The following is a 144,179-nucleotide window of genomic DNA, read 5'->3' as shown; positions in this document are numbered from 1 at the left end:
GTTAAAGAAATCTGTAAGGTTAATAGAGATAAAATTCGAGTTGTAGTTAACGACTTGAAACAGGCAAACGATATTGTAACCTGTAAATTATTTGCTATTGAATATCGAGTTTACATTCCATCGAAGGAGGTAGAAATTGACGGTGTTGTGACTGAAGCAAGTCTGACAGCAGATGATTTACTTAAAAATGGAGTTGGCCGTTTTAAAAACTCCATGCTTGAGGGAGTTAAGATACTCGAGTGCAAACAATTGTACTCAGCATCTATTGTCGATGGAAAAAAGTCTTATCGTCCCTCAGATTCGTTTCGCGTAACATTTGCCGGATCTGCATTGCCTAGCCATGTCTATATCGATAAAATTCGTCTTCCTGTTCGGCTTTTCGTACCGCATGTTATGAATTGCACGAACTGTAAAAAATTCGGACATACAGCTACTTACTGTAGTAATAAGTCCAAATGTATCAAATGTCAAGGGCCTCATAAGGATAATCTTTGCGATAAAGATGTTGAAAAATGTGTTTATTGTGGGGAAAGCCCTCATGATGATCTTTCAGTGTGCGCTGCATTTAAGCTGCGTAAAGACAAAATGAAGCTTTCTTTAAAAGCACGGTCTAAGCGCACATATGCAGAAATGCTCAAAACGGTCATACATGTCTCCCCTTTGGAAACCGAAAACGGTTTTTCAAATCTTGCGGAGCCAGAGGAATCTGACTCTGACGGAAATAGTGAAGATACCTCGTTTGTCACTCCTCAAGGGTCTGTTAAGAGGAGATTAACAAACCACAAAATACCAAAAAAGACACCTAAAATTATACCTTCAAAAAAAGATCCCCGTGTTAAAGCTAAAAAGCCAAATTTAAAACCAAAAACTGTGCCTCCTGGTTTGTCAAATTCACAAACCAATCCAGGAACTAGCTCAAGAAAAGACAATAATCCAGTGGGCTCCATTTCACATTCACCAACAGGATTACTGAAATTTTCGGAAATTGTAGAATGGATTTTCGCTGCATTCAATATTTCTGAACCTCTAAAGACCATCATAACAGCATTCCTTCCAATAGCTAGAACTTTTTTGAAACAGTTATCAGCTCAATGGCCAGCTCTTACAGGTTTTGTATCATTTGATGGATAATTTATCATCCGCCGCAAATGATTCAATCACTGTCCTGCAGTGGAATTGTCGAAGCATCATGCCAAAACTTGATTCATTTAAAGTTTTGTTGCATAGTCAAAAATGTGATGTATTTGCTTTGTGCGAAACATGGCTTACATCAAACATAGCCTTAAATTTTAATGACTTTAACATTATACGTCTCGACAGAGACTCCCCGTATGGTGGAGTGCTTTTAGGAATTAAGAAATGTTATTCCTTTTATAGATTAAACATTCCTTCGACTTCTAGTATAGAAGTTGTTGCTTGTCAAATAAACATTAAAGGAAAGGACATTTGCATTGCTTCGGTATATATTCCTCCAAGAGCTCAAGTTGGACAACGACAGCTTAATGAAATTGTCGAAGCCCTTCCTACTCCACGTTTGATTTTAGGAGATTTCAATTCGCACGGAATGATGTGGGGTTCCGTTTACAATGATAGCAGATCATCTCTAATATATAATATTTGCGACAATTTTAGCATGACGGTACTAAATATGGGTAGCATGACACGGATCCCAAGACCTCCTGCACGTCCAAGTGCATTAGATTTATCTCTTTGTTCGACTTCAATTCGACTAGATTGCACCTGGAAAGTATTTCCTGATTTACATGGTAGCGATCATTTACCAATCATCATCTCAATTAGCAGTAACAAAGGCATTGCTAATTCAGTTAATATTCCATATGATTTGACAAAAAATATTGACTGGATTAAATACCAAAGTAATATTTCAAGTGTCTTAACTTCAATGGAAGAGCTTCCCCCACTTGAAGAATATGACTTCCTCGTTTGTTCGATTCTGGAGGCCGCAGAACAAGCCCAAACCAAACGATTTCTTGGTCCATCGTCTAACAGAAGACCTCCAAATCCTTGGTGGGACAAAGAGTGCTCAGATGCTAAACACGCGAAACAAAATGCTTTCAAGACGTTTTTAAAACGAGGAGGAGGAACTCCTCAGAATTTTGAAAAATTCTTGGTTTTAGAAACCAAGTACAAGAACATACTTCGGGTTAAGAAATGCAGCTATTGGAGACATTTTGTGGAAGGTTTGTCAAGAGAAACCTCAATGAGCACTCTTTGGAATACGGCCAGACGAATGAGGAATCGTAACGTAGGAAATGAGAGTGAGGAGTACTCGAATCGATGGATATTTGATTTTGCGAGGAAAGTTTGTCCAGATTCCGTTCCTACGCATAGCATTGTTAGGGAGTCTTCTTCAAATGATGATTCCATTGATAGCCCCTTTTCAATGATGGAATTTTCCATAGCACTCATGTCTTGTAACAATAACGCTCCTGGATTGGACAGAATTAAATTCAACTTGGTGAAGAATCTGCCCGACCTCGCAAAAAGACGTTTGTTGGAATTGTTCAACAAGTTTCTTGAGCAAAATATTGTTCCACCTGACTGGAGACAAGTGAAAGTTATCGCCATTCAAAAGCCGGGGAAACCAGCTTCCAATCACAACTCATATAGACCCATTGCGATGTTGTCCTGCATCAGAAAATTGTTCGAAAAAATTATTCTACGACGTCTCGACACTTGGGTCGAGACGAACGGTTTGTTGTCAGATACTCAGTTTGGCTTCCGTAGAAATAAAGGGACGAATGATTGCCTTGCATTACTTTCGTCTGACATCCAAATTGCCTTCGCTCAAAAGCAACAAATGGCATCTGTATTTTTAGACATTAAAGGAGCATTTGATTCAGTTTCCATTGATGTTCTTTCAGACAAGCTCCACCAACATGGACTCCCAGCGGTTATAAATAATTATTTGCACAACCTTTTGTCAGAGAAACGCATGCATTTTTCACATGGCGATTTGGCAACAATCAGAATTAGCTACATGGGTCTCCCGCAAGGCTCATGCCTCAGTCCGCTCCTCTATAATTTTTACGTGAATGACATTGACAGCTGTCTAGTAACCCCATGTACACTAAGACAATTGGCAGATGATGGCGTGGTTTCAGTTACTGGATCCAAAGCTATTGATCTGCAAAAACCATTGCAAGATACCTTAGATAAATTGTCCGTTTGGGCTGTTCATCTTGGTATCGAATTCTCTGCGGAGAAAACAGAGCTGGTCGTCTTTTCAAAAAAGCATGATCCCGCGCAACTTCAGCTTCATATGATGGGAAGAATAATCGAACAGGTTTTGACTTTCAAATACCTCGGGGTGTGGTTTGATTCCAAATGCACGTGGGGAGGACACATTAGGTATCTGATAACGAAATGCCAACAAAGAGTAAATTTTCTTCGAACAATAACAGGGTCTTGGTGGGGTGCTCATCCGCAAGATCTAATAAAATTGTATCAGACAACGATACTTTCAGTGATGGAATATGGATGCGTTTGTTTTCGTTCCGCTGCAAATTCTCATATTATCAAACTTGAGCGAATTCAGTACCGTTGTTTGCGAATTGCTTTAGGCTGCATGCATTCGACACATACAATGAGTCTTGAAGTTCTGGCGGGAGTTCTTCCATTAAAAGATCGATTTTGGGAGCTTTCATCACGCCTGCTAATAAGATGTGATGTGCTGAATCCCATGGTAATTAATAATTTCGAACGTCTAGTCGAGCTTCGATCTCAAACAAAATTCATGACAGTATATTTTAACCATATGTCACAGGAAATCAACCCTTCAAGATATATTCCTATCCGTGTCAGCCTCCTAAATGTACCTGACTCAACTTTATTTTTCGACACATCCATGCAGCGCGAAGTGCGTGGAATCCCGGACCACCTACGCTCTATGGAAATCCCAAAAATATTTTCAAGTAAGTTCAGGCATATTAACTCTGAGAAAATGTTTTACACGGACGGATCGCGAATGGAAGAAGCGACAGGGTTTGGTATGTTCAACAATAATGTTTCGGCCTCATTCAAGCTTCAAGAACCTGCATCTGTTTATATAGCAGAGTTAGCAGCAGTTCATTATAGCTTGAATGTAATCGTCACATTATCTCCAAACCATTATTTCCTCTTCACAGATAGTCTGAGTGCAATTGAAGCCATTCGCTCAAACGCTGCTGGCAAAAATGAACCGTTTTTCTTGGGTAAAATAAAACAGTGTCTGAACGACATATTGAATAATAATTATCTAATCACAATAGTTTGGGTTCCGGCTCATTGCTCCATTCCAGGCAATGAAAGAGCCGATATTTTAGCCAAACGTGGTGCTATTGAGGGTGAAATTTATGAGAGACCGATTGCTTTCAACGAATTCTATAGCGCGTCTCGCCAAAGAACACTTGCCAGCTGGCAAGCTTCTTGGGATAAAGATGATCTGGGTCGGTGGATGCACTCAATTATTCCTAAAATATCGACAAAGGCATGGTTCAGGGGACTGGATGTGAGTAGAGATTTCATTCGTGTGATGTCCAGACTCATGTCCAATCACTACACGTTAGATGCACATCTCCTTCGAATTGGACTTTCCGAGACTAATCATTGTGCTTGCGGCGAAGGTTACCGCGATATTGACCATGTTGTTTGGACATGCGTGGAGTTTCGTGATGTCAGATCTCAACTAATAAATTCCTTGCGTACCCAAGGTAGACTATCCAATGTCCCAGTTCGCGACATTCTTGCTTGTCGTGACCTTCCATACATGAAACTTCTTTATCATTTCATTAAATCCATTGGAGTTCCAATTTAAATTTTATTTTATGTTAAACTGTTTTCTCTTCCATGAGTTCAACCAATAGCCAACTATAGGATATTGAATATAAGTGGTGAACTGATACAAACAATCCTGAAATAGTTATAAGATCATGTACAAAATAAATGTATTTTATTTAATGTAATTTAAAATAGCAACTCGCTTGATAAAAACAGTGTTTAGATTAACTAATGAGTACCAACATACTAATATGATATTCGAAATGTATTAGGTTTAAACTACTATGTATTGTGGATGCCACGGCGAAGAAAAACTTATGTATATTGCCTATGAAATAAACGTATTTATGAAAAAAAAAAAAAAAAAAAAACGGAAATCGCGAATCTTAAAAAGTATTCTTCGCTGCGATGGTAAGTATATAGCGAGGTTTTCCACGGGAAGGGGTTGCCTCATCTGCGCTTACCCGGTGGCTGTTTTCAGTATTAGGAATGGGCTATGAGGGTGGTGTTTTGGTACATAGCAAGTTGAAGAGAAAAAAATCACTCTAAAATTTAAATGAAAATCGTGTTCCAGTTCGCTTCACTGACTACGGGTTGGATCAGGCTCGGTTCCTTCCCTGTAGCTCTTTGCATCAACTCAGCCGCCTATACGCATGGGGGATTTGGGTGGAAGGCTTTTCGGTGAAAGGAGGGCTAAAATTTTAACTTTTTAGCTTAGTCGTTATTTTTTGTTCTCTAAAAAGGCTATGTGTACAAGTGGCCGCAGCCGACCGATACTTTCATAACGGTGTTGAATTGGGCGGCAGCAATCTCCACGGCTGTCTCGGTACTCATCTGGGACCGGCCAGCCGCGGAGACTGTGTCTGTGCGTGCGTACGTGGGCGAACTTGAACGGATACAAGCATAAAACGAAGAAGAGAAATCAAATTTATTTGGGGTTTCGCGAAGAGTTGTTGCGCCACTGATGGGGTTTGCTGGATCGTAGGGTAGTTCGTATTTGAGGGGACTAAGGAAAATTGATACAAAATAGATCCACCCTACTGTCAAAATCCAGTCCAAATTCCGGTCCACTTGGCGCTCTCTTCAGACTCTTCCTGGAGCACGGACGGTGCGTTCGGTGCGTTTCGGTATACCGGGAGAAATCGTCGGCGGTCACCGACTCAACGGCTACCGTTTTACCGAGATACCCTTCCCGACTTTCAAGTGTTGGTGTTTTGGTGGAAATCGTCCGACAGAAAACAACCCCTTTTGTAAATATGTATATATATTTACGTTCTAGGTAAAGTGTGGCCACCACCGCCTTTTCGTACGCAAATGACAAACCAAGACCAGCAAGATCGCGCGAGAAACAAGCACGGGACAGAGCGTAGGAACGGGATGCTGCCGTTCCCTGTTTTGCATTTGCAGAAGCAGGATGGAATGCTGCGCGAAAATGAGTTTGCTGGGGATGGATGGCTCGAGGGTTTTGAAACGCGAGGTTGAAATTAAAAAGGGATTCACGAACAATATTCAAATGAGCAGTGGCAGCCTTTCGTTTTTAGTGCGTAAGTAGCGACACAACCGACGAGTTATACGACGAAAGAGGAAAAGAAATGCAATTTCAAGTTGGCCAGAATAGGATGGAGCACAAGGAAAACAAGTATTCATGTAATGATGATGAGGACAGAATCGTTGGTCTGGGAAATAATCCCCATTTCTTTGAATGCTTGGATGGCGCCTTTCACGATGTTGAGAAGTAAGACCGAACTTAGGTGTTTGGCAAGTTTTCTTTTCATCTTTTTTTTGCGGAGATAGTTAAAGTGATCTGAAAAATACACGCCAGAACGAAAAATACACGCCAGGACTGACTTTAAACAAAATTGTGCTGTCATATTGATTCATTGCTGCACTCCTGCATAACGTAAATCATTCTATTTTGCAAATGACGGTGTTATCAATGATATCAGAATTAAAAGCATGATTTTCGAAGATCGCACATCTCTTTCAAACATTGAAATAATTTGTTTTCTATTTATTATTCATTAATTACCTATTGTTTTTCTTTTTATTACGAAGCAAAGAAAACTACACTAAAGCTTGTTTCATATCAATAACTTAACAACAGAGTATTGAATCTGTCAAGGGTTGGTGGTTCAATGCAAAGGGCGCTGGTCTTTCAAGCCAGTTGTTGTATGTTCAAGCTCCGATCTGGAAGGATTCTTAGTGATAGTACCCGGGTAGATGTGAATAACAAACAAAGATTAAAATAATATCAAATATTACCATCATATCTTGTCTTGATGTTTCTGTGCTGGCATAACGACACTTGATATTTCATCGTATTCTACAATTGTACAAAATCTGTTTAGTAACAAGATTAGTTATTATATCTTATTTCGCTATTGATGAGTTATTCCAATTTCATTAAGGAGAAAAACACTTTGCAAGCGTATGAGTAATGTCAACAATATGTGCGTAAAATCAAATTTTTGCGCGCCTTTTTCCTGATTTATTAATCTTCCATATGGTTAAAAAATAAACAAATCAGTTCATTCTGTTTAGAATTGCAATTCAAGAAAAGCGAAAATCTTAGTCTAAAACTCTTCCGTTTTTCTGAAAACTGCTCGAGGAAAATTATTTCAGTTTCAGCTTACTTCCACTAACACGTTTGATTAGCAACAAACACATTCCTGCATGGATTTTCTCTAGGAGAAAATATTGCGATTATTATTCTTATTAGTAATTCTTAGTAATTATTTTTTATGAGTAATACCGCCAAATTGAATGGATATAAAAGAATGTCATAAAACAATGTATTTTTCCGGAAAACTACCTTTTAACAGAAAATATTTATTTTATGTATTTTGTGTAGCGCGATGCATTGAAGCAGTGTAGCCAATTTTTTTATTTGGAAATTTAAATTTCCATTCATAAGATGTAAGCAATTGTGCACCATTGCTTAAAAGTTGATCAAAACTGATATTTAAAGCAAAAAGTAAACCCTAAAATTCTTTTGAGAATAAATTATTGCTAAAAAAGATTGTTTTAAACTCAATCGTTCAAGCCACTTTTATAAACTGTTTGTATAAGATAAATCCTTATGACATTTCTCTTTCCTGAATACATATTTTTTTCTTGCATTGATATTACAATAACAAAAAAATCATATATATATATATATATATATATATATATATATATATATATATATATATATATATATATATATATATATATATATATATATATATATATATATATCAATTAGGTGTTTCGTAGAGGCATGCAATAGGAACTTAAGGTGAAATGTAGCGGAATGCGCGAATCGCGTTTTTGATCAATTATTCAAAAACTAGACCGATTTTCGAAAAACCAAAAACACTTGAGTTTTCGAAATCAAATTTATCACAACTAAGTATTCTTAGAATTTTGTAATTTTGCTTTGCCGACCCGTAATTGGTTTTTGAAATGTATAAACGGTTACTATTCCGTTCGACGGGAATGGTTTTAGAACTGAAAAATAGTGTTTGTAGCAGAATTTCACAAAGAATCTGAAAATGCAACTCAAAATTATAAAATTTTAGCCAAAACAACCGAAATTTGAAAAAGTTTACATAAAGCTTGCTTCAAATAGAATTGGAACAAAGACAATTGCCTGTATTTCAGTCATTTATTATTGTATTCAAGATCCTTTTTTATACAAATGTAGCGTTTTCTTCATACTTTTAAGAAAAAATACGGATAAAATTATTCGTCACGGTTTTGAAGGAATTCTCGAATTTTTCCTGTAACACGGCTCAGTAGGCGGCGCACACCTTCTTCGTCCATCGTTTTAGCTATCTTATTCCACCAGGTCGTCATCTGATTGATGCCTTTGACAACGTTTCCCTTTGCCTTGAGTCTCCTCTTCATGATTGCCCAGTATTTCTCAATAGGGCGGAACTGGGGGCAGTTGAGTGGGTTAAGGTTTTTTGGAACAAACTGGACCACTTTCTCTGCATACCATTCTTAAACGGCTTTGCTGTAATGACAGCTTGCCAAATCTGGCCAAAACATTGCAGGATGGTCGTGGGATCGAATGAACGGCAAAATTCGTTTTTGGAGACACTCTTTTTGGTATAGTTCCGATGTCATTTGTCTTATTTGTAACGAAAACTTTCGTTTTTTTGCCGCAGCTGCAAATGCCCGACCAAATCATAAATTTTCTTGCAAATTTGTCGGCAAAAACAAATTTAAATTTGGCTGGAACATTCCCCCGAGCCGTTGCCAAGTAAAATTTTTGACCTGGGATTTGACCGAAGTCAGCCTTGACACAGGTTTCATCGTCCATCAGAAGACACCCGTTGAACTTGGTCAGCACCTGGTCATATAGTTTCCGAGCACGAATTTTGACCACACTATTCTGTTTCATGGTCCGATTTGGCTGTTTGCTAGCTCGATACGACTTGATTCCTTCCCGGAGTCGAGTTCTCCTCACGGTACTATGGGCAGCACCGAATTTTCTGACCAAATCACGGTCCGACAGATCAGGATTCCTCTTAATCGTCTTCAAAATCTTACCACGCAATTTCCGGTCGTCAGTTCGACTCCGACGATCGGCTTGAGGCTTCCGAATCGTCGTCAATGTTTTCTTATACCGTTTGATGACGCGCCATACGGTATTTCTGGGAAATTTCAGCTGTTTAGCTAGCCTAGATGCAGACCACAATGGATTTTCCAAATAACTGTGCACAATTTTTTTCCTTCTTTCGGCTTCCATGTTGATTGTTTACAAAGTACAGTCGATTTGCGGAATGTCAAAAATCATACGTGAAGCTGACAAAATTCCCGACACGTGGGCGCCAAGAGCTTCCAAATCCGTCCACCAGGAGCGCCACAATATGAGCAAAAGTTTGTTCCAATTCTAAATGAAGCAAGCTTTAGACTTTTTCGCATTTTTTTATTGCTTGCGCGTTGCTGTTTCGTATTGAGGTGGTGTGAGAAATGCACGGTGGACTCGGTGGCATTATATCGTGATCAGAAATCACATATCAAATAATGACGCGAATTTATGTAGCATTGGGTTTTGTGTTGAAATGAAAACGAGTTGAATACAATAAAATGGGTATTGTAAGAAGTCGTCAATTTTCTAAGTAACTGTCTTTTATAATGCTAAAAATGTCCAACTCTGTTGAGCTCAATGCATTGATGTTGCTGAAGCAATAATGCTTGGCTGTGTAATATCATATATTGGTCTGCTCACATTGACTTCAGGATTAAAAGAGCTTGCATGGCTTCCGGCCAATGCAGACGAGCTTTTGAAAAATCATGGGGACTCAAACCCAGATATATTCATTGGATCTACACAACTATTGTTAGACCAATTTTAACATATGGATGTCTAGTATGGTGGCAGAAAGGAGAAGTCGCGACAGTTCAGTCAAAGCTAAATCATCTCCAAAGGATAGTACTAATGGCGATGACAGGAGCATTCACGACAACTCCTACTGCTGCTCTAGAGGCGCTACTGTGCATTAAACCACTACATGTGTTCCTAAAACAAGAATCATTATCTTGTGCATACCGTCTTAAGGTTACTGGGCTTTGGAACAGTAACCCTATAGACTATACTACTAGCCACACTCGCTTGTGGTCTCACATGGTTACCTGGGATGAGTATTTACTCGCTCCTAGTGACCTAACTCTCGCATGCAGTTTTCCATTCAAAACATTTAATGTGAGCTATCCTCTTCGCAAGGAATGGTTGTCTGGTTGTCTGGAACGACAACTTGATGAACACATAGTTTGTTATACGGACGGTTCTCTGTTGAATGGTCGTACTGGTGCTGGTGTCTACTGTCGTGAAATGAGACTAGAGCAGTCTCATTCACTTGGTAGATACTGTACTGTGTTCCAAGCAGAAATCTACGCAATTCTGTGTGGAGTACAATCGGCACTTCAGCAGAGGATCTGTGGTAAACGAATTTATTTTTGTTCCGACAGTCAGGCAGCCTTAAAAGCACTCAGTTCGAATGACTCACGGTCGAATCTAGTGATCGCATGTCGAACTCAAATTGAAGACCTCAGCATTTCAAATGCTGTTTACTTCTTATGGATACCCGGCCATTCTGGTATTACTGGAAATGAATGGGCTGATGAGTTGGCTAGAGCTGGTGCAACGAATGATTTCGTTGGTCCTGAACCAGCTTTACCACTTTCAACTAGTTGGATGAAGCACAAGATTCGTTCTTGGACTGCATCCAAACATGCCAGCTACTGGCGCAGCTTGCAAACTTGCGCTCAGACAAGAGCATTTCTACCAGATTTAAATCCGAAAATGTCAAAGTGTCTACTGCATTTCTCCAAGCATCATTGCAGTATTTTGGTCAGAGCTCTGACTGGACATTGCAAAGTCAATTATCACATGGCTACTATTCAACGTGCTGAGTATTATTCGTGTGATTTGTGTGAATGTGATTACGGTACTTCATATCATCTGATATGTAACTGTCCCGCATTGACGCAGCTACGTATCCGGGTTTTTGGTTCTCCATACATGGTTGAGTCTGTGTATGCGGAGCTAAAATTGAAGGATATTCTCTCGTTTCTCACCCAATGTGGTAAGGAGCTATAGTCAGAAGGGTTCATCGTTCTTCCTGGAGTGAATGAATCCCTTCTGTATTTACCTTAAATAGGGTTTAGCAGATTGTTTGGCATCCTTTAAGGGGTACCGAATTTACTTCTGCTCGTACATACTGCGAATCGTTCTGCATTCTTCCGCTAGTGCAGAATGGTGTCGCTTTTGTAAGATCTCTAAATCCTTTCGGGGATTGGAGGTTTTATTAACAGCAGACTGTTCGAGACCTCGTAGAGGTTCAGAATTTACTTCTGCTTCCACTAAATGTGATCCTCAGCAGATTGTTCAGCATCCCTTAGGGGTGCAGAATTTACTTCTGCTTTTATGTGTTTTTGTGTCGTCAATTTTTCCCATCCTCCTAGTTCAACCCTTACCATTTCCTTTCAATCCTTCCCTCTTATATATCGGGAAAATGATGCTAAGAACAAATTGATGGCAAGGCACAAATCTCCAAATATCAAGGGGAACGTGCCATTTGAGCCAATTTGTTCTGATTCCTGAATATCATATAATAGGTATTATTTTAGATTGTAGTAATGTTTATACCAAAACTAAAACTTCAACCTTGACATGCTACTGAATGAAATGAATACAAGCCAAGTATTATCGTTCATGTAGAATATTTGAAAATATAACTTTTATATAACCTGTGATACAAACAATGTGGCCTGGTGAAACACTGTCAAAGATATCGAAAATACTTGAATGTTCTCTTGTCTTCAATCGTTCTCTTGGAGAATAATCCATGCTTACTACTAAACTCAGGTATATACATGGTTAGCAAGTTAGTCAATACATATAAATATAACCTCAGGCTAGTCATTCATAATTACTCGTGATTCATAGCTCTAGTGTAATTGTAATCACTAACAAAAACGATTGAATTAGCATATATTGAAAGTGTGAAGGATTTACAAGCCAACATAACGAAAGGTAAGCCCACTATACTCAATCACTGAAAAAAGTTCTGATTTCTATGTGTCGGTTTTTCTTGTTATGCTTTGTGCGACGGTTCGTTTAAATGAAGCGGATGAAATTTTGCTACATTTCACCTTAAGGCTTGTTCGCCAAAATTTGGACCGATCACAAAATTGACATGTAACCAGCTGATTTTCATACGTAATTAGCGTTTTACACGGATATATCCCTATTTGATAAAAAATGATGTAAGATGGAATTGCTTTACGTAGTTGCATACGTACCACTCGCACGCCATTCCGGGTCAATTATTCAAAAACTAGACCGATTTCCGAGGGAGCGTCTCCTTCAATATTTGCTTCACCTCCGCGTACTTCTGATCGTTCTTGAGATCCGTTTTTGTTCCGCTCCCAGCATTCCTGGCTATTGTCGCTCCCAGCCTTCCTGGCTGTTGTCAAGATATGAGATCGTTATGGACAGTGCTTGCTGAAAAACCAACCTGTGCAAGTCATAATTGCTTTTCGCACGTGCTCTTTTTTCGATGCCATCTTCGAGTTAGAAGCTTGTATCACTAAAATGTGATGTTGCACAATGAAAAGATATACTTTCATCAGTCTGCGCAATATTCACGAGTAGATGAAATATTTCTAGAGATATACGTATTCGGAGGAGTCCAGATTTTATCGCGAACAAGTCATGTTAGTACAAAGTAATTTCATCTTTTAATGACCTCTATTGTGGGATTGGAATAATGTTGGTATAAATCGGTATCAAACCTTACGAATTTTATCTTCTTTTATAATAGCGGTACATTTTGTCTTCAGAATTTACAGTAAAATCTAAAGCCAAAATCAGATAAAGACTGGACCAAAAAATTTTGGAATATGTCCATTCCTAGCATCAACAAGAACCCTTAATTCCAACAACGGATCCAATGTATTGCGCATTTTTCGCCTGAACATCCGAGAAATATTTACCTTTAGCAGCATTGTGTGTCCAACATTTTCCGTTCCCTTCTTCTGAATGCGATTTGAGCTACTCCGGTCTCGCGCGTTTAGGAAGCAAAAGAAAGAGACCATATCTTCTTCCAGGTGCATAATCATTTTGTTAAATACAATTTTTCTTGGTTTTACCGTTTGCAAAGAAGTCTCATTTTTCTTGCTATTCCCCGTCGACCACCTCCGCATCGTCAACCGAAGATTGTCCCTGAAGGCCTGGAAAGATTCCTGCTTGCTTCAATTATTCGTTCGGTTAAACGAGGCAGAAGAAAAGGAATGTAACATTACTCAAAAAGCCTGCAAACTCTGAGCTAACCCAAACAGACCCGATCAGTCACCGTGCCAAGAAAAAAGATTTTATAGTGCATTATCCTTTCTTTGTGTAAACGTATCCTTTATGTTTTTGCTTTTCCCTTCCAGTCTTTCCGAAAAAATATGATGTCCGATAATAGTGTTTGTTGATGTTCTATCGTATTGTGCTTGCTCTGTTTGCTGATGGATGACGCTAAAAACCATCTCGTTCATCGGTTTTGATTTTGGGCATTGCTACTTGATAGTAAAGCTTCCTGCCAGAGCTTACTTATAATTAGGTTGAAATGACATAAGCAACTCGTGGCCTGGAGTTGACATGTTTTTTAAATTTTTACACAAACTTCTAAAGGGTCTACTGCTTCGATATTTCTTAATAAATTTTAATTTCAATTTACATACTTCATGTAGTGTTTGTATTTTGGCATGGAAAATTTTGGTCATAATACTACAGTTATTCTCTTGGTTAATTGGAAACAAATTATCGATCAGCCTTATTTAAAAGATACGCTCGTGTCTTAGTTAGACAATATAGACTCAAAAGATTCCGGGATCTCCGATCACTGAAAATAGAATTCATTAAAATTATATGTTTTCATACATTAGAATTATCAACATTTTCCATTTGCGAAAATAAAAAAAGGGAATTCTTTGAATTGAATTTTATGACAGTAAATGATATTGTATAGTTGATCTTATGTAAATGAGTTTGAACAAGAAAATCTAACACTTCCCTAGTATGTATGAAAATTCTATCTAAGAAAGAATAGAAAATTGGTTCCGGGCACGACCCTTAAGAACCTTCCTTAAGAACTGACTGTTAGGATGTTGTAGAACTTTTAGTTTACATAATTTTTTTTATCTGCAACTGAACCTGAGGACTATCGTCTTAATTATCAGATTTATTTGGAAAAACTTATCCAAAATGTACAATATGCATGCCATTTTCTGACAGGTTCAATTTACAATCAGAAGAAAGTGTACGCGAGATACATTTCCGTCTCTGTCACGTAACATGTTCGTACTGGAGAAGGGATGTGTCGCAAATATAAATTTGTTTTAGTATGCCTTGCAATCATTTTGGATAACAATGTCACCTTCTGGAAATACTATCATGGCCAAGTGTTGCAAATTGTTTTGCGAGTTCCGCAATACAACTGCCTTATATTGTGTATCGATTTTTCAGTTAGTTGAGACTTCGTAATCACCCGCACAATTACAATCAGGTTAGCATCTGCAGATTGTGAGCGTCTCTCGATTATCGTGCCTGAGGACTCCAGTGTTTGGGGTCATTATTCGCTTGAAGCACCCAACTTTCTTGGTTACTCTTGAACATTCTTAACCAATCGCACGAGTCCACGAATGTAAAGGTAAATGACCATTTTGTTTAGAAGAAAGAAGCACCCCCACAATACCTGGAGTCAAACTGTACACTCTTAGAAAAAATGAAATTTACGTTTGACGTAAATTCAAGCATGCCGTAATTTTTCCGGCGATGACACAATATTACATCTCCTAACTTGTAAAAATAAACTTTGCGTCTGTATCAATGTAAGCTTCAGCTACATTAACAGTGAAGTTACTGATGTGACTCATTTTTACATGCTTTGAATTGTGAATGAAAGTGAATCGCGACGCTCCATTTATGTGCATCTTTAAGGATGTAAATTTTTCTTAGTGTGTACGCTTGAAGGAACTCGCGTCCGAAAGCCTAATTTGCTGGATAACAATGACAGTAGATCTTCCCCAAGTAGGACAATAAAAATAACATAAAACAAACAATATTTTTATTTCAAAATGTGCAAAAAATCCGAAATAGTTTTTATGTAATTAAAAAAAGTTTATGTAATTGCTTGCATCTCAATTGACCGACAATAAATTCAATAATAAAACGTAGAAGCAATGGATGAAAGGTAGAATTCATATTCTGATGAGTGTTACTTCTACTTACCTGATAATAACTCCACTATTTTGGACATAAACTCCACTATTTTGGACAGATACTAGCAGTGGCGTATATCAAGGGAGGGGGGGGGGGGTTAGGCTTGGGGGCATTTTGAAGGTGGCATTTGCCATGGATGCAAAGTTTTTAGGGGGACGGCAAACCAATCCTTGGGACCTTTTTTTGCTTGTCATCTTTCTGGAGATGGAGCCTGTTTTTGCTCACTAAACCAAAGATGGGGCGCAAATCTCATTTACCCCGGGCGTTAAATTTTCTCTATAAGCCATTGGATACTAGTATTTCGAAGGCTATTTGCACTCATCATCAGTGTATCAGTTTAGAAGTCTGATAGACTGATGATGAGTTCAAATAGCATTCCAAATACTAGTATCTGTACTAGTACTATTACGTTATTATTATAACGAAATATTCTAAATAGTGGAATTTAAGGAAACATAGTTTTTTTTCAAAAACGGTTTAGTTTCATTCCACTAACCGCTCAAACCCCAAACATTTGACTTTTCAGTACTTGTCAAACGGAATACTTCGGTCATCAAATATATAATTAAAGATTTTGTTTAATATTTGTACTCTTATATTTATTTACACTTTTGTTCTGATAATCATTTGATTTTTATCTATAGTTTGTCTCCTTTGTTTAATAAGGGAATAATTACCGACTACACTAATCAAGTACATAATAGTAGAATAGTACACAGTTCCTCCTGCTTGTTCAGTTTTAATACGACTTTCGTTCACCTGGTGAATTGCTATCTCTGCTGGGTATCAATTACATCTAATTATCGTTTAATTTAACATACGTTTGAAATTTATTTTTCAAGTACAATTATTAGAATAATTGGGGTCATCCAATTATTGTTGGATAAGGGATAGCTCCACCGATGGAATGGAACAATGAACATTACACCTAATTGTGTGTTCGATAGTCAACTTGTATCGAACTTTTATTTTCCCCACTGCTTCTTTTTATTCATTTCCATCTAGCTATGTACAAGTAAACACGACTGGGATTGAAATTTATTTAATTACTTCCCTTCTATGTATCTCCGCATTTCTCAACATTAACGGATAATCTTTATTCTCCTATGTGTAATGATATAATCAATCAATTATCGATTTTTCTTCGCCTTTTCCATCACCTCCACTGTTCTTTTCCACTTACATTGACTAGCCAAGATTGTTTTGTTTGTGTGTGTACCTACACAACGTCATGCCTGCCGGAGACTTTGTTTCCTCTTCCGGTTATTCAGAGTCTCAGAAGATTTAAAACTTACTCCTTCCTCCAAAAAAACTAAAAAGAAAACCTACCAGCAAGGGATTTCATCGTTTGAACAGCAATCGGTAGCAAGCAAAAAGAAAGCACAAGGATAAAGTTTGCGCGAAACTCTTTCTTGTCGATCTCTGCGTGTCCGCTTTTCTATTTCTTTCGGCACGAGACTGGGTCTCATTTGCATATACTAAATGCCGGTGTTTTGGATTGTGGGTTGGGATGCTGGGCAGAATTTGTTCTCAAGGGTGTATTAGTGGCAGTATTTACTTTTCATTAACGGCTGCGTGAACGGAGAAACGAAAATCCGTTAAATTTGCGAAAACTGGCTATAGCGCATTGTGGAAGGATTCTTTCGAATTTCACGTTTAGTGCAGTAATTACAAAAGAAATAATAATAATAATAATAATAATAATAATAATAATAATAATAATAATAATAATAATAATAATAATAATAATATAATTAATAATATTAATAATAATAATAATATTTTATAATAATATTAATAACAATAATAATAATAGTATTAATAACAAGTGTCCTGATTATGCAGCAGCGAGAGAATAAGTTTTTTCTCTTATAGACCATTCTCTTTCTCTGTGGAGACCAACAACAGGATCTTAGGCTATATAATAAATGCGAGTTACTTGATTCCTATGACCGGTGGGCTTGTATGAGTTTGAACGGTGCGAAAAGTAATCAACTTAGTGCTTAAGATAGTATTAGTGAGCGGGTTTTTCCTTACTCAAATTGTTATTTTCTCGCTCCAATGATGGGGGTAACCATCCTGGTGTTGGTTTGTTTGTTTACTCGAATACACATTAATCTCATTAACGACGGGACGCCTCGCGAGTGTTCTGTTCTTTTGTTTTGTTATGTTTTGCATTTTCGTTCATTGGCGTTCTTTCACCGCGCAACTGTGTTGGTAAGTGTTTCGTGAAATAATGTAAACAAAGAGGGCACTGTTGCTGTATGTATTGCGAAGTGGGTGAAATTATCAGTTAGTTTTAACCAAGAAAAGGGGGAAAAGGTTGGTTGACTGGTGAAAACTTTGAACAACACAAGCGGCGGAAACCCTTGGAAAGCGTATCATTAAAATTAAATGGCCGCTGTGCTTGTCATGTGAGCAGTTTTTTTTGCTCTATTTCGCTTCTTCGTGAGGTGGCTTAATTTGTAAGGTTTCAACTACTCAGTTGGGTTTATCCTTTCGTTGATTTTGCGACGAAACCGTAGTAATGGTAACATGAAATTAAACATTAGGGATGCGAGCTTCACCGCAAAGATGACGGTGTTTCTAATGCCCAGCTATTCTTACAATGTTTTGTTCGAATTTGCTCTTCTCTTTCCGCGTTTATCGCCGTTCGTTACGAAGTAATGGTAGCATAAAGTCGTCTCAGGTAACAAGATTTGTTAGGTAGTTTTTCTTATAGGTGTTTTTTTGTTTTATACTGACGGCTGATGTTTGCAGAAATTTTCTACTCCACTCGACACTTAATTTAATTAGTTTTATCTCTTCTAATGTATTAGCTCACTGTATTTCTTGGCTTCGCTGGACTTACGCTATGTATTTTGCTAGGGGTGCAAAACATTCGAGTGTTTCAGTCTTGCAGATTGTGTAGCTTTTCATTGTTTTGTTTTAGTTTCTCGATATACAGTTCGTTTTGAGGTAGTATTTATTTCTTTCTGTCCATAATGCAATAAACCTTGGCTAGTGCTAATGTTATAGCAGTGTGATAGTTATGTAAAAGTTTGTACTATGAATTTACAGTGCAACGGCTGAGCTAAGCTGTAACCTTTTGGAAAGTTGAATTTCCCTAAATTAGCACTGGTCTCGACGAATCACAACATGATTTTGCAAGAATAGTAACGGTTTACTGGTCTACGATCAACAGATTGCACATTATTTTGATTTATTTCTTAGATCAATAAATCGAAACTATGATTGTTTTTATCAATGTTTTTTTAATTTTTTTTTTACTTCATTTTCATCGACGTTTACTATGATTCATGCAGAACTTGAAAACACTTTAAACAATTATTCTATTAATTTATAATATTATTTTGTAGATTAAATACTGTACGGCATATTTTACATTATTCATGATTTTCTGACTGTTTATGAAAATAACTGGTTTGAGATGATAACGGAAAGGTTCCACAGAACAATATGAATGTTGTATTTCGCTATGCAAACCAGAGCTTGATAGAAAAGAAAACCCAAAACAACTATTGTCGAAAGTATTGCAAGTATTGAACAGCCCCAACAATCAACCAACATGAGCTTGATAAGAAATACTGCCCAGACATTGTTTTGTTAGTTTATAAAAGAAACGAGACAGAACAAAAACAAAACAAGTGAGCTAAATTTGTTTCAATTGAGAAGGTTTTATCACTGTGATCATTTCCGTCTCGGGTCAGAGAAGTTTATTATACAATGACAGTTGCCAAATGGAGCATACACAAAAATAGTAGTGACTCAGTAAGGTTACGAAATAAAGCATAGGAATGTTGGGGATCGTTTTTATACTTGTGAATTGCTCTTTGAAAGGTCGAATCGAAGTGGCTTTCTACATTTTATTGTGACTGCTCCATTCATGTGCATCTTATAAGATGTAAAATTACCAGATTTTTTCGAATTGTAGGTTATTTTTAGTGTGCAGTAAACTTGAAATGATCAACAGAATAGTAATGAGACGTATATAGGTGGCTTCGCCCTTTTTTTCAAAATATTTCGGAGATCGGATCAAATCAAATATAATATACGTACAATATTTTCTCTCCAATTGCTTCAAAGGAACACAAAACATTGATACAATCATATGAAAATGAAGTTTGGAAAGCATCGACTGGGAAATTTGAAGCAGCTTGTTCACCGAGTTCTCAATATTTTGTGCTCGTTTTTAGAAGAATACACGTAAAATCTCACCCGAAGTATGCCTCGAAGGTGCCATGCTATGATTGACGCTGAAGTAGATTTGACCTACTAATAATGTATCTGCATGAAAGTTTTTGATCCAATAAAACAACATTTGAAAAAAAAACTTCGGATTGAGTCGTTTCATATCCTTACGGCAGTGACAAAGCTCTTATGTAACAGACATTATTACTTATGTAACAGACGTAACTACACAGAAAATATGCTATTGAGAAAGTGGCTGATATTGAGATTCAAAAATGATTTGTTTTAAATATCATTATATTTGTTTTTGTTACTGTTTTACTGGAATACTCACCACTGAGACTTAGATCAACTTCCGAAAAGAAATACAATTGCTATGAATTTCACTTAAAAATTTCCTCGACATACGAAAATGGCAATATGAAAGGAAATACAGAAATACTTAACTGTACTAAAAGTACGATTTATTTTTAAAACAGACAGCAGAACAAATATTGTCCCAGATTGGTGGTTCAATGCATAGAGCACTGGTCTCACAAGTCAGTCATATGTTCGAGCCCCGGCCTGGAAGGATTCGTAGTGTCAGTAGGATCGTAGCACCAGTCATGCAGTAGATCTGTACACTATGAATCTGCTGCGGAGTCTAATGAAACAGAAGGTCAAATTCCACAGAAGGAATGTAATACAAAGGAAACAAACATTTACTAATTTTCACATGAAAATACTTTTCTAGCATTCTTTATTTCTATCCTTGCTAAAATGACGATGTATTGTCAACCACAATTTTTCTTTAATTGAAAATATGCAAGAAATTTTGTCTATTTACATCTTGCAGTCGATCTAATTTCACATACGATACGATATATAATGTCGATAACTGGAATAATTTCAATCGGTGGCAAATGAATGTTATATTTGTAATAATGTGATGTTGCATTCGAAAGAATTTCACAGGCTCAGACTGTAATTTGCATTCGACCAGCAGGTGTGGCTGTATGAATTTATGTGTAACAATTATCTGTCAAGCAGATATGTGTCTCTGTGGCTCAGTAGTTTTACGGATGTACTTTGTGAGCTAATTATTTTCGGTTCAAGTCGAAGTTGCTTACGATCATTTTTGTTTATTTAATTGAACTTCATGCCATGTAATTTTCAAATTGCACAGTTTTACATGTTATTGAATATAAATTTGCGTGAGCTGCGACGCTACGACGCCAATAAAAAGTTTATCTAAAAATTTTCAAAAGCAATAGTGCACAAATGCTACCTCAAAAAGAAAAATCGCTTTGAAAAACTTGAAAGGTGGTCAAAATTTGAAGATTTTCAATCTTGAAAAACAACCACTGTTTTTAATGACAGATGTCTTAGAAATGCATTAAACGTCGAGATCTGCACAGAACAAAATACTGAAATTTATTCGACATGTAAATCAAAAGTAATAATAAATAGACATCAGTTGAATCGAAAACTTTATTGAAAACCATAATCTAAGTAAAACTGAATAGGAATGCATTGATATTTCAACGAATAAGACTAGTAAGTGAGCTTCACAACACAATTTGAATTCATTGTCAATGGATTAGTGCAGTTTACTAATCCTAATCGGTATCAGTTATGTCACAACTGTAAAACATGCTCACTGTGCTCAACGCACATTGAACGAAAACATAAATTCTTTTTATGTTCGTCCTTTGGCTATCACACTGACCCTGAGTTTCATCAGGGTCACCGAAAACAGTAAAACTTTTGCAAATTTTGTCAACTACCTTCCCTTAAAATGTTTTTCGCAAAACCAACATTACGACAGAGAGTTCCAAGCTGCTCTAGTTGTGGCCATAAATTGTGAGCAAATAAACCATAAAATCTTGGGAGAAAAAGGTTCCGTTCATCCAGAAAAGGCCTAAAGATTTTACAACCCTTCGGAAATCGGTTCCAAGGACACACACACAGCAACACTACTGTGCGTGTAGTAAAATAATTAGAAAATTATTCTGGAACATTTAAAATGGACCACTTTTTGTCCATTCTCGTTTTCTTTTTCCTACTCCAAGGAAGGCTTCTACTTTCCTGTGGGATAACAGTTTCTACGACCTCAAGGAGTAGTTAAAAGTTTTCCTTTTTTCGACTTGTTCGATGGCCTTTTTTGTTGTGTTACACGAATACGGTGACACAAAACTAGAACAGGTCACGCGGTAGGAGTTGTGTCCTTCCCTTTCCTCTTTTCGCACGTACAGTAAGAATATTCCGTCCAATGAACTGCCTTTGTTAGAGGAAAAAGTAAAAAAAGCTGCAGGAGTTCGGTTGAACAGTGCTTCTTAAGATGATACTGACGTTTTGTATGCGATAAATAATTAAATTAGCACATATTTCCTTCGCAACGAAACGCAAACATACCATGTAAGAGAAAAACTAAATAGGAATAAACAATTCCCAGTCCTTATCGAAATATTTTTATCGATTCTTAATTGCTTGCAAATCAACCCCTTTCAATAATGGCACGGTATGCCCAACTCGAACAAGTTGCCGATAAACGGTCCCTTTTTTCTGCTGTTCCTGACCGAGGTTCGTCGTTGCGGAATTCAAACGTTCATCCAGTCGCAATCACAGACCCATTTCCATACATTAACTCTTGACCGGAGTAAATTATGGCCATCCGCTGACATTCATCTGAATCCTTTTTTCTTCTTGCAACATAAAGAGCATAAACACCCACACATTCGGCAATAGATCAACCCTCGAACCCAATTCGCATATTGAGCACCCACATCAAGCCTTTTGTAGAATTTTTCCATCTCGACCGTGACCCTTTTTTCCGCTATCTGGCTCTTCACACGGTTCTGCTTGCCGGTCGGTCTAATGCATATGTGAGGATGCGGAAAAGGGTGATCAACGGCGAGGAAAACGAAAGGATTGATATCAATAAATTGTTATTTTATATTGCTGTCATAGAATCACTCTCATATCGGTCGACCGAGGACTGAACAGAATTCTTACAATACATGCTTGAACTTGTGTATTCATTCAATTCTGAATCGCTGCATTCGAACTTATTCCTAGCTTGTGTTATACATTAAGTCAACCGGAAAGCCACTCACTTGGCAGAACATGAACAAATCTATCTTATAAAGCACGGGTTGAAGCACTGGCGTTGGCAAAGAATGTCCTTTTGCCTTCGGGGAAAATTTTCAGTTACTTGCCCGTTGCGAAGGGATATCGACCTTGGGCGGTCGGATCGAAAAGATGTGCAAATTTGGTGAAATTTGTATGGGCTGCGTCACAGTTTTTTTTATCGAAGTCGTGGAACATTTCAAGCATATGTAAAACACGACTCATAGATGATCCCGACCCATCAATAGTGTTTTGGATAGGGAAGGAGAGAGTAAGGTTTGTGTTTAGCCGATTTATCGACAAAGACATGGAAGGATAGTGTTTAGCCGGTCTTGGGGCGGAAATCGAAATCGGTCGGGGTTCCGAAACCCAACGGGAGGGGTTAGGCTTTCCACGGAAGGATGCCTGATGGTGACAGTCGAATAATGCCACCTTTGGACGTTTCGATAAGGTAAGAGATTTGATTTCCTGAATTGTCCGTGTTATTTTTAAGCAATGAACGGGAAAGATTGCCGCCTTTTTATGGAGACCGAAATGTTTCGTGGAAAATTAAATTTGCACGCCGTTTTTAGTTGGAATTTTCATTTAATTCGGAATATTAATCAGATAGTTGTTATGATAAATATTTTTTGTCCTAGTTTGACAAATTGCATTTTAAGACCATATGATATGAAACTAATGAAATTTTTTTAGGCACGTCTATTCCGAGCAAACAATGGCAATAAAGGGTTTAACGTGTATCGAACAGAGTAATTTTAAGTTTTGGTACCAAATGATTAGCATAAATGTATCACTCATGTATCGCAAGTTCTCACAATCAATAGATGGGCGATGGATTTATTTTTAACCATTCATCATCCGTAAATATATTATAAGTCAATGTAACCCAGCAAATCAGCAATGTAAGTGATCATTCAGCAAAAAGCTATTAAATAAGGGGGGATGAATTATTGGTAAGAATAACTAAATTAAATTATTTTGTTGCATGGAAGAAAAGATTATTGTTCTTTTATGAAAATATTTTTAATATTCAGAACGGCGAAGAAAATATAAGAAAAGTTGAATAATTACTATGGACTTGAACTTCTTTATATTACACCATTAAATATTGGAGAGTTACGTAGAGGCCGAAACTCTACTATCGATGACATCCGCAGCGATAGATCATCCAATGCATGATAATGCTGAAAGAAAACATGAAATGGTGTTCGTCGGCTGGAAAGTGGAGGCTTGCAGGCTACCGAATGCTACAAGTATTAGTACAGCGCACACACGCCACATTTCATGTGAGTGTATTACACATGCTTACTCCAAACCCTGAATGCAAGCACACTTCGGAACTACAAAACTAGATGCTTCCCCATTGATCTTGTTTACCCGATTTGGCTTCTTCGGACTACTACTGTTTTGAATTTGTGTTAGGATACTAGAAGCTGTCTTGAATCCAGTATTTACTTTCCATCACTGCCAGCGAGGAACAGAACAAAAAACATATAGATGAATGAAATCGCGATAAAATGAAAGCTTGAAAATGCAAGTCCATAGGTTGGACTCAAACCCGTATATACTCAGTTAAAACCGCTGGAATTCCGCAATAATTGAGAATTTGTCTAACTTTATGGCTGCGTTCTGTTGTTCACTCTTTTCTTCGGACTATCTTTGAAAAAGAGAGCAACTAATAGAAGGAATATGTTAGAAAGGCGTGCGCAGAGCTATCAAAAAATTCGGTCAAGATAACAACTATGCGAATTAACCGACCTGTCGATTCGGATAGTTAATGGTAAACGACACCAATCTGACACCGGTATGTGAGCACCAGCCATTTGAAAGTATACCGATTACGTTGAGCCCCTCGCGTTTCGAGCCCCAAACATTGCGATGTTTTGATACTCATCGCGACTCTCAAATTGTGAAAATTATCTCCACTTGATGTCCCAAAACACTGTCTGCTGTATTTTAGGTAAACCGACAAGTTATTGTGAGAGAGTTGCTCCGAAATTCACTTATTTTCGTGCGCTAAACAAGGTAAACGCGTAAAACAAATCTGTATAAAATGTTCAAAACGACGTATGTGACAATGAGAGATTCTCTTTGTTTACTTTCTCTTTTGATTATTATGGCACTCTTAGCAATCCTTCTCTCCAATCATTTACCGATAATAATAACTAATGGCGTTTTCGTTTTTAATTTGCACTACACCGGTGCAGTGCTACACTGAGGCATGAATAAACGAACAAAAATGACGAAAACATAAACAGTAACCATTGACTACAATAAACGATTCCATTGCACAGAGCTACACCAAACTTTTGATGAGTGCTACACCAGTGGTATCGGTGCAGAAAAAGTGTACCACTGGTGTGGTGCAATTGGTAAAAACGAACGGTTTCAGTGCAGCTTTCGCTACACCAGTGTAGTGCAATTTAAAAACGAAAACGACATAAAGCTATCATCTTTTAATCTGCTCTGGAGAAATTACCGAAAAAGCGGGAATATTTCGCAATAATCGAAAGAGAAAGTAAACAAAGAGAATCTCTCATTGTTACATACGTCGTTTTGAACATTTTATACAGAAGTGTATTACTGTTTGTTTGTTTACGTTGCCAGTTCCGATTTTGATCTCATCAAGATGGCGTCGTGACAGGGGGCCGGTAAATGACCTTTACCTTTACTTTCTGATATATCAGAGAATCGGACGATTCGCATAGCTGATGCCTAAGTTCGACGCCTCAGGTAGAAGGTTTGATACGAGAAGCTTTCTGATACTTAAATGACTCTTGTTATGTCTCACTCTCCGCACTTTATCTTCATATCCTTGTTTTTCCTACTATGGCTCTAAAATTTTTTTCTCCTCTCATCGTTAAAAAACCGAAAAATTAACCGAAGATACCGATAAGCTTCGTTTGGATAAATGTATATTGAAGGCGTTCGAGCAGAAGAAGGAGATTTCAGTGGCGGGATGTGGACAAAAACGTCAACATTTCTAAATCCAATATTTAACGTTTTAACCTTTGAACCCATGGAAAACAGAAGCAGTTTAAATGCGGTCCGATACAAGAAGCATCGATCATACCCAGAGTTTGAAAGTTGTCCGATGCTATGCTTGCTGGGAGTTCGAACTGTATAATCATGGGCAACGAAAGCTATGTGAAATTTGATTACAAATCCTTGTCTGGTTTACAATACTGTACAAAGCAAGAGGGTATTGAGCCAGTCGGAGGGATTGATTGAAGTCAAAATTTTTAGAAAGAAAGCTATGGTCTGGCAAGTAATTTGTGACTGCGGTACATTTCCACAAATCTTCGTCACTATTCCTTGATGTATGAACAGTCTTTTATCCAGATGTGGTGATTCGAATGTAGACCGTTCGTAAGAAGGTGTGCAAGCTAGCCTACAATCGCTAGATGGCAAATGTCAGGGCCGGCGAAACGTTTTAATCCCAGGTGGGTAACTTTGCGTACCAGGGTAACGACTCACAGTTTTGAAGTATTCATCAACCCAAATGTAAATGTTATTTATTGCATTTGCTCTTTTTGCCAGTGCACTCAATTTTCTCAGAGACCGTCTCACCAATTTTTTCAAACTCAGGTTCAATTGAAAATTTCTACAACCAACTGAATTACTTTCAACTAGTTTTGTAATTCTTCAGTTGGGCAGATCTGGTTAGCTGATGATCAAATACATTGATTTCGGGTATACTGGATCTCAGTTCGGGAAGTGCCGGAAAAAGTGAGCGTATACTGCAAGCCGCTAATTTTTCAGAAACGGCTAGGCCGATTTTAATAAACTTAGATTCGAATGAAATGTTTTATGGTCTAAAATGTCGTTGAAGCATTTTATCCAGATCCGGTTTCCGGTTGCGAAATTACAGGGTGAAGTGTGTTTGAAACTGCAACCCATCACTGATAGCAACATTGCAAAATAAGGAAAAATTCTTCTAAATTTAGTTCAAAACTGTTTCGCTTTGTAGGTAATATAAGTTACTGGCCAAAAGAATTAATTTCGGCGGTTCGAACGGTTTCGGAAAAAGTGCATCAAAATGGAACCCACTTAAATTTCTCACAGACGGTGGTTTTTAAAATCTTAGGCTCAAATACGTAAAGCTCGAATTCTTTTCTAAATTTGGTTAAACACAGGCCGAGTAATAGGCCCTATTTGTTCAAAACCCTATTGTCTACTGAGCCGTCAGGAATTCAAGGTTTGATGTGACGGCAAAAAAATAGTTATAAAACGACGTTTACCCAGCTCATTTTGAGTTGATGTTCGTGCGAACGTTAAGCTTTATGTATTTTCGATTTCAAAAGTCCTATAATCAAATATGCGATAATAAAAGGATTTAACGAACCAAAAGGGAACCAAATGTGATATGACAAACTGAAAATGTAATCGAAAACTATAATGAAACTATCATTTTGCACGTTTACAATAGATTTAAATATTTTATTTTGAATAACTTTTTCCACCTACAATAAAATGATAATAGTAATATACAATTTATAAGACCTTCGAGAGCCTTCATTTTATTTTCACTATTTTAAAAGAACCTAAAACCCTAAAATTCAAATTTTGATTTTTCGCTGCTTTACACTTACAATTATTAAAAAACTAGAATGAAATCATGAGATTCTATCGGATAAAATCAGACCACGTAATATTTTTAAAGTAATCAACCAAAAACCTCTAAACCGAGCTTAACATACTAAAACAATACGCGAAAGCAAAAAATATAACAATCAATTTTTACTACCGCTTGCAATAAATGCAATCAATTCTCTGGTCAGATCTCTACCTCAAACCATTCTATTTTGGACACTTTGTGTGTATCCTTGGATGAATGTTTTTAGTGTGTGAGTTTCTTAGTTTTGTTTGTTTGCTTCTATTTGGGGAGGAACTTGCATACCATTACTATAACTCGTTTGTCCGCTTTGGAAACAAATTCAAATTAAATAACAAGATTTTTGAAAACAAAATGATCCCAAATAGGGTTTTTCGATATTTCACACAATACTTTGTTTTGATTGTAGAAGAAGGTGGTTGCTATAGAATATGTGTTAAAAAGGTGATAAAATTCCCTGATTTGATTAGTAAGAACCCGTTTTTTGTACACGTTGTTTGCGATGTTGTTTTCGTTTTGGTATAGATATCTGGGAACATTGTGCAGCCTACCGCCATTTTGATCTCTGTTTTACAGTATATAGACACGCATCTGTTGCATCTTCAAATATGTATATATTGATGTATATGCTATGTACAGTGCACGTACATTGCGCATAGTTTTTATTTACAAGTTAGGTATCGGTGAACAAAATGGCGGAGTTGCAGTAGACGCTCTCCTGATTGAATATCATTTGTTTTTTTTCAAGTAGACAATTACTACGAGATGCTATAGAATTTTTATCGAAGATTATTAATACATAGATTTTCTTTGTTTTAAATATATGTTTCATATATATGGCGTCTTCACTTATCTAAGCTACTTTTTCTCTTGGCATTCTTCAATTATTTGGTATCCGTTGACAATATTTGTAGGTTTTGGCGGTTTGTGTTTCCATAGCAAAGGAAAGAACAGAACAGTACAGAAAACAGACCAGCCATTTTGTTCTATATTTAAAAGAGCTTAAGTTTCCATACCGTGACGTTGAGCGCCGGTGTTGGTAGCAGCGGCAGCCGCAGCGACGGCAGCGTAAGCCAATTTCTGCTGACGCTGCTTCAGGTACAGCGAGGCCGCATCATCCAGTTCTTCCAGTTCCTCCAGGGTAACCGGTGAGCGGGGAGAATGCATACTGAGGTCTTCCGGTTCGGTCTGTTCGGGCATGGCGGATTTGATGTGGGTTATTTGCTGAGGCGTTCGTACTACTGATCGCAGATCGATTGCCGCAGAATGGTGGTGTTGGGTGCGGACATCCGGTGAGCTGAAGTCGAGTGGCATTGCCAAGTTGGTGAATTTGGGATGCAACAATACGGAGTGTTTGAGTTCCATCGAGAGGTCAGACACCTCGGAGCACCCGGATTTCTGATCACACAGTGACATTGAAGGGCTGATAGCCGGTGTTGGTGGGCTGGTGATACCACATTTGTGATGCAAAAGGTGGTGCCGCCGGCGGTAGCTAGAATTGCATCTATCACAGTGGAACGGTCGTTGGCCACTATGGCTGAGCATGTGAGCTTTGAGTTGATTAGAATCGCTGAACTTCTGTTCACACATTTCACATTCGTATGGTTTTTCACCGGTGTGAACCCGTAAGTGCCGTCGGAGGTTAGCTACTTGAACGAACTGGCGATCGCAGTGGGTACAGGAGTATGGCTTTTCCCCGGTGTGAAGCCGCATATGAGTTTTCAGGTGATGATCCCGGGTGAACCGCTTATGGCACTCGGGACATTCAAAAGGTTTCTCACCGGTGTGAGTTCGTTCGTGGTTTTGGAGAACGTGTTTGTAACCGAACGAGCGATTACAGATTTTGCAGGTGAAAACTTTATCTCGAGAGGGATCCCTAGTGGAGGTAGTGATGGTGGGTGGCATTTCAACACTTCCGTTGGATTGCGGTGATGATCCGGAAGTAGGTGGGGAAATAGGACCTGGACTGACCATGTCCAGATTTGGGATGTCAACGGGCATAGTGTGGTTGGGCATCTGAAGCAGAGCGGACTCCGGCTTAAGCGAAAGTTGTTTTCGTTTAGCTAGTTTCTTCTGCTGAGGTAGGATCTCCGAAGTGGTCGATACAATGTGATTGTTATTGGCAGTAAGTTTAAGTGATTTGGAACTCTTTTGACTCAGGGCTGGCGAGATAGGACTTTGGGGCGGCGGCGGGCTACTGTTATTGCTGTTAGGTGTCGGTGGTGCCCAGGCTCCAAACAGAGCCGGATGCGGTGGGAACAAACCAGTAGCCAAGGTCGCTCGCAGAGACATCGGTAGACCGGCGGCCATCAGGGCTGCGGCAGTTTGATTTGCTAGTAGTTGTGGGGCTAGCATTCCCATGGCAGAGGCCGTCGGGTGGTAACCACCGAATATGGTTGGACTGTGATTTACGTTCATGTTTAGGTGGTGTTGCTGGTGGTGATGGTGATGGTGCTGACCGGTCAACGGGGGTGACACGGACATACTGCGATCGTCTTCGCGTTTCATACCTTGCAGGGAACGGATGGCGGCTAATCCTGTAAAGTAACAGAAAACAAAATTAATAATTTGATTTGATTCTCGACAAGGTTCACGTGCTGTTTTATTTTTTGCACGCTACGACAGGAGAAGGATGAAGCAAGGCGACTGAAAAGCTATCGATTTTTACTGACTGTCGTCTAGTGTATTTTTGTAGGGATTAAATTAGTTAATAAAATAAGCAGTTGAATGAAATTTGATATATTGTCGGGTGGTAGCAGTTGATTGTTTGTGCTGGAAATTATAGTTTCTCATCTGTTTCGTTGGGTTTGTTTATTTTGTAAGCGTTTTTTCCAGTATGTGCGGAAGAGCTTCCCTGCTGGCAACTCTGCACGGTGAAAGCGTCTGGCAAATCATCATCTACTCAGTGGAGAAATCCATCCCTACTGTGAGTCGTAAGATTTAAGAATGATTGTTTCGCCACAGTAGGCTGCCACGCTCAATTTGGTACTCACCAAATCAAAGATGAATGAACAACATCGCAAAACGTAAACAAACCATCGTAAAATAAATAACCCACGTTTTTGCTCATATGTGAGTACTATCGGAGTAACGCGTCGAAAGGATTCCTAGCAGTCAACTCGCTCCCGAAGCCTTTTTCGAGTGTGAGTGTGTAAGAGAGCGAGCTACAACTCGTCGTATGTGCGGATCAGGAAGCAAAACAAAAACCCCTTTCCATCGCCCACCAGATTCTCTTTCCGTCTACGGTGCTATCGATGGCTAGACGGTTGAATTGCCAGCACGTTCTCGTATGTCTACCTATGGCTGCTCCCCTTCATCCCTACGACAAGCTTGGGACAAAAATCCTCGCACATGTGAGTGTGTGTTTATTCAGTGCATCAGAAAGGATACGACTTTCACTTTCACGCCAAAAACACCGGCTTCCTTTTCCGTCCGGACTGAGTCATATGTGTCAGTCGAAGAAAACGCGGGAAAACACTTGCTCTTCCTGCATCGTTTGTAGTGAATCGCATAAGACGGAAATTTTGTATGCAAGACGAGCCGCCGTGTAGGATAAGTGTGAAGTGATTTATTTACATATGGTTGATTCCTAAGAGTAATTTGAGTCACTCTTCGTCTTATTTGCCCTTTGCAGATGCAAACTATGAGAAATTTCGTCTCGTTCACAATTTAATGAGTCTAGCTGTTCAATCGAACAGAAAAAGCTTTACCTTACCAGAGAAGATCAAGTGCCGTCGGCAAGCGCGCAACTCAGAACGTTACCATCGGCGAACAGTTGTCAGTCAGCACTTCGTAGTAACGCAGTAAGAAGCGAAAGATTTTTATTGATTTGTTTTGTTCGCCTCTGTTGGGATCACAAAAACCGAGGCTAATCCTTTATTTATAATTTTATTACTATGTGTTTATGATTTCACCCCTTTTTATGGCTTTCTGTGGAAGTGTTTGCTGCTTCTCGACAACGGCACACGACGAACTTCCTATACAGGTTTTTTCTCTTGTCGAAACCCCTTTTCCCTTGTTTGCGTAAGAAATGAGGAAAAAGTTTATTTCACGTGAAACCTTCCGTGGCACAGGGTAAATGAAGAAAAAATGCCTCCCGGTTTATTATTAAGACTCTCTCCCATTCTATCAATCATGCTTACACACCAAGCCGTTCGGTTAGCTCCTGCACTGGAGCTAAGCCCTGTCTTCTTCCTACCAACGAAAGCGATGCCTCGGAAGAAAAGGGATAAAATCGAGTATTTTCGCGAGCTTCCACGTTGATAATGGAACTCAGTAGCACCCCTTGTCTGTTGATGAGAGGGGAGCCGAGCAAGAAGCGCAATTCAGCCGACGTCGCCGTCGCTAGTCTCAACTTCGCGTCATTATACAGCACAGAGCCCTCGTCTTTCACCAACCTTTACGATTCGACTTTTCTTTTCTTTATGTACTTAATAAGGAAGCTGAGAGGACCTGGAAACGCTTGTCTCCTTCTCGGTTCGGTTATGTATCCGAGGAGGAAGCAGAAAAAATACATCGGTTGCAAGATTAAAAGAAAATAACCCTTATTCAAACTAATTACGCCGCTCGTCGTTTGCCGTACGCGTGTTTCAAGGCGACATGGCTCAGAAAAGGGGTGGAAAAGATGTCCACTCATTCCACCCCCACCCGAGCTTTTATATATATTTTGGAAGATATTTAAATTTTTTATTCATTCCCAATGCGGGTTCAGGGAAGCTGGCAATGGAAAGCGGAGTGGGCACGACAAAATTAGCATGGCGATGCAAAATGCTGGAATTTTTTACAATGTCGCAGTACCAAAAAGGTCAGCAAGCTTCAAATAAATTTAATTTCCAGAATCCGATTAAGCTCGCGGTGCCGAACGGGTGCAAGTGGATGGCGAATCTAATAAACGAATGCTACTCGTGCTCGCGGTATCTCGGATTTTTGACTGTTGTCCACGCGTTGGCGGTCGCTGACGGCGGCGGTCATCTTCCTTTAGATACTGACATACACGCAAACAGTAGGCGGGTTGAACTCGTTTTAATGGCTAGTAGCCGTAAAGAAGATGAATGAAAAATGCTACCAGAGAACAAGAGTTTGAATAATTAAACGTGGCATTAGTTTGATTTACGGCAGAACGAGGGAGTTTAATTCGATTCAAATATTTAAAACTAAGGAACGGAGTTGAATGCAAATTTTGGTGCGAAATGTTTTCATTATTTCGTTTTCTGTAACAAATTTAAACAATTTTCGTGAGTGTGAAGCTGTCATTTGTCAAAGCAGGCAAGAGTGTGTGAATTGAATTGCTACATTTTCCCATTGCGATCACATGACCGTCGAAGAAGTTGAATAGAATATTTGCGATGAATTTGAGATTCAACTTTCAGAAGGGTCTACAAACAATGATAAAGTGAAAAATGTTTCCTTCTTAATGTATATTTAAAAAAAAATGAAAATGTATATTAAAAAAAAACGTTTTGGGAAAATACTAAAAATGTGAAAAGTACGGCTAAACTGCCAAGAGCTGCATAAATCTTCAAAAAGTTAACAAATGCACACACTTAAAAAAATCCCTGTGATTTTACATCTTATTAGATGCACATAAATGGAGCGTCGCAGTTCACGCAAATCCACGTGGAAGAACATTTAATATTGTGTCTAAAGCTCCATGACATGAAATTCGTTGAAATAAAAAAAGAAGCAACCGCCGCGTATTGGATCGCATGTACGTCTGTTAATCGACTGAGCCATACATAGCCAAGCATACATCTGCTTGGTTGGTAGAAGGTGCATTTAAATTCATACAATCGCACCTGCTAGCATAATGGAAGTTACAGTCGAAACCAGTAAAATTCAAGCTAATCTAACATTAAGTCAATAGAAATATAATTTTCCGTCATTTGACGAATTAGGTCTTTATGATTTAAATCGTATGAAAAATTAAGTTACTTGTGTTTTTCAAATTTTTTGGTGTGCATGACAAAAAGAAGAAAAGTTGTCATTTAGAGGTTGAAAAACGTTAGATTAGTCATTGTATTAACTTTAAGTCTGTTTCCCGTTTTATGCTGTGCTGCAAAGTCGCTCTAGTAGTTAAACATAAACTAGAATCAAATCGTAGAAACAAAGGAAGAGAAGTATTTTTTAATATTTTGTGTGTGTATGTGTAAAATAACATATAATTCTCGGAATCGAATCATGTAATATTTGGATAATAAGATGAACGTTATATACCAATTATTATTGTCGGCAAAATAAAGTTTACTGGGTGTATTTTTTTTATAGAAATGAACTGGAAACACAGCGTATATTATTACTCTTTTTTAATTGTGAAAAATCTTGAAATTGAAATTTAAATCTGCAAGAACAATTGAATCTGGGGTATTTGTTTCTGAGAGGCTATAGGTTTAGTTCACCGTCATTGTGATTTTGAAAACAATACTATATGAAGAAAAGTACGCATGTGTTAGATGAACATTCATAAGATGGCGGAATTGTGTGTGGAACTTCAAATGGCGACAAATATTTAGATGAAAGTTTCAATCAAAAACATTGTAAATTGTAAAAATAATGGTCTCTTGTATTAGTTATTCATCGACGCAGTTTTCTTTATGAAGTGTGAATAGATCATTTTTAAATTTTTATGTTTTACAAGAAAGTTTTTATCGAATTAAAGAGTCGCTGTTTGTTCTAGTCGATAAATATAACTGGTAATTTTACTGGAAACGGATACGATCACTTTTGTTGATTTATGATGTATTAATGATTTGTTTATGCCATTTTAAATACAATTCAATCAGAATTCTGATTAAATATTATAAGAGTGCGGCACATTATTTATTGGGGAATATTTCGTTTTTTTAGTTTATTCACTCTATAGTAAAATTTTTAAAATTATAGTGTTCATAGTTGGTTTTCAAGGGTATTTGTTGCTTTAAAATATTTATATCATGTTAATGGATTACGTTTAGCAAGTTTATTTCTTCATTTTCAGGGTAAAACGACTACAAATATTATTTGTCAAGTAACATTTAAAATTACTGTTACGGAAACGGCTTAATCGTACTCGATGTGCGTGGGAAGTGTTTGTTGTGGAATAACCGCTTCCGTACTAGTTATTTTAAATGAAGTAACCTACTTGACGATTATTTGTAGTCGTTTTGCTCCGAAGATAAAGCACTAAACATTGGCCATAAACATCAAATATATTGTTAAAGCAACAAATAGTCATACTTTAATACTTTAATTTAAAATGGTAACAAATTTAGTAGATGAACCGAAATGTTGCCTAAAAATAATTCGAAAGAAAGTACCGAAATCGTATAAAATTAAATCAGAATTGCGATTGGATTGGATTCGAAACGGGTTTCTAAATGTTCTATACTAAAGTAAAACTGAATTTTTCTACCGATTCTGGGTAGTTTTCAAGATTTCTACATTAAATATAAAAGTCAATTTAATGATAAATTATCAGTTGAGAAATGTTAATTTTACGTATGGATCGAAGGATTTGTTACCACATTTTCAACTATTCAAATTTAACCAAACTTTGTTTTCATTAAAAATAAATCAGTTCACCTTGCCTTTATCCTCTGCAGTAGTCTAGGCTATAATAATCAATGGACTTACCTCGTGCTGTTTGGGCTTCCTGCAGCAATGACAATGCCATTGCCTGCTTTGATCAACGGGTTTAAGAAACGTTCAATTTGCCGGGTGTTCGCTTGGTTCGGTGATGCTGACCTACAGACCAACCGATTGCCCGTTCGTAGTTCGCGCACCTTAACTAACACACTAAATGGCTAACGATACTGACTTGTGTCTTGTTTATGTTACTAGTATTATTAGTACTAAGGTACACTATTTTCAATAACTTGATAATACAACTGAGTCGTTTAGGTTCACACTATTTGCTACGTTGCAATCACTGTGTTTCGCTGTCAGTCGATCTGTAGTAGCACAAAACTTTCAGTAATCCGGAATCCTTTGGCCTTGAATCGATCACATGAATTATTATTACTACTGCTACTACTACTACTGTTTGACTTCCACTCGGGAGGAACTTGAGCCGTGCCTTATGTTGATGTGGTTTTTTGGTATAATTTTAAGCTATTCATGTGCACTCCGTTTTATTTGGTTTGTTGGTTAATCACCGAAATGTTTGTTGTTTTACTCTTGTCTCTATGCACACAACTGGTTGACGCGGAGGGCACACGGCGTACGTCTGAACGCCGGGAAAATCAATACACGACTGACGGTAGTCGACGATGGCACGCGAGGTAAGTACCCATTAAATTTTTTCTGCCTGTCGCTTCTTCTGATCTGTTGAAGTTGTTCGACAGTGGCGTGAAGTGGAGCAGTGGTGACGGTGGAATGGTGTGTCGCGTGGTTGTTGATGTCCAGCAGCCGACTGTGCGACCGAGATAGACTAACTGCTACTGCTGACTGGCGGGAGTATTCTGGAGAGCCTTCAGTGGTGAAGGCACGCGAGAATAGAGCAGGATACTGAATGAAGTTACGAAATCAGAGCACACATCAGTAAACGTAACTGGCATTTTGGTACCGCGCAAAGTAAAAATGGAAAAAAATCAAGTCCCGTCCTGCTCTGAAGCGCGTTTCACTTTCGATGGATGACGAGATGACACTGCATTGTTACGGACCCTGCTGCCACATGACTATGTTGCCGCTGGAAGCAACGAGGCTTACCAATACCAGTGCACAAAATCAAACCTACCACCCAAACGGGGTATCCTGTCGCAGCAGTGCTCTACATTCGCTCTCGCACCCACTAGCCACCAACACTATCATGGACTTGGTCAGCACGATTCTCTCGCCGTTTGGTTTGTGGTAGTGTTTGCTGACCTAGCACAACACGTCTAAACTCTCTTTCTCTCAGGAAAACCCGCTCCTGCGCAGCCTTTCACCCCTTGAGCAGAACTCTCTCACTCAGCAACCCATCGTCATTGATTGCTGCTCTCGCTCTCAAACCGGGTGGTTGATGATCATGGTGAATGCGGTGTTTGTGATATGTATGCATCCGATAGGCCAGCAACACATCTACCGTCATTATCATCATCAATTCTAAACCCACATAGCAAGAGAGCCTACAAACGAGGGGCAATAATCCATTCCACCGGTTCTGTTGTACTGAGCGAGACAACTTCAACGGGGTGAAACCGAGAGCTGTCTCGTTCCGACATCGATCCCCTCTCTTGTCGATGATGTGAACTGGTTCGCATAGGCCCGCATGTTGCGTCGGACGTTTTTGGCCTACCTGGTTGTGCTGATCATCGAATACGGATAGAGAAAGAGAGCAAAAAAGTTATCCTTTTTGCTGGACATACGCAATGTTACCGCGTATGGCGCACGAGTATGAGAATGACCACAACCTCACCAGTGTCGTTTGCTGCTGTGTTGGTACCTGGATGAGCGAACCCCCTTTCGTGGAGAGGGGGGGTTCGATGGAATCATGTTTCGCCACTGCTTGGGATTGATCATTTAATTTTCTGCGTGATGCTTTTATGTTTTATTGATGTGATGATTTGTGTTGTCCCCGGTCATGCTGTGCTTTTTCTGTCATTCTATCTATTTCTCTCTTTCTCTTTGCCTGGAATCGTGTGGCCCCAGCACGCGAGGATGATTATGATGATAAAGGCATGTCACCCGACATCGGTGGATTTGCGCCATTCGCGTCCACAATGATTTGTTTTAGCTGGCTGCGTCGTATCTAGCCGGTGTAGTTTGACATTATCACGTCTAAACAAGTACAATGACGACGTCGGCTTGCCTATTACCTTCGCCCTGTGACAGCTGAGTGCAGCAAGCTCATTTTGGCTCATTTGATTCCGGAGGTGGAATTTCTGGTTTCTGAACGATTAGGCGAAGCGAGTTAGTGAGTGATGCAACTGCTAACGGCTGATTATGGTTGATGTCGTTGTTTCTTACATGTTTCGTATCTTTGTTTGGGCTTTTCTGGGGAATTCTTGATTTTAGCTTTCGGCGATTAGTGTAGTGAAGCATTGCATTTCTTATCGCAGCTGTTATTGGCTTTAATTGAAACTGAAGCGGGTGGATTTTTCAAGGTTTTTCATTACGAGAGTTTCGTAATTCGACTTGCCCCTGGGTTCGATGATATGGTTTTGGAAAAGATGACAACTAAGTATGATAGGTAGTCAGTATTTGAGTACACTCATCGTTGACAACAAAACCGGATTGAAGGCTATCTGAAACATTATCTTCACTCCGAGATTCATATGAAGTTAAATAGAATTCTTGGCACTGGTAGAAACTTGTTCAATTTACACTTCTATAAGTAATACATGAATTTAACAAAAAATTGAAGTTTTTCAGTGCATGTTTTACTAATGAAAGTTTATTGATATTGCGAAAGGGAATTAGTCAGAAATATAAATTTATTTATTGATGATTTTTTAAAGAAAAAGATGAAAATATTATTTCAGGCGATTTTCTTGAATATTACCACTTTTTTATGATTGTCTTGGCTGCCTTTCGAAGAGTTTGAAATGTTTAGGGTGGAATATTGTTCCACGCTTATGCATTAAGCAATCATTAAATTGAAAAAAAAAACTCATCGCCTCTAAATTTCTCACACATCGCGTCATTTTTCCTCGCAATATCAACGGTAAGACAACGACTTTCTATTCCAAATTATAAAATAAACTGTTGCATCCACCTTTCTCATATCACTAATATTCTCACATATATTTATTATTTTTTGAAATGATTTTCTTTGCCTCTTGAAAGAAAACAAAAAATGTTTGTTTCTGCCTCAACTAGTACAAGCTATAAGATGAAACAGTTCCATTATTTCCGGTGCTTCTGGAATCGGAAACTGGGAACTAGGGTAACCATAATCGGTTTATTTGGCCTTCAACTAACATAAATTACCGATTGAACTAGTTTTGATCACAGCTTAATATTTGTTTATGGTTTTTGATTTACCACTTTGAGCGACGGTATAAAATATTTATCACTCTAAATTGATCAAGTAATTAATTTGTAAAAATCGATCGCGCCATCTCTAAGGAAAGTTACTAAGTAGTTTGAAATTAATTTTTTTCACTAATCATACTGTAATTTCGGAACCGGAAGTCGGATTTAAATAGAACTCAGGAACTCATATAAGACTACAAGATATTTCATTTGAATCTAAGTTTGTTAAATTCGGTCCAGCAGTCTCTGAGAAGTGTAAGTGCACGAAAATGTTGCATACATAATTACATACAGACATACATTTTGCGTACTCGACGGATTGAGTTGAATGGTATGTGTCACTCGACCCTCCGGCCTCGGCTCAAGACTCGGTTTTCACAGTGATTGCATAACCTTTCTATATTAGAAATGAAAAACCAAAGCAAAGATGAGCCATTCCAAAATTTTCACAGTAGTACAGGTGACAAGATTAGGATTTGCTACGATTCGGATAAAAATTTTGCACACATCTTGAATTTGAAGCAATTTCAATCAACACTAATTTTTGAAAAGAGCGAATAAAATATATGTATAAAAGTTGTAGGAAATTTATTAGGAACACTACAACAACAAACTCTGCGGATAAAGGTTAATGCTTATTACTTGTTCTAATCCACCTAGTGGTGCTATAATGTCTTTCTCATATAAGTAATATTTCCATTAATATTACTAAGGGATTCTTAAAAAAATGTTGTTCGGGAACCGAATTTGCGAAATTCGACTTAGCTGTTTCTGAGAAAATTAAGAGAGTTCTGCTCTTGAAAATAGCTGAAATCGGTTCGTTTGGTCAATATTAATCTATGAATTGAAACAATTTTGAACCAAATTTAGAAGGGTTTTTACGTTCTTTGCTTTATCGCTCTATATGACAGGTTGCAATTTCATACACACTACCCTGTATTTCCGGAACGGGAAGCAAGAGCTGGATAAAATTCTACATTGAAAACATAATCTTTTCATTTGATCGATGATCCGTGTACTCAAAGTTAACGTGTTTGGTCATAAACGAAACATACCTGCCAAATTGAAGAATTATACGGCTATTTGAACGCCTTGACGGCTGGATGTTTCCGAGTCATGTATAAAAACGCGTTCCTAAAAATGGAGTTTTTATACTTATCAGCCTGTAATACCGAAACCGGAAGTCCTATCCGAATGAAATTTGGTAGTGTTATATGAGGTTGTAAGACCTTTCATTTGAACCTAACTGTTATTCCTAAACCGGAAGTTCGATCAGGGTAAAATTCAATGTCAACCTATATGACCAAGAGACCCTTCATTTGAATCTAAGTTTGTGAAAATTGGTACAGCCTTTTCCTAGAAAATCATGTGAACATTTTTGTTACATACACATATACTCGGTTGAACAGTCTGTTTTCACAGTTACTGCATAGCCTTTCTATATGACAAAGGCGATTAAAAAATTATAAGTAAAATCAAATTAATGAAAAACCGCATCTCTATTTTTATTGATTATTCTCGTTATAAAACTTGAAGTTCAAGTGATTAGTGTATTTTTAAAAATTAAACATTTTGCCGATACTTACTTCAAATTCTTTTTGGAAAATAGTCACAAATAAACATATCCGGTTTGATTACAAAGTAATCGGTTTGAGCAAGAGCACATATTTCTTTATACTTTCTACACGTTTCGCCTTCGGCTCATCAGTGCTTTAAAGAGTTCAAGTTGAGCTGCCATTGTCAGTTCATTTTAAACCATTATTTTTATTTCATTAAACTATTTTTTCCGATTAAGAACTCGAAAATATTCGATACGTATTTTTTATTTTAATATGATGCGTGCTCAAGTCCGAGCGGATCGCGCTACGGTACAATCCGCGAGTGCGGGTCATGGTTGTTAAATTCACTGCTCCATTAGGGGCGGGTAGGGTCTAACACTTTTGAAAAATCATTAATTATTTTCTGTACATTTTCTTATAGTAAAAAATTTTAAATATATTCTGTGAAATTTTCAAGCATATTGGAACGAGACTCTGTAAGTTTTGGACCTTTATCTATGGCTATCTCATTCTGCGAAGAAGCAAGAGCTCGGCGCTCAAGCCCAAAATTTCTACACACACAGACATTTGCCCTCCGGGCCTCAGTTCAAAAGCCGGTTTTCACAGTGATTGTATTGCCTTTGTATATGAGAAAGGCATATTATTCATCATCTCCTATATATTACATTAACTAAAATACTACAAATTAAAGGAGTTTAGAACCCTGATTTGATAGCTTCTTTGGCATAATTCTACTACATTTGAATTCAAGTTAGTGAAAATCGTTCCAACCATATTTGAGAAAACTAAGTGAATTCCATTTAAAAGATTTTGATCTTTATTTGCGGAATTTCCGGAAGCAAAAACTGGATACCGGCATAGTAAGATTCGAATCATTATACCGTACGATAATATCTACTATCTACAATTTACATCTACAAATTGAAACCATTTTAAGGTCAATTTAATAGAATTTCCAAAATTTTCTACACCTTCGATTTAAATTGCGGGTCAAATACAACTGAAAACAGTTCGTGTGACCATAAACTAACATACACTAACATATAAATTGGAACAGTTTCGAGCACGGCTTAGAAGATATTTGTCGATTTTCTATAACGGTTTGGAATGGAAAGTTTGTTCGCACTTAATCTAACAAAATCTACAAATCCTGTTTACCCTGTAGTGCCGAAACCGGGGTAGTATTCACAACTAATTTAGGAATTCCGTATGAAAATGTAAGACTTTTCCTTTGAACCTATAAGTTTGTGAAAATCAATTTGGTCATCTTGAAGAAAAGTGATTGTGATCCTTTTTGCAGTTACATCTCATGCTCTATTTCGATTAAACGATCTCATGCTATATTTAGATTAAACTATTACTATCTCATGCTCTATTTAGATTAAACGAAATCTAACAAACGAAGCGAGCCTGCGTTTTTGTTACTTTTGCGTATGTAAGACCACCGGCACGGTATTACTGCACTACCGGCTGTGAAAATTGTATTTACATCTCGAAGCTTGAAATTACGATGTATGTTTATTTTTTCAAATAAATTCAAATTCATTAACATTCTTTAATTCTTTCGGTCGCACATATCACAAAACAGCAATATGACACTCATCGCCCTGTAACTGCAGAACCAGAAGTCGGTTCCGGATGTAATTTCACATCAGCTTTTGAGACAATGTGAGCTCTAATTAAAACCAAGATTCGTGAAAATCGGTTTAAGCATCATTGTGAAATCGAAGTGAGTTCTACTTTTGGAGTTTTTCTTCACTACTTTCGGTATTTCCGGAACAGGAAAAAGGGGGACCAATAGTACCGAATTAAGTTTATATGCCTACTAACTAACAAGTTCTGCCAACTAGATGAATTTATCAGACTTTATAACTTCATTTCCTTACATTTTACTTTTTTTGGTGCGTAACACTGAATAAATCCGAATCAGAATGTCGGATTCAAATGAAAATCGGGAGTTTTGTATGAAACCGTAATACCTTTCATTTAAATCTAAGTTTGAAAATTGAATGACATTTCCACCCTGTAATTACGGAACCGGTTGAGTTTAGTTTAGTTTTCTATAAAAAGACACTAAAAAAGAAATTCAGTTTGGACAAGAAAAAGTTTTTGTTAGAAAAACTTTTTTCTTAAAGGCCTTATTCTGCAACGGAATTATTGGTACGGAACATAATCATCTGTCTTAGAATAAAATTTAACCAAAACAACAAATGGTTTTTGTTCCAAATAGGTTTTAAATTGTTAAAATCAATTTTTATCAGTGTAGGACTTAATTTGATATTTTTCCAGTTTATTTATTCGAAAATTTTACAGATTTTTCGAAAATTACTAGTACAACACTTGTTTTAGGATTTGTCAGTTTAGGATTTGTCATAATTATTTGAATAAAAATCTGTAAAAAGCTTGACCCTTTGTAAAAGACAGTCTTGATTAGTTTAAAAAACAATAAAGTATACAAAGTGACTTTTCGTGAAATAGTCTACATGCCATTCAATTCTGAGAGGATGCTACCAACATAATGGCATACGAAATGGCGAGTAATTTGTCTATTAGTTCATAATTAGAGTACGATGATCAAATAACTGTCACTCCCGAGATGTAATGTATAAGTGACGTAAGCGACAAAACTCTTTTTCTCTCCACTCAATTTTTTCGGAGATGGCTGAACCGATTTCAATAAGCTTGGACTCGTCATTCTATATGCAGTAATTGATCAAGTTCTTAATGTCGTTTTTGTTTGAGAAAACTGAAACTGACCCAAGGTAGTTTCATTAAATACTTTTCATGAAGCTGTGTTGGTTTCGCACTTAGCAACGGGGGTTTAAGAAAACCTGATTTAAAAATCAAGTTCGAAACTAGCTTCAAACAAACGGTTTGAAAGCAGTTAGGGTGAAAACTAGGTGAGGTTTGGCATCAAGCGAAAACGACATAAGATTTCCGCTTCGGAACATATAATCTTATAGGTGACGTAACCGACCGTAATCGAGTTCCAGTTTTTTTAAATTCGCTATATTTCCTCGGATATGCCTGAACCGATTTCGAAAATAGTGGTCGCGTTTGATAGCTACTACTAGGATATTTATTAAGTTCACGATGCTCAGAGCAGTCTTCAGACTTCGCAGCCGATTCATAGCATACGGAATAATTGCATGGTTAGTACTACGATCATATCGACACTCCAGGTCGGGGCTCGAGCATACGGCAACTGGCTTGTAAGACCAGCACCCTATGCATTGAACCGCCAACTCAAGCCATCAACAATAATATTTTCTGTCCTTATTCACGAGTGTGTTAGAAGAAATGCCATTCTACCGCTTTACTCATTTGTTTTCGAAAATGTCGAAAATATTCTCTATTGTACGTGTACGACAGAACAAAATGTTGGAGTATTTTTGAACTATTTTCATTAGCATTAGCCTAAGGGCAACGTGCAAAATTCTTTAACATATTGAGACATTTGGTTCCTTTTATTCTTCGACATCGGCTCTGACATGGTACGTGCCACTCCAACATCAAACGCAATTTGTTGCATTGTATGTTGAATCAAGCCCGCCAGAAGCACCGAATCGAAGCTGTAATCCGCTTAGAACTACTTATCGATCACTTCCCGTTCGTTCCTGGTAGAACAAATTCTTTCATGCTTCGGAATTCACTTAACAATAACTTCTTGCGTAACTTTGCATTTCGAAAGAGGAAGAAAAGTCCCTCTTGGACCAGATCCCGAGCACGCAAACAAACAAACAAACAGTGGACAGTGGACGGTTCGTTCGTTCTCACATCTTGAAGATTTCCACAGAGAATGGAAAGAAACCGGATTAGATCGGGGATTTGTCCTCAACCTCAACCGGTCCGAGCTGATCGCAATTAACACCGATCGAAGGGTCGCTGCCGGATGGACAGCTGTCATTTGGCGGGAATTGTCATTTTTTTTCAATTCATGCCTAGCATGCCTAGCAATCGGAAATGTGATTGTCAACAAGTTTCCTACATTATGTCGTCAGCTGAAAATCATTATAGTAGTGATGGTAGATGCCCAAAAAAAACGCAAAAGTCAAAGGTCAAAAGGGATCTGTGCCCCAATCAAACGCTGGGAACGGTGGTGTCGTGGAATCAACAGTCTCGTCAAAGCAGGACGGCTCATAAACGTGGCATTTACAGCTGTCAACCTTGCTTGATTAGGGACCGTTGAGCTGCGCGAAAAAATTAAAGTCCCATTTTGTTTGCCCCCGGAAGTAAAATCGTTGTGTAACGTGATACGATTTCCTAGCAGTTGATTTTATTTGATGTGGAGCTGACGTGTGAAAGATTTAATAATTTCGTTTTCAAGGATTCATTTTTTTGCATGAAAAATATAAGTATCAATCTAGCGGTTGATTAACAATCATAAACGTAATTTGAAATTATGGTTCATTAACGAGTGTGGTTACATGGGAGAAAAGTTTGATTAAGAGTGAAGTTTCAGCTTAGAACGATCTGCAAGAAAGAAATTGTATAATGATATTTATCCTTTTATGGTGGCGCTCATCGTAGTGTTTAGTTCGCAGTTCTACTTGTCTTTCATTTCAAATAAAAAATCCAATCCCACGAAATGTCAACAACACTTCCGATCTTGGGCCTCTCATCATTGGGAGCGCCTGCTTACTCCCTGGTAAAGAGGTTGACAGTTGAAATAATATTATCTTCTATTTTCTCTAGAGTTCTGTTACCACCCACTCCATCAGAAACCGTTTTTACCCTAGTCAGCTCTTAGCGGCACAATTTCTTTCGATTCCGAATCATACAATTCACGTCGGCTCAGCACTCGAAGAAGGTGATTTAACCTTTTCAAATCTTCACCTCACATAGAATCCAATTTTTTCTATGTATGCTATATGAAAACAACCAGCTTTCTTTTCATGACATTTTCGGACATCCACTCTGGAGGAAATTGTGTTGCTCAACACTCGACCGGTCGGGCCGCTTCGGCGACGGTAACGACCGGAGTCAAATGTGAGAACCTCTTTCGCGTCCTTTCTCCGATGATGACCGCCCGCAAAACTCATCTGTGAATGGCACCAAACTTGAAGAAGGATGAAAAGATTATAATCCACTTATAGTCCTTGGATTTTTCTTTCTTCTTCCACGGTGCAGTCGGTAGAATTTAGTTTTGTTACGGTGGCGTCCAGCATAAAAATGATAGAGAGTATAGTTTGAGATCGATTCTAATAAAACAAAGTGATTGCGTTGGCGTGCGGGGAAGGAAATAAAGCATTTTTGTGCGTTCATCTCATACTAATTATCGAATATGACACAAAATACGATTGAGTTCCTCAATGGGGATACGATATTAATAGTATACGGCAATACTTTTGATCCTTCCTGTGAATTGTAAAGTTTTAGTTTTTAGACGATAATGGAGAAATACACTTATTTGTACATTCATTCCGGCAGATAACTCGAACTAATCGTCAACACGTGGTTGTAAAAATAACAATTGGCGAGACGTTGGCGCGAAGTAGATGAATTCGTATGTTTCAGAAAAAATAAACCGACGAAACGGAAATGCATCAAAAATCTTTGCAGATGTTCTGACCGTAATCTCCAATTGCAACAGGAAATCAACCGCGAACAGCGTCCGATACCGCCCCGGATCAAACAGAACTTTCCGTTTCCCTTCTGACGGTGTTACCTAAGAAGAGAGAACAAACCATCCGAATCATATTTCCTTACACTACATAACTGCACGGTGCTGTCCGAATGCTGCTTTCGTCCAGGCAACAATAAAACTTTCAGCCATCCATCTTTAAAACATATTTGCTTTAATTACACATCCTCTCGAAGTGCTCGCTCTTTTTTCTGGGGAATTTCGAGCGGACCTTTATTTACGAAGCCTGACCCGCGTGCATTGAGCCAGGACTCGGGAAGGCGTAGCATCCGAAAATAATCCTCAGGATTCCAGGTCAATGTAGTTCACCTCGCAATCACATATTTCGGGCCATTGTTTACCGAAATTTTAATCCTAATTTGCCTTTTTGTTTTCAGTTCCGTTTGTTTTAGTTTGTAATCATGCCAGACTAGGTTAGACAACGAAAACTGGACTGTTTGTTTTCGGTTTAAATTATTGATCCGCCAACCCATTTTTATGACAGCTGATCGTTAGCATGGCTAGTAACGAGAAACGAGGGTTGGCCGATCCAACTTTACAACATAAAGAGTTGTTAATGTTCTACCTGATCAGACTTACTTCGAGCCTTTTTTTCGCTAGTGTTGGTTTTTGATAGTTCTGGCCAAAATGAACATTGATTTGAGTAGTCGTTATAAAAAATGACTTGCAAAACAACGGTCAAAAACTGTAACGGAAATTTTCCAAATCATGTCCTGCAGTCCTTAAAATATAATAAACCAATAAAACTGGTTGGTTTGTTTTCTACAACCAAAGGTTCAATAAAATGTCTCAGTAAAATCACAACGTCAAAATTCGCAATCACTGCAATTTCAATATAAGCTACGTTCGCTGTCAAGGAAAGTTAAATTAAAACTGAAACAAAATAACCATAAAAAATTAATGCTGGGATCAGCTGCCTGGCTAGTTTCTGTCCGACGACATTTAAAAAGTGCAATAAAAAGCAATAGATTCTAAAAAGTCTACTCTTCCTCCAGGAATCCAAGTAGTCCGTCCTCCTGCCAAGACGACAGTCTGCAAATTTGGACTTTTGCAAACCGCTCGTAAAAGTCCATAAAACATGCAAGCTATTTTCTAATAGGGTTGTCAATTCCTAAGATTTCTAGAAGTCACAGATAGTATTTCGATAGACAAATTTCTGCAGTTACTACGATTTTGTTCGAAAAAATAATTAGAAATTCTAAAACTACCTACTACCTACCGGCAACACTGATAACATGAAACATCGAGCGCAAAAAGCTTGTGAAATGTGAACTCTTTTGTGCCACTATTGGGTCAAAAAGTTTACGAAGGAAACGTGCTATAAAAAATCCTTTATAAATGTAAACATCGTAAAACAATTGCCCCGTTTACACAGCATCGTATTTGTTTTCCTGACCCATGCCAGGTTATGTTGGTTGATTGCAGCCACTGCCAATTGTCCGGACAGTCGGGTAGCGGAAACTGGAGCATTGCTACTTTTGGAAAGATCTTAAACAAATGTAAATAAGCTGTTTGGGAACGCCCGCTTGGAGAAAAATTAGCCATTGTTTGCAAAAGATCACTCTGTTTTGAAAGATCATTAGGGTTTGCAAAAGTTTCTGTCGCCTGCTTTGTTTCAGCGAAAAGGAGGGGGGCGTAAAACGTCATAAAAGGGTCATCTTTGGGCATAATTATAGTATAGTTTCCAGCAGGTCGATCGATGAATATCGAAACTGATAGGGAATGGAAAGGGAAGTCGACGGCTATGTTCAGCACGAAACTAGACTATTCGGGGGTATTTGTTTTGCTAAAAGATAATGTTTGTTTTGACGGACGGACCATCCTCTCCCCTTTGTTTCCTGTTGCTAGAGGATGGGCGCAGCGGGATGATGACCGTACTTAATAGGTATAAGAAAGGGTTATGTAATGCTAGGGATTGGTGGAAACTTTCAGAAACACTGAGCCGGTAATCGTTTAACTGAATACGATAGAGTTGTTGATGAGTGATGAGGAACACATTTTCCGAGGCAGCCTATAAATTCAATAATTTAAAGAATATATTAAAGTCAAAGTACGCAAGTTTTCATACAAAGTACTATTTTAATACTGTAGAGGTGAATAAATTTTCAGTAAGTATTTCATTTCTTTCAGAACTTCTTTGAGCTTGGCGATAGGCTATATCTACGATAACTAACTTACGAAAATATAGTATAACAACTTTCCATGTAAAACACGAACAAAAGAAGCACAATGCAAGAAGTATGTCCCTTGAAAATGTTTTTACGTGAAATGAAATCTTTGTGGCTACTACGGGCACTACCCTCTAAGAAAAAAAAAGTCCAACTGAAGTCCTCCGTTGGTCTAATACGTTGAACCGTTGGTCCGATGAATGTTCAATAAATTGTCCAACGGGGGGTCGACACGGGACTGTTGTTTTGCCAATTTTGAAACAAATCATTGAACCGGGCGCCATTTTTTTAGTTCAACAAACCCGGCTGACAGAAGTCCATTGTCGAGCCATTTTCAATATGAGGAGATGGAGCTCCGTTAGAACTACCTTTTTTAATAAACACTAATAACCTGTAGAATACTTCGTAGAATAACAACACATTTTCTTGTTATATTAAGAAAACACTAAATTTTCACACTATATTCGTAGGAAGGAAAACAAGAAAAACCCGTTCTAACGAACTGAACGAGTATTTAGTTCAAATTGCCCGACAAGATCTAACCGCATTCTGCATGGATGCGAACAAACAAAATGTTTCTTGTCTTTTTACCTTTTTCATACATAAAAAATTGTCTTTTTTACGTGGCGGATACGTATCGCAAACGCAAAAAAAAGTTTTGAACAAAAATTGACTGAGACTTTGAGATTCTGAGATTCCGGAAATTGAAGATATTTTTTTTGATGCCAAATGTTTTGGAAATGCATGAATCGAATGATTTGGGGCAATCTAAGAAAAATGAGAAAACGGCTATTAAAACATCGAAAATTTTCTAAATGTCAGAGAGTTGACTTAAAAAAATTCGGGGACACACCAGATCTCGACGATTCATGCATATCCAAGATAAAACAAGAAAATCGCGTCAGTTCGTGTTCGCATCTCATCCAACGCACTCGAAAATCGAGACGACAGAAACAAATTCAATACATTGCAGTGAACAATAGAGTGTACAAAATGGGCAAATACGACTTAACAAAGCCTGAAACTTGGCCTACCAGACCAAATTCATTTTTTAGGGGAATGTTGTCGTCTAGGTTGGCCCACTGTTTGAATATGCCCTGTATCTTATGTCTATATTGAAATATTCTCAATATTGATATCATATTTAAAAGTCTGGACTGTCATAAGAAACTTTTAATTAGATTGAATTGCTGCGCATTATAGAAAAATAGTTGTTAATAAAACGAAACAATTAAAAAAAGTAGTTGGGCCACTAGTGATTCTGGACCAAATATGTACTACACTAATTTTGAATGAATAAATATGGAACTATTTATTGTTATTTTAATTGAACAATAATCATTTTAATATACTATCATTAGGAGTTTTGAGGGAATCGGTTACAAACAAAGTCTTGATCCTCATAACCATCAGAAGAGGGTTGTCGTTTTTAAGGCGTCTTCGAGGTGTCCACTTTTGTTGTTTTTCACGTAACTCTTCATGGCTCTCTGAAGAAGTTAAAACGGTGTTTTTCATCGGGTGGCGTCGCTGATCAAATCTAAGCGTTGGCACGGTCGCTTGCAGAGGTTCGACCAATGACATAATCGTAGAAAAAGTACAATCATAAGACAAAGACGTCGCAGGCAGAGAAGAACTTGCTATTTCTTCGTGCGGGGGTATTCAAAACTGTAGTACAGTGTTGCGAATCCTCTTCTGTAACAGTTTGCTCAATTTATCGTCTAAAATTTGAGCGTGGCACATTGTACCGCCCTGCAGCAGCACTTATGGATTCATTTTCCAACATTACAGACTTGATAGCCCGAGAAACGGCGTTCACATTGAACTTACTCTTTTCAGATGTACGCTTATTGCGAAAAGTTCTGAAAACAAGCGTAAAATGGTCTCAAGACTACTATCACACTACACGAAAAAAAAAGTGATGTGACCCAACCCTGACTACACGAGTGGCCCAGCCTAGACAACAAGCATTTTTTTTCTAGTCGCGAAACACTACACGCGAACAGGCTAAAGAAATAAAAATTTCTCTTGCAGAATTTGTTAATGTTTAACTACATAATGGAAATATATACTTACATTGGAGGTTACATAATCTTTGTTTAAGCTTTGAGCAGTTTTTCACGGTTATTCTGAAACTTTTAGGATAACCGAAAACAAGACAAATGCACAAAACTTTAACAAAACATTCTCCGTGACAAACAATGCACTGAAAAGTTTGCTGTCATTGAGAATAATACTTCCACGATGTAACACTGATGGCAGCACGTGTCATACAAAAGAAAAAGCAATGGCCCAAACTAGACAGTGGCACAACTCTGACGACATTCCCCTATTGATTTTAAGCGCTGCAAAGTTAGACCAGCAGCAACCGAAATTGAAATCTTGCTTAAGGAACGAATGCATCTAGACGTTAATAATGTAAGTGAGATTCAATTCAACAAGGTGTCTAACTCTGTGTAGAGATGCATTCGCTTCGGTTAACAACGCGTGCATGACCTATGGCGGAATTTTTCCGCGGTATCCGGAATGGCGAAATTGGTGTAGCACTAAAAACTCTGTGCTTTGTACAACTCGGAACACCAGTTTTCTGGAAAAGATTATACCAAAATAGCATGTTGCAGGGGATGACCATTCAACAGCCAAGATTGTGAATAAAAATAGTGTGGAAACAATAAAATATGATCAGTAACGGTAATAATGCTGTCTCATTCACACCGTTATCCAGGAGAGATGAACATCATCAAACGGAACCCCTCTACAAGTTGAATGGATCCCTTCGAACAAAAAAAAAATTTTTTTTTGAAAAATAAAACTTCAAAATTGAAAAGAGAGAGAAAAAATGCTCACACTTGAAAAGTGGAAACAGAGTACCGTACCCAAAAGACGACAACAGACACGGCAGCTGTGTTCGTTCGACACGTTCTGCGGCTCTGTGCTTCCTTATTTGATGTGTCTGTTTTTCCTGCACGATATTTTACGTATAATTCAACAATTTCTATTTTTTGTTTGAATGAACAAGGATGCGATCGAGTTTTAATTGTCGACTACTTGCACTAGCCCTTCCGTATTATTCTACGCTGGTAGATACAAATTGAAATGCCACGAAGTGTGCTCATGGCACACCACACTTCGTATAATACATCCACAGCCAAATTCACCACGGGGGGCTTCGCCACGGGCCATGACGCGTCTCTAACTATAAAATAGCGCCACCAATTTTACGGTGCGCGACAGTGATGTCGACTTATCGAGGCGCATAGTCGGTTTGTTGGACGTTTTTTATTTTATTAGTTCTGCCACCACACACTGACTTATCGCTACGGATGCCATGTCCGGGTGACGTACAATTTAGTCAAACAAAGCGTATTACATCAATTTTCGGACAAATTACACCCGCTTCCAGACGGCATTTGGACGTGCTCAAAGTACCGATTAGATAGTGGTGGTGGTGATGTTGCCTGTCTTATGTAAATTGCCAGCAAACATGGCGCAGGGCAGCTTACTTTGATGATCAAGTTCGAACGATGGGTGACCAGACTACTATTACAGGTCTGTCTACCGATGGAAACTGCACGAGTCCGCTGAGTACACTTTGATATGGAAACGAACCTTTAGCAATTATGTGATAAGGTCGTTCCGCTGGCGGCCGCTGTGGAAGTTATTTTTTCACTTTTTCGGTCGTAATCAGTCACTGGTCAAATCTTCAGACAGTACATAGTGCAACACTTTATTTGTCGGTCAACCACCATTGCAGTCACAGACGGGTACGGCTGTTGGTATTTCAATGTCATGGCCGCTGTAGTTATATTTCTGTGATAATTATGCACACTTCTCGTATCTCTGTGATTCTCATTTGTGCTTACCGAATTCAAATTTATATGTTCCACTAGATACTAGATACGGATGCAATTTTTATCTACTAGAAAATATGATAATAGCCATAATAGGTTTACTTAAAATAATTAGTATAATGGTGATAGAAAAATTTGAATGATTGAATTTTATTTGGATAATGAATGTGTTTGGCTTCTGAAATTGTGATTTAATTGTAGATTTGTTCTGATATTAAACAGTTAATAAACTGATATACTTTTTGATCTGGTTATTGTCGGTTGATGGCCTTCTGATATATGATCCTGCTAAGATGTAGAACCCTTTCGAGTTAGTTTTGAATTTGATGAGTATTTAACGTAGGGAATAGATTGGAGTCGCGAAAATGTTACCGTGGAGACATAACTTGAACCCGTAGTTAGCTTCTAACCTGATATAGTTAAAACATTTTCTATTCAAAATTGAATGTGATATTGGCAAGAACTGCTATCATAGTACTGCAACATGATGCATCTGTAACAACTCTCGATGGCTTCACTTTCTCGAGCAATAACAGATAAGAAACGAAGACTGGAATTGCATCAAACGATGGATCCACTCGCAACACCAGCAACAAATTTTCCAACAAAATAAATTAAGAAAATTGTTAAATGAAGTAATAGAACTGAAATTTTGCAAAAATCTACTGATAGACAGGGCAAAGAATCACTACTCAAAGATTTTTTTACGACTCAATTTTCTCGGAGATGACTTAATCGAACTCAACAAATTTAGGTTCGGTTGAAAGCTACTATTAGACCATTGATCAGTTTAGAAGATCAAATGGCTATCACTTCTGGTTCCGGGAATATAATGGTATAAATGACGTAAGCGACTAACCATACATTTTTCATCGGCTGAATTTTCTCTAAGATGACTCAATAAATTTTGATAAACTTATGCTTATTTAAAAGCTAACAATGTAAATCAAATTTTGAAGGCTTTCCAGATCGATATATGTAATATTTTTCATGATGGTGTAATGATGCCTTTCTCATATCAATCGTACTATCATATATAATACTGTGGTATTCTTCAAAATAGTTATCTTTGATTCTTAAAAGAATAATCGAAATCAGTTTGTTCGACCGTCTACTGAAAAAAACTATCGATTGGAGAAGATTTGAGGTCGATTTAGAATTTTTTTTACGGTTTTTCGTCCCTTTCAGTGATGGTAAAAAATTTTTAACACACTTTACCCTATATTTCCGGATCCGGATTTAATTCAGGAATTACGTATGGGACCACAGGACCTTTCATTTGAATCTAAGTTTGTGAAAATCGGTTGCGCCATCTATGAGAAAAGTTAGAAAACATATTTTCATTTTTTGCACATTTTACCCCATAACTAAGGACTAAGGAACGAGAAGTCGGATCCAAATAATATTCAGGAATTTCGTATGGGACCACAAGACCTTTCATTTGAGTTTGTGAAAATCGGTTCAGCCATCTCCGAGAAAAGTTAGTGCAAACAAACGTTACATACACATGTACGCACACATACGCACACACACACACACACACACACACACACACACACACACACACACACACATACACAGACATTTTGCGTACTCGACAAACTGAGTCGAATGGTATATGACACTCGGCCCTCCGGGCCTTGGTTCAAAAGTCGGTTTTCACAGTGATTGCATAACCTTTCTATATGAGAAAGGCAAAAAAATAATAAAAATAATAATATACATAAGTTTTTCTTCGCCGTGGAATCCACAATACACACAGTATGTTGGTATTCATTAGTTAATATAAACACTGTTTTTACCAATCGGTTTGCTGTTATAAATTACATTAAATAAAACACATTTATTTTGTACATGATCTTATACCCATTTCAGGTTTGTTTGTATCCGTTCATCACTTTTATCCTGTATAATACAGCCAGCTATTGGTTGAACTCATGGAAGAGGATGGAGTCTAACATAAATAAAAAATCAAATTGGAACTCTAATGGGCTTAATGAAATGATAAAGAAGTTTCATGTAAGGAAGGTCACGACAACCAAGAATGTCGCGAACTGGGACATTGGATAGTCTACCTTGAGTACGCAAGGAATTTATTAGTTGAAATCTGACACCACGATACTTCATGCATGTCCAAACGACATGATCAATATCGCGATAACTTTCGCCACAAGCACAATGATTAGTCTCGGAAAGTCCAATTCGAAGGAGATGTACATCTAACGTGTAGTGATTGAACATGAGTCTAGACATCACACGAATGAAGTCCCTAGTCACATTCAGTCTCCTGAACCATGCCTTCGTCGATATTTTAGGAATAATTGAGTGCATCCACCGACCTTGATCATCTTTATCCCAAGAATCCCTGGCAAGTGTTCTTGAAGCCTAAATGAGTGCAGGTTCTAGAAGCCTAAATGAGACCTGTTGAGCGCTTCAAACCCAGTTGTCTCTTCAATTCGTGATCCGTCCGTGTAAAACATTTTTTGAGTGTCAATATGCCTGAACTTACTTGAAAATATTTTTGGGATTTCCATCGAGCGTAGGTGATCCGAAATTCCACGCACTTCGCACTGCAAAATAAAGTTGAGTCAGGGACATTTAGGAGGCTGACACGGATAGGAATAAATCTTGAAGGATTGATTTCCTGTGACATATGGTTAAAATATACTGTCACGAATCTTGTTTGAGATTGAAGCTCGTATTTCGAAGTCATTAAAAACCAAAGGATTCAGTACCTCAAATCTTATTAGTAGTCGTGATGAAAGCTCACAAAAGTGATCATTCAATGGAAGAATATATTAGATCTTCCGGGTGAGCACCCCACCAAGATCCTGTTATTGTTCGAAGAAAATTTACTCTTTGTTGGCAATGGGTCTATATGAGTTGTGATTGAAAGCTGGTTTCCCCGGCATTTGAATGCCGATAACTTTCACTTGTCCCCAATCAGATGGAACAATATTTTGCTCAAGAAACTTGTTGAACAATTCCAATAAACGTCTTTTTGCGAGGTCGGGCATATTCTTCACCAAGTTGAATTTAATTCTGTCCAATTCAGGAGCGTTATTGTTACAAGACATAAGTGCTATGGAAAATTCCATCATTGTAAAGGGGCTATCAATGGAACCACGATATATGTAATGTTATATGTGACAAAACCAAAAAATTCCAGTGGTTTTGAATGCAACAAAATTTCTCGATTGCGAAAGACTTAGACCCGTTTGAAAGCTACTATTAGGTTATTTGATAAGCTTATAACACTATTTAAACAAGAAGGTTTTTTATATACCGTGACGTGAACGTCTCTAAAACTCTTCAATAGATTTTCATTAAATTTATTATAAATTGTTCGTAGTTACATTTTTGTGTACTTGGTTCCTTATTCATCCATGAAAGATTTTTTTTTAATTTATTACACCTAAATAATTGTTTTTTTTTCTGACATGGTGCAGCATACAACAATTCATTTATCTTTAGTATTTGTTTCGTTTTTTTTGTTTCGTTTCACTGGTTCATCTTGGAGAGTGTTAACTCCACCGTTGAACCGTTAAGTTGTAAGCAGTTCAACTGACGCACTGATGAGCTGGAAGGAAATCACAAACAAAATTAATCAACTATATTTTTAATTACTGATGATTCGGTAATTTATTTTTTCATGTTTTCGTTTCATTGGATTACCGAATATTCAGTGAACGTTTCACTGAGCAAACAGTAAATCTTATGCTGACGATTTCGGCAATATTTGACGTTTGTCGAGCTAACACAAAAATAACAAAAAAAATATGTAGGACTGATATGCATGTATGGGAAGAGAACACAGACTTCAAAACTGGTTTTAAACTATTTCAATTTTTAGGGCTTGGTAGTTGGTGATTAGAAAAGTTCACTTTCTCTATACCGGTTCCCGATTCTTAACTATGGTAATGGTCAAAATTAGGAAACAGAGAGTTCCTCTACCGAAGCACCTCTCCACTGCTATTATTTTTAGGGTAACGGTACCCCTATTTATCTGAGCACCGGTAGTCATCTCATATACGAAAACCATTAGTTAGGTTGAGATCTTTTGTCTTCGTTTGATAGATTGACTTCAAGAGTAAGATGAAATTAGGAGCATTCACTTCGAGTTTTCGAATCGCTATAACAGCAGTATTGAACATTTTTTGAGCTACTTGCTTCTTTGAGTCGAATTGATATTGTGTTCGATTTTATCAAAATTTATTAATTGAAAGTCCAGTAATCGGTAAAATAATATGGTGACTGTAGTAATGAGATGACTATTGGTACAATAACTGTATTTACTCTTTGCTCAATATACGCTTTTTTCTAAACCTTGATACCCACATTGGTAAGCAAAATATCTTAACGACAATCGTTATATCAATGAACTCAAAAGTTTTAGTGTTTATGGCTGATATTCTCTTCTTTTACTTCCTTTCATAAGTGATGACTTGTAAAATAATGATTATAAATACTAAAATGTTTACGAAACTCTTGATAACTAAAGTCAAATGAAAACGAAACGTATTCGGAAACTAGGTCCCGACGGCTATATAGCTTTCAAACCTTTATCCTGGAATTTAATTCGGTTATTTTGGTTTCATAATGTCAAAACTTTTCGAAAATCTAATACTACTTCGAATGATTTCGAACAAAAACCGACTATCGAGTTTGAAATGAAAAGCGTTATACATAGCCGATAAAATGAAATTATTTATCGAATCGTGATGCATTATGCCAACACTGATTGTCACCCGGCGAACGACCGTAACTAGGTTAAAGCCGGGTATAAATAAATGACATTAAAAATGAAACTATCTGAAAATTTCTAAGCCGTGTGTCATGAATTCCAGAATATACTCTAAACTGAAGACTTTTTTAACGGACTTCCGGAGCTATGCGGTAGCAGTCGATTTTTATGCAAATTTTCATTTTTTGTTTAACACGGTTTTCAAAAATTGTCGGTTGGCGATGTTCTAAATTTTGTAGTATGATTCTCAAATTGTGCATAAAAAAGACTTCAGTGTTACTACTGTTATACAGTGAAAAAAATAACCCCTACTTACTGTACAGACCGTACTACACAAGTAGATATCCTTCTTAAATTTATCTATCACCATTAATTCAAATGCCAAAATCACCGATGACACACAGGACGACTAGTTTTTACAAAAGAAAACTCTACTTTTTCATTGACAAATGACCACAAACGCATTGTGCGTAGCCGATAGCCTCAAGCTCGTATGCCTATCAGGGGAGGTGTGTGTGTGACATATCGGGGAGAGACAAGTTAAGGAAAAGTGATTATCATCGCCGGCAGGCCCAGCAAACGCGAATTTTTTACGTCGGTCTTCGAGAACCGAAGAAAACCAATTTTTTAGGCACCGGCAGCCAACTTGATAATAGACAGACTGAATTCTGTCCCAAAGAACAAAATCAAACCGAATAGAAAAAAAATATGATTTATTGCTGCTGGTTCAGCGTTTAGACTAAATCGAAATAATCGGGTGTCATTTTTTCTTCTCGCCAAAATCTGAAAACTGAAACGGTCTCACACAGAGGGTGTTACATTTGAAGGAGTTTTATTTTTTGTTATTCTCAGGTGTCTGAATGTTTTCAACGTACTCAATTCTGAAGTGGTGAATCTGATTTGCTTGTCACCGTTAAGTTGCGATTTTTTGTGTTCAAATGTTTTTTCAACCACGAATGAAGACGTCAAACTGCGCGTGTTTGCATTAGGAAAGTTTATTCTGGTACCGGTCCAGTGTATTCATTCAATGTTTCAGTCATTCTAATGTGCAATTTGTCACGCAGTTGTATGCCTAACTCATTCAGTGATCGATAGCAGGTCAATGTGAATGCGAACGAGAAATTTCCTTATGATAATAATTACTCCGACAAGTTCTTTTTCATTTGCCTCACGCATCCTGGAATCATATTAATTATTGGGGGAAACATATTTGAAATCATTCATCACCAAGACGATTAAAACTGTAACCCTACTAGATAAGCTTAATCAAAACATTGTTAAAAAGAGCTCGTGCCGTGATGCATTGAAAAAAAGGCAAAAAACACTCGCGGTGATGCACCATCCAAGAAACCAACGCCACACGTGTTCTTTACGACCCCTAAAGACTACCTATCAAGGAAACACAAAAAATGCGTATGGTTAGCGAGCACGCGTTCGTGATCATCTCTACTGCCGCCTGCTTCGATCGATCGTCTTCTCTCACCTTTTCCCTAGTAGCTTCACTTTATCCTCGTGCCCAAAAGCAGACGCAACCAATCCAGAGACCAAAGGTAAAAAAGCTACCTCCTGACAACCCGAGTGGAAAGTAATAAGAACAACAAAAGATTACGCAATGTCTCCCAGTTCTGCTTTTGATATACAATTTATTTCTTTTTTTTTAGGAAGAAGATCCCTTCGTCCCTCGGAAAGTCCGCGATCATCCCCTTAAAAAGTGTTTGTGTTGTTGCATCACAAATTGATTGACTGCACGCACATGTGTATACGGTGTGTCTGCGATATAGTATTACTGAGGTCCCGTGACTAGATATGGATGAGACTGAATCCCTACGAATAAAAGCAGGATAAAAAACACGCAGGTGGGACTTGTTCGAAGAATTTTTTAGTTCCAGGGCGCAATTTTGAGCAAGAGAGAGGGAGGGAGCCGTGTGGGATATGTCCTAAAAATAGACTGATTGCACAATTATTGATACAGGCAAGATTTCGATGATTAGAGGCAATAAATTTTGTTTCAAAATTATTAATAGTATTAAATTCTTGAATTGATTTTTTATATTTTCTAATTTTGTAAACCTTTTAATTTCAATTTTATTTTGCGATATGTAAAATCAGTTATTGTTGGCAACATCGTTTTCGCTATGGAAAGTTTCGGCAGCACGTTGGATGCCACTGATCTCACCATCTTAGTTCAACACAAAACAGAACGGTTTAAGCTCATAATTGCAAAGCAAATATTGCATTTCACGATTAAATTCGGGACTTAGCTTCGCATGCATTACGGGACGTTATCAGGACAGGTCTCAGAGGTCGGCCAATGCACTTTTGCATGGATTGTGGCATCCCGGAATATGTCTTCCAGAAATGTTCGCTATGTTGCCGGATCGACCGAACTGCGTGGTGCCTGCTGGTAGCTGATGGCCATGCGCGGTGTTTATTTTATTAAGTGGGGCTAAAACTCATCCGTATCATGACACTTCTGTGCATAAATACATATAATTTTGGGCACTGATAAGCAGGCCCAATCGCTTCGGAACGAGATGCACATTTTGTGAACTACTGAGCTCTTGAAAACGGCACGCTCCGGTGCTACTGATACAGGCTGAACGATGAATGAAACATCAAAAAGCAAACATTTTTGATAAGTTCTACCAACCCCGTCTGGAACCAAGATCAGCGGGTATTCGTTACATTCTTACTCAAGAAAAATAAATCCTATAACTCTGTCTCCTGATAGAGAAAGTGCAAACACATTATTCACAAGAAATCATCGCCAAGCAGATAACTGTATTACAGCAGCCTTCCAATCGTTGTTGGATTGCAGAATTCGAATAATTATTATATTATTACGTTCGAAGATTGTTTACACAACCGCCACCACGCTCATCAATAATTGTTCAATAAATAACGACGTCATTATAATTGACTTCCGAGCTTGGTGGAACAGATGGCCACGCTGAAATGTTGGTCAGTGATACAAAGGCCGTCTAGATTATTGCGAGCCGAGCAAGTGACACATTATTCGGTACTTATTTGTAGAGCCCCGCGGAACTAGCTAAACAAAAAGAATTCTGGTTTTACTAAATGACATGGCACACCTATTCTGTATATAAGCAAAATAGAACAGTCTACTACTTGGGATTTTATTAATCGCGAGAATTTTTGGAAGCAGTACTGTGTATGACCCAAACTGTCCATACTAGCTTATCATTTTAGTCATTTTTGAGTTAACTGGATGGATAAATCCTAACCTTAATATTCTTTTAGAATAAGAATGTGAACGAAACATCAACTCTTGTCCGTCCCATATGCAAAGTAGTCGCATATCTGTCCTATTTAGTGCACATTTAATTACTTTGTTATATTGAAAAATTGATGGTGTATTTCCAATATTTTGGGCAATAACATAAAGATTAAGCATTTTCCAGCACAAAAACGTGCCTAGCAATGAGATGATACCTTTTTTATCGATCTACTTATTTTCTACATCAATAATCGTTTTTCTCTCAAAAATTGTGACTAGAAAGACTGGTTATCTTGCTTTATTAAAATGAATTACAAAATATTTATTAAAATAATTAGGACAATTTCAATAAACACAGAGTGGATCATTTAAAGTGGAAGCATTTGTGTCTGAACGGATTATATGAAAAACAAAACGTTTTATTTTTTTTTTTGATTATAATTTATTTTGGTTCAAGGAGATACGTTAAAACTATTTTGTGAAAATAATATCGCGTAGATGCTTGGTCTTTGGCCTTGAGAACCCGATTTCACGTCGTATGTTGTCTTTGAGTTGAGCTATGATTCACGGCTTATCAGCGTATACCTTGGATTTCAAATAGCCCCACAAAAAAGTCTGGCGGTGAGTCAAAATCACCGGAACAATGGTCGTAACAATTCGGTTGTTAGTCGACCTGTATGGCATGTTGCACCATCCTGTTGAAACCAATAGCCATTCAAATCATTTTCACGAATAATGGGCATCACAAAATCATTTATTATGGCTCAATAACGATCGTCATTAAACTTTTTCGTGATTCCATCATCGTCTTGGATAAAATAGGACCCAATCACCATATCCAAAAAAGGGACCAATCACCATATCCGCACAAACACCAAACTGTAGTTTTTGGTCGTATAGAGGCTGTTCCTCATTTAATTTAAGGTTTTCAGTGGGAAAGAACTAACAATTTTGCTTATTATCGCATCCATTTAACGTTTGGTTTTGGTATGGTTGGTTTTCACATTTGAGAATTTATTTTTAATGTAAAGTTGAACAATTTCAGCGTGTTTTTCTAGTGCGCACTGTTAAGTGGAGCAATTCCATACGAAATCGCAAGTCGCTTTTTTCTTGTAGTTTTTCATTTGGCTCAAATTTTGCATATGCATTCTTTATGATCAAAAGACACAATTTGCATCACAAGCTTGTTATTTTTACTCTAGCCTTACTTTTGAGAAGAGACTAAGGAAAAATCCTTCGGATGGTTATTTGAGTTTATTAGAAAACGCGTTTTTGCCCGGAAGAATTTTATTTTAAATTATTATGCAATGTTCGAGGGTCGTTACTCTTATATTGGCATAGACTGGAAAAGCTTGCTTATATGTTAACAATCCGCATGAACGGATACCGTAAACCAACTATACCAGATATCGTTTAGGAGTATGGTTTGGATGATACATGGAATAGGTTGTTAGGCAAGTCTGATGTTATTTCTACATGCGAGAAGATTCAAATATCATCCAAAATCTTTCCAAAAACTCAAATTTCCCTATTTTTTCAATTTTTTTGTTGAAAAAAATAAGGTGTTTAAAGGGTAGGGTTTAAATGATGAAAAAAGTCATCATTTTTGCGATTTTTTTTTCAGAAATATCGTTCAACAAAATAAATTCAAATTTTTTGCATGATAAAAAGTATCATTCGAACAACATTTTGTAATTTTTTGTGGAAAAATATTTAGAAATAGATCGATGAAGAGGTATTTTTGATGACGCTTCAGAGAAATCATGATATGCGGTGTCCACTGTATCTCAGCGCAGACTAATCAGAAGTCAAAGTCAAATCAAAGCAGCATAGTTAGAGTAGAAGTTTTTCTAGACCTCAACGTTTCTATTTGATTTATTGTTTAATTTTTCTAATTTTTGGTGGTTGTTCAATGTGAAAACTACGATTTTTTACGAAAAATCCGCCGTTTTGTAGCTGTAAAACCTCCCCGAAGTAACAAACAACTAAAAGAAAAACGTTGGGTTCTGGTTTTTTATATGTAGAATGAGTGTGCAAAATTTGGAAAAAAAAGTTGGTGCAGTAGTTTTTGAATGACGATGGACACGGACTTTCAAAAACTGCTTTCGAGAAAAACCCGTTTGAAGTTTTTTGTCTACAAAATCAAAGGAAACAATGTATTACTTAAGGATGCCCGTAGGGTATAACATTTTCAAAAAATCATATTTTTTCTTTTATAATTTGTTATAATGAAACATTTCAAGAATGTTTTGTCAAGTTTTTAAGTCAATCGAAGCAGAAATCTTGGGACTGTGCGCCGAGCCCTTACTTCTTCGCAGTATGAGATAAGCAAAGATAAAAGCCCCTGCATAAAAAACGCATAAAATAGACCTCAGTATATATATATATATATATATATATATATATATATATATATATATATATATATATATATATATATATATATATATATATATATATATATATATATATATATATATATATATATATATATATATATATATATATATATATATATATATATATATATATATATATATATATATATATATATATATATATATATATATATATATATATATATATATATATATATATATATATATATATATATATATATATATATATATATATATATATATATATATATATATATATATATATATATATATATATATATATATATATATATATATAGCACTGGAACTGCAAAAGGAACATCTTAAAACAAAAACATGGACAACCTCCCAACAACGGAAATTAGTGAGCGCAGTACTTCTGTTGCAACATCAAACCAACCAGCAACTGCAATTAATGCACTACAAAGTTCGTCTACAGTATCTAACAACGATCCCAAGACTGCGAATTACAAGGAAAACGAAGAAAAGACGGAAACGAACAACGATACCACCGATGCGGCAATGGATGACGAGACAAGCCACGAACAAAGTGCCCCTCAATCATCGCAAGATAAAAATGGAAGCTCCTCTACCCCTAGAAATTCCTTTATTGTAGGGGTTCCGAGGAATATTGTAAGGGGTTTTGAAGAATATTAATATACTGGATGTCGCCATCTTGGAATTCAGAACCACTTCAAACATCGTTTTCCGACATTTACTCATAAAATCTATATTGATTTTTATATGAATATCAATAAACCGGAAGTCGTCATCTTGGAATTCAGAACCACCTCAAACATCGTTTTCTGGCATGTACTCATCAAACCCGTTCCAAAAATACTCATATTGTAAGGGTTTTCAAGGAATATTAATAAACCGGAAGCTCCGTTCCTGTCCACCATCTTCATTGAAACTAACAAGATCTTTTTTTGTCACTAACTTTTTCGTTCACCCTTCCCTGTTTCTTCACCATCTCGATCGCAACTAATTAGATCTCTGTCGTTTTCAAGCATTTTGTACCCCGTTTTCCACAATATTTACTTTTTTTTCATTCTCTTCCGTAACATCACCATCATCGCCCACGGAAGACCGCTCCAGTAGATGAACAGCATGCGGGCCACCCGCCTGGGCCTTCGTAGCCTGGGGGTGTTTCCCGCGGACCCGCACGGACCGAAGAATGCGACATAGATAATTACCAACGCCATCTGGAAGACTCTCATGTTAAATTCAATTCTCCGGCCACTACCGATCGCCAGCTGAAAGCTGAATTCTCGAGAATCCGCGACCCCGATACTACATTACATAATGATACTATTCTAGTTTTAAGTTAGACGATAATTAAGATTACAAAATACCCTTGTCATCTTAGAGCTTAAGCAGTGTTCCTTAATATTATATTATATTATTGAATAAAAAAAATATACCGGAAGTCGCCATCTTGGAATCCAAAACCACCTCAAACATCGTTTTCCAACATCTACTCATAAATCCCGTTCCGAAAATATCCATATTGTTAGGGTTTTCAAGGAATATCAATAAACTGGAAGTCGTCATCTTGAAATTCAGAACCACCTCAAACATCGTTTTCCGACAACTACTCATCAAACCCGTTCCGAAAATACTCATATTGTAGTAATTTACATGAGCTGGAAATGATTTTCATTGCATGCAAAAACCTCTTTTTACGAAGTAGGTTCGTAAAAAAGGTTTACGTTATTTGGGATTTGGTTCATAAAGAAGATTACGTTATTTGGGATTTTGTTCGTAAAAAGAGTTACGTAAAAAGAGGTAACGTAAAAAAAGTTCACGTAAACGGAGGTTTGGGTGTATTTGACAAGAATGTAAATTGAAATGAATCATTACAATTTCGTATAAAATTTGTTCATAGAAAATGCTGCCCGTCAAATGTACAACTGAAATCTATAATCAGGCTTTAATAGGCTCTTGAAGCCCAAGTGTTCAGAGACCAAGTCTAGAAAATATTATCTCAAAAGCTTAAACAAGTTATGCTTGAGATACTAGTTGAAAATAAGTAGGGGAAAGCGAAAAATTTCGACCTACACTTCTAATACACCCGAATTTTCATTCAAAATTGAAGAAATGAAGGTTAAACTAGAAGGAAACTTGGGCAGTTTGATCAAATATTAATGTGAAACGCTCATTTATGACGGCGTAATCAAACAATACAAGATTTTTAATGGAAAATACAGATAAGGTTTCGGAGACGCAGGACTCTAATGTCGTTTTCGTTTTTAAATTGCACTACACTGGTGTAGCGAAAGCTGCACTGAAACCGTTCGTTTTTACCAATTGCACTACACCAGTGCTACACTTTTTCTGCACCGATACCACTGGTGTAGCACTCATCAAAAGTTTGGTGTAGCCCTGCGCAATGGAATCGTTTATTGTAGTCAATGGTTACTGTTTATGTTTTCGTCATTTTTGTTCGTTTATTCATGCCTCAGTGTAGCACTGCACCGGTGTAGTGCAAATTAAAAACGAAAACGCCATAAATGACGGTTGGAAATTTATACACACATCGCTCTGCAATTTCGGAACCGGAAGTTGAATTCGAATAAAGTTCAATAGCTAGCGATGGGAGAAAGCAATGTGAGCGCCGTTTTAGAGATTTAAACCACTATTCCGGAACCGGGAACTTTGTTCCGGTATATCCTAAATTCAATTTTTTTTACCATCAACTTACAAGACCTGCTCAATAGAAGCAATATATGGTTAGTTCTAAGAATTTCATTCGTTTTTTGGTCGTCATGCATAGAAACTTAGAATTTTGAACATTTCTACGTATCACCTGCCAAATGTTTATGACAACAGTACAGTTTATTCGGCGAAGCGAAAAATTGAATAGTGTCCTTGATTTACTTTTGCAAAATTATTTAATTAGTTTTTTTTTATTTGATACGGGTTTTCATCCAACTAAGCCAACTAGAGCCAGCATTTCTTGATACCTTTTTGTGTACATGAAACTGCATATATCATTATGAATATATAATGAGTCAAAGCATGTACATTCTTCTTGAACAATATTTGAAACTAGAGATTGAAACATCATGAACATGCATATATGGCTGGTTTCTGCGAGGCATCATCCTCAATGGTGGAACGGTAACGCGCTTCTCCAGTGATTTGGAGTGCGCGGGGTCTAACAGTGCTCGGGGAACCATTTTTTTCACAATATCGTTTATGTATATTAATTTTTATTGTTTCAAGTTCATGATTTTAATAAAGATCTATTCAAGCACTGAGAGTTTCGCTCCAAAAAACAAAAAAAAAAGTTCCGGTATCGGTACATCGCGATGGATAAGATGATCGCCTTTTGCAGAATCTACTTAAATCTGGTTTCCAATTACGGCTAAAGGTTCTGAAAGTTTTTTTTTATAATTTTATATCAAATGCTAAAAAGTTTCCACCAAATGAGTTTTTAGCATTCAATCAGATCTGGTATATTAGGTCTCACGCTACTAACACTGGTGTCTATTTATCGATTATATCTCAAATTCATTTCAAATATCTGTTCATTTTTAATATAATAATTTTCTCTATCTATATCAAGTCGGCAGAATCATCACTTTCCAACAATCGATGAAGATGACACAATAATTTTTGCGCACGGGTCCAAAATTATTTTCCCCTTTTTTAAACGACGCAATAAAACATAAAACCACCAGGGACTCATCGCCTAGCAACTCTTTTCCCCCTTTTTTTGAAAACGAAGAAACTTTTTTCAAAAAAAATATTACTAACCACTTACTTTTCAAGCCCATGCTGATACTCGAGTGGGAAAACTGTACTCGATGTTACAGCCCTACAATCAGACGGGCATACTTTTCTCTATTGTTCGTTATTTACTTGTTTGTTGCATCACTGTGTCATCTCTCTGCTCGGGCCCGCTTCCGATGGGAATGATTTTGTTGACAAAGCAGTGTTCTTCAAAAACGAACAAAAGTTCCGAAAACCGATGGGGTTGATTATTTGGCATGTGCCAAAAACAGTATTTTTCGCTTTTTTTAATGACCCCTGTTGATTAAAAAAAAGTTCTAATAGAACAAATCTAATGTGTGAATGGAATTGTCGCCAATTCGTGTGGGTAACATGCGGTGATTTTTTTTGACACAAACTGATCGTATTGATTTATCGGAAAATAATTTTCTGCTATTAAAGAAGAGATATTCGTCCGTTAATAACGGATTGATAATGTGGTGATAATTGTTAGGTGGTTTTCGAAATTGATATGAGTCGACTCAATCAAAAATTTGGTTAATTTCTTAAACAGATTCATTTGTAAATACACACTCAGCTGTTGGTCAAAATTTATGTTTCATAAAACTTTTTTTTTTCGAAAGTAAGATGCTAACAAATTTCATAAAACGCACAAATTCGCATGAGTTATCTCGACATATATCCCCGATTACTCCTGGTTTTCAGTTAAACACAATAATTTACGATTCCAACAGCTTGCCAACTACTTAATTCAAATATGATTTTAACCAAACAAACGATACCGCTAACGCTGACTATAAACCGTTATGAATTTCACAACCACTGTCAAGTTTTGGCAAAACTGAGAATTTTTCATTCTTCCAGTTTATAATCGCTAACGGGGACGATTTGTGCACTTTCGACAGAATGCTTATAATAACACTGTCTGTGGCTATGGCGGGAGTTCTTGTCTAGCTGTTATTTAGATGCTATTTTAGGCCGCAGTCATAACAAAACAAAACGAGGTCAATGCATTGCTGCATCCGGTCTTATCATGCTTTTTGGCAGACATTTATTGTGCGATTTTTTGTTGTTCTTCTGAGTTAGTCGATACTGTGGGAAATTGCACATGTAATCCTTGAGATTTGTTTTATTTATTTCCGTAAAAGTTCCAAATTGTTTAAAAGTTACTATCCGAGTTGAACAGCTTGAATACATCTAACAAGGATGTACATCCAATGCAAGGAACATGTGGTTTGCATTGTAAAGTGTCGTTGGCTGTTTTCGCTCTCCAAAATGTTCCAGTTGTCATTGTAAGTTATACAATGATTCTTGAGTAATCCATCTAGTCTCTCTGGATTTGAATAAAGATTGGTGCAACTTACTTATAACCAGGGCAACGTGTCACTTGAACCAATTTCTTCTGATTTCTGATTGCAATGGGAGTCTTGTTTGATTTATGGTGCATACCAGCTTTGTATACATGTTTACATGACCTGTAAGGATAGAGCTGAATAGATGGGTGCGTATGAGGCCACTAAAAAGAGCCTCCTCACCTGTTAATGACATCAAATATATTTTTTTATACAATGGTCAATCTAACGCCACTCACATATAATTGAAAAAATGTAACAGTAACTTCTTCTCGTGACACAAAAGGTTATTGCTTTGATATAGTTTGTCATTTTTCGTTCAACGTGCACAGTAAATTGAAATGTCAAAAATGTTTGATTAAGATGTCCAAACAGAGTAGTGAGCATTTTTGCCTTATAAATGTGATATTGAAATAGTGTCAAAAGAAAATTTGGTTTAATATAGCAAATATTGTTGCATAAAACAACAAAACTCAGTCGGTGTTGAACAGTCGTTCGCACCGCACGCGTATAGCTCTTGGCTCCTGGAATTTTTTTCTGGCTACCTAGAGTTTCATTGATTCAAGGCTTCAGTCTTTTTCAAGGCTACCTGAATCACTAACTAAGTGACTAAGTGATACAAAGAGTGATATTAGAGTGACTAAGTGATACAAAGAGTGATATTAGAGTGACTAAGAAATTAATCAGCCTTTTTTAAGGCTAGCTAGGAGTCTAATCGAAGACTAATTTAGCCTAGTTAATTTAATTTAAAATTTCATTAATTTCAAAAATGCCTGCGTCCAACCGGAAAGGCAACAAGCCTAAGGCTAAAAATAATTCAATACGGAATAAATCACAATCCGTTATTCAACATTTTTCTAATAACATTCACGATCTTATAGAATCTGAATGTAAAAATAAAAGACAACGGACGGATTTCCCTTCCGTTGATTCTATGCCGTCTAACAATATTTACGAGATTCTTCCTGAATCCGATTGTAGCGACATAGAAGAAAATTCTTCAAAAATTCCCAAAATGGACGCTTGTCGTTCTGGGAAGAAACATCAATCTATGCCACCAGTGACGGTGATGATTTCCGACTTCAAAGCATTCCGTACTGAGCTTTCTACTTTTCTCCCGGAAGTAAAAGTCTCATTTCAAATCGGACGAAGAGGAGAATGTCGAGTCTTGGTGGATGGATTGGAAGATTACGAACGTCTTATTCGATATTTGTCCGAGAAACTTCATAAATTTTATTCATATGATATAAAATCAGACAGACCCTTCAAGGCTGTCTTGAAAGGATTATCAAATGATCAAAGTATTGATGAAATTAAAAATGAACTAAAAGAATTGCTTGGTTTTGCCCCTACCCAAGTAATACTTATGAAAAAAAGAGCGAATGGTACTTCTAAACCACGCTCTGGAATTTCCCATGAACTTTACCTAATACACTTCAATCGAAGTGATGTAAACAATTTGAAAACTTTAGAAAAAGTACGTTTCATTTCCCACATTAAAATTCATTGGGAACATTATAAACGGCATAATCGTATTGCAAACTTAACGCAATGTCGTCGTTGCCAAGGCTTCGGTCATGGAACCAAAAATTGTCATATGGATATACGGAGTTTGAATTGTGGTAAATCGCATTCGAAAGACGATTGTCCAACGAATGAAACCACTGATAAATTTTCATGTTCAAATTGCAATGGAAATCATAACTCCAATTATTTGAAATGTCCTGTCAGGGAAAAAATTTTAAACGCTCGTTCGCTTCGACAACAAGTCAAATCAACGACCTTAAATTTACAGAACATACCTGAAAATCAAAAAACCGCTACTAATGCCACGCCTAATTCGGCACTGATTTCTTCGAAACAAAAAACAGGTACGCCTGCCAATTCGTCTTCTAACGAAAACAATTTATTGACAGGTAGATCGACCTCGTCATCATCTTCTTCTAATGTCAGTTATGCTGGTATATTAGGTAGAAATCTATCACCTATTTCTTCTAATGTAAATAATCAAAACACAGGACCGCCTTGCAGTTCTTCTTCTAACGAAAACAATTTATTAATAGGTAGACCGGCCAAATCATCTTCTTCTAATGGCAGTCTACCTACAAATATTCCTTCAATGCCATTCGCTTCTTTAAATGAAGTCGATTTAGGCGATATAACTGAAAATAAAATGATCTACCTACAAGATCAACTTTTTCAAATGATCATCCAAATGAATTCAACTTCATCACTTTTTGAAGCATTTCAAATCGGATGGAAATTTGCAAATAATATTATAATGAATTTAAAATTTAACAGTGATGTTAAATAATTATTTGAATATTTTAAATTGGAATGCTCGATCTTTGAAATCGAGTGAAGATGAATTTTATAATTTTCTCAAAGTTCACAAAATTCATATTGCCATTGTGACAGAAACTTTTCTTAAACCAAATGTAAAATTGAAAAGTAATCCACATTATGTGGTTCATCGATTTGACAGGTTTACTGGAATGGGTGGTGGAGTTGCCATTTTTGTCCAACGGCAAATTAAACATCGAATTTTACCTTCTTTCAATACTAAAGTTATTGAAAGCTTGGGAATCGAAGTTGAAACCATTCATGGAATTTATTTCATCGCTGGAGCATATTTGCCATTCCAATGCACCGGCGAACAATTAAATTTCTTTAAAGGCGATTTGCAAATACTTACAAGATATCGATCGAAATTTTTCGTAATAGGGGACTTAAATGCTAAGCATGTCCAGTGGAATTGTAGGCAAAATAACAGTAATGGTAAAATACTTCATAATCAACTCTCAGCTGGTTACTTCACAGTTCTTCATCCCAGTAATCCTACTTGTTTCTCTTCCGTGAAAAATCCGTCTACAATTGATCTGGTTCTAACAGATCAAAGTCACATTTGTAGTGAAACGATTACTCATGCTGACTTTGACTCAGATCATCATTTGAATCATTATATTATCGAAGCTAGAAATCTTTCAGTTCCCAAAGCTCAAACTAAATTAAATTCTCCTATCATCGATGACAATCTTCAACTGCTCATTCGGTTGAAGAATGTTCGTCGACGACAATATCAACGTTCTCGTAATCCTGCTATGAAAATCATAGTTAAGGATTTACAAAAAGAAATTAAACATAGATTTAATCTTTTGCGAAATGAAAATTTCGCTAAAGAAGTTGAACAAATTAAACCATATTCTAAACCTTTCTGGAAACTTTCTAAGGTTCTTAAGAAACCTCAGAAACCAATTCCTGCTCTCAAGGAAGGAAATCAAATACTTCTTACAAATGGTGAAAAAGCTCAAAAACTTGCTCAACAGTTCGAGAGTGTTCACAATTTTAATTTAAACGTTGTGAGTCCTATTGAAAATGAAGTCTCACTGAAATATGATCATATTTCAACCCAAGTGTTGTCACACGATGACATTATTGAGACGAATTTTGATGAAATTAAATCAATTATTAGGAAACTCAAAAACATGAAGGCTCCTGGTAATGATGGAATTTTTAATATTCTTATTAAAAATCTTCCCGATGTTGCCTTGAGACTCCTGGTTAAAATTTTCAACAAGTGTTTTTCATGAGCTTACTTCCCAAAAAGATGGAAAAACGCTAAAGTAATTCCTATCCTAAAACCTGATAAAAACCCAGCAGAAACATCAAGTTATCGCCCAATTAGCTTCCTTTCTTCTATCAGTAAACTTTTTGAAAAAATTATCTTGTTGAGAATGATGACTCATATAAATGAGAATTCAATTTTTTTACCAGAGCAGTTTGGATTTCGTCATGAACATTCAACTACTCATCAACTTGTCAGAGTAACGAACATGCTAAAATCAAATAAATCTTCTGGGTTATCCACTGGAGTTGCTCTTCTAGACATAGAAAAAGCATTCGACAGTGTTTGGCACAAAGGTTTAATAGCAAAAATGTCCGTCACTTGTGCGTTTCAGTCAATTTCTTGACAAACAATATCATAGAAATTTAATATATATATATATATATATATATATATATATATATATATATATATATATATATATATATATATAAATGTATATATATATATATATATATATATATATATATATATATATATATATATATATATATATATATATATATATATATATATATATATATATATATATATATATATATATATATAAACAATTTTAATTACTCACATTTATAATATTTCAAATATTTGTATGCCACAATCAAGCCCTGGTACATTACTTTTTATAGTATCCAAAGATTCGGCGTCCTTTCTGTCCAGTCAAGACAGAAATAACCCGCATCAAATATTTGTTGTTAAGAAAACGTATTATGGAATGTTATGCAGTTTCTAACATTATAAATTATTAATACTTACGCTTGGATTGTTGAAAAGTCTCATTTCATGATATTCTTTTCATTAGTTTGTAAGTTATTGTGCAAAGTGTGTGACCCTACTTTTGCTATTTTCAGAACAATGTATCAAAACCAATTTCGTGCTTTAATTTTACACTGCTTCTTGATGGGGAAAAATACCGTTCAAGCAAAGCAATGGCTTTAAAAGTGTTACGGAGACTCCTCTCCATCAGAAACAATGAAAAGTTAGTTTGCTGACTTCAAACGTGGTCGTTGAGACACCGATGATGTCTAACGCAGTGAACGTTCAAATGAGATGGTAATATCGAAAAACATAAGAAAAATTCCAAAAAATTGTTTTGAATGATCTAAAAGTGAATTTGCGTGAGTTAGCATCAAAAGAACGTGTTGGCTTTATATTTCATGAGCATTTGACTATGAGAAAGCTCTGTTCAAAGAGGGTGCGCGTTTGCTTACTTTTGACCATAAACGAGAACGTGTTGATGATTCTGAACAGTATTTGGCCATGTTTAATCGTAACAAACCGGAATTTTTTGCGTCGATATGTGGCAATGGATGAAACATGGATTCATCACTTCACTCCGGAATCAAAACTATCGTCGGCTGAGGTGGTGAACTGGTGAACCTCGTCCAAAGCGCCCGAAAGTACAAAAATCGAATGGAAAGGTTATGACTTCGGTGTTTTGGGATGTGCGTGGTGTAATATTTATCAACTATCTTAAGAAAGGAAATACCATAGACAGTAAATATTTTATAGCGTTAGTGAAGCGTTTGAAGGCTGAAATTACAAAGAAACAATCGCATGGCAAAGAAAACAATTTTGTTTCATCAAGACAACGCACCGTGTAACAAGTCAATCGAAACAATGGCAAAACTACATGAATTGAATTTCGAATCGTATTCGCTGGTATTGAAATGTTCATCGTATTCGCTGGTATTGAAATGTTAGATCGGCGCTGGAATGATTGCGTTGCTCTTGATGGAGATTACGTTGATGATTAAAGTTAATTTTGAACCAAAAAATCGTGTCTTCTTCGCTAGGCCCCAGGCATTTCTGCATGTTTGAGTGTATGAGTGCACTTTTCAAAGATTTGTTTAACGCTCAAATTTCTCAGAGACGACTTAGTCGATTTTAACAAACCTAGTCTCGTTTGAAAGCTATTATTGAATTGTGGATCAAGTTCGAAAATCAAATGGCTGGTACTTCCGGTTCCGGAGATATAATGGTATGAGTGACCTAAGCGACAAAACGCGATGTTTTTTACCGCTCTCCGAGATTGCTGGACCGATTTCAACAAGCATAGGTTCATTTGAAAGCTATTATTGTACATTTGATCAAGTTTGAAGCTCAAATGGCTGTCACTTCATGTTCAGGAGACATAATGGTATAAGTGATGTATCTGAGCCGATTTTAACAAATCCAGGCTTATTTGAAAGCTATTATTGAATTTTAAAACAATTTCGAAGATTACATGACTGGTACTTCCGGTTTCGGAAATATAATGGTATAAGTAACGTAGGGGACAAAACGCGTTATTTTTTTACCGCTCAATTGTCTCAGAGATGACTGAACCGATTTGTACAATTCTAGACTCATTTGAAAGCGACTATGAAATTATGGATCAAGTTCAAAGATCAAACGACTGTCACTTCTGGTTTCGTACATATAATTGTATAAGTGAAATGAATGACTAACTGCACATTTTGCATCGACTGAATTTTCTCGAAGATGACTAAACAAATTTCGATTAACTTATGCTTATTTGAAAGCTTGCAATGGCAATCAAACATTTAAGGATTAACCTAAGTTTGTGCTTTAGGCATATAACCGTTTTTAGTTTTCTTTACGTTTGGTCTTAGACTCGTCAGTGCAGAACCGTTCAAATTGAACTGCTTAGTGAAAACCTTAACAGTTTAACTTGAACCGCTAAGCAGACGTAAAGTTTATGCTATTTGCAAAACACTTAACACTTCAGGGTTAACCATACCATGACCATACCTGAATCGGCCAGTATTAGCCGAAAATGACGTTTTCGTTCAGCACGTCAGCGAAGACATTGCACTTCAGTGTCAATTAAAAAGTGTAGCAGGTTCAAGTTGAACTGTTTAAGTTTTCACTAAGCAGTTCAATTTGAACTGCTCTGCACTGACGAGTCTAAAACGAAACGTAAAGAAATGTAATGGCAATTGAATTTGGAAAGGCTATGGCGAACATTCCCGTTTTGATAGATGTAATGTTATATATGATGTAACCGACAAATCCCACACTCAGAAATAATTTGAATTTTACAGGTGACTTAATCCCTCATACGATGTAATTATTAAAGACCTAATTTGTCAAACGACGGAAAATTTTATTTGTAATGACTTAATGTTAGATGAGCTTGAATTTTACTGGTTTCGACTGTAACTTGAATTCTGCTAGCAGGTGCGACTGTATGAATTTAAATTCACCTTTTACCAGCCAAGCAGATGCATGCCTCTGTGGTTCAATAGATTAACAGATGTATTTGCGATCCAATGATTTTCGGTTCAAGTCGCGGCGGTTACTATCAGTGTTCTTTTTTTATTTCAATGAATTTCATGTCATGGAGTTTTAGACACAATATTAAATGTTCTTCCACGTAAATTTGCGTGAACTGCGACGCTCCATTTATGTGCATCTAATAAGATGTAAAAATTTTTAAGTGTGCAGTGTTTTTACAAAAGTTCTCGGAGATGGAAGAATAGATTTAAAAAGACTTAGACTCATTTGAAAGCTTCTAGTATGTTATTTGACAAGCTCGCAATACTGATGACAGAGGATAGAATCATAGACATTTTCAATGAGACTATTTAAATGGCAAGAGATTATTACACCACTAGGTGGATACAGAAGGTTTTTTTTTTGTTAAAATTTGTTTTTTTTTCTGACGAAATAAAATACAAAGAACAGAGAGTCGAAATAACAAGCCGTTAGATGTTGTGTAGTACAACCACATTCAAGAGTTAGAAGGTTGCTCACGAATGTTATGAATAGTCAGAGATGTCAATCTCCTCTGTGTAACGAAGAGCAAGCAAAATTTCTCCCCTCGCACTGACAACTTCAACGATTTATGGGGACGGGTATAGCGTGATGGGTAAGTCGATGCCTTTCACGCCGCCCGCCTGGGTTCGATTCCCAACCCCGCACATAGGGTCAGAAAGTTTTTCTGGCCCGAAGAGGCGAATGACATTAATGTTAAAGCCTCTATAATTGAAACAAAAAAAAAAAAAAAAAAAAAAAAAACTTCAACGATTTTCTTCTCTTGCACATATATAGGGTAACAGAGGTATTTTGGCCACTTCATATATTTTGGCCCACCGAACAAATTTTATGGATTTAATCGATGTTAAGTAACCCATGTTGCATCATTTTGACGCTAATCACTTTAAACTACCTACTGCGGAAGGGTTTTTCAAAGATATTACAACATTTAGTGGATATTTTTACAAAGTGGGCCAAAATAAAATCAATCCTAAAGTGGGCCAAAATACCTCTGTTACCCTACACCACTGTTGTATAAAGTGTACACGCATCATGAGTGTGTTTGTTTATTTCCTTTTAACTCCTACACTGAATCGCACCAAAGTGCTAGAGCAGAGCTAATAAATTCTCTGCGATGGATGCAGTTTCTTTCACAGTGTACACGCCGGTGAGCACTCTGGTGTATGGTTTGCGTATAAGTAACGTGGGGCACGCAAAATCAGCAAAATAAAACAATTTATCGTTGAATTTTCGTTTTTCCTTGCAATTTTTTCAAAGCAAGACCAGATCTACTCTCTATTAATTGAAGTTCACAGAAGTGTTCGCTCACCATCACGCGCCAGTGATCACTTGGGTATATTTAGGCGAGAGCACGTGAGAGCGATTCGTGCGAAGAGAATGTGATTCTCTCGCACCAGCTTCTTTCAAAACAAGCACGCACTCAAAGTATGTCTAATGGACACTGAGAAGAAGTGCGCTTTCCTCTTTGTGTGAAGCACACCAAATGTATCCAGAGTGTACAATTGAAACTTACGCCCTGGTGTATCATTCTAGTGAAATGCCATCTCTGTGAATAGTACAGCCATTCCAGATAGTATAATAGGACATCAGACTTCACATATTCCGGTTTAAATACGTTGCACCTGTCTTCAATACAACTAATCGTTTATGTTTCATGAAACCTTTCCGCCTCGAGACTGACTTTTAGTGTGTGTCCTTTTTTCGAATCATTACAGCTTGGAAAATGTTAATAGTTCCAAAATTGTGTCCATAAAGAAGTTATAGGAAATCGATTGAGCAATTTAGGAAAAATACACCCAGGAAAAAGTCGAATGTTATTTTAAAAATTGAAAAATTACCCGGAAAATCAAATTTAACAAAAAACATCTGTTTATTTTTCTATATTTTGCTAAATGGTTTCATTTTAAACGTAAACCTAAAAATATACGTTCGTTGTTAGTTTAATTAGTGTAAATTGAAAACTAAGGAAGCTGAGTTGCTGATGGAAAATAGTCATTTAAGTAATAGAGTATGACTCTCTTAATAAAAAGCAATAAATTATTTACTCATAGCGATTTTCCTACTAGAAGTAACTAGTTTCGAGATATTTTGACATGAAATTCAAAGAACTAATATTTTTAAGTTCAAGGCTTTTTGCCTTTCTCATATAAATAGGCTAGACCCGGAGGGCATAGTGTCATATACCATTCGACTTAGTTCGTCGATATCACAAAATGTATGTTTGTGTGTATGTATGGCTGCGTGTATGTGACAAATAATATAACTAATTTTTATCAGAGATGGTTGAATCCAATCTACTAGAATATTGCTTTAACTATGGTATTCGCACTCAATACTAATCCTTTTGGCAGCTGTCAGCTCATGCACCTCCACTTTTCAGCCATCCAGAACCATTTCGTTTAGTTTTGACATTGTCCTATATAACTGTATCGAAAGGCCTGCCGCAGCGGGATTCATTGGTATTAGAGTTTCGATCTCCACGAAACTCTCGAAACCAATATTTCACGGTGTAATTTGATGGAGCACAGACTTTTACCGTTCAAAAATATTATCAAAAGAACGAAAATTTTTTCTATCAACTTTCATTATATGTATGAAAAATGAATGCGTAAATAGTATGCAGCAAATCGATGAAAGTGTTCAATTTCGGGAGGGTCCTTAGCCCCTCAACAACACACTATACCACCACTTTAATTCCAATGCTTCTACCCTCAAATCGATTCAATCCAGGATATATTGTTATATTCGATTTCTAAACCTTCAGTACTGCTCTTATATTTGAACCATAGGCCAGTTAATGGAAGCAAAGGAGAAAAAAGCAATTTTCGCCAATTTTAATTGCTTACTCAAACATGACTCCTTAAGCTGTGGATCGTGTCTGCCTGTAGAGACAAAGTTCAAAAGTAGCCTTTCACAACATCTATTGCCAGCTGGTTTCGCTGTATCAATCGGTTCCAATGCTTCGGAATGGATATCCTGCGTCTTTCAAACAAGTCTCAATGCGTGTGTCTTAGAAACAAATAATCCTCCGGCTCTAATCTGTTTGAAATCTTACATTCTTTTGCAGGAAAGGTAAAGGCTAAGAACAGAGTGAGAAAATACTAATTACCAAGTACCTTCTTTGCATCTAAAATGCAGATTTCTATAAGCCCATATGCCCTTAGGTTCATGCAGGTGCGAATTTGTCAATCATGCAACTAGAAAATATGGTTTCGAACCTTTCGGTATTTTTGTTCTGCTGAGCGCAGTGAGAGTGTTCCATTTCCATTTCGGTTGTTAATAGACGGTTACCCGAATTGCACCATAAGATCGAGAAGCGGCGAGCAAATAGTAAAATTGTTTGTGTTTTAACTGTAGGTATCTTTTTCAGGAACTCGTGTCTCCAAACAAAATACTTTACTGTTATTACCGTCAACGCCAACATCGGACACATCGCTCTCCGAAGCAACTGCTCAGGTAGGAAGGATTTGTTCTCGTAATCCTAAATAGCCGCTTCCTAGACGCACTTTACCAAACCCACCCGGATGGGGAAGATTTTTTCGAAGAATGTGAAGTTAAACCCCGAAAAGTGTGTTTTAAAGCAAATATGAACTAGGTATGTGTGCAAAAAAACGAACGTAAGTCGACCTTTAGCCTTCTTTGACGTACACCGGGAAGAGGTTGGCCAACCGGTGGAAAAAAAGGAAAGTGTTTCAATTTTCATCACCAATTCCTTACTTCTGCAGCTTTTGTTTCCTTGTCCTCATTGCTTGAAACGTAGGTACACGCATACCTTCCTTTCGTCCTATGGCAAGTTCACCGGTGCCTTCGAAACAGAAGGAAGACTAACAAATAAAAGAGGTCCAAATTGTTGCAATTCCAATTGAATTTATTGTTTTGCTTTTTGGATTTCTGGCTCAGAAGGAATGGCTGTGATATTGCATTTCACTTTTTTGGTCGCTAGAAGGTGGTCCGGTTTATTTTTTTTCTTCGTTTGGTTTTGTGTAGTCCGAAATTGGAGTGCTGATGATACAGAAATCAGCGGGTGGATTTTTCCCTTTACCTGACCGATAGAAATTGAATCATTGTGCTTTACGTAGAAGTAGCATCCAAAGATTCCGCCAGCGTTGCTGTCTAGAAAGAATTCGGTAATCCTACTATAGAAGTAGTGTCAAGAAAAAATACTTCCGTTCAAATTCAATGGGCTGTATATGGAAATTTTGATTATATGTTATACGTTATCTTCTTGACTAGAAAGGAAAGTTACTGATATTTAATTCGAAAATCGGTCTAATAATAACCTAATATTCAAACGCGTTTTTACATTAAAAAATATATTATTTTACTGCAATTTTGACGAATTAAAAATTCATCTAGATGATTTTAAAATATTGGTAGGTGTGGACTAAGTTTTTCCAAAATAACAAACATAGAACAATTACTATATGTATTTTTTGTAAATGTTGTGCTATGGATATTAATTTCACTTTTAAAAATTTATCTTTTTGTAGATGTATTCTTCATTGTTGTTGTTGTTACCTTCGCCGCATAACTGAAGATCGTACTGTCTATTCATTCAAGTGCATGTCACGCAGTCGCGCATAGTGGAAAATGTTAATTTCTCTTGTTTTCAATGATCGAAAGTTCCACCCCGCGTATATTCAAATGCCAAATTTTCAAGGGTTTTGGGAATACGATATTTTGCGTGAATCTTGTGTATAATTGTTGGTAATTAAATGGAACAATAATTAATGGTGGTTGTTAGCTCTACTCGACCGCGTTCTTTGCCGTCAATTTTTATTCCATTTCGAACTAAAACTGTCTTATTAATTCTACTTCGAATGCATATTGTATATCGTATTTGAGGAACTACTAATCGAGCCAACATATCTTTCTACTAAATAAGCTGTGCTCATACCCTTTTTATTATTCATATGACCAACTAGAGCTCTGCTTAAGGTAACTACGATTTATATAGTTTAAAGGACTTCTTCGAGCGGGCAAGTCTGAATTAGTTGTACGTCTTTGATTGTCTCATATATTTAGAAATAATTGATCTACCTGGGTGCTTGATTATAATAAGAAATCAGGACAATTTTTGCTCAGATACAAAAATACATCTAGTACATTATTCGAAGATCAGTGAAAAAGAGCGATAGTGGATCATACGATTAATGACAGTTGGCGAAAGGAATAATGAATCATCAAAATTCAAGTTAAAAAGGTAAAAACCTATCGTCGAAGCACCTCCGATTAGAAATAACTTCATACCAGTCAGTCGACACTCGTTTTCGTTCGAGCCATTTGAATGGATACGGCACCTCGGTACAATATCTTGAAAATAGTCTCACAGACTAACTGACAGAACACTCAAATTTAATTCTTTAAATATTTTAACGGTATTTAAAATATTCCTCTAGTTGGGACAGTACTCGCATATGTCATGATGGCGCAATACAAAATCGAACCCATGTTTTGTTACAATATTTTCTTGCTTCTGGCCTGCCGTCACTTAATTTCGAGTGAAAATTACCAACACAATCACAAATAGCCTAGATGACCACAAGTTCAATGTACATCAGGCCCGATAATGAACATTTCTAACATTCCGTAAAAATAACTAATACGAATAAACATTCCAGCTTCGTATATACCACAAACCAAAAATCAGTTTTGCCTACCTGAGAAGTCATTTTTCTGAACAATGGTTCCATTTTAAACGTTAACTTAAAAATATACGTTCGTTATCAACGTAATTCCATAATTTATTACGACGGTTCTTTTTGAAATATTATACAAAGCCTGATGAAATCAGGCATCCCTGCAAGCAACTGATCTATCTTGACAAATGGGGGGAGCCAAGTAGAAAAACCTGTTTTAATCTACCTAGTGGTGTAATAAAGCCTTTCACATATATAATACTGTTGTATTCTATTCAAAATGTTTCTCTTCGATTTTTTAAAGAAACCAATGGATTGTTTGTGCATTAACTAGTATAACAAAGAAAACGAAAAAGTTCTCTGATCGGCTAGGCCATCCATTAGAAAACGAAGTGGGTTCACTGTTATATGCATGCAGCCACCAACATGACGTCCAAACTCTAATTTCTCTCAAATTTGTAGATTTTATACGATTGTGCCAACGAATTAAATTTTGCCGACGAATTAAATATTTATTGTATCCGAAAATATGCAGTAATTTTTGGTAGGACCAGTCATTTGACCCTAAGATTGGAAATAACGGTATTGAGTCCAGTTTAGAATATCTTTTACGGTTTTTGTTACGCCGTTTTGAGTGACGGTATATAAGATTGAACACACTTTACCCTATAATTCCGGAATCAGAAGTCGGATCCGGATGAAGTTCAGGAATACCGTATGGAACCTTTCATTTGAATCTAAGTTTGTGGAAATCGGTCATACCATCGATGAGAAAAGTGAGTCTCTTTTGGTATACAGGACCACTATTCCCGGTGCTTCCGGAACAGGATACCGAGGACCAGAATAACCGGAATCGGTTTGTTTAGTTGCCTACTGATAATGACTATCGATTTGTGTAGTTTTGAGACCAGTTTAGAATTATTTTTAGGTTTTTAGTTTCGCCGGTTTAAGTGACGGTGTACAATATTGAACACACTTCACAATATAACTCCGGAGCCGGAAGTCGGATCCGGATGAAACTCAGCAATTCCGTATGGAACCATGAGACCTCTACCATGTTGGACTACACCCAAACCTCAATTTACGTAACTTATATATGTATATATGCATTAATATACGTACGCATGTGTGCAAAGATTTGTATTTCCTAATACATATAACTATTGATGAAGTAAAAGCGATCATTTATATGTATAAATATATACACATACATGCAGACGGGTGAGTGTGTAAGCATACAATTTTTTATAAAAAATTTTGAACAGCACTTCGAATACAATGTGTTCTAGCTACAATTTGTGAAGATTGGGAGCGTCGGGATGACGGGGAACCGGAAGCCATCCTCCAACTAGAATCCCTGTATCCATTCAGGCATCCTGTCGGTCGGGTCGAAGACTGTTATCGGAAGCGCCTGTTTCGGGGGAACTTTTTCGTTGGAAAATTCTCCTCGGTGTGAGCTAGTACTTACAGCGGGGACTAGTCGAGTAGTTTCGCAACGTAGTACCAACTTTGAATAGTCCTTCAACCGAAAACATTGGATCGACGCCATCATCGAACTGGTCGAACCCTCAAGAGCAGGATAGAAGCTCGGAGCCTAAAGGCCCAAAAAGTCGAACGGAAAGGTGCTGATCACCATACTGGCGATGCACAAATCCAGGAAGGGTGGTGCGAGCACCATCGACCTTCCACCCTGAAGTAATACCTAACGGTGGTTTGGCCTGGAAGGATTCTTAGTGTCAGTAGGATCCATAGTACTAGCCATGCAAAGATTCTGTACGCTAAGAATCGGCTGCGAAGTCTGTTGAAACAGAAAGGCCAAATTCCACGGAAGGAATGTAGTGCCAAGACTTTCTTTTTGGTTTCGGGATTGTAGGGTTGGAGATTCAAAGTGTTTTAGTGTGGAATGTCCCACACTCCATGCGTGAGAGGAAAATTTTATACCCAGAAAAATATGTGTATTCAACAAATAGTATTCAACTAAATATGTAACAGAAATTTTATTGCTGAGAATTTGTTTGTTGTGTACAGGCCATCGTTTAAAACTTTTGATATGTTTGCTGTTCACAGAATCTCTTGGAAAGACTTAAGGGTAAGAAAAATAAAAGGTTACGCATGCAACTGGCATGTGCGAAATACACTTAATAAACTTCATATCCGTCCGTGTTTCTTTTTAGACTCATCAGTGCAGTAGTATTTTCAATTAAGCTGTTATTCATATTTAACAGTTAAATTCAATCCGCTAAGCAGACGCAAAGCTCGCTCTGTTTGAGTGCCGACTTTTTGACTATTTTGCCGAAGCGCAACATCTTTTCTGATGCCTCGGACGTAAACGAGTAGCGACTTGGCCAAGTATAAACAATGTTTTTCCTCTCTAATTGTATCAAGTGATAGTAATGTAAAATGTAGCCTTGAGTCGAATTTGTTGCTTTGTCCATGCTAAATCAATGGTTTGCCATACTGAAGACTGAATACCATTATTCAGATGTTTTGCTCTTTGTATGTAAAAGGTATAGAAGCGAGTATATCATTTTATCATATACCTAATGCATGAGGTTTCAATAATCGAATTAATCATTTTGACAAAAGCAGAAATATCCAATTCTTTAAGTGCATGCATTTACATCGAAAATTTCTTATTCAAAACATATGTTATCAGACGACGATTACTTTTTGTACATCCAATACAGGATCAAGAATCAATTCTCCTTAACTGTGATTACTATAACACCGTAACTTGGTGATGATCATAATGATTTTCAATATTGTCATAGTACACAGTTCGAAAAATTCGTGTGATTTTACATCTCATAAGATGCACATAAAAGGAGTGTCATATTTCACATATTTTAAGAACATGTAAAATGTGTGATTCGAAAATTACGTGGCTTGAAATCAAATGAAATAAAAAATAAAAGTTCGATAGCAACAGCACGGCTTGAACCGAGAAACACTAGATTACAAAGCACTAAGTTTATCGACTGAGCCGCACAAACACATATCTGCTTAATGAATAATTGATACATTTAAAACCATATAGCGCCACTTGGTAGTCGAGTGCTAATTATACTCGGAGTACAAGGTAAGTAGTTATGAATTTTATCGTTTGTAGAATTTTGTCACCTGTAGAATTCACAATTTCTTCCTGTGTACGAGTAGTCATTTGTTACTAAATGATACAACACCACAAATTTCCACAAAATTTAATTTGAGTTCTTTTTATTATGATAACTTCTTAAAAATTATCTTTTTGATTCACTGATTTTCACTCAAGTGTTGTTGCATCAGAAAATTGTTGTTTTGGTTCTCATGCAATCACATCATCAATCAACAATTCTGCAATCATTTTTAATAAACGGCCGGGCAAAACTTTTACGCTTCTATTTTTGTAGCAAACAATCGATCCGAAATTCAAGATCACATACCACAAAAGGATTCCGCAACACCCTTTTCGTGTCGAAGAACCCCGAAGCATACAGTAAATAAAAAAGGACGATTAGTTCTTTCTGCCATTATGATGGTCTAACAATTAAAGGGTTTTCCATTTGATTGTGGTTTCCTCGTCGAGCAGGTAACAGCAAACAAGATTCGTGAGAACTTTTGGTAACTTTTCTGCTATCGCAATTTGTAGCAAAAAAAAAACAGAAAGATAATGCAAGGTGATTTAAAAGATCCATCCCTCCGGTGCGCAGCTTTGTTATGCCGATTCTCATCCGAAGAAAAAGGATGATTGTGGACCCAAAAAAGGATTATTTATTTTTCCACCCCCATCTCTTCCTCAAGCAAAGCCGGCGACACACGCAATCGATTGAAAAATGATTCCGATTCAGCTTCGTCACCTTTAGTCATCCCGAACTGCGGGTTGTTGCTGTCGGAATCGGACTAAATCGTGCGAAAGTTTTCTATTTGCTCGCCGTAGCTTCTAAGTCTGCCTATCGGGAGGACGACCCAACATCCTTTTTCGATCCTTTTTATTATTTGGCGCGCATCGCAAGACTGAAAATCTTGGTTCAATAAAAATGTTTACACTTTTGGGCTTTTTAGATTGATTCGAAGGGTTCACATTATTTGGCAACATATTTATACCTGTCTGATGGTAGATTCTCTATAACTTTTTGTTACACGAATAGATTGACTGTTTTTCAGAGGTGGAGAAATCAAAACCCTTGCTGCAGGTTGTCCGAAACCTTTTTTTTTTTGGGTAAACGCAAAAAAATTACGCCTTTTCCCATAAATTTTGTTAATTTCGTCCGCATCAGCAAGCTTAACCATTTGCTATCTGGGCGATGAAATTGGTTGAAAAAAGGACAATGAACGACGTCGACTCGTTAGTAAATCATTTTTATTGACTTCATCTTATGATCATTGGTTGGCGTTAGTTGGATATTTGTGGCGGCACAGGGAAGGTGTTGTTCACGATTTATGTGTTCGGTCATAGCTAGGTGCGAAGTATTACCAAGAGATTGTTGCTTGATAACAGTTTATGTATTATGATTGAAAATTATTTTTATCATTTTAGGTAAATTGAAATCGAGTAGCTAACTGGTGCTTTCATTCATAAAACTTTGGGTAACTGTAGTGGGTTGTTTTTTACTTTCTCCTAGCAATTAAAAGCAATCTTCCAGGAATCGATCCATTCAAGTTTATCACTGGGATTGAACAAACAACATTAAACCATATTACCGCAAATGACAATGAGCCAGCTCTCAGTTTCAATCCCGGCGAATCCCAATTTATGTATGTAGAGCAAACATGGGTATAAGAAAGTAACTCGATCCATCAAGTCCGGTGAAACTTTGCTCTCACTTTCCTTCATGCCATCAAAAAAGGCTGCTGATGCCTGATCGATATTTGTGTCAGGAAGCGAGAAATCTCTCTTGCTAGCAGCGTTGAAAAGATGGCAAAAGTTTTACACGACAGGATCAAACCAAAAAAGTTCAAATATCCACCCTCGTCCCTTCCAACTGCTGTATTCTACAGCAATTCAAGCAGTAGCAGTATGAGAAATCAAATGTTCTCCTTCCATTTGAATAAAACCTCAAGAAATTCGATGACGGGAGAGTAGAAGTTCTGGTTTCACTTTTGTTTAATTTTTTGCCCTTTTACCCGAAATGATGAAATCGAATCGATCTCAAAATGCGGGAAATTTTTTGCCGCTCCTCGAGTGAGGAATTCAGTTTCACTTTCTTTTCAAGCCAAGGAAAAAGTTTGCTCTTTGTATGCTGGCAAGTTTCTCAAACACCAGGAAGTTGATCGAAACGCCTTTTCCTTTCAATCTATATTCCGAAATTTGTAAAAGCAGGCTTTTAAGAACAGCAGCAATCAAATTTCGGCCCATTCGTTCTGGTCCATGGTTTTCCTGTTGATTTCAGAAAGACCGCGCACATTTTTAAGATTGATAATCTTTGTATTTTTTTTTCTCGACCAACCCCACACCGCAATGTGAGAAAAAGGCGCTTATATATTTCAACGAAAAATTCGGTAGCTGAAACCGAAATTTTTAACAAGTGGTCTATTATCAAAGGCTATGACTATGAAGACTGAAGGGTCTCCCGCTGACCAGAATCTAATTAAAAATCTTAAAGCTGGCGCAACAACTGACGCCATCCTTTCCAGCGAAGCGCGCAATATTACCGATTGCTCCCATACCTTACCGAAAGACCATCAGTCAGTGCCACAGTCAGCAAATTTTCTGGACAAGACCCTTTTTTCGAAGCCCAACAACAACATCAAAGAGGGACAAAGGAGGAAAAAATGTACTATTCGGGAAAGGATCATTAATAATCTCTCCGCTGATTGTGAAGAGCTCTCAAATGTTGCAATTTGAATGAGCACCGTATTCTTTTGGGTCGGAAACAGTTGGACAAAAGGATGCTGCTTCCCTTTTCATAATTCAGAAAAATCCTTCATCAGCCAGGATCGATGAGAAAATATTTCGAACGTTTACAGCCTTTCACATCCATCGTCTTTCGGTCATTTGATCTTGCTGGATGCATCCGAGCTGTAGTTGGTCCTGCAACATCGGACGCCCTAATAATGGATGCTGATTTTTGGGTAAAACGAAACCGGACCTATCTCTCATCGGACAAGGTGATCAAAATCTTCGAAAGGTTATGTACCTGGTTTTGTCGGTATTGCAAGTGACGATAGGTTTATTCATTGCGCACTGCACTTGGAATGAAGGTTCAGAGTTTACTTGAATTAAGATTAAGACTCGAAACAAACAGTAATGTGAGAGGTAAATTCTCACCTCAATACATTCATTAGAATTTATACTTTTATTTATAAACTACAATTGAATTCACTTCATCCAGTGATTTATTTTGGAGGTACGCGAATATTTGTTATGAAAGTTTCGCATTGATACCTATAGAAACTTTAGCATAAGTAGAAGCATTTGAGGCTGCCCGTGAGTTGCTACTCCGTTATTAACATGGAACAGTTGAGGGGTTTTCAATGTTTTTTGAAGCAACATGCTTGATAAAAATTCGTAGTTTAACGTTATGCCAATTGCACTAATCTCTGCAGGAAACATTTTCATATGAAAGTTAATGAGACAGACATCATTACACCACCAGAAGGATAGAAACAGTATTAGTATTTTTCGAAATCAATAATGTGTTGATCATGAATGACGAGCAATAATGTACCGGAGCTCTGGAGTCCCTCAAGGATATAAATATATATAATTTTTTGTATATATACACAGTTCGAAAAAATCTTGTGATTTTACATCTTATAAGATGCACATAAATGGAGCGTCGTTTTTCATACAAATTTATATTCAAGAATATGGAAAATTGTGTGATTTGAAAATTACATGTCTTGAATTCGAATGAAATAAAAAACAAAACATCGATAGCAGCAGCGCGACTTGAACTGAGAAACATCAGATCACAAGCACATCGGTTACTCGACTGGACCGCAGATTTCTTTTCTGTTGATTGAATAATTGATAAATATAAATCCATACAGCGGCACTTGGTAGCCGAGGGCAAATTACACTCGGAGCAAGTAAAATTCTGTGCGAATGGAATATTGCGTCATTTTAATAATTTAGTAGTTGTGAATAATTCTTCAAACGATACTATTCATAACTGCTCAATTTCTCAAATGATACAATATTCGAATCGAACAGAAATTTACTGGCTACGAGTGTAATTTGCACTCGGCTAGCAAGTGAGACTGTATGAATTTATATGCACGATTTACCAACACATCAGATATGTGCTTCTCTGGCTCAGTCGACTAACTGGTGTGCTCTGTGATCTAATGTTTTTCGGAGCGGAAATATGACATTTATGTGCATCTGATAAGATGTAAAATCACAAGGGCTTATATATATATATATATATATATATATATATATATATATATATATATATATATATATATATATATATATATATATATATATATATATATATATATATATATATATATATATAAACAACTCAAAATATTGTACACGTTTTTTTTCAATATGGTACGTGGAACTTTCGAGATATGATTTTTTTATGTTTCGCGTTAACAAAAAAAAGCCCAACAGCCTATACTGCAAAATATAAAAGCGATACTAAATTTCGTTTAAGACATGAAATGTGCGTCTTTTCCTTAGCTTTCAAATAAGCGATTCCTTAAAACAACATTTAAAGTTAGTTTCATGAAAAAAGTTAAGGATTATTTCAAAAAAAGTTCAAACTTGGGCCTAATTTTTTTCATTTTTTATTAAAAACAGAATCTTTAGAGGCTTAACTCAATCTTGGCAAAGTTTTAGAGTGAGAGTGAAAGTACAGGGTGATTTTTTAAGAGCTTGAGAACTTTTTTAAACAATAAAACGCATAAAATTTGCAAAATCTCATCGGTTCTTTATTTTAAACGTTAGATTGGTACATGACATTTACTTTTTGAAGATAATTTCATTTAAATGTTGACCACGGCTGCGTCTTAGGTGGTCCATTCGGAAAATCCGCTTTTTTATCGACAAATTTTGTTCAGCGATGAGGCTCATTTCTGGTTGAATGGCTACGTAAATAAGCAAAATTGCCGCATTTGGAGTGAAGAGCAACCAGAAGCCGTTCAAGAACTGCCCATGCATCCCGAAAAATGCACTGTTTGGTGTGGTTTGTACGCTGGTGGAATCATTGGACCGTATTTTTTCAAAGATGCTGTTGGACGCAACGTTACAGTGAATGGCGATCGCTATCGTTCGATGCTAACAAACTTTTTGTTGCCAAAAAATGGAAGAACTGAACTTGGTTGACATGTGGTTTCAACAAGATGGCGCTACATGCCACACAGCTCGCGATTCTATGGCCATTTTGAGGGAAAACTTCGGAGAACAATTCATCTCAAGAAATGGACCGGTAAGTTGGCCACCAAGATCATGCGATTTGACGCCTTTAGACTATTTTTTGTGGGGCTACGTCAAGTCTAAAGTCTACAGAAATAAGCCAGTAACTATTCCAGCTTTGGAAGACAACATTTCCGAAGAAATTCGGGCTATTCCGGCCGAAATGCTCGAAAAAGTTGCCAAAATTGGACATTCCGAATGGACCACCTAAGACGCAGCCGCGGTCAACATTTAAATGAAATTATCTTCAAAAAGTAAATGTCATGTACCAATCTAACGTTTAAAATAAAGAACCGATGAGATTTTGCAAATTTTATGCGTTTTATTGTTTAAAAAAGTTCTCAAGCTCTTAAAAAATCACCCTTTATAATACTTTTGGAGCAGTGAATTTCTCAATCACGACCCGCACGCGCGGAGCGTACCGCAGCGCAACTCGCTCGAATACGGACTTAACTTGTCGACACATGTCGCGCTGATTAAATCCTAACTTTGACAGTTTACTGTTGACAACATTTCAGTGAAGATCGCGGTGTGAAAATGAATTCAAAAATCCAAATTCATTGCTGCAATCCTTTTTACTTTAAAACTCATGTTAGTAAAAATCAAAAAGTTTCGTTGCGTCGGGTTTCTTCTTTCCTTCTGGAGAAATTCGATTATTTGCATATATATATATATATATATATATATATATATATATATATATATATATATATATATATATATATATATATATATATATATATATATATATATATATATATATATATATATATATATATATATATATATATATATATATATATATATATATATATATATATATATATATATATATATATATATATATATATATATATATATATATATACGGAAAGACAGAAAACAGCATTTTGGCGAAAAAATTAGTTGATTTTCTGATTTTAGTTAGTTATTTTTTGAGACAACTAAAAAAATCTTACTTTTGCTAATTTAGATTTTTTAATTGTCATTCCCTTAATAACAATATTTATATTTCATTTGTTGGAATGGCTATTTTTTAGTTGAATTCACCAATTTAACGTGCTGTCATTTATTAGCTAAGTCACACTTCATTTCCATTCAACTAATTTTATAGTTGTATTAAAGAAATAAAACGTTGTTTTCAACCAACATAAATGGTTGAATTGGCTTCTACAATTTGCGGATATATGGCGCACTGTCATCGTAAAAACGTTAACACCGTAATGACTACTAGCCACTAGATGGCACACTACTACCGAAAAAAAATTTCAGTCGCGGTTGTCTTTTCTATATTAACAGGTATAAATACGATGTTGTATAGGAGAAAAAGACATAACCAAACATAAACTTCTTTTCGAAAATTTTTCTTCTAAATCACTGTTTTCTTCATACGACTTCGCGAGATCGACTCTCTCACTGAAAACTTTGAGCACTCGGAAAACAAAAACAGAATACAAGTAGTACACCGGACGGCGTATCCCGGAAGTTTGGAAGATTCAAAAACATCATTTATCATATACAATTAGAGTGCAACATTCGAAACTCACTTCACTGTTCCGCGTAAAAACATTATTACGCACAATCGCGTCAAATGCCCACAAATTCTTAATAAATAATGAATAATAAATAACACATTCCACTAAGAGTTTACGTCAGTTTTACATATCGGTTTTAAATATGGATATATTGTAACACATGCGAAAAACATCAAAACAATTTGCAAATAGCTTCAACAAGACTGTCCTTTTTAGCTTTTTAATGGATTGTTTTGCTTTGACCCTTTGCTTGAGTTTTTGGCTAATAAACTTATTAATAAAACCAGTTTTATTTTTGTTTTCTATGTGCTGTCCTTCAGCAATGATGGTTATAGATAAATAGATACAAATTTTCTAATTTTAGTAACAAAATTAGTTGTCAATGAGAATTTCATGCTGGATTGAAATATTGCTGGTTTATGTCCAGGACATTCGCCAACTTAACACATTCCATAAAAATAATTTTTTTTTCAGCAAAGTAAATTTTCAATTTTAACTAATTTTATAGTTATTTTGTAAATTTTGTTGTTAAAATCAACTAATTCAAAAACAGTAATACGAATTAGGCGCAAAGCTAATTTCGGTCGTTCCCTGTACACATAAATGCAGAGATCATTCTTTGTAATCGCACGTCGTAAGAACGGATAGACGGATTTACATGATTTTTTTGATCAGTTTTTACCCCCACCGGAAAATTTACCGGAAAATTTGGAAAAATCCATAAAGTTGTTTTGTATGGAAAATAGAATTTTCCGTCGAAAATGTCGCCTATGCTTGCTAGATCATCGATATTTGTTTGGCGCATAGCGAATTGCATAAGTGTTTGGCCGTCGAAGAAAGGAATACTAGATCGTTGAAAGAATCTGTTGGCGCGCAACGAATTTGTGTGAAGTTTTCACTTGATTCATGTTATTCGTCATTCCGAGCCACGTGCTTAATTGGGTATCAACATTATTGCTTGACAAATGATTTAATGATGGAACGCATATGAATGTTCTAGCTTTACCGTAAACAGGATCAAAAGTTCTGATATTGTTTACCAGAAGATGCATTGTGTGCAATGTAATCTGTTAGATGATTAATGTTGGCCATCGTAGGCGTGAGTTGAACAAATCACATTATAAAACGATTTTTGTACGAATCAATGATTGGGGTCCCTAATACCGTTATCACTTCAACTTCCACTTTCAATTCACTCACATATCACTTCACTTGATTTTACCTATTACCAGTATCACGCTAAGTGAAGTAATCACTGCAGTGAACAAAAACATGTTTTCTACCAAAATTTTGATGATTTGATGTTCGTTATAACAACCAGTTCATCTAAGTAATTCCTTTTTTCTCTGAAATGATTTTCATGATAAAGACCTACATTCACTTCATTTGGTTTTCACCGTGAAGTGATACCGATAATAAGGTAAAAATCACTTCAAGATTCTGCTGTTTAACCCCTTAACGATCAAGGAAAATATGTTTACCTTCTATAAAAATCGTTATAGATTCTTCAATTACTATTAAATCGATGTTTTTTTTACTGAATGTTGAAGAAAACTTATTTTTAAGGCGACAAATGTGTTTCTGAACGAATATGTAAAAAGAACTATCAATTTTTATTGCACTAAAAAAGCTTGTGCAAAATGACGTATAGAAAATAAAACACATAATAAATGTGTTATGTGCAACGTCCACAAGTACATGAAATCGTTTCGTAGAATGCCATAACTAACTATCTATTTTACTATTCTGATAATTAAAGCAATTAAATCAATAAATTAAATTACGATATAATATACTGAACTCTGATTTTATTTATTTATAAGAATCATAGGGAAATTATAGGAAACTCATGCACCCTGCTATATAATTTCCTGGCGATATTCTCTTAATTTGTACCCCCAATAGCTAAAATATTGTCTTGTACTGACATATTTCGTTCTGCACATCTTATGGTAGTGAAAGGGTTAAATAATGAGACAAAACAAAGAGGTTTGTCTTGCATTTAGCATGCTGAAGTTCGTTTGCGTCGGGTAAATTCAGGTGGATTGAAAATCATTAGTTGTGAGATTTTATGCATTGACCCGAACGATAAGCTGAATACTGGTACAATCTTTTCTCATGTTCACTCCGCTATAACAGAAGAATTGCACATTATTTTCATATAAAACTTTCTGATATAGATTCTCAGTACCAAACTCCGCCATTCGTTAATTGTAGTTTGGGTACTAAACAAAATGATGTAGTGTAGACTAATGAGACGACTATTGATACAACTATTGCACTATGCAGTGTTCTTGTAAAAGTTAATGAACACAATATTAAAAGAATGGCATAACCGATTTTCTTCATCTAAGATTCAAATGAGAAGTATTCTTGTTTTTTAATTAGATTCAACTTCCGATTCAGAAGAAATGGCGATAAGTGTAAAAATGTCAATTTCTCATAAACTAATTGGGTTTATCGGGTATGCAGATTTAGATAGTCGATGACCAAACAAACTTATTTCCGTTTTACCCATATTTGGTTTTCGATCCCGGAAGGCACCCAACAATGTCAACTGATTATCAAAAATTTCAAATCAAATGAAATGATTTACAATCCCTTAGGTGAATTTAACTGACTTCGGCTACACCGATTTCCGAATTCCGGTTCCGAAAGTTTTGGGAATAGTTTCGAGAATAGCTCAACGTTTCCTCTAATAAAGGCCAAAACGAGTTTCATTAATAAAAATTTAAATTAAAAGACTAATGTTCCCATACGAAATTTATGAATCATCCGATCCCGACTTCCGATTGAGGAATTACAGAAGACAATATCAAAAAATCTTCAAAGTTGGGAACAAAACTATTTCAATTTAGTTTCATAGCTATATAAAGTGGATTGGGTTATGCTGGTCCTTGAATACCGGTTCGGAAGTATCGTTAATAATGACCAAAACCCGTAAAGTGGAACTCACTTCGACATATCATGGAATGCCTAACGGATTGTCACTCGTTTAGATTCAAAAGAATAATTTTATTATTTTCTCTTTCCGATCCGACTTTCATTCCAGGGTAATGAGTGATTGAAATTTTAAACTGTCATTTCAACCGACGGTCATTAAATCAGTTGCATGAAACCTATAAACACCGAAAAATATTCATAAAAAAACACATGCGGATTGATGAAACAAGATATCATCACACTGGTAGGTTAATGAGGCCGTTTTTCTATTCAAATAATTTTTAAGAAGTTATCTAGTGAAAACTCCAACCACTACATTTAGAAGTCGCAGCTGGGCTTATTTGTGAACAAGTGTTACGATAATTCTAATGTCTCATAGTGTTCAATTTAGACGTTTACTCGTAAATCTGTGAGCTTAGTTCGAGCAACAGATGTACTGTTTTCGCTTCGTAATCCATTCGTATTCTATGTTATAGAGTATTCTGTGTCTATCCAAAACGTTACTGATACGACGTATCAGTAATTTTTCAAATATTTCATTTAATACTGAAAGAGTAGCCATCGGACGATAATTATCAAATATTGAGGAATCGCCTGATTTGACTTTGAATTGGAACAAAGTTCGCAACTTTAAGACAATCTGAATAAATACAAGTTTGAACCATAATGTTACAGGATTCCGAGAGGGTTCGAGAAAATGATAAGGTATCATTTTTAATGTTTTTTACAGGAATATGGTCAAAACCAGGGCTTTTACTTGGTTGAAGTTTATTAATAAGAAGTATTATCTTATTGAAAGAAGAGAGATGCAGAAAAATTGCATGCGATATTAGGTCTATATGTTGCAGTTGGCAAGGCCCAGTAGAGGTGATGTCCTTCGAAATTTTAAAGCCAAACTTCAAAAACTACTCTTTGTCTTTCTCATTTCAAAAGGCAATGCAATCACTGTGAAAACCGACTTTTTAATCGAAGCCCGGAGGGCCGAATGTCATATACCAATCGACTCAGCCCGACGAGCTGAGCAAATATCTGTGTGTGTATGTTTGTATGTATGTAACAAAAATATGCACTCCCTTTTCTCGGAGATGGTTGAACCGATTTTCACAAGCTAATTTAAAATTAAAGTTCTTATGGTATCATAGCCTGGCATTGATTTTCATCCCGTTCCGACTTCCGGTTCCGAGGACACAAGGTGACATGCACCAAAAAAATGGAAAAATATGCACTCACTTTTTTCAGAGCTGGCTGAATCGTTTTTTACAAATTTAGATTTAAATGCAAGGTCTTATGATTCCATAACCTGACATTGAATTTCATTTGGATCCGACTTCCGGTTCCGCAGTTACAGAGCGATGAGTGTCAAAGTTTCCAAAAAGTCATATAGAATGACAATATGTACAACACCGATATGTGTCACATAGAAGATAAAACACAACACAAACGATGCGTTCTTTGTTCTATTTTTTACTCGCTATAAAAAAATCTGTTTTATTCCACCTGGTGGTGTAATGATGCCTTTCTTATATTAATCATATTCCATATATAATACTGTGGTATTCTTCAAAATAATTTTCTTCGATTCTTAAAAGAAAAACCGAAATCGGTTCGTTTGACCGTCTACTGATAAAAACTATCAATTTGAGAAAATTTGTGGTCGATTTAGATATATCTCCGGATCCGGATGAAATTCAGGAATTACGTATGGGACCACAGAACCTTTCATCTGAACCTAAGTTTGTGAAAATCAGTTGTGCCATCTATGAGAAAAGGTAGAACACATATTTTCATTTTTTTGCACATTTCACCTCATAACTCCGGAAGTCGGATCCAAATAATATTCATGAAGTTTATATGGGACTACAAAACTTTTCATTTGAATCTAAGTTTGTGAAAATCGGTTCTGCCATCTCCGAGAAAATTAAGTGCCAAAAAACGCATAACTTTCTATATGAGAAAGGCAAAACAAAACGGTTGCGATTTTCGAATATGTTCGAAAAAATGTTCGAAAAAATGAACATGCATGCGTCTTTCTTTGGCGAAATCGATTTTCACAAACTTATAGGTTTAAAGCAAAAATCTTACAGTTTCATACGGAATTCCAAAATTTGTTGTGGATACTACATCCGGTTTCGTAACTACAGGGTAAACGCGTTTTGTAGATTTGTTAGATTAAGTCCGAACAAACTTTCCTTTTTCTATTAAATGGACAGTTGTTTTTACAATTCCACAGTAATATTTATGATATTATGAGTTGTATCAGAATGGTATAATTACACCACTAGGTGGATTAGAGCAGGTTTTCATTTTTCCATTTACAATTAGGGATATATTAGACTTGTCCTGTAATTTTCTCGGTATCAGATTAATGTTTTTCCAACCATTTGAGTGTGACGAATCGTTCAATAGCCTCTCGAAATATATTTTCTTGGCTTGTTTGTTTGCTAACTGCAGTTTTTCTGATACGTGCTTTGTTAATTCCACTAAGAGAAGAGTGCAAAGATGCCGACGAGATCGTTTGAAGCAGTTGTTTTTCGTTTTTCTTGAAGACCACAAATCGAAGTTAATTCACGGAAATTATATGCAATTTTTTAATACGGAATTAAAGTTAAATGTGTGAAATATTGATGACGCTATCATTTTGCTGTACATAACTTTAAGAACCAATCTCACATTTATTTCAAATAAATATAAGCGAGTGAGTTTCAAACTTTTAAGTTTCAAAGAATGGTTTCGATTTGCTTGCAGATAGAAGCAATTGACCACACTGCTGTTGTGGCTACTCGAAGCTAAGTGGAAAGCATCTTCATCCTTGTAAAACATATGTTTCCACTCGTTTTTCTGCGTGCTTTTCTCCTTTATCCGAAAATCGCCTCGATTGAATCACCCCGATGGAATCCATCCTGCACGGAAGGTGAGCATTTTTTTTCGTTCAGTTATTATCCTTCGTTTTTCTTTGCTTCTTCCGAAATCCTTGCCCTCGATGACCGACCGAAAACAAAAGGGATATGATATTGCAACACATTTTTGCTCCGGCGATAAGCGAAGAGCGGCTGGAATGTTAGATGAGCGGGTCTTCCAGGAAATTAGACCGGAGCTAATTTATCAATACGGCAAAGGATAGTCAAAAACGCACTGCAGATCGGTTAATGAACGATGCAAGGTAACCGAAGAGCTGATTCCATGCAGAAGATATCGGAATTGGTCCAAACGGTCAAATTGCACCTTGCTGATTAATGATTTATGAGCAGTCTTCAAACCTTCATCGGATCGTGGCAGAAATGCTGTAAGGATAGATATCTTAAAATCGAAACAAAACGAACGAATCTTTCAATACACCGTTGTATTAACAAATGTAATATCCTGTTGTATGCAAACAGGCCATAAGTACTTATTTTTTGCGAGAAAATATACAACTAACTAGAATGTACTGTACAATGAAATTAAGCTGCAGAGCCACTCGGAATAGATATGAAAGCTGAGGAAACTACGCTCGCTACGCTTTTTATCTCATTGAAAACCAAGTAAGATTCCGACATCAAAGCCAAGAAGATTGTCTTTTCGAAAAATGGCAAGTGGACGTTGTTAAGTTGATCGATTCTCACACAAAGCATAATGCATTTTCTCGGAAGATCAGGTCCAGGATCAAACAAAGACAATGATAATTGTTCGGGTGAGATTGTAATTTTATACCCGTTCTGCTAAATTGCTCATTTTAGAATCGATTTCAGAAGCCGAAATTGAGTGATCACTTTTTTATTGCTCGGAGACCAGAATCTGAAATTTACGGATTTACTGAACTGCAAACATTTATCGAATGTCTTTTCATGATGAAAGCGAAGCTAAACCCATCAGCCCTATTCAAACTATTGGATTACCCAAAAGAACTAACATTAACTCATATTCCCCAACCGAATCTGAACCCACATATCAAAAGTATTTCACAAAAGGGCTTTAGCTTCGAACTAGATGGTGATTTAAGTCTCTGTCTGCCTCTAATCACATCGTCGAAATGTTCATTGTTTCGTTCTATGCGGTCTGCACCCAAGGAGCTGCTTTTTTCCGGGTTGGACAAATGCAATCGACGGAAACCGAATCCGACACATCACCAAGAGCCAACATAACAGCAAACATATTTCGGATGGGAGGAGTGAAGTGAGGTACTATGCATTTTGTAAAAGCGTTGTTTACCGATTTCCGGTTGCATTTTTTCGCTGATGATGGTGACATACAGTGAGAAGCCTAGAGCTAGGTAAATGGGCTAAAGTGTACGAAACGGAGAGTGAGACCGCATGCATAACTCATCAATCGAAGACCGGTAGTAACATACGACATACCAACGCGCAGTTTGGGTTTCGTTTCGGTTTCGACCACATAAACATATGTGCAATGCGTTTTCAAGGGGAAATGTGGTGCATTTTTGGCATTCTTGTTGTTTTTATTTTACGTTTTCCGCTTGCTGTCGAAGCTAAGTCGATCATTAAAGAATTTTACCAACTTCCTAATCAGGGACCTGCTGCGGATGCGGACTAGTAACGGAACTGAAATTCGATCACTTTTACTTTTTGTGATTCTAATGACTGGTTGTAAAAGTAGTTTTAAGGAATATTTGATGCAGGCAATACCTCGCCCTGCACAGATTGCTCAAAACATTGAAAGCTAGAATCCAATAAAAAGTGTACTTCAATTTGGAGTAATTTAACATTATATGGTGTTAAATGAATCTACCGTACAAGCATTACTGTGGTACGAATGTTGTTTACAGAATTTACATATAATCAATTGATTTTGATAAATGACCATTGTTTCGAAAGCATTCGAATCATCTGGAGTTACATGTTGAAAGAAGGAATACACTTGGTTAAGCGTAAACATAACCCATGTAAATCATTCATCGGAGGACCCCTCGATAGTTTATGTTTCCATATTTTGACATGTGTTGAAGCAAATGACTCGGCCTAATGCATTCGTGCAAGATTTCAATTTTTGTTTCGTTACAAAAAGAAGAACGCACTGATTCCGAAAACAATAGCAATGATAGTAAAACGATGTGCAAAACGGTGAATTGCAATGGGCTGTCGTTATTAGAAATATGTCATCAGTAAAACAACAATTGCGAAAATCTTAAGCTTAAGTTAATTGTTCTGGATAACTGGTTATCTGGACGATGAATCAAAATTCAAGAGCTTAATCGAAAGTGGTGGATTCGTGTGCAGATCGGATGAAAAACTCAAGGAGTATGGCATTGAAGTGCGTTTTGCGGGTAGAGTAGGATGTCTTGTGCCTATTTCGAAGAACTGGAACTGCCTGGAAAAAGTAAGGCCCTTGTGAACCAAGTGTAAGTCGAGTCAAAGTGCGTTCAAAAAGGATAGCTGACGGATTACCGCAAGAAATAGATTATGGCGATAAGGGATTGAGCTCACAACCACCATTTTCGCAAAAAATACCGCACAGTAGCTGAGAAGTTTAAAACTTATCACAACTCTTTTGAATTTCAAATCTTCGTTAGATTTGATGTCTAGAATATTAAAAAACCGTGTTTCGTAATATCACGCAAAGATTTGTTCATTTATTTCATCTTCGACTTTTTATAACACTGATAATATAAAAGATAACAATAAAAAGAATTATTATTTCTTAAATTGCTACGTAATGTTCTTATGGCTTGTTTCGTTACATTAAAATTAAAATCTGCCGACGTAAAGCATATCTAACGAATGGACGCTAAATGTCCACTATATTATCACTATCATACCAATGTATCACAGTATCAATGTTTTGTTAGAGATCACGGTAGTTAAGTCGAGTTTCAAATCATGTTACAGATTTCATTTACGAAACAAATTAATATCAAAAGTCTAGATGGCTTTCCTGTGGAACCCCGGAGGGGCAAAACAAATGGCCCAGAATGATAATGCCAAATGCAGGTCGATTGCGCAAATAGAAATATAATCAAATAGTAAATATAGATTGAAAGTTCTGGTTCATTTTTTCTATGGATATCACATTATTTGAACAGTTCTAAGTTAATAACATGTTACTTTGGGCTTTTGGTTGGATTTAATGAAATTTTTGATACCAAAGTTGTTTAAGGGTCTAACACTTTTTAAAAATCATTTATTATTTTCTTTGCATATTCTTATAGTAAAACATTTCAAGAATATTCTGTGAAATTTTCAAGTCTAACGGATCAAAACTCTGGAAGTTATGGGCCTTTACTTTTGCTTATGTCATACTGCGAATAAGTAAGAACTCGGCACACAGGTTCAAAACTTCTGCTTCGATTGACTTAAAAACTTGACAAAACAATCTTGAAATATTTCATTATAACAAATTATAAAAGTTAAAAATTATTATATGATTCTTTTGAGAATATATACGACCCTACGGGCTCCCTATAGTAATAAATTGTTTCCATTTATTTTATAGACATAAAACTTAAACGCGTTTTTCTCGAAGGCTGGTTTTGAATGTCGGTGTCCATCGTCATTTAAAAACTACTGCACCAATTTTTTCAAATTTTTCAGTATATATAAAAAACCAGACCCCAAAGTTTTCCTTTTTTTTTGTTTGTTACTTTGGGAAGGTTTTACAGCTACAAAATGACGGATTTTTTCGTGAAAAATCGTAGTTTTCACTTTGTTCAACCACCAAAAATTCAAAAAATTGGAAATAAATAAAACAGAAACGTTGGGGTCTAGAAAAACTTCTCCAGGTTTGATTTGTCCACTTCTGATTAGTCTGCACAGTGAGATACAGTGGACACCGCAAATCATGATTTTTAAGAAGTGTTCTCAAAAATACCTCTTCACCGACTTATTTCTCAATATTTTTCTACGAAAAAATCACTAAATGTTGTTCCAATGATGCTTTGTATCATGCAAAACATTTGAGCATTTGAATTTATTTTGTTGAACGATAATCCTGAAAAAATATCGCAAAAATGGTGATTTATTAACCTCCCCCCCCCCCCTTTATACATTTTTTGACGATAAGTTGATTATTATGGGGACTCGTATTAACAAACCGTCACATCGCGAAATGAAGCTTTTTGCTCATAGCGCAAATACTTTCACTAACAGTATTCCCATTTCTAAACGTCGTAATTTAAATTTCCATCTCATAACTTTCCGAGAACTTTTTCGTTTTTTTTTTCAGAAGAAAACTACGTCAAGTCAAAAGACCTTAATATCTCCGACGCAACACTTAACACAATTCAATCCAACACCAAAATGGTCTGTTTTTTCGTAATTCCCCATTCATTGTAAACGTTTCTGAGAATCCTCAAAATGGCGTATATTTTCCTACTCAGATCTTTGGAAGCGTGTCTAAGTTTAATTGGAAAAAATAGCAGAAGGGTGATGAATTTCAAGGGCTAAATTGCGACCCTTTTTCGACAATGGTCAGCACGCCAATCGGTCGCCGCTGTCGTCCGATGCACCATATGACGATTTGTTCGGTGCTTCCACAAGGGTACACACGGTAGTTGGTCGCTATGGGAACAACAGATGATGGACTCGTAAGTCCGCAATTATCAGAAAACTCGTTCAGTTTCCCTTTCCCTAGTTGAGCCGAGCAAACGGTGCAAGTGGATTGCGTCCAACTGATCGAGTTTTTGTTTATCTAGGATACCGCTTTGCAAAGTGATGGGAGGGACAACATAAAAATATAGAGTTTCTTGAGAAAAAAGTCCTTAAAATAACATAAACATACCATGGCAGATAGATCTCAAGTATGGTTGTGTTTTTCTCACATTTGGATGGAGTCCGAAGAACGATTCTTCCTGTTGACTCTCTGGACCATTCTGTCGGAACCGAAGGACTACCTGCAAGTGTCACTTTTGGGCTACATTTGTCCAACCAACCGTATGGGAAAGCGATCATCATCCTTTGTGCCATGAGAAAGCCAGTTTCGAGTTAGTGCGTGGATGATCATGCAAAACTTTGATCTTACTTTACGTGATGCTACAATGAAAGAGTAATGGTTACAGGGTTGCATGATTTTTTTGCTTCAAAGGCTGAATGGATAGTCATTTTACCTTCAACTGCATGTTGTATTTTAAAAAATTTGGAAATTTGGATTACAATTAGTTGGTTCTCAATATATTTTATATTTGATTATAGTTACGCTATCTCTTACTTATCTTTAGAACCTTTGTTTACCGTTTCAAAGTTCCGAATAGTTCATAAAATACGGTAGAGAAATGCTCGCGTTCTTAGGATTCACCATAGTGTTCGGATTATTTGTTAACTATCTGGACCACAATAAAAAGACCATAAGCTCATGGTTACAAGTAAATATAATACTTTGTTACTGTTCACATTCTACGGCTACCAGACAGCGGTTACTAATTAATATTTTATTTTATATTATGTATATATTATAACCAAGTGTTACATAAATAGTGTAAGCTTGCGTCTGCCTAGCGATTTAAATTCATCTGGTATCTTGAATATCTCCCTAGGCTGGTTTAAAAAAGTCTTCTTGTTCACACGATATCGTCCGAAGTTGACCTCAGACAAATCCAAGTGATACATTAAATTAATCAGAAGACTGGTATAGGATAAGAAAGTTAAATATCGCGACATATTTATTTATTTATTTATTTATTTATTTATTTATTGTAAAATCAACAGACACGATGTGGTCCTAATGATTAATTCTAATACTATGTAAGAATTTGGTCCTTGTTTTATGCCGTGAAAGATTGAAGTCGAACTCAGATGACACTCGATTGAATGACCGTTGTAAGCCGATAATCGCACCGTTTATCCCGTAGTTAGTGCGGCGTAAAGGAAGTCGAAGAAAAGCGTTATTGCGGAGAGCTCGAGGACGAACATTGATGTTGATTTCACGGAGCAAAGTGGGGCAGTCGATTCTATCAGTCAAAGCGTCTGCTATCATTAAAGCACGCGATAGCTCCCGTCTTATTTGCAGTGTGTCTAGACCGATTAGCAATCCGCGACTTTCATAGCTCGGTAGTTGATGAGGATTGGTCCAAGGTAAACGGCGAAGAGCGAATCGAACGAATCTACGTTGAATCGACTCGATTCTATTAACGCCATGGAGGTAGTGAGGGTTCCAAACAGCTGAACAATATTCCAGAGTAGAGCGAACGAGTGAACAGTATAGGGATTTCAAGCAGTAAACATCCGTAAAATGCTTAGCCATTCTCATCACGAATCCAAGGCAGTGAGAAGCTTTAGCCACAATGTAGTTGGTGTGTTGCCTGAATGTTAACTGCTCGTCAAACATATAAACGTACAAACATATAAACAAGAAAAACATATTTTTTCCTAATGTTTTTATCAAAAATAAAATAATGATGTCTTTCTCATTTTCTTTTTCTCCTGTATATTACAACAGAAATTCCCTGATATACTACAATTCAAAAAAGTTGGGAAAATAGTTTTGAAGATTTCTGTTGCATAATACTGCTACATTGATATACTATATTTGAATTTAAGTTAGTAAAAAACTTTTCAATCATATGTGAGAAAGTGAAGTGAGCTATATTTTAGGGTAACAGAGGTATTTTAGCCCACTTTAGGATTGATTTTATTTTAGCCCACTTTGTAATAATATCCATCAAATGTTATAATATCTTCGAAAAACCCTTTCGAAATAGGTAATTTAATGTGCCTAGCTTCAAATTGATTCAACACGGGTTACTTAACATCGTTTAAATCCTTAAAGTTTGTTAAGTGGGCCAACATATATGAAGTGGCCAAAATACCTTCCGCAACCAAAAGCTGGATATCGGTATAGTGACATTTGGTTCATTCAACCATACACTAATATGACCTAAAAATTTATTTACGATTCTCTATGAAGATTTGAATTTTTGAAAAAAATGTACCGGTATTGAATAAAATTCAGCAGATCTTTTATGGGATTACCAATGATTTATTTGGTTACAGATTCTCATGGTCTAGACTAGAGAAATAACCTAGCAAATATAAAAAAGGAGCTTATGAAAAAAAATTCTTGAAACTGACATTTTTACACTAAGCATCCTACCTCTGGAAGTAGGGGTTTAAGCCGAATGAAAATTGGAGTAATCCTATGGTATCTTGAGACCATTCATTTAAATTGAAGTTTATGGAAATCTCTTCAGCCTTCTTCGAGAAAAGTGAGTTACATTATTTCACATTTTTAGTGCATATCACCCTGTAATTCCGGAATCGGGAATCGGATTCAATTGAAATTCAGGAAATTTGTATGGGACCGTAAATCCTTTCATTTAAATTTGAGTTTGTGAAAATCTATTCAGCCATCTCCTGAGAAAGTGAGTGACATTATTTACACAGTTTCGGTGCAATATTTCTACAATTTTGTTGCATATCACCCCGTAATTACGGAACTAGAAGTCGGATCCAAATGAAATTCAGGAACTTTGTATGTGCCATCTCCGAGAAAAGTGAGTGACATTTTTTTCACATTTTTAGTGCATTAATTTTACATTTTTGGTGCATATCATCCTGTAATCCTGCTTGACATTGTCGATAAAATTTCCCATTTCATTCATTTTTGTTTCAATTGAAGGAAATATGGCAAAATCGAGCAAGTTTAGTCCAATTTTATTATTTCGGATAGTTTTCTAATTCTTGGGAGATTGTCCTACTGATTACCAGCAACTATTCTCTAACTATTATAAAGAACGATTACGAACAATGCACATATTGTATTACTACAGTATTTTATACATTAACATTGTCTCCCAGCTCTGTTGCAAGTTGTGACTGCTAGAAGATGTGGTAATACGTCTTATAACATAATCTTTACCGTCATCGACAGTAGCTCGGCAAGCCGAAACTGCAGGAGACAAACGATTAATGTTCATGCCTATCATTAGCTCATGTGATTAGCCGTAGGAATAGGTCATTTTATGGAGACAAGGGTATTTTCTACGCTGAACACCAGTGGTCGCACAATCATACCATACTAATAATAATCTTCACTGTTTTGTGTACTACCATCATCAACGGTCCACTTGAAACCAGCCGGGCGCATCCTTACACGATGTGGGCTCTTTCTCCGGCGGACTTGGAGACCGATGATCGGTATCGGGACACGAAAACATGCGACAGATTTCTGACCAACATATGGCAATGACTCCTTCCACAGTTTCCCGTATACGTTTCCGATGCAATAATAGACGATCAAAACCGAGATAATTATTTACGACATGTTATTCAATTTAATAATATCACATCACATAATTCGGAATCGTTTGACAGGGCGTTCGATTTAAGAGGTTTGTGGAAGAGACGATTTCGGAATAGATTTTGACGCTGTAAAACAATTTATTGCGAAATAGGCTATTTTGCTATTCTGCAAAAAAATTGATTCTTGCCAGACAAGTCTCAGTTGATAATCAACCGTCAAATATTTATCATTCCGACATACATTATTTTAAAATTTAACTTTTCAAAATCATTCACGAATAGAAAAGTTCAACTCTTTCAGTTACGTCTTCAGGTACGACTAATAAAAATATAACGACTAATAAAAATAGGTTTATTTTTCGAGCAACAAAGTTCGTGATAGACCCGCCGTCGAGACCATTTGCGTCGATTAGATATTCAGCGTCCGTTCAAATTAAACACCACTCGTTCCTTGCGCGTTCTGGTCACCAATGCCTCATCAACGATATGCGGATGAATGAATTAATGGACGCCAGCTTTCTTGTTTCGGTTGGTGTCAATTGATCGTGGCCGTGGTGTGTTTGTGAGTGCTTTATGATATTAATAAAACATCAAACACTAATAATATTCAACAAAATGGTAATGTGTGTTTTAATTTGTGGACCACCGATGAGGGTTCAAAGATTGATATCGATGGTGATGTACATTTGAATGGGGAGGAGGTAATACAACTTAGGTAGTAGTAGAAGCGTTAATCAGCTACCATTTGATCATTTGACGGGGCGGCAACATTTCTTACTGGCGACGATTTGTTCTGCTGGTCAGCATGAAGATTGGGTTGATTGTTGTATGTCAAACTTCCTGTTTCGTTTAGATCGGTTGATTTACATTCATCTTCGATAGCTGGGACCATTCACGACGTTTTGCCTCTCGGATGGGAAGGGCTTGATTCGATTAGAGATGCTTTGTTAAACAAATGGCTGATGGGGCGTAACAAAAGGCTGCAGCTAATTATGCTGGTGAGTTATGTGTTGGTTAATTGTGGTCGGAAATTATCTAAATAATGCCTGCGGGTCAATGAAATAGAAATAATGACAATTATATTCGATTATATATATATATATATATATATATATATATATATATATATATATATATATATATATATATATATATATATATATATATATATATATATATATATATATATTATATTCACTATAATGCTACTGCGAACCACGAAAACAAATTGAAGCATTCAAAATATCGGATAATTAGAACTAGAAAAAAGATACTCCTGCAATTATAGCCTTTTACGACATGGAAACAGGGATCCAGCGTGTTTATTCTTGGTTACTTTTTTGCCACCGAATCCCTCACAATCTCTAGGCTGCTCTTGCCAGAGGAAGATAATTGGTACTGTCAATCTCCCTGTGGGCCTCAACCCTTAGAAAACGAAACAGATCCAAAATTATCGAAAAACTAGAATGAATTGAGTTGTTTTCGTGTCAACAAATGAGCAGTAAAAATCTTAAAACCACTTTTGGTGACACGTTCAAAATGATCCAAAGAGCATGTGTTCGTTAGTGTTCCTATTTCGTCTTAATAGAATGACATCATTATCACCGTAACATTAGAACCCAAAACTCGAACAATCTTGCATAATCGTATGATTAATGGCTAAATCTTTTGCGAAAGTGTGACGTTAGGAGTTAACATCAAAAGAAAAGCCATCCTGTTTATCAACGGATCGGAATGACATTTATACGGTATCAAAAAAAAACAACAAAAGCAGATTTAATACTACACATTATGACTACCAAGCGTAGGAGGTGGTGTTGTGCTATTTTTGAACCTGGGCCCTGGCCACGAGCCGACAGAACCAAAAATAGCTCAATGCTTACAGCGCTTTCGGAAACGTGTTATTACAAAGAAGCGCACGGATTATGTTACCGAGCGCTTGCTCCACCAACTGACGCTGCGATTGCAGTTTTATAGGGCAACGACCAGCTGCGGGAAGGCGAGTGTTTTTTACACACGCGTCACAGTGTTACCTGTCGGCTTTTCAGGACAATTTTCGAATGAACACGATATTTCAATCAAGCCTGCATTGGTCGCTGGACCGTTCAATTAACAGTAGATTGTCATGTCGTTGAAGCAAAGCGATAGAAATGATTACACAGAAAAAAATAGACGATACAGTTTATTTCCGTTCGGTACTAGTGGCTCGATCTGCCGGCAACTACCCAGCACTGAATTTCTAACAAAATGGTGAAATAGTCACCCCTTTCAATGCAAAATAATCCCTTCGACAAATTCACCCTTTCTCGTCAACCGAACGTAACATCCCGCTTAACCCTTCCATTTTTGAATCTATCCAAATAGGTATCGTTCCCCTCTTCAAGAGCATCGTGCTATATCTCACTCCGCCCATTAAATACAATCCACGCAGTTATGTGTTTTTTCTTTATCGCAGCAAGCGGAGAAAGAGTAAAATTTGAATATCTCAACCGGATTGGTTTAAAATTTGGATGGCTGACGTGTGAGTCGACAGACAGACCAAGCTAGCGGTAGACAGAATCGCGGCACGACGAATGCGAGAGAATGTAAACAGAAACACTGAAGATGAGGCCTCGCTGATGCTAAACCCTTTTTATATTTTGGTTGACTGCCGACTAACGTGAACATCGCATATGTACATATACATGTGTGTGTAGTAGCAAGTGCGTTACGCGAGAGGTGCGTTTTTATCATTGGGTGGGGGGGGGGGGGGTGTATATTTCTGAGTATGTACGTGTGTTCGGAAGAATAAGAAGATTGAGTAAAGTGTTATAATATGCCACTTTTAAGAAAACATTAACATATTTCTCAATGTATTCATATATTTTCTCCGAGAATGTGTGTATTTCATTGCAATACGCTTCAGAAACATAATTTTTAATTATTCCGGTGGAAGTTATGAAAATTCATTGATTTAAACACATTTTACAAAACGACAACATTCTCAGTTTTTCTCTTGCCATAGACGTAATGCCTCAGCAGCCGTAATATTCCTCACCAGGCGCGGCAACTATGAAGGGGGGGGGGGGGGGGGGTGGGGCGGGGGGGAAGGGGGGGGGGTTGGTAAAGCACTTTTTGCCCTCCCAAAAGATTTTTTGGCAACTGGAATAAATATTAGAAAATTTGCTTGAATAATATCTAATGATATAACCCTTTTTTCTGTTATCCCCGTAGTTCGTCTCCGTAATCTTTCATATTTCTTAACTAAGTAACTAACAATTTTGAACTAATTTACTACAATGTGGAAGGTGCTATTCTTTACCGCTTTCGAAAATTGATTATTACTGGAATAGTAGGAAAATTGTGATTTTTACTTGGTTGCATTTTATTTGTTCTAACCTCTTCTTTTTCCTTTATAAAAATGCTTTATATATTGCAAAGTTCAATGATCTGTAGTAATAATTTTTTGTGTCTCCCAATATTCCATGGAACTTGCCGCCCCTGTTCCTCACAACAAATCAGTGGTATGCCCGACAACAATGATGCAATGTGCCCCTTGAATTGTCGGAATAGAATAAAAGTAAATAAAGGAAATATTATTAGCATTAGAAATTATTTGCGTAATCAACTAGTAGCAATCGGGAAGCAACATTTTCGATTCTCCCAACGCTACATTTTGTTTTAATAATTGTTATATATCTATGAAACATAACTATGGCATAATGTCCGTGATGTGACTCTTTTGAGAAAATTTATATATCAAAGAAATGGCTTTGTTTCTCTACATGTTTATACCGAAAATAGAGACATTAGCACTGCTAAAAGTGAGTTACTACGATGCAACCGACCATTAGACATTTTAAATAGAAAAACGATGAAAGTGGTCCACTAGAACATGCTGTTAGTTTGATAACCGGAAATTAAACAATTTACCCAATTTGATTTTATTTCGACGAACGAATACGACACAATTCTACAACCCAGTCAAGAAAAAAATGTGAATGAGTGATGATGTATCATAAAACTTTCACTTTTTTCTCATTCCTGGATCAAGAGCACGATATTACCCTTGTTCGTTTTCCTCACTGAATAACATCTCGTAAAGAAGGAAGGGTTACATATTGTTGGTATCCTACATCTTTGCGCCATAGTTTCCCTGCGTTTAGCGAACGGTTTAGCCCGTATTCTTCTCTTTCTTTTCCTCACATCTGATGCCGATTCGGCAAGAAAGCAAAGGGTATTATATATCTCCCATTCCGCTTATTTACGAGGGTTTTATTGCGTTTTGAAATAAAAAGGGCAACTTGGAGCGATACTGGTCGAAGGGGTATACGGGAGCATTCGGGGATTCGAAAGGATATATATAATGGTTTTCGGCTTCCGCACGACCTCAATATACGCTCGTACGGTGGTGGCCTTTAAGGATTTCGATGGATTTTGGCAGTGAAGAGGGGGAGCTTTCCGACGTACGTGATGAATGAGTTGCGAATCCTTTCTTTCTGGTTGCCATTTTCGGATAACTTTTTCTTCTTCTTCCAGTGAAAGTTATTTTCTTTCCGTGATTGGAGATACATACGTGACAAAAAGTGTTACCAGTTTTAAGTGCTCCTCAAATTTCAATTTCGTGTTCATATTTCTAATGATTGAAATTTTCATTTCATAATATTGATAAATGAGATAAAGAAACATTTAAATCTGTTGATTTTTGTTCGTGATCGAAAGTAGTTTTTGCAGTACTTCAGAACATGTTGAAACCGGTCCTTAGTTGGTTATTCAAAGCATTTTTGGATATTATTCATATCTACACAATAAATCAGAACTATAATGATTTCAGGCCGATTGAAAAAAAATATTAGAAACTTAAATGACAAATGACAAATGACAAATGACAAATGATAAATGACAAATGACAAATGACAAATGACAAATGACAAATGACAAATGATACCCTTGGCATCTTAGAGCTTAAGCAGTGTGCCTTAATATTATATTATATTATTGAATAAAAAAAAATGACAAATGACAAATGACAAATGACAAATGACAAATGACAAATGACAAATGACAAATGACAAATGACAAATGACAAATGACAAATGACAAATGACAAATGACAAATGACAAATGACAAATGACAAATGACAAATGACAAATGACAAATGACAAATGACAAATGACAAATGACAAATGACAAATGACAAATGACAAATGACAAATGACAAATGACAAATGACAAATGACAAATGACAAATGACAAATGACAAATGACAAATGACAAATGACAAATGACAAATGACAAATGACAAATGACAAATGACAAATGACAAATGACAAATGACAAATGACAAATGACAAATGACAAATGACAAATGACAAATGACAAATGACAAATGACAAATGACAAATGACAAATGACAAATGACAAATGACAAATGACAAATGACAAATGACAAATGACAAATGACAAATGACAAATGACAAATGACAAATGACAAATGACAAATGACAAATGACAAATGACAAATGACAAATGACAAATGACAAATGACAAATGACAAATGACAAATGACAAATGACAAATGACAAATGACAAATGACAAATGACAAATGACAAATGACAAATGACAAATGACAAATGACAAATGACAAATGACAAATGACAAATGACAAATGACAAATGACAAATGACAAATGACAAATGACAAATGACAAATGACAAATGACAAATGACAAATGACAAATGACAAATGACAAATGACAAATGACAAATGACAAATGACAAATGACAAATGACAAATGACAAATGACAAATGACAAATGACAAATGACAAATGACAAATGACAAATGACAAATGACAAATGACAAATGACAAATGACAAATGACAAATGACAAATGACAAATGACAAATGACAAATGACAAATGACAAATGACAAATGACAAATGACAAATGACAAATGATAAATGATAAATGATAAATGACTAATGATAAATGACAAATGACTAATGACAAATGATAGATGATAAGTAGCCCTCTAAAATAGTAATCAGAAAACTCTCAACGATTTCTCAACGATTTCAGGACCGATTTTCACTGCCAAATTATAGGTTTTAAAGTACTATAGGAAGTTGTTAGATTTTTGCCTTTCTCATATAGAAAGGTTATGCAATCACTTGAAAAACCGAGTAGTAAAAATTGTCATGTCATATACCATTCGACTCAGTTCATCGAGCTGAGCAATGTGTGTGTGTGAGAGTGTGTGTGTGTGTGTGTATGTGTCAAATAATCTCACTAGGTTTTCTTGAAGATGGCTGAACCGGTTTTGACAAACTTAGATTCAAATGAAAGGTCTCATATTCCCATACGGAGTTCCTGAATTTCATCCGGATCCGACGTTCGGTTCCGGAGTTATAGGGTAATGTGTTCAATATTGTACACCGTCACTTGAACCGGCCAAACCAAAACACGTAAAAAATGTCCTAAACTGGTCTCAAAACTAAACAAATCGATAGTCAATATCAGTAGGCAATTAAACAAATCGATTCCGGATATCCTGGTTCTCGGTATCCGGTTCCAGAAGCACCGGAAATATATACCTTATATTCCAAAATGGATCTCACTCACTTTTCTCAGCGATGGTTTGACCGATTTCCACAGTCTTAGATTCAAATGAAAAGTTTCAGGGTCCCATACGGAATTAATGAATTTCATCTGGATCCGTCGATCGGTTCCGGAGTTATAGGGTAAAGTGTGTTCAATATTGTACACCGTCACTTAAATCGGCGAAAAAAATAAACGTCAAAAAATTCTAAACTGGTCTCAAAACTACACGAATCGATAGTCATTATCAGTAGGCAACTAAACAAACCGATTCTGGCTATCCTGGTTCCCGGTATCCGGTTCCAGAAGAATCGGAAATAGTGGTCATATATACCAAAATTTATCTTACTCACTTTTCTCATAGATGGTTTGACCGATTTCCACATTCAAATGAAAGGTCTCACGGTCCCATACGGAATTCCTGAATTTCATCCGGATCCGACTTTCGGTTCCGGAGTTATAGGGTAAAGTGTGTTCAATATTGTACACCGTCACTTAAACCGGCGGAACAAAAAACTGGTAAACTGGACTCAAACCCGTTATTCCCCGTTATTCAAATGAAAGGTCTTATGGTTCTACAAAAAATACTGCATATTTTCGGATACAACAAATATTTAAATTGTCGTTTAGAGTGTGATGGCTAAATTGTATAAAATCTTCAAAATGTGAATGAAAACTAGTAGAGTTTGTACGTCATGTTAGTTGGTGGCCGTACGCACCGACTTTGATTACACCGGTTCTCGAGTTCCGGTGCCGGAGGTACATATAATAGTAAACCCACTTCGTTTTCTTGAGGATGACCTACGCGTGCAAAGCACTGTTGCATTCTGTATGTTATACTAGTTAATGCACAAGCAATGGTTTCTTTCAAAAATCGAAGAGAAATTTTTTGAATAGAATACCACAATATTATACATGAGAAAGGCATCATTACACCACTAGGTGGATTAAAACACGGTTTTTTATTTTACTTTAGTGTTTGAATTGTATACTGTCACAATACCTCATCTGTATACGTAGGAATATGCTTACAAACAAACTGATGATTATATGATATTGGTAAGCTTTCGTTGAAAAAATTTCTTGCGTGTAATAAATAAACAAAGGTTATTTGAGAAATTGTGCAACTAATGCTAAGTAAAATCAGAAAAAATGATGCATAAAAAGCATTATTCGATAAACAATTGACTGTTGTACTATTACTAAGATGATTGGTTATACATACGTTTGAATTAACTATTCTGAGAATATTCTCCATAATGGCAACACTTTCTCCGTTTCCCACACTCTCTCATTAAAGCGTTTTTCGTTAAGCAGGAAAGCAAGTCAGTTCTTTTCAACTTCCGCAAGTTGGCTTGATAAATACGAAAAGATATAACTTCACCTTCCAAGAATGCTTCCGTGCACACGCACAATCGGTTTAACATCGCTTGCGAAAAGTTTGCAAACGACTCGCCATCAATAATATTTTCCAGCAATTGATTCATGTTAGTCTCTATTTTCCATAGTTATGGGCCAGTTTTCCCGTTTGGACCTGGTACTTGTCCAATTAACGTAGGCACTACTGTTGTTGTAGCTCAGTAGCATGAAAAGATTCCGTAACTGGAATTAAAAATTGGTTGTGAAAAACACCTAAACCTGTACAGAATAACAACTCGAGATACACTCGAATTTCTTATAACAAAAAGGGTAAGAGTTTTTTTTAATTCTTGAAACGAATGCCTAGACGTGATGATTTGAAGCCGAAATCGGAAACTGGATCTGGACTGTATGTGTATGAGTATTTGTGTTGGGCGAATAAAGGGGTGGCTTTAACGTAGCTGGATAGGTTGAATCCTTTGAGGATCGAAAAGGACAGTCTCATTTACTTTTGATTTTTCCTTCTTCTTGGCTAGGGTTATCTGGAAAGCTATTACTCATACGCACACGTCTGCCGGCTCGGTTTTGTGAATCTTGCGATGCATGACGCTTATGCCATCTATAAGGGTTGAAGAAGCTGATAGAGGATGAAGGAAAATCCTCTAGAGGGAGTTTCTTTTTGTTTACCAAAGCAACTTTTCCTTAACCCTTGTTAGTATCGAAAAGAAATAAAGGAGGAAATCGTTATCGATTTTCGGGATTCAGAAGCCATTCTTGGTTCAGATTTATGTGCTCATTGCCGGCCAAAATATGCCATTATGCTGCAAAATGTGTGTTAGAATTTACTGTCACATTGATGAAGAGCTAAATTTTATTCTGTTCAAATCTTTTAGTTTCAACCAATTTTACTGCAAAATTCAGTATTATCAGCACTATTCAATAAATGAATAAAAATCACAAGGATCATTCGTTTGAAAAACAATTCACATTCATACTCTAGATAAAACTTTCTAGGTATACAAACTAATAAAAATTTTCAATTTATGGATTGTCACAAAACTACATGATTGTACCTGTGTTTGCATGAATTTGATTTGAGAAATCATCTGAATAGAATTGGTCCCTGCCGTAAAAAATTGTCATATGTTTTGGCCTAGGTCAGATGTGAAAATTAGTGTTCATACTGTGCTGCCTGCTAACAGCACTTTGAAAACAAGGGTACGCGTGCCTGTCTTTCTAAATACTCCAAAAATAAATTCTATCCCGTCTAGAATGAAAATCCTTCCCGTTCGGTCTGTCTTCGGGATGCGTTCCAACCGTTGTTTTATTGCACCCAGTCGCCATGTCAGTGTAGATGAGAGGTAACAAAAAGCCGAAAAAAGATGCCTCGAGCAGTCTTTCCTCAATTCATTTTTTATTATGGAGATGCTTGGATTGGTAAAAAACGAACGAAACAGAAAAAACAGTAGTTATTGTTTGGTGGGGGAAATCTTCGAAACATGTTGGGAGTTGTTATTTTTTTTATGTTGGAACCTTGAGTTTTTTATGAACTGCAATCACGACCATTACACGGTAGCACGCGACACCGCAGGCGCAAAAAATGAACAGCCGTTTTTTACTTGAACCATTGCTGGAATTGGTACCTCTGACTCTAAGGGCAATAGACGATAGTTTTTCTTTCCAGTTCGGGGTTCACTTTAACAGTAGGAAAACCGAGGCAATTGCTTCCGAATGATTGGTTCCATTTGTCATGAAATGACTTGGGGTAAACTATGTGCAAAGGAATGATAGTTTTTGGCGGCCGCAAAAGTGAATGGTTTCATGATAAGCCATCATATTTTTGTTTTGCTAAGAGATAAGTATGTTATGAAACACGTCAAATCAAAAAGATCTTGTTATTTACAAACTGAGTACATTTCATGCAAAACAATTCATTGGAAATTGCTCTCGGCATCTTAGAGGTAAAGCAGTGTGCCTTATTAAATATACTGTTAAATAAAAAAAATCATTGGAAATTTTACCCATACCTTTTATCGTCTCTCTAAGTAGATTGTTGGCTTAGAATTGGCCAAATTACGAATTTTGTTAAAAATAAAACTCAATTCACCTGCACTGCTGACAGCATATTTTTCATCTTCGAAATTGTGTAATCAGGAGTTCTGTGTGATTTACTGAAAACAGATTTTCGAAAAGGGAGATTATATATATGCTGGCACTTTCTTCAAATCGTTGTAGCTAGCGTTGTAACATCGATTCCGCAAAAATCGGCTTCATCCGCAACAAACATGCTAACTATACTGCGTCCACAGTGATGCAACCTAACTGGTGCAAAACTTTAAATGCTTTAAAAGGTTAAAATTTGTGTTACAAAAGACCCGACTAAGTTTTTATCCGTGTTTTTCATTCCAAGTTTCTGTTCGGTTCTTGCAATAAAGATATTTTTTTATCTTTACATTGCAAAATCCGTTTCTACACTCAGTGTTTATATTCAGTTTTTCGGTCTAAAACAGGTTAAATGATCAAATGATTATGATTGACGAAAGCATGGAAAATGTTAGGATTCGTGATTGACTGTAGAATTGTTTGCCAAACGAGATTGTAAATTATAAATCCTAGTGTGAACTAATTTTTAAACCGATGTCATCGGGTTGGCGTGCTTTTATATTAAACCCATACAATTACAGCATGGGTGATATGGAATTCTCAAACATTGAGAACGTGAAATAAACAGTCTTTATCTAGCAAATAAACAAGACAGTTCATTTTGTCTAGCGGTCCGAAACATCACTTGTCGTACGCAAAATCTATGCTGTTATCCTTTTTTTATATTTAAACAGAAAAAGACACCATTTATTGAATATTACGTTCAGTTGGTGCTTATAGTGATCTAGTCTAAGTCTAGTTTAGAAAACGTTACGGTTGCTAGTTCTTTGATGTCAACTGGAAGTGCATTATATTTAGACCAACAAAAAAGATCCGTTTTTGACTTTTCGAACAACAAACAAGTGTTTTTCGTCCCGGGTTGGTGGTTCAATGCATAGGGCACTGGTCTTACAAGCCAGTTGCGGTATATTCGAGCCCCGACCCGGAAGAATTCGTATTGTCAGTAGGTTCGTAGCAGCAGCCATGCAATGATTCCGTGCACTTTGAATCGGCTGCGAAGTCTGTTGAATTTCCATCGAATAACTCGCACATTGTCTCGTAGGAGCTTTGATGTATTTAAATACACCAAAATTTTACAGTTTCGAGTTGATAGATACTACAACCATTATAATCGTGATGATTGTATAATCGAAGGGGAGAATGAATGCCTTCAATGTAAGTCTGTCTCCACATTCGATGCATCGACGGTGAGGATTTGCTTTTTCCCAAAATGGTAATTGTTATTTGAACGAAATTTTGAAGACCTGCCAGCGCTTGAATACCACCAGCAGAATCCTCATACATAATGGATTTCCTTGTTATTTCAAGTTGTGCTATAACAGAGGATACGCGGGATAGCGAGCGTTCTACAATAAAAAGCAGTGCAATACGAAGTGAGAAATACTCAATTGCCATTACGCACTGCTGGTCATCTTTTGAATAAATGGACTTTTGATCTTGAATTCGATGATTATCTGTTATTTATGATGAATATCAATGATAGACATGGTACATGAAAAGCTATTCGTTGGCAGTGTCAGGAGATTAAATCGTTAAATTTATGTATCTTTTTCTCAATTGTGATGAAAATTAAAAGAACATTAATAATTTGGAAGCCTTAGAACGTAATAAGTATGACATTGCAAAACACTGCAAGTGTCTGAAGCAACACAAACAAAAAATTGCTCATATAATTGTCTATGATATTACTGCTTAGAGATTCACAATCCGTTTTTTGTAGACCAAGTAATCTTCAGAATAATGTGGTGGTGAGTCAGCTAATAATATGCCTATTAGTACAATTACATCACCATGGAGCTCATTCCTTTCGTGGCCGTCGTATCTATCGGATGGCAGTTTGCATTAGAGCAGCTGTCCGTTAATCCATTCTAATCCGTTTCAAGGTCATTTAATATTAAATCTTTTGTATTCGCGTGCTTGTGCAGTAGATCAATACAGTATAAACAATAAATACCGTTAGACAGTGCCGGGTGTTATTGTGCTAAAACAATACGAACAGTGAACCGACGTTTAGTGTGGTGCCGCGAACGGGTGATGTGTGCTTATTAATTCTCAGAGTTCGTTGTAACCAACACTTGGCCTCAGCGTTTTGCTGCGGAGTATTATATTTTTTTTCCTTCGTGTCCTTTTGCCGTCCACTTATATTTTGACTCCCCCTATAATTTGCGCGGAATCTTAACCGCACTATGGCGAGTCTCTTAGATACTCCCCTGCCCCCGAGGATATAATGGAAACAGATTCTAAATCTGCTCCAAATAGTAAGACTCACCGGGTTAAATAGTATCCCGAAGAGCCTTACCCCTCGGTCGGCCTTTATGTGGTTTATTGCCGGACAAAAGAGAAGGATAAACCGTTTAATTTTTTTTTACAAATCTCTAAAGACTTGGAGTCAAAATATACAACGGTAAATTTTTATCTAAACAATTCGTCCTGATAAGCTCAGGGTCTCAGGGCTCGAAACGATCACTTTACGCGGGACTACCGCGTTTACATACCAGCTCGTGAAGTCGAGATAGACGGAGTGATCACGGATCCAAGTTTGACATGCGAGGACATTTTCAAACATGGGATCGGATGTTTTAAAGATCCCTTGCTTAAGAATGTCAAGATACTGGACTACAAATGTTTGCATTCAGTATCGATCGCCGCGGATGGGACAAAGTCTTATCGCCACTCGAACTCGTATCGGGTGACCTTCTCCGGCTCGGCTTTGCCGAAATTCGTTCTCCTGGACAGAGTTCGTCATCCTGTACGACTTTTCGTACCACGGGTCATGAATTGCACTAGTTGTCAACAAATAGGACACACAGCTTCTCATTGTGGAAGTCGGTCCCGCTGCTCGAAGTGCGGAGAGAGTCATGCGGATGGTGTTTGCGACAGAGACATTGAAAAGTGTCTTTACTGTGGGGCGACCCCGCATGACCTCACAGCATGTTCTGCGTATAAATTGCATGGAGATCATTTTAAATGATCTCTCAAGCAACGATCAAACCACTCGTTCGCAGATATGCTGAAAATCGCCACACCACCTGAACAGAACCCTTACACCTGGTTGTTTGCGGACGAGTGCGACTCTGACGATCCTCAATAAGGTACATCTTCTACTGTCAGTCGTAGTTTTAGGAAGAGGAGAAATATATCATCTCCTAAACTCCCTAGCAAGAGCTCGAAGATATCTCTTGAAGGCCCTCCAAAAGTAACAGCAGAAGGAAGTGTTGGTAAAAAAACAAAAAGACGAAGCCAAAAGCTCCCCTAGTACCGGAGACCTGAAATCTGAGAAAGAATATCCAACACTTCCGAGGACACAAAAAAAAAAACTCCGAAAGTCCCCAAGGAGCCAGAAAACACATCAAGTGCTGGACTTGTAAAATTCACTGACATTGTGGACTTTATATTTTCCGTCTTCAACATTTCTGACCCCCTAAAATGTATTTTGATGACTTTCCTACCAAAAGTTAAAATGTTTTTGATGAAGCTGACTACAAAATGGCCCCTCCTCTCAGCAATCGTTTCCTTCGATGGCTAATTTTTCGAACGAGGTTATGGATTTGATCACTGTTTTACAGTGGAACTGCAGAAGTATCATCCCGAAAATTGATCCTTTTAAATATCTAATAAAATAAATCTGAAATGTGACGCATTTGCATTGTGCGAAACTTGATTAACTTCTGATGTAACACTAAACTTCCACGATTTCAACATTATTCGCCTGGATCGAGATAATCCCTACGGAGAAGTACTTTTGGGGATCAAAAAGTGCTATTCTTTTTATCGAATTACCCTCCCCTCGATACCAGGTATCGAAGTTGTCGCATGTCATGTCACAATTAAAGGCAAGGACCTTTGTATTGCTTCCATCTTCATCCCCCCAAGAGCCTCGGTTGGGTGCCACTGGCTCAGCAGTATCATGCAACTTCTTCCCGCACCGACGTTAGTTTTAGAAGACTTTAACTCTCACGGTACGGGATGGACAACCCCATCCCGTATCATGATGATAACAGATCAGCTATGATCCATGATATTTGCGACAACTTCAATATGACAATCTTGAATACAGGAGAAATGACACGGATTCCCGCACCACCAACAAGACCAAGTGCGCTGGACTTATCCCTTTGCTCGACATCGCTACGGTTGGATTGCACGTGGAAGGTAATCCCTGATCCCCACGGTAGCGATCATCTGCCTATCGTAATTTCAATCGACAGCGAGTTAAGACCATCGGAAACAATCAATGTTTCGTATGACCTCAAACGAAATATTGATTGGAAATGCTACGTAATATCGATGTCTGGAAAACTAGAAACAACACAAGAACTTCCTCCGGAGGAAGAATATGCGTTTATGGCTGGCTTGATTCTCGACACTGCGATTCAAGCTCAGACGAAACGTGTACCCGGCGCGAATACTAACATCCGTCCTCCCAACCCGTGGTGGGACAAAGAGTGTTCATCACTGAACGCGGAAAGATCTTTAGCATTCAAAAATGGAACATCTGAGAATTATCGAAATTCTGCGGCGCTAGATAAGCAAATGAAGAACTTAGTTAAAGCAAAGAAACTAGGTTACTGGCGACGGTTTGTTGACGGATTAACAAAAGAAACATCGATGCGACGACGAATGCGCAGCCAAAACACAACGAACGAAAGCGAGGAATATTCTAATCGTTGGATATTCGATTTCGCTAGAAAAGTATGCCCCGATTCTGTTCCGGAACAGAAGATCTTCCGCGTCACGACATCGAATACAAACGAAACGCCGTTTTCAATGGTAGAGTTCTCACTTGCGCTCTTGTCGTGTAACAATAAAGACAGAAGTAAATTCAACTTGTGAGAGTTATCACCATTCAAAAACCTGGGAACCCAGCATCCGATCACAACTCGTATCGGCCGATTGCTATGCTTTCCTGTATCTGGAAGTTGTTCGAAAAAATGATTCTCTTCCGTCTAGACAATTGGGTCGAAACTAATGGCTTGCTTTCAGATATACAATTTGGTTTCCGCAGGGGCAAAGAAACGAACGATTGTCTTGCGTTGCTCTCAACAGAAATTCAAATGGCATTTGCTCGTAAAGAACAAATGGCATCAGTATTTCTAGACATCAAGGGGGCTTTTGATTCAGTTTCTATAATTAACCTATCTAAAAAGCTGCACCAGCATGATCTTTCGCCGGTTTTGAACACCTTTTTATATAATCTATTGTCCGAGAAACACATGCAATTCGTGCATGGTGATTTGTCGACGATTTAGCTACATGGGTCTTCCTCAGGGCTGCTTGAGCCCCCTTCTATACAATTCTTACGTACAAGATATCGATGAATATATCAACACTTCTTGCACGTTAAGACAACTTGCCGACGACAGCGTTGTGTGTATTGTAGGACCCAAAGCTATCGATCTCCAAGGACCATTACAAGATACTCTAGACAACTTGTCATCATGAGCTCTTCAAATGGGTATCGACTTCTCTATGGAGAAAACTGAGCTGGTAGTATTTTGAAGGAAGCGAGAACCAGCACAATTACAGCTTCAACCCCCCCCCCCCCTCTCCAAAGAACTTGGTATGGTAGATTTACTATTAACTGCAATATGCGGTCGCGCATTGTCGTGTAGTAAAATGAATTTGTCGAGTCTCTCTCTATTTTCCGTGATGCCGTAATGCTCGTAATAGATGACACCTTTCTGACTCCATCGAAGGGTGTTTTGAACCCATTTTTCATCACCAGTCAAAATACGACGAAAAAGGCTTATTTGTGTCTTATTAGTGTCTTTCAGTAACATATGCGCTTTTCATCTTTCATTTTGTAATCACGTCTTTTGAATTTTCTAAACTGGTATTCGCATATATTTATTAATGAATCCCGAAAATTTTTTTTTTGAAATCCCAGTCCCAAAAAGTTGAGATTTTAACATTAACATTCGACGAAATTTACGAAATTAGTGGTGATCCCAAAATAATCCCACACCTATATATATATATATATATATATATATATATATATATATATATATATATATATATATATATATATATATATATATATATATATATATATATATATATATATATATATATATATATATATATATATATATATATATATATATATATATATATATATATATATATATATATATATGTATATATATATATATATATATATATATATATATATATATATATATATATATATATATATATATATATATATATATATATATATATATATATATATATATGTATATATATAGAGCGGTAAAAACAACGCGTTCTGTCGGTTACGTCACCTATGCCATCATAAAGACACAGCCATTTGATTTTTGTACTTGATTTTGGACCGAGCGCCATTCAACCAGCTCTGGATGACAATATTATACAATGTACCTATTGTTCAAGGTTCATTCAAGCGAAGAGGTTGTGCTTCGATTATACTGGCTCGTGAGTTAACGGCTGATACTCTAAGATGAAGGTAGTTAAAACTGCTGGTGCTAATCGCAAAGGCAGTATTCGGGGAGTTTCTGTTCATATGCACAGAGGTGCGAGCGCATAGAAGTGACACACAGTGGTGCCATTGCATAAAGATGCAAAGACGAAGGGGTGCAAAGGCATAGAGTTGTTAAAGCAACCCAGTGCTGATCTACCAGATATCAGAATTTGTACGCTGCGTAGGATCGAAAGAAACGTCATATATCGCGAGGTGCTACACTGCAAACATCACATTTGATCGCCTCCAAGAGCAATATCACTGTAGCTGGGGCCAAGTGCTAGCAGCAAACCAAGTTCAGTGGTGACCACAACGACGGCAGAGCAACTGAGATAGCAGAAAACGACACCAAAAGACTGCCAATTGGAAATCGTTGGATGAGCTTCACGTTGTTCTTTACGACATAGAAACAGAGACAACAGAAACAAGGTAGATTTAATTTATTTTAATTTCTTATTTCTCTTATAACTGAAATTTTTTCTGTACATAAGTTTTCATTTTGATATTATTAATTTACCAAAAAAAAAACAGATAAGCTATTGGATGCTCTCATGGAAGATCATCCGAATCCGATTCCGAATACTAGTAAGATCTTAAATACTCCAAGGGCTAAAATGGTATCCAGAGAGTACCACTGGGCCAAATTAATTGCTGTTGAATATAGAGTTTACATTCCATCGAAGGAGGTGGGAATTGACGGTATTGTAACAGAAGCAAGTCTGACCGCCGATGATTTACTTAAAAATGGAATTGATCGTTTCAAAAACTCCATGCTTGAGGGAGTTAAGATACTCGAGTGCAATCAATTGTACTCAGCATCTATTGTTTATGGAAATAAGTTTTATTGTCTATATAAATTAAATTCGTCTTCCTGTTCGGCTTTTCGTACCGCATGTTATGGATTGCACGAACTGTAAAAAATTCGGGCATACAGCTACTTATTGTAGTAATAAGTCTAAATGTATCAAATATCAAGGGTCCTATAAGGATTATCTGCGATAAAGATATTCTCTGCGGAGAAAACAAAGCTGGTCGTCTTTTCAAGAAAGCGTGATCCCGCGCAGCTTCAGCTTCATATGATGGGAAAAATGATTCAACTGGTTTTGACTTTCAAATACTTCGGGGTGTGGTTTGATTCCAAATGCACGTGGGGAGGACACATTAGGTATCTGATAACAAAATGCAAACAAAGAGTAAATTTTCTTCGAACAATAACAGGATCTTGGTGGGGTGTTCATCCGGAAGATCTAATAAAATTGTATTAGACAACGATACTTTCATTGATGGAATATGGATGCGTTTGCTTTCGTTCCGCTGCAAACTTTCATATTATCAAACTTGAGCGAACTCATATTATCAAACTTGAGTATCGTTGTTTGTGAATTGCCTTAGGCTGCATGCATTCGACACGTACAATAAGTCTTGAAGTTCTGGTGGGAGTTCTTCCATTGAAGGATGGTTTTTGGGAGCTTTCATTGCGACTGCTAATAAGATGAGAGGTACTGAATCCCCTGGTTATTAATAACTTCGAAAGGCTAGTTGAGCTTCAATCTCAAACAAGATTCATGACAGTATATTTTAACCATATGTCACAGGAAATCGACCTGCAAGATATATTCCTATCAGTATCAGCCTCCTAAATGTCCCTGACTCAACGTTACTTTCCGACACTTCCATGCAGCTCGAAGTGCGTGGAATCCCGGAACACCTACGCTCGTTGGAAATCCCAAAAAAAAAATTACAAGTAAGTTCAGGCATATTGACTCTGAGAAAATATTTTACAAGGACGGATCGCGAATTGAAGTGGCTCGCCAAAGAACATTTTCCAGCTGGCAAGCTTCTTGGAATCGGTCGGTGGATGCCCTAAAATATCGACAAAGGCGTGGTTCAGGGGACTGGATGTGAGTAGGGACTTCATTCGTGTAATGTCCAGACTCATGTCCAATCACTACACGATAGATGCATATCTCCTTCGAATTGGACTTTCCGAGACTACTCATTGTGCTTGTGGAGAAGGTTATCGCGATATTGATCATGTCGTTTGGACATGCGTGGAGTATCGCGATGTCAGATCTCAACTAATAAATTCCTTGCGTACTCAAGGTAGACTATCCAGTGTCCCAGTTCGCGACATTCTTGGTTGTCGTGACCTTCCTTACATAAAACTTCTTTATCCTTTCATTAAGTCCATTGCAGTTCCAATTTAAATTTTATTTTATTTTAGACTCCTTTCTCTTCCATGAGTTCAACCAATATCCAGCTATCTTATCTGTAAATATAAAAATCCAGAGATCATTCGTTGTAATCGCAACACGTAAGAACGGATGGACGGATGTACATGATTCTTTTTATGTTTGAGCAGTTTTTACCCCCACCGGGTTCGTACATCAAAAAAATTAGGAAAACTTGCCGGAAAAGTGGGAAAAATTCATAAAGTTATTTTGTATGGACATCGACATATTCCGTTGAAAAAGTTGTCTATGATTGCTAGATTATCGATAGGTTTTTGGCGCATAACGACTTGGCCCACGAAAAAAAGAATACTAGATCGCTAAAAAATCCACTTTATTAGAGCTCTAAAATACGCGTGGTACTTTTTGGCAACTTGAACGTACAGAAAAATTTCTGAGAAAACTTTCTCGCTGCTTGGAAGCTGTACAAGTTTGTTCTGTTGCGTCTGGTAAACATTCAAGTATTAGTAATTTCTTAAAAACGGACTGTTCAGAATGCGTTGTATGCTGCTTAATCCATATCTTTTTTATGAACTTGGGCTAAATACAATTTGTAAATATATCCTACTCTACCGAAGGAACAACTCTAGAAGAGAAACTCTTCAACATTGTGTTAAGTTTATTAATACTGGTTAGTGTGTATTTTTATCGATTATCGGAAGCAAGAATCACATCTGGAAGAGAAAATGTGTATTATGTCGCAGCCATTAGAGAGGGGTCTCTGTTCAGTGCATTGACTGAAAGGATTACACTAAACTTTATTCGGATTTTTTTATCTTTTGACGAGTTTAGAACAGCGGAACTACCGAACATTCTCATTCAACTGATATATCAGCACAAATAATCATTTGTTGATAGCAGCACCTGAATTTACCGCTGTGATGAAATGTTATTTTTACAGAAAATATCAGCTACTGAAGTTTGAACAGCTGAGATCGGTAATCCAATTCAAGTGTGATGACATGACAACCTGTGCATTTGCTCAATTTTTGCTTAACAGAAGTATTTCACATTTTCACATTAATTTTTGGTAATATTTCTTTTTGAGCTAAAGCGACTGTGTGTCGAACACCGTTGATTGTAGGTTAAGCAATCAAAAAAATAATGGAGAGAAACGTCAACCACTTAGTTGTTTGACAATTTTGCAGTCCGAAAACATAAATTTGAACAAATAATTTTTGGGTGAGACGAATTTCGACAGGTCAGCTAGTATTGAATAAAAGTGATGAACTGATTCAAACAAACCTAAAATAGTTATAAGATCATGTACAAAATAAAAGTATTTTATTTAATGTAATTTATAACAGCAAATCGCTTGATAAAAACAGTGTTTAGATTTACTAATGAATACCAACATACTAATACAATATTCGAAATGCATTAGGTTTAAATAACTATGTGTTGTGGATGCCACAGCGAAGAAAAACTTATGTATTGCCTATGGAATAAACGTATTTATGGGAAAAAAATTGTTTAAGGTTTTGCAATGAAAAAGTTAGAAAGGTCCATTGAAATACAAATGATTTATGTAGCAATGAATTTAATTGAAAAGATGTGCCCTAATTTTTTATGAGGTCCATAGAAATTTCAAGTGGATAATGTTTTCGTGATCATTTCGAGCAGTGAAAAACCATCAACAATATACTTGACATGCACAGAAAGAAATAATGAAATTTACATGTGATGTAAATCAATAGTAACATGAGTTGAATCGAAATTTTGATTGAAAACCTTCATCGATGCAAAACTAAATTGAATTGTATTGAATTTTCAATAAATATAACTGTATCTTTCAATTAACGCTTATTTTGCGATTAAATTGTATTTAAACGAGCAGAATTGTAAAGTAATTTTATGTTTAATCACCTGCTCCAAATATGTGCATGAAAATAGATGTAAATTCACAAAATATTTTTATCTGTGTGTTTCATTGTTTGTTCTGTTTCACCAAATGAAATGTAAAAATCTCACCAACAGAAATTCTATAGCTTTGCATGGCTTCCCGAACAGTGCTAATGACTTTACAACAGTCGAACACAACTCTCACCAGCAAATTACGTTCCGGTTAGTACGTCGTCCCCTCGACCCACCGTTCTGATTTTGAACGACGACTTTGACGTCGATAATCACGCGGGAGATGAGAACCAATCGAATTGAATTTCCAATTTACATCGTTCAGTGTTTTCATTAATATGTTATTTGATCTGTGTACGTTTATTTTTTTGCTACTGGCTTCTCATTACGTGAGGGCAATCGTTTTTCGCTCTCTCATGGTGGCCAAAGAACGAAGGATGGCGTGATGGGAAAGAATTTGCAATTAAATTTTTCGTCCCTTTCGAGTCCCGGTCTGTCAAACCCGTATCCAAAGCAGAACTTTTTTGATGGCGAATGATTAACATATTTTCCTCCGACACGGCAAGAGGGACGAAAAATTAAAAGAATGTCACTGCATGCCTCTTGCACGGGTGGTATTGGGCCAAAATCTTCAGATGGCTACCATTGTCCTTTGAAAGCATTCTCCTTTAATTTTCGCAGGCTTAGTTAACATCATGGAGAATTGGTGTGAATTAGAATGCCGAAACATACGGGAAAAAATGTTGCGACATTTCAATGGTGAATGACGCTGTAACAATGACCCAAGATCGAGTGACAACTTACTTCTTATCCGTTGAAAGAGAACCGACTGAAAGTGCTGAAAATTTGAATGAGAAATGAAATTCTACTGGTTTTGGTGTTCAACCGGGAAATAGATTTAATGGAATAGACCACCTACCGGTGAAGGCTTGTGGTCGTGCATTTTTTTTTGTATGAACTAAGAGAATTTTTCATACGTGTCGCAAGCCTCTGTTTCGGTAGTTAGTGAGCGAGTGTTGAGAGCACCCTCAATTTTTCTTTTCAATCTAAATAGGTTTACGCCGGAGCTAATTGAACGAAATTTATTCTATCAAATAAATCGTTCGTTTTATAAACTTTATTAGGATAAATCTATAGGTTTGAATAACTGAAATTCAATAAAACTGCTGAATGCAATTCGATAGCAATATTAGTAATAATTTAAATTACTACTGAATTACTATCCGCTTCTTCGCAAAATAGTTTTGACTATTACTGCTGCAATATTTTGGATGGTCTTATTTCTAGTTTCAACAATCTAGTAAAGTAGTATAAGAGCAAATTCAGCAGCTGCAAGATTCATATGGGTGGTCTATAATGTAAATGAAACTGAAACAAACGTATCCCTAGCAATCCGTTTTAGTTCTATTTATTCGACCAGTTCTACTGTCAAATTTAAAACTGGTATACACTGCTGTTCTATTTTTTTCTATATTTGAAACACAGATAAAACGCTGCTGGGGCTGCCAGTTTATTTTGTTATAATTTCTAGATTTAAATTTTAAAACTGACATAAATTATGCATCTAGAACTAGAACACTCCTGAATATGCCCTAAAGTCCCTACTTGAGTCTATCGCCTCACTTCCCGACCAACACACCGTATTTAAATTATTTCTCTTCTTGATACTTGTTAGAAAATTTTGATATTTTAACTACTAACGGAACCAGACTTCTATCAGCACTTTCTACGAAAAAAAATTTTTTGTTAAAAACTTAAAAAAATTTTTGTTACGACTTGATGATCGGGGTTTTCATTACTAATTTGGTAATAACACTTTACTTTCAATATTACTGATCGAAAACAACTTAACGTCGTAGACTCAACATTTCTCACATCCAATTGGAATGACAGATTTTATATTTTTTCTCTTTGTATGCTGTCTACAGTGCCTCTTAATGGAATTGATTTCTGTATGGTTCAAAAGTTCTAGTCCGCGCACGTAGAGTGAAAAAATTGCATTCGCCCAAAACAAAAATTAGAAATAATTTCCTTTTTATAAGACAGCGGAAACGTTTACTTTTTTGCCTGATTGAAGCTATTTCCTATTATAAGTTCAAGTGTTTTTTACTTTGAGCTTTATCCGCGAATAAGTGGTGAAGTAGAAAAATGATTATGGATACCAAAAAAAATTTCAGGTTGACACAGGATTTTGATTTTATCAGGACAGAACAGTTATTTAAGAAGATACATAATCAAGAAACAATTGGGTGAGTCAAAAATTTTCTTATTTATTCTAATTTCTTCGTTTGACTTTCTACGCTCGCAATAGCGTTGTCCGTGTTCCAATTAGGATCCCTAGCGGCTGGCCAACAGTGACAATCGATGACAATGGAAATCAGAAACGTAGCAATAATTTAGCCGAAAACAATCACCATCAAGCAAAGAGCAATCTAAAATCGATACAGGGTACTTTCTTCATAATGCGCGCTGAATGATAGAAAGACGTTCGCACTCTTTGAGCTGTGGTATACAATTAATTTATTGTCAGGAAAAAACCAGCTGAAGGCTAGTAAAAAAAAACCTGAATCTTTTCGATTATTGTTTGATTTGTTTTTTATGTATAAGAAGTGTACTGTCAGTTTGTATGTATAAGTGTGTTACTGAATTTCACACTGAACTTCATATTGGAGTGAATCTGACGAGTGTGCGGTGTGTCATGCTGTGAATAATATTACATATCATTTAACAATAATTTTTTATAATGAATGTTTTCGTAATTAAGTATTCTGTTGTCCGTTGATGCTGTTCTTGGCGGAGATCGTATGATGATTTGATGCGTTAGTGACGTCGTACACGGAACATGCCGCCCCCTTTGAAATGTGTATTTCAATTACTTCTGGAACACTGCCTGTTAGTATAGTCTTTCCCCATGACTACCACAAAAGGTCAGTCGGGTACTCGCCGCGCGTTCCCACCGTTGCGACTGCCGCCAGGGACCAGCCGTTCACTCAGAGCAGTTTGGCTCCTCATGAGTTCCAGGTTCAGTTATCGAAGAAACCGTAGTCGTTTGTTTAAAAACAGCTGGACCGGAATCACTGATATCGTGAATTGTAGCGGTAGTAAGGTGTTGAGTGCATTCGGGAGCGGAAGGCTTACACTCGACCTGTGTGTCTGTGGGGGAATGGGAATCAAATTGTGGAAGCGGACACATTTTTCGAATCGAGCGGCGGTAGATTCTATTATCCCCCATCAACACGTCTGCAACTCGCACACAATTATCATCACCAGTTATCGTTTTCACGACTCGAGCAATCGGCCATTTAGTAGGAGGTTGATTTTCTTCTTGTAGTAGAACCATATCACCGACGGAGAGATTCGTATGAGGTCCTGGCCATTTTTGGATTTTTTGAAGCACGGGAAGATATTCAAGGTACCAACGGGACCAGAAAGATTGTAGGATTCGTTGCATTAATTGCCAGCGGGACAAACGGTTCATAGGAAGTGTACAAAGGTCTGGTTCAGGTAATGCCTGGAGTGGTGCACCGATAAGGAAATGACCAGGAGTAAGAGCTTCAAGGTCAGAAGGATCGTTTGAAAGAGGAGTGAGCGGTCTTGAATTTAGACACGCTTCTATTTGTGCCACCGTTGTGGACATTTCTTCTTGCGTGAGGAGTACGTCGAGAGTTACACGGTTTAAAATGTGCTTCGTAGACTTCACGCAGGCTTCCCATAACCCTCCGAATGAGGGCGAGCGTGGAGGAATGAAATGAAATGTAATCCCCAATCGCGTTGACTCTCCTGCTACGGTAAGCTTGTGTTGTTGAGATTGGAACAACCGTTGAAGCTCTTGAAGTTCTCTGTTGGCACCGATGAAGTTGGTAGCGTTGTCACAATAGATGTTCAATGGATACCCTCTTCTGGCACAAAAGCGTCTAAGTGCTGCGATGAAGGCTTCAGTGGTAAGGTTTAGAACCAGTTCTAAATGAGCAGCTTTTGTAACCATACAGACGAAAACACTAATGTATGCCTTGATGGGGTTCTGTTTGCGAGGAGGCTTGATAAAAACTGGTCCCAAGAAATCTACGCCAACATTAATGAAAGGACGAGTCGGTGTAACGCGAACTGCAGGAAGATCAGCCATTGCTTGTTGTGCAAATGTAGGTTTATTTCGAAAGCATGTGATACATTTATGAACCACAATACGAGACTTGTTACGACCATCGATAGGCCAATAGCGACGATGAACTGCTGCTAGTAGATGAGAAGGCCCAGAATGGAGTGTTTGTTCGTGGACATCTTGAAACAAAAGTTCTGTGAATGGATGATTTTTCGGCAGTAAAATTGGATGTTTTCGCTCAAACGGAATAGGAGCATTCTTGAGTCGGCCACCAACCCTGATGAGCTGCTCAGTATCCATTAATATTGGCTTGAAATAACGAAGCGATGAATTCCTTTCAATTGCAGTTTTTGTTCGTAGTCTATCGAAGTCCTTTCGGAACTCTGCAAGTTGAATTTGCCGAATAATTTGTGTTTCTGTGGAGCGAACTTCTGATGGTGCAATGAAACCCACGATGCGTTCAGGTTTTTTCAATCGGCAGTTTATCATAAAACGCCGGCAAAGCGCGAGAATCCTGAGTGCATTATATAACGAATCGTGGCCTGCTAGATATTCACGAATCCATGCGTCACCAAGAGAGGTACACAAGGCTGATATTATTGGAATCTTCCGTCGTTCAAGCTCATGATCCGTAGGAAGTTTTGATTTCCATGAAAACACTGACTCTGGCCATTTTGCATGAGATTTCACCAACCATTCGGGACCGTTCCACCAAAGTGCATTCTCGATTATAGATGCAGGTGTGAGACCACGTGAAATGTAGTCAGCGGGGTTATCTGCGGTCGGAATATGAAGCCAAGTGGCAGATTCAGTTAATTGCTGGATCTCTGCAACACGATTAGCCACAAAACAAGTCCAAGATGACGGCTGACCAGAAATCCAATAAAGAGTGATCGTCGAATCAGACCATAGATAAATCGGACATTGGATTTGTACACAATCGACGATCCTTTTTTGTAAGTTTGCAAGTAGTAACGCAGCGCATAACTCCAGTCGAGCGAGCGTTGGTCGGCGTTTTTCCAAGGGTGAAACTCTAGATTTAGCAGCTATTAACCGTGAACTCACCGCACCAGAACTTGTTAGTGTCCGAAAGTAAACGCAAGCACCATAGGCTCTCTGTGAAGCGTCAGCAAAACCATGTAATTCCACAGATTCTACCTTGTCGGTTAGTATGAAACGAGGAATCGCGAGATGTTTGAGCATTGGCAGTTGTCGAGCTATCTCTTTCCATTTATCATCCAAATCATTCGGCACAGGGTCGTCCCAGGCAAAATTGCGCTCCCAGAGACTTTGTATAAGTATCTTAGCAAGCAGTATAACGGGACAAATCAAACCCAATGGATCAAATAGACTACAAACGTGTGATAATATATTTCGTTTAGTCGACGAAGACACTTCAGGCCATTCTGGAATTTTGAAAAGAAATTCATCGGACTCTGGTTTCCATAGCAATCCGAGTGCCTTAACTGTAGCTGTGCGATCCAACTCTAAGATAGCTGATTTTTCTATGTGTTCGTCGGGAAATTGTGCCAATACTTCTGGACAATTTGAAGACCATTTACGAAGTTCAAAACCTGCCGAAGCCAACATCTTTGACGTTTCGTTTGATGCAGCTGCTGCTTCCTCTGGAGTATCAAAACCGAACATTAGGTCATCTACGTAGAAACCCTTCTTCACGACGGGCACTGCTAACGGAAAGTTAGTTGCTTCATCATCTGCCAGTTGCTGGAGACAACGTGTTGCTAAATACGGAGCTGTCGTTGTACCGTACGTAACGGTAGTGAGTTCATATGTGCGAATAGGCTCTGATGGTGAAGTTCGCCATAAAATTCTTTGCAGTGGCCAATCTTCCTTTGTAATCCAGATCTGACGATACATCTTTGCTATATCAGCTGTAACAACAATTGCCTTTGCACGGAAACGGAGAATCGTATGAATCATATCGTCTTGTACAGTAGGACCCTTTAACAACAAGTCGTTGAGACCAAAACCAGAAGTAGTTTTGCAGGAACCGTCGAATACTACTCGCAGCTTCGTAGTTGTGCTATCCGGCTTGAAAACAGCATGATGTGGTAAATAGAAGTGTTGCCCTGGTAAATTGTCGACTGGATCGACCAGCTTCATGTGACCCAATTCCAAGTATTCGGTCATGAATTGCGAATATTGTGCGTGAAATTCCGGATTGCTATTCAAACGGCGCTCAAGACAGTAAAAGCGACGTGTGACGATGGATAATGAGTGTCCCAGCTGACCAACTAGCTCGGTTTTCTTGGGTAATGATACAACATATCGTCCGTTATGATCTCTACGCGTTGAGGATACAAATTTTGCTTCGCACAACCTTTCCTCCATCGACCAAGAAGAATTAGATTGACACGCTTCGAGTTCCCAAAATCGACTAATGCGTTGCTCTAAGTCACGAAATGTGGACAAATGACTATGAACTTGAGGTTGTGCTCCAGTAATTCCATTCTGATGCAAACCAGATACAAGCCAACCAAAGACCGAATTTTGGAGCAACGGCTTATCATCACCGATCTTCATATGACCGTTTCGAATAAGTTCAAAAAACAACTGCGCTCCAATAACGATATCAATTGGACCCTTTGTAGCAAAAGAGGGATCTGCTAGACGAATATTGTCTGGAATGACCCAATCGCTCGAATCGACTGTCCATGATGGCAAATCATTGGTAACCTTCTCCATAACGATGAACTCCAGCGGAACACGAAAATTATTAAAGCGGGATGCCACGGTAGCCACGGTCGAACAGCTAGCCACAGCAGCAACATCACCACCAATTCCAGCTATCTCTGTGTTATTTGGTGTCTTACGCGTTTTCAAAAGTTGACGGAATCTTTCTGTCATAAGATTCGGTTGCGAAGCGCTATCTAGCAACACCCGAGCGAGAAACGAATTTCCCTTAGGATTAAACACTTTAACGACTGCAGTAGCAAGAAAAATTTGACTGCCGAAAGAATGGCCGAAACGAGACGTCGCCGAGTGTAATTTGTCGGCATCACACGTGAAGAACGAATGACTTCCAGACTTGGCCTGAACAACAACGTTTGAAATCGCAGGTCCAGTACCGGAAGAAGATGGAGAATCTGTGATCGGATTATGTAATAGCGTGTGATGTTTTGCCCCGCATTCTTTACACGTACCATACTTGCAATTGGCGAATGAATGCTTTCCAAAAAGACAATTGACGCAAAGCCCAGCCTTCGATACAATGGTTGATCGTTGGGCTAACGGTAAGTGCTTGAACTGTTCACAATAATATAGTCGGTGACCCTTTCCACAAAAGGCGCATACATCCTTGGGTTCAGAAGCGATTGCGGGTGTTGAATTTTGAATAAATGATCTTGAATCGTGCGTATTCCTATCTGCCTGTAGGCTTTCAAGTTCGATAACGTACTCCCGAAGAAAAGCAATTAGTTCATTATACGTCGGCATCCGTTTCTTCTCGGCAGCTCTCTGCCACTCACGAAATGTGGTCTGGTCCAGTCGCGACGAGACCATATAAACCAACAACGAACTCCATCCTGACACCTCTTCACCTAACTTCTCCAAAGTTCCCAAGTTATTTTCGAACTCACCTACCAGATAGCTCAATGCTCTAGGGCATTCCTTTTTTACCTTATCTACCTTGAACAGTGCTTCTATATGATTTCGTATTAGAATATTCGTGTTCTGGTATCTATCTGTAATGACTTTCAATGCAATCGAATAGTTGCCATCAGTAACTGATATCTTTTCCACTAACTTCAGCGCTTCACCCTTTAACGTTGACTTTAAATAGAAAAACTTCTGTACTTCCGAAAGATCGCAATTATTATGCACTAACGATACGAAACTGTCGTAGAATGAAAACCACTTTAGAATATCTCCGCTAAACTCCGGGAGCTTGATCTCTGGTAACTTGAACGAACGAATTGACTGCACTTGGGTCGGTTGTACATTTCCAGTTTCGCGTTTCGCGGAAACAGATGCTAGAAATGCCTTAAGCATAAAATAATCATTTTCGAAGGCGGCCAAGTCTTCTACAATGTTCAAACCTTCCATTGATTTTCCGTCAATGAGTACTTCTAAGATGCAGGAGCATTCACGAAAACGCTCATAAGTACTATCTAATGCCTCAATTCTAGCAAGCGCCTGCTCAACCTGTGTTTCAGGATCGAAAGATTGCTTGAAATCACGGAGCCTCGCGAGAAAATCACGAGATTGGCGATAAATCGCAAAATGCTTTTTAAACTCGCTTTCCTTTCCCATCGTCAACTGGAAACTGATTCAATATCGCGATTAACTTCTTCCGAAAATGTTCAAAATGGCGATGGTGTCCGAAAAGCCAATTCAGTTTGTGGTTTAAGGTTGTATAAACGGTAATAAATTGAAAAAGTTCACATCGGCATGCAAGGGTTAGTTAGCTGTTTATTTCTCATTGATTAGAAATGAAACGAAATGCGCTTACTCTTTGTTGCGAACGCTCACCCAGCTAACACTCGGGACGCTAAAGTTGTTCTCGTTGACCAAACCCGAAATCCCGCGATGGTCGAAACAGTGAATGCACGATGCTAAACTTGTTACCTTCTATCTCCAATGCCGTCAGATTAGAATTCGCTATAACGCTGAAAGATTGATACGAAGTTCTTTCCGCAATTATTGATTCGAATATCCGGTTCGAAGGACCATGTACGCTTGCAATAGCGTTGTCCGTGTTCCAATTAGGATCCCTAGCGGCTGGCCAACAGTGACAATCGATGACAATGGAAATCAGAAACGTAGCAATAATTTAGCCGAAAACAATCACCATCAAGCAAAGAGCAATCTAAAATCGATACAGGGTACTTTCTTCATAATGCGCGCTGAATGATAGAAAGACGTTCGCACTCTTTGAGCTGTGGTATACAATTAATTTATTGTCAGGAAAAAACCAGCTGAAGGCTAGTAAAAAAAAACCTGAATCTTTTCGATTATTGTTTGATTTGTTTTTTATGTATAAGAAGTGTACTGTCAGTTTGTATGTATAAGTGTGTTACTGAATTTCACACTGAACTTCATATTGGAGTGAATCTGACGAGTGTGCGGTGTGTCATGCTGTGAATAATATTACATATCATTTAACAATAATTTTTTATAATGAATGTTTTCGTAATTAAGTATTCTGTTGTCCGTTGATGCTGTTCTTGGCGGAGATCGTATGATGATTTGATGCGTTAGTGACGTCGTACACGGAACAGACTTCTTTGGCTAATAATATATATTGCATAATGCAATAGACCCCGAAAAAAATTCTCAAAGTAAAATATAGTAAAAAAATCGTTATCAATCATGTTGATGTTGAAACTTACCTTCAAACGGGCCGCTAATTTACTTCACATCCTTTCGTTTTTCGTTCCGATTACCTTAAACGCTCGGTTGAACTTTTCGCACATCAAATTGGTCGGCCGCAATCAAACAAACCTTCTTGTCCTTGCCGTATAATCCTCGATATCCGTTTCGACTCGTCGGCTGCTAAATAAAGAGACGACGGAATAAAAATCAAACAGATCCGCGTGGGCTATATAGGTGCTAGAAGAAAGGTTGCCGCTTGTGGGTTGTGAGTAGTAATCAAAGTGCAAACACGTCATCTCCTTACGTCAATACGGTGCAGTTAGGCTGCGTTGAAGTTACCTTCAGTGTTGTATATAAATAAAGGCAGAACTATTTGGATACCCTTTAAAAAGTTTTTTTTTCACATCTGTAAGTTGCCGGATTGTCTAAAGTTTCATCGGTTCCTTATATACCAGATACCGCATATACAGAATTATGGCTCGGATGTTTTATAATTTCGCCACGTTTCACAATTCGTCAAAAAGGAAGGTAATATTTCGATGTGCGGCCAACCAGCGCACACAATATCTAATTATAATTATGTGAAAAACTTCAACATTAACGCGCAACTTTTTATTGACTAGTTTATCACTTAAGCGTATAGTAGAATAATTTCACTCAAACAATCACCCTTATTCTTAATAACGACGTACTGATTTTTTTCAAACGTATTTCATTTGTTTTCCAAATAACGCTAGCAAAATCGAAGGTAACTAGGATTCGATCCAGCCACATTCCATCGAAAAATACGTCATTATTTAACAACTTAACACCATTTAATTCTACTGTATTGACGTCACTTTGAAATGTATAATAAACGTTAATTCACAGATACGTATTTCGAATACTTTCTGTATTCATCATCAGTGTATCAGGTTTTAAGTTTATACCTATGAATTAACGTTTATTATACATTTCAAAGTGTTGTAGTGTAAAGTGTAAATGGTGTTAAAATATTATTCGAGCTTTTTATTTAGTTCGATACTAACCGGAAAATTACGTCTCTCGCCCCTTTTAGTTTCACTTTATTAGTAGAAACGGAAGGAATCTTTAAAAAAGTCATAAAAATATAATCTACTTTATTAGCCGGAAGAGGGATTGCCTGCTTTGGTCGTAGAGTTAACCATTCTAGAATTGGGATAGCCGAACGATAATATATCCCGGTAGTGCATGGTAAACGTAATCGAGACTAACCGGTGGACGGGTACGGTTACAAAATGGTTCAAGTCACGCGACCAGCGCGCTTCTAATCCCAAGACAGACGGGTAATACTAATATAAATTAGTTTACAAGAGCGCGTACAGTTGCTGGTGTGATAACTGAGTACAGTAGTTCATATATAAGAAAAACATATAGGGTCGATTGACTTGAGGTGTAATAAGCAATATGTGAGTAGTGTAGAGCGTGTTGTTCTATGGCAAATAGCAAGAAGGGTCACGTATGATTAAGCGCTCTCGTGCTTAACGAACCTTGGTCAGTTAGTGAAAAAGTGAATATTAGATGCAACAAAGATCATAAAGGAATAACAGGTTTGATATAAAAGGCTTACATACTTTTCTATGTACACATCTTTTTCAGCGTCTCGTTAAAGAGGGGAGGGGGACAGAGGTTGAATTCGGTGCACAGTAAAGATGGGCAATTCGTTCGCGAACGGGCCAAAAGAACTAGTTCTTTTGAAAGAATGAATGACGAATAGTTCTTTTTTTGAGAACGGTAGTTCTTCAGTTCAAAGTCGTGGACCTTTTTATGCACGCTAAATCTTTTAATGTGGAACACATTTTTGTTTTCTATATACACTGAAAGAATTTACCGGCCATAAACTGAACGGTTTTTGCTTCATCCGATCCCCATAACGATTTTCAGATGGTTTTAATAAGTCGGCCATTCAATTTCCCCTCTGTCAACAATAAACTGATTTGTATGAATATCATTGAAAATTGGTTTGAAACACATACACTTGTAAATTGAAAGAATCCAAAATGTAGATGATTTTCGTTTCAAAATTTGTCATCATAGCTGCCATATAAGATATACTACTCATTTTGTAATGTGTATGATACTCATACATATACCCGAAGGCCATAAACCGAAAGAATTTGATTTACACCGATCGTCTGATGATATTAAGAAGATTTTCATTGAGTTTTTGTATTATGTAGTCTTTATAATGCGCATACTAATAGGATAAATTAAGATTTAAGTTATGCAGCTAGAAATGAAAATAATTTAATATGCAAATGATTTACGTTTAAAAGCTCTGATTTTGCTCCAGTTCAATTTCGATACATTTCATATACAGAAAAATCTTTTTGAAATTGTATTTAATGAGTATGAATTAGAAATTTTTAAAATGCCTAAATAGGTTTCACATTTTTCAAAATTAATTTATTTATATATAAGTGTTCCTAACAAGGGTCGAAATCATCAGATTTGATGAAACAATTTTGACAAATAATGTCCCACACATTTTTGTCAACCAAGATGACGGAAAGAATTTCGATTCATACTAAGATTCACAAACATTGGGACAATATGTATTTGCAAGAGTCTTTTCGGATTAGAATCGAAGGATGTCCAACAAAATTTAATGATAATCGCCATTTGTATTATTGAAAACTTTATACCTGAAAGTAAATATTTGTACCTAGTTTTTTTTTACACATAATGTAAAATATTGTACGAATCATTTAGGCAGTTTCAATTTATTTCCTTGAAATAGTATGAAAAATAACAGGTTTTCTTTATTGAATTGAACTGGTTGAGGCTGCAATTTGTTTTTCATTAATAGATTTGAATATTTAACATATATTTCCATTAAATCAAGTATTTTATATCAATAAAAGAGTACTGATTATTGAAGATGAAAACAATTTCTTTAGAATAGCAAGAGTAAAATTAAATTCATTCAAATTTTAATTTGGTTTATTTTCACATACGTGTTATTATAATTAAAATATATAACAATTCGGCTGAAAAGTTCGTATCGTTTAATAGAAACACACATTTTTTGCCAAAATTCGTTTTTATTATTCAACATAATTGCCATCAGAGGCGATACAGCGATTATAGCGATCTTCCAACTTTTCGATACCATTTTTGTAGTACGATTTGTCCTTTGCCTCAAAATAGGCCTCAGTTTCAGCGATTACCTCTTCATTGCTTCTAAATTTTTTACCAGCGAGCATTCTCTTGAGATCTGAGAACAGGAGAAAGTCACTGGGGGCCAAATCTGGAGAATACGGTGGATGAGGGAGCAATTCGAAGCCCAATTCGTTCAATTTCAGCATGGTTTTCATCGACTTGTGACACGGTGCATTGTCTTGATGAAACAAAACTTTTTTCTTCTTCAAATGAGGCCGTTTTTTTTAAAATTCATCCTTCAAACGCTCTAATAACGCTATATAATAGTCACTGTTGATGGTTTTTCCCTTTTCAAGGTAGTCAATGAAAATTATACCATGCGAATCCCAAAATACAGACGCCATAACCTTACCGGCCGATTGTTGAGTCTTTCCACGCTTTGGGTTCGATTCATCGCGTGCAGTCCACTCAGCTGACTGTCGATTGGACTCCGGAGTGAAGTGATGGAGCCATGTTTCGTCCATTGTTATATATCGACGAAACAAATCTGTTTTATTTCGATATAACAGCTCCAAAAACTGCTCAGAATCATCAATTCGTTGTTGTTTTTGATCGATTGTGAGCTCACGCGGCACCCATTCTGCACAAAGCTTTCTCATATCCAAATATTCGTGAATAATATGTCCAACACGTTCCTTTGATATCTTTAGGGTGTCAGCTATCTCGATCAACTTCACTTTACGGTCATTGAAAATCATTTTGTGGATTTTTTTCACGTTTTCATCGGTAACAGCCTCTTTGGACGTCCACTGCGTTCATCGTCTTCGGTGCTCATATGACAAGTACGAAATTTTGCAAACCACTTACGAATTGTTGCTTCGCCCGGTGCAGAGTCTGGATAACACTCATCAAGCCATTTTTTGGTATCGGCGGCACTTTTTTTCATCAAAAAGTAGTGTTTCATCAACACACGAAATTCCTTTTTTTTTCATTTTTTTCACAATAACAAAAGTAGCTTCACTCAAAATGCAATATCTCACAAACTAATAATCAGACAGCTGTTAAATTTATACACGTATCTTTTGAAAGTTGGTACTAACTGAAAATGGTATGGATTTAATTCTAGTAGCGCCCTCTCATAGAAACGATACGAACTTTTCAGCCGATCTGTTACATATTTTGAACCGATCAGCACTATTACCCGATTCATCAGACAGGCTATTGCTTCTAATCAGTTGGACACTCTTGAAATTTCGATAGTTTTTTAGAGTTTTGATCCGCTTCGCGAAGTTGGTCGTATTTTTGCTGTTGATAGAACGGTTTATAATAATTGAATGATTTATTACCAAATCTATGAAAATCCACTTACACTGATTGCACCTGGAATTACCGAGTAAGCTATTTTTCTATGAAATAAGTTTCTAACTGAAAAACATGTCCCAATATTGGTCGTATTATTCATCGATAAACTTCTAATGGCTGGCTGTATGCGGCCTCAAAGTAGATTTCTTCGTATTTCGCCCCTGACTGAAATACCAGAAAGACAATTGGTGGAATAGTTAATAATGTCTCAAGAAACTTACCTTCCCACGTCATGGCAGTTAAAATTAATAACTTTTCATATATGCTACTTAACCACAAAAAAAATCAATAAGATTGATTGTAACAGAATCATTGAAACTTTTCCAGTAAAATATAATTGTTCTGTATGAACTACACTGGTAATAATGGAGATGGTCGAATCAAGTGAAATGAAATTTCAATTCAATGAACTTTGTCATGTCATCCCAAAAACTATATACACTTCGAAAAACGCTTATTATTAACGTCCAAAAACATGTAATATTATGTGGTTGGAAAATTCTTTGACATGAAATTCATTAAACAAAAGAAATGATACTGATAGATACCAATAGAATGTCAATTATCCGGTATATGGATTCTAGAAAATTTCGAATTTATTACATCAAGGTGCAATATACAATCTTAGAAAAACAAAGTTTCCCACAATAATTTTTTGGCTAAAGTTGAAATGGCACTATAACCACATGAACTCTAAGACTCTCACTTAAATGAATACTCACCAAAGTACTCTGACACAAGGTTTGACACAATTCTTAATCGCTGATAAATCAATTTCATATCACCACCACAATACGTATCGAAAAAAACTTCAAACAACTCCGGTTAAAATAAACGCTTTTGTTTACACTCTGTTATTGATTTTTCTTACAAGTTATTCAATGTTTGGTATGATTATAGATGACATACTTACAATTATTAAATTGTCAAGCTCATCAGAAGCTGTCATGCAACACACGGACAACAATATTTTATAATGTGAAGGAAACGCCCTGATAATCAAAGCTTCATTAAACTTTAGAGAGTCGTGTGTGTTTGACTGTATGCAAAATTGCAAAATAAAAATACTGCTTGCATGGAATGATTTTCGTAACGGGAATACGATAGAACACAATAATTTCGAATCAAGAGAACATACATACAATTATAATACAAGTCGATATTTTTATGCCATTCATATAAATAGTGGAAGAGAATACGAAGAAACGTGTATAAAACTCCTTCATTGTTCAACATAAAATTATTCGAACTGTTCCATAATTTATTTTTAGGAAAAAACTCTTCTGAAGGATTAAAATGACAATTGGTAATATACATTCAGTCTGATTCATGACGATCAACACACAGTTCACTAACATTTCAAAAGTAACTGACAGCTTTATAACATCTGGATGGAAACCACACATAAAAGAAGTGAAACTCTATGAATATTGATCATATGATCATACAAATTGTTCTACCATTCAATAGTCGGAATTCTCAGTTATTTATCGCATTGAATGAAGTTTCATTCAAATTACGGCCGGCGTTTTCTTTCAGTGTAGGGGTGCAAATTAGAACTCAAGAAAAATACACATAGAAATGTGGTCAGGTTTTGAACAATTACAGCTCAGTCAATTTTGTATCAGTTATTAATATTATGTCACCATTTGATTGGAAATATTTCTACGTAATGATTTGAATGTTCGTAGCCATGTATTTTTAATTGTATATCATTGAAATGTTGATTAATAGCTAACAGTTTCCTATTTTGTCTTCATCTCCGGAATACCGGATTTCCCTGCCACAGTCGACGGGATTGAAGGAGTAAGGTATATATCAAAGGGCGATGAAAAAGCGAAAGTGTTGGAAGCACGCGAAGCTATAAATATAAGCAAAATTATAGCTAACGTTTCAGTCCTACGCGTAGCATGCTAGAGGTAGGTTGTTGCTAGACAGCAAGACAAAAAGTGCCATAAAACGATTTGAAGCTTTAATTGATATGCTTTGATCTTATGTCATGCAAGATCAGATGAAATTCCATGTTATGTCGTTCCTTCTAAGAAATTGACAACTACCCCAGGGTAAATTTTGAGTGCATAAGATTAGTTTCTACTACTACTACTTTGAACTCGATGGATAATGAGAAAAAGTTTATCGCTTAAACCGAAACCGCAGAATGGTAGTAATGGTAGAGAAACGCTATAAAAATAACTGCTTGCACACAACACTTGAACACAAGCTTGACGAAGAGAAGCTTAAATATCGATATCCGTATCGCAAGCATGTACAAACATATAATTGCATACATTTGGGCTATTGCTGTAATTTCGTCGGCTACAAAACAAATACAAATCACGACAAATAGAGTCTATATTCTGGGTTCGCGTGTTCGGTGTTGGTTCCTAATAAAGATCAATCTAAGCAGACTCTCGTGCATTTGCGAATTCAAAAGTGTGACGATTAATTAAAAATGCCGATCATTAGAAATTTTGGTTGCCTTGTTCCACATCAATGGCTCGAACAACCCCATGGGGCTGATCCTTGTAGTTTTTCGAGAATGGTAGAAAACAGATTAATAACCTCAGTTCTAATTGGGATCTTGGTTAGTCAATCAACAAGCAAACTAACTATGAAAAGAACGAACGAACGGCTCTCAAGAACTAGTTCTTTGAATAGAACTCTGCATATCACTGAACGGTTCTTTGAAATGAATTGTTTTGCCCATCTCAAGTGCACAGGTCCAAGAGTTTTGCTTCAATTGACGAAACATTATTATAACAAAATACAAAGAAAAAACATGATTTATAATATTTTTTTTCTTTTTATTTAAAAGATATTTTATTCAGGCCTGTTTGCGTACAAGTTTTACGTGGCCGATTTAGCTGAGTTTTAGATAATTTTTTTGTATTGAATCTCGTTGTCATCCTTTTCTAGGGGGAGAGGAGCTTCCATTTTCCTCCTGCGAGGATTGAGGGGCAGTTTGTTCGTGGTTTGTCTCGTCATCCATTGCTGTGGTATTGTTGTTGATTTCGTTGCTAGTTGCTGTAGATGCGCCTTGTTGTACATTGTTTGCAGTTGTTGGTTGGTTGGATGGTAAGCTGTTAATTGCAGCTGGTGTACTTTGTTCTATAGGGGATACGTTGGATGGTTTCGTTGAAGGGGATGCTTCACTGTTGTTGGTGACTGTCACAGGTGTACTGGGGTTGCTTGGGGTTGGTGTGAAGGAAACACCGTTGTCCTTTGGTATAGTTGTCTCCTTGTCCGGTTTATCACATGGCTTACCGTAGTGAACAGCTTTTTGGCAATATTGACATGTGGCCATCTGATTGTCATAGGTAACAAGTGATTTGCACGGGATTCTTGTACCCTAGCCGAATGTCACATAAAAAGGTATAGGCCTCCTCAAGCGCTTGCGTAACAAACGTACGCCATTTAGAATACCGGGGAAAAATTCTTCCACTTTTCTTTTTCGATAGAGAGAATCTCTCCGTATGGGGACATGGTTTTGCGAATATAAGGATCGATGATGCTTGAGGAAAGATCATGCACACGCACTTCTATAGCACTATCATCCATATATACTGGAATGTTCTACTTGATATTTTCATGCTCCACATAGTGCATATTATTATTGTCTTTAGCGAATTGAATTGCATCCAACTCTTTATAGAACTGGATTTAAATAACATTATTTGACTTTTTGCATTGAAGTAAATGCACACGTTTAATGTCAAGATGCATTTGCTCCTTAAGCAAACCTTCAAGTTCTCGTATCGAAGGTCGAATTTTGCACTGTCTGAAATCAAGAATAATTGTATTCTTTCGTACCGACGGTAGCTTTTGTTCGTTTGGTTCACTCATTTCGAGATCGTTCTATTGTTCACAACACAACACTGTACTGTTTATCGACTGACTTGGATGAGATGTGAAACCGATCTGATTTAGAATATAATACATTTGAAATAGCCAACTCCAACGTTTTCCATTTCGTATTTTTATTAGTTTGATGAGGTTCTGAAACAACCACAAATATTTAAAATAAATTAAAAAACCTGGTTTAATGCACCTAGTGGTGTAATGATGTCTTTTACATGTCAGTCATATCTATATATATATATATATATATATATATATATATATATATATATATATATATATATATATATATATATATATATATATATATATATATATATATATATATATATATATATATATATATATATATATATATATATATATATATATATATATATATATATATATATATATATATATAATAATAATAGCGGAAAAAGTGTGTGTAGCTAATGTTCTCTGGTATGCTACAAATGATTTTTTTTGTTCGAAAGGTGACGTTTATGCGGAAGTTTTAGGCTATAGTACATAAGTAAAATTCTTCGGGAAAGTAGAAAAAACTAGAAAATTGGTTTGTTTAGAATTGGAAATTTTCCACTCAATGCATGCTAGATCTCCGATTATTGTTTGGCGTGTATGAAGTTGTGAAATGCTAGCTGACTGTAGAGCAAAATATGAATACTAGATTAATAATAAAATCTTTTGGCGCCAAACGAACTGATTTTTGTATAAATTTCACTGAGCCTACTTGATTCACGTGTTTCTTTATTTCAAACCACATGTTCAATTAAGTATGGGCGACAAATGAACAGAAACTCCAGAAATGTCACCGTTAACTCAAAACCCAAAACTTTTCAGCTCTCAACCTTATGGAGCAATTCCATTTGAATTCGATGGATGTTTGTTTTTTACCGCTTAATTTTTACATAAGCATAACCAATGCCCAAAAAGCAAAGTTGCATCACCAGTTGTAGTTATACTTCTTGAATTTCATTAGATTAACCCCCAACCACAACTGTGCTATAAAAATACATTCAATTATTAAATGAAATAAATTTGCAGTGAGATGCGAATATAATTTGGTAGAGTAACGGCACTCCCTTTAAGCTCAACTCCAATAGTCATCTCATATAAGAAAACGTGCTTAATCCACCTAGTAGTGAGATGATACCTTTTATTTATCAAACCGCATGTGTTTTTCGCATGAGTATTCTTCGGTGTTTCAGTTCTCATGACATTATTTTAATGACCGTCGTTTTATGCAGCAATTTAATCACTCGTTGCTTTGTAATGTTGGATCGGATTGGATTGAATTTGAATCTGAAAGTGTAACAAACGATTGAACATTGCATGATATGTCGAAGTAAGTTCCACTTTAGAGTTTACGGTTATTTAAAGTACTTCCAGAGCCGGTATTCAGGATCCAGCATAACCCAAACCGATTCGTATGGCCATATGACGAATAAATTGCAATAGTTTTAAGTCCAACTTTAAAGCTTTTCGGGATTGTCATCGTCTATATCGGTTTAAATTTTAAAAATTCATTATTCTGTAATTCCAGAATCGGAAGTCAGAATTGGATAAAATTAATTGTTTATTGTTTATTGTGAATCAAGGAAAATACCAGTGGAGCTATTTTAGTTGAAACTTTCTCTACAACAAGCGAAAAACCTCCTTATCTTTTGCATCAACAGATTACAATTATTCAAATGATACATAATATATAACAACTTGAACCTAAAATTTAGAAATTATACTACGATGAGAGAAAACTAATATAAAATATAGTATTCTAGTTACTAAAACCTATCGAGACAGATAACTGAACAGAAACAGCTTTTTTAGAACATTATGAGAATGATGAAGGTCAAATACATTGGAGCAATTATTAAATAGGCGGCACATACTAGGGTCAAAGGTTCATAATAACCGTAGTTAGTTCTAGATGAGAGTATGAGAGTGAATATCTAAGTGTATCAATTGTAGAAAATCAAAACAGTCTATACGAGCTTGTAGTAAATCAGCGACAAGAATGATCTTACAGACGTCACGTTGAACAGAGAGCAAATCTAGATCAATCAGCTTGCAATGATAATAATTCAGGAACCTTGTTTGAGAGCACATGACTTTTCATCTGAGT

General features: G+C 36.8%; 2 protein-coding genes across 2 annotated transcripts; both read right to left on the bottom strand.

The window, feature by feature from the left end:
* Positions 1 to 27,402: 27,402 nt before the first annotated feature.
* LOC131436072 (protein krueppel-like) lies at positions 27,403 to 35,732 on the bottom strand. The gene is made up of 2 exons (XM_058604538.1): positions 35,064 to 35,732; positions 27,403 to 29,992 (listed from the first exon to the last, which is right to left on the bottom strand). Exons 1-2 carry the CDS (start codon positions 35,101 to 35,103, stop codon positions 28,458 to 28,460), a joined length of 1,575 nt encoding a protein of 524 aa, XP_058460521.1. The 5' UTR covers positions 35,104 to 35,732; the 3' UTR covers positions 27,403 to 28,457.
* LOC131439387 (uncharacterized) lies at positions 35,613 to 132,655 on the bottom strand. Its single transcript, XM_058610325.1, has 2 exons — positions 129,542 to 132,655; positions 35,613 to 35,936 (listed from the first exon to the last, which is right to left on the bottom strand). Exons 1-2 carry the CDS (start codon positions 132,653 to 132,655, stop codon positions 35,613 to 35,615), a joined length of 3,438 nt encoding a protein of 1,145 aa, XP_058466308.1.
* Positions 132,656 to 144,179: the final 11,524 nt, after the last annotated feature.

This window comes from Malaya genurostris, chromosome 3, assembly GCF_030247185.1.
Source record: "Malaya genurostris strain Urasoe2022 chromosome 3, Malgen_1.1, whole genome shotgun sequence".
NCBI lineage: Eukaryota > Metazoa > Arthropoda > Insecta > Diptera > Culicidae > Malaya > Malaya genurostris.
The sequence above is the reverse complement of the archived record's forward strand: the minus strand, read 5'-3'. Positions and strand labels throughout refer to the sequence as shown.

Coding starts and splice junctions, on each gene's coding strand:
- LOC131439387 (XM_058610325.1), bottom strand. CDS start 132,655: ATGGGAAAGGAAAGCGAGTTTAAAAAGCATTTTGCGATTTATCGCCAA. Junction 35,937..129,541: donor GTTTCATACTAACCGACAAG/GTAGAATCTGTG, acceptor AACTTCATTCAG/TATCCTGCTCTATTCTCGCG.
- LOC131436072 (XM_058604538.1), bottom strand. CDS start 35,103: ATGGCATTGTCATTGCTGCAGGAAGCCCAAACAGCACGAG. Junction 29,993..35,063: donor GGAAGCCCAAACAGCACGAG/GTAAGTCCATTG, acceptor GTTACTTTACAG/GATTAGCCGCCATCCGTTCC.